General features: G+C 47.7%; 1 protein-coding gene across 4 annotated transcripts; it reads left to right on the forward strand.

The window, feature by feature from the left end:
• Nucleotides 1–349: 349 nt before the first annotated feature.
• STOX2 (storkhead box 2) lies at nt 350–114,979 on the forward strand. 4 transcript variants are annotated; one of them, XM_080658944.1, is made up of 6 exons: nt 2,015–2,085; nt 78,859–79,149; nt 79,246–79,365; nt 91,436–91,588; nt 100,079–102,347; nt 108,217–114,979. In XM_080658944.1, the coding sequence occupies exons 3-6, from the start codon at nt 79,341–79,343 to the stop codon at nt 108,410–108,412; spliced, it is 2,643 nt and encodes an 880-aa protein (XP_080515070.1). In that variant the 5' UTR covers nt 2,015–2,085; nt 78,859–79,149; nt 79,246–79,340; the 3' UTR covers nt 108,413–114,979. The 4 variants fall into 4 exon arrangements, with proteins under 4 accessions (XP_080515067.1, XP_080515069.1, XP_080515070.1 ...); XM_080658941.1 differs by lacking the exons at nt 78,859–79,149; nt 79,246–79,365 and having other exon boundaries at nt 350–2,085; XM_080658943.1 differs by lacking the exons at nt 2,015–2,085; nt 78,859–79,149; nt 79,246–79,365 and adding an exon at nt 350–1,364.
• Nucleotides 114,980–144,179: the final 29,200 nt, after the last annotated feature.

A 144,179-nucleotide genomic window follows, 5' to 3' on the forward strand; every position in this document is an offset into this window, starting at 1 on the left:
AACTGAATCTTAACCATTTAGAACCCGCTGCTCGCCCCCCCCCCCCGCCCCCATCAGCTTAAGATAATAGCCCCCTGATTATAACCCTGTCTCTGCACCATGGCACCTGTGGTTATGAAACTACAGCGAAAGGAAAATGATTTTGAACGGTGCATCGTCACAAATGGGAAAACCGCTCCAAGATGCAACATAAAACACGACGTCGAAAAAGAAAACAGGCTTATTTTTGTTTATAACACCAAAGCGCTTTTGCAAACCCAAACAGGGAGATGAGTGTTTTTGAAGATCCGGTAGCAGTGCAGCATCGCGGGGACTCACGGCAATGTGGCGGCTCGCCTTCAACTCCGGTGACCTCCGCGTCCCCGCGCATCCCGGGCCGGATGCCTGGGCTGGGGCGGCGCAGCGCCCCCGCCTCCCCTCCGCGCCGCGCATTGTTGTCCTTTAGCGATTGGTTGTTGGACCAGCAGCAGCTGTGCAGAGCCGGGCTGGGAACCGGAGCTGTGGAGCTGGAGGCAGGTCAGCGGGCTGGCAGTGGCTCCCGCCGGGGCTCCCGGAGAGAGGAAGAGCCGAGCCACCTCCACTGCGTTTTCCAGGCGGCACAGACCCGGGCGCCCAGCGTTTGCGGCGGTTGGAGGAGCTCGCGGTGGGGCCCCCTCCCCGGCTCCGCTGACTTCGGGGTTGGCGCAGGTGGGCTGAGCTGGGCACCGCAGATCTCTGTTCCCACCGTGCGGTTCCTCGCCCCGTCTGCGAGGGGGAGGGCCCATCCTGAGAATATGTAAATATCCAAGCTTGGTCTCCAAGCCGGGGCGCCAGTCAAGGCCCCGGCGCCTCCGCGGGGTGTTTCACATGGGAACGAGAAGCCTGACCGGATCCGCGCTCTGACTTAAGGCGGCTTGGTGATTAGCGTGAGACTGGGCGGCCGCCCTGCTTCCTGCCCTTCAGAAGCCGTTTTGCGCGCTCGAACCCGAGCAGCGGTGCCACCGTGCGGGTGTCTGCCGGCTGGCTCCGCATCCTCGGCAGCCATGGCTCCGTCGCCGCCTTGGCCAGTGAGTAGGAGCATGCATGTGTAGGGGGCACATGCGTGTCGGGGCCCACGCGTGCGCGCGCACACACACGCGCACAGGCACGCACAACACCCCGAGCCCGGGAAGGAGCGCGGTTGACGAGACGCTGCGGCCGCGAGGACGACTCCTGCTCTTCCCGGACCCGGCGGAGCCCACCGGCCGCAGCTGCCGTCTGCAGAGCTCGCCCGGATCCCGATGCCCACGCGCCTCCCGCGCCAGCCTCTGTGATGAAGACGGCCTCCCGAGGACTGCAGGGGAGGCAGCGCCCGCCTGCACCCGGGACTGCGGGCCGCGCGGCGGGTAGGCCCAGGGGGACCGGGCTTGGACACTGTCATCCCCACGCCTCGCGCTGAGCCGCCCCTCTGGCTGCCCGGGAGCCCGATCCCGGGTCAGCCCCGGAGGCTTGGGCTTCCTTGTTTGTTTGGGTCTTTTGTGCCGGGCTCCCAGTTGGCTAAGCACTCCTGCGCTGAATCGGGCCATTGTCTGCGCTCCCATCGCTTTCACGCTGCAAGTCTCGGCGCCCCCACCCCGCCCGCCCCCTCCCCGCCTCCTCCTGGCCGGGGAGCCTCCTAACGTGCCTTTCCCCCAGGAATCTGGAAGCTATAAGCCGGGCGGATTGCAAATGAAGTGTAATGCATTGTGGGACGTGTGTAAAATCAGAGCCTTCGCCGTGGGGGGGTGTGGGGGCGTGGGGAGGGCCGGACCCGCTGCTGGCGGTGTAGACACCGACGAGGAGGGGCTGGGAAAATGCGCGCAGTGTGCGCCCGGGTCGTGCCCGCCGTAGACGGATGAAGCCGCACGCTGCGCCCTGGCACTGAGGCCCCAGGATCGGGGCAGCAGGTCGCCCTCCGCACCATGAAGAAGACCCGCAGCACAACCTTGCGGCGAGCCTGGCCTAGCGCGGATTTCTCGGACCGGGCCTCGGACCGCATGAGGTCCCGCAGCGAGAAGGACTACCGCCTGCACAAGCGCTTCCCCGCGGCCTTCGCGCCCCAGGCTTCGCGGGGCTACATGACATCAGGTTGGTAACCGCGTTGCTGGCCCCGGGCCTGGGCCGCGGGGCGGGCTCCCCGCGCAGCTCCTGGGGTGCTGGCAGGGGAGGCCGGGCGCTGATGGATGCGATAAGTTATGGGGAAAGCAGGAAAAAAATTAGCTCACATCCACCATTTTGTACCTCCGCAAGATCCACAGCAGGCCCTCTCAATATGGGGTTGGAGAGCGATTAGTTAGGTAAAATAGGGAGGGGGCCCGCGCCGGGCGTTCGGGCTGTGGGGAGATAAATGCCCGCCAGCTGCGAGCAGCAGCCTCCGGGAGCTCTGTGGGGGAGCCTGCGCCCAGTGTCGCCCGCAGTCCCGGGCTTGCTGGCGCCTGCATTGTGGCCAGTCACCCCCTTGGGCATTTAAACAGCCCCCCTTTCGGAAAAGGGAACAGGTTCCATGCACAGGTCTGAATGGTTTGAGTCAGGGAAGAGCCCGCATACATTCCCGGCTCGGCCGTGTGCACGCAGCCAACTCTGTTGGAGCTCATTGAATGCATTCTGTGGGGTAATGGTGTGTATGCGGATGGAACGCTCCCACGATTCTGTGTGGATTTAACATATGTTGCTTTGGATTCGGTTGTATGGAAAGAATGGAGGCTGTAGTGTGTATTTGCATGTCAGACGGGAAGGACAAACAAAACGGTGAATGGAACCGAAGGCTCCGAAAAGGGTTGCATCTTAAAATGCAGAGCCGGGCAAGGCGTTTCCGAAGGAGGCAGGTTCCCTGGGAAATAACACGGAATGGCTGTGGTGTGTGACTTGGGAATCCAGGGATACAACGCCGGAGGAAAGGCTGGAGGAAGGAAAGGCTGGCACCCTTTCCTGGTTTTCTCCTGACATGGTTGACCATTTGTATGCAATCAGGTGTAAGACATCAATTTTTTGTTTGTTTTTCATCCCAGAAGAATTAATTTTCTTCTAAACACCGAGTAATGAAAGTACATCTAAACCCAATCATTGCAAGTCCGGTCTTAACTGGGAAGATTGCTTTAAGCTTGTGGTTGGTACTTACGTGTCGAACCCCACTGTCTTCCTCCTAAAACAGCAAGTTTTAAAACACTGGGGCAGTATCTCATGCTGTAAAAATGTCTTGTGACCACATTTCCATGAATATAAAACCTAAATAAAATAACCATCTTGCTTTATTGCCAAACCTAGCGACATAAGGATGTTGGCACTGGGTTTTCTTTCATGAACAGCCAAATCTGTAAAGGAAGCGACAACTACACTTTATACTTAGTAATTTAAGCCGATCGCAGCTGTGGTTGCTATAGTCTTCCGACTGGTACGAGTAAATTTTGAAATACACCTAAATCTAACCTCAGAACACATGTGTACATACACCCACGTCTGCACTGAGTGTTCAGGTGATCCAGGTTTTGTGTGCTTAAGGGTTTGAATGGCTTCATTCCACACTGAATAGGAGAGTGCCTTTCTTGTTGCCCCAGGTCAGTGCTCAGACCAAATGTGAAGCTACAGGAGGGCAGGTGGCCGTAATTTCTTCAACAAACCTGCAAGACTCTTTAATGATTTGGGGCACATTTTCTTGGAGCCTGTTTTTGTTTATCAGGGCATAGCTTCATTACGATCCCATTTTCATTCTTCCCTAAAGAACTCTGCCATGGCCCGTTCTGCCAGGTATTTTTTATTTGGTTCTCTTTCCTCGTTTCATTTCTTGACCCGCAAATGGTGAGCATGTCTTAGGGCCGTGGTCGGCAAACTGCGGCTCGCGAGCCAATGCGGCTCTTTGGCCCCTTGAGTGTGGCTCTTCCCCAAAATACCACGGCCTGGGCTAGTCTATTTGGAAGAAGTGGCGTTAGAAGAAGTTTAAGTTTAAAAAATTTGGCTCTCCAAAGAAATTTCAATTGTTGTCCTGTTGGTATTTGGCTCTGTTGATTAATGAGTTTGCCGACCACTGGCTTAGGGTGATGTTGAAGGAGACGCTGTTTCAGGCTGGTGGGTGGTTCTCTATGCAGCTTCAATGTTAGGTTGCTTCTGAGAAAAGAAACCCCAAAGGTGGGGGAAGAAGAGCTGTGTCATTCATTCAGTATTTTCTGGAAGTGCCCCCCAAAGAGCTTTGCTAGATTCTTCTGGGGCTACGGGATGGCTCATCATCTGGCTTTGTCCAGGGAGGAAGGGCTGTTACTTATTCTTTATTTTAAATGTTAGCCGATACCAGTAAGAAAAGGTGTTAGTGCCAATGGCAGGGAATTGTAAATGTTCAGACACCTACAATGAACCCTGGAAGAGTAGGTGGAACCTTTCTCATATGCATCTTTTTTTTGTTGTTGTTGGGGAGGCGAGGATCTTATCCATTTCCTTTTCAAATATGGCTCCTTTCCAAATGTGAGTGTTGGTAGGAATAGATGGGGCATGGGAGCACTTTGAGATCATTTACCGGTAGGTCTCTTTCTCTTCGGAAATGCAGAGGAAGTCCACTTGGGTCAGGTTAGTGACTCTAGATACAAACAGAACCTTTGTCCCATGAAATGAAATGGAGAATGGAGCAGCTTAGGAACACACCAGGCTTTTCATATTTCTTCTTTCTGTTTGTCCAGCCATTGAGCGTGATAACTGCTGGGATCATTATACGTCACTGTAAGTAAAAAGAACTTTTTGTTGTTGGGTTCAAAGGATAAGACAAGCCTCTTCAGAAATATACTAAATTAAATAACTTCATTGAGACTATTTTTAGAAATCCCCCCCAACGAATATTCCTATAAAACTATGGGGGGGGGGGATGTGTTGTTGTTTTGTTTTTTTAAAAACTAGGTAAAGAGAGAGATCCTTGAAAATTTTATTAATAGTTGTTCTTGTGGTCTGGCGTCCCTATCACGGAGTACTTTAAGCTTTACTCTGTTTATTAAGGCAAAATTGCAGGCACTCCATAATAGCTTTCCAATGGGACAGCACCTTTTAAGCAGTCTTTTCTCCACTAATGAGTACTTACCAGTTTGAAATGTGATTTACAGCAATACCCTTGACATTTAGCCTGTTTTTTGTTGTTGTTGTTGTTTGTTTTTTGTACACCTTCAGGATAAACTACACTTAAGCTCTAGAGGTTAGAGCAGACACCTTTAAAACTTAAAAAATATCCTGCAAAAGGACAGTTAGAGAATTCCGAAACTTTCGTGCCTTATATGACTGTGAAAGCCCCCGATTGATGCTGCCAAATCTAAAATAATCCTAAGCATTCACAGGCCTCCTGGCAAGCAGCAAGTTCACAGGCCACGAGATGAGTTCATTGTTCATCTTGAAGATTAATTTCCCAATGAGAGTTTCTGGGTAGAAGCGGGTAGGGGGCGGGTGGGAAGTCTTGCCTTTTGTTCAGATCAAGATGAATAATCAAAAGTGCCTGCATTATCTGAAGAAGAGAAGGGGGTGGAACAGATGGGGTCCTTCTTCCTCATGTGCTAAAACGAGAAGGAACTGTCTGAGGTCCTCAGTGCTTTACAGATGAGAACATGCTCATGTACCTCCACGGGATGGTTTTCAAGGCCCGGAGCCTTTTGCTGATGAAGCTTTTGTAGCCTCCTGTGTTCGAACTGTGTGAACTATGACCTCTTGGCACAAATGATGCTATTAACTTTTAATTGCATTCACGGTCCTCTTCCCTAGCCCTGAGGCTGGGTGCTCCTGACATCCCACATGTAATGTCACCAGGTTTGGGCATTCTATTAGTCAAGATTGGAAAGTGGTTTTCCACTAGAAAGTTCTACGGAGCCTGTTCATAAGGTGTTGCTTATGAAGGAGACCGCCCCCCCCTCCCCAAATCATGGCACTTTGAGTTTGATATTTACCACTTTAAAGCGCAAAGAAGCACTTTTCATAATATCGCTTTAAAGGGTTTGAAAAGAAAGATGAAACAAAAGCCTCCAAGCTGACGTCTTAAGACCAGGTGAATACGTGTGTGTTTTTCCTGCTGGTCTGCTCTAAACAGAGGGAGGAGTGCAGCACACCACCTTCGTCAGTTTATTCGTTTTCATTTGATAGAAACAGGTACCGGGGCACCGTTGATTGTGTCCCAGTTCCTCGTGTCCTGCTATTTTCAGAGACGGGGGAGTGTTCTGAGAGCAAAGAATGGACAGCGAGGTTCTGATCTGGGCCTGCCACGAACCAGCTGTGCTCCCGACCCCCTCCCATCCTCCGGGTCCTCCGGGTCCTCCGGGTCCTCCAGGTCCTCCGGGACCTCCGGGTCGTCCGGGTCCTCCGGGTCCTCCGGGTCCTCCGGGTCCACGCTCCCATTACAGAACCGGCTGGGCAGGGGCTCTGTAATGAGCCAGCGCGGGGTTTCGGAGCCCTCACACAGAAACCCTTAGGAATGCCCTCTGCCCTTCCTGCTCATTGGAGTCATGTGCCTCCGCATGTGGGGGGGCACGTGGGGAAAGTGCTCATTTTGCAAAGAAGCCCATTTCCTGCCATCCCCAAACGTTTCAATAACTGCCTGCACCTTAGGCCCGTAGGGTTTGTCTAGGTCAGTGGTCGGCAAACGGCGGCTCGCGAGCCACCTGCGGCTCTTTGGCCCCTTGAGTGTGGCTCTTCCACAAAATACCACGTGCGGGCGCGCACGTACAGTGCGATGGAAACTTCGTGGCCCGTGCGCAGAAGTCGGTTTTCGGCTCTCCAAGGAAATTTCAATCATTGTCCTGTTGATATTTGGCTCTGTTGACTGATGAGTTTGCCGACCACTGGTCTAGGTGACCAGAGGGATGGTGTGGGGACATGATGGATAAACACCGGGCAAGTTATAATCATATGCAGGTTTCAGTAAACAGCATCCTGTCGCCTTCGCTCCCCTCTTTGCAGAGATCCATTTTCAGCCTCGCTGCCCCGACCGGGTTTTAATTTGAAACTACCTGTGTTGACTGCTTTGGCCAGGCAAGTGGACGTGAGGGATATTACAGTCGGTGGTGAATGACTTTGTTCTTTATTTCCCAGGAGAACACTGTGCTTACCAAAGGTCACCTCCCTGGGTGTTTCAATACCTTTTACACGCTTGTGAACGTTTTTATTCGAAAAAAGGAATATGAGTATATTGTATAAAACCCTGAGCATTTTTACACCTCCAGAGCAATTCTGGCTTAAATTCCCCGTACCCTGGAGAGTCAGGACAGTTCGGACAATGGTATGTTCTTTGGTACAAGATCGCTTAACGCTTAGTGCAGGTACAACCCAGAAGCAACATCCGGCTTCAGGGGTGGGCAAACTTTTTGACTCGAGGGCCACAATGGGTTCTTAAACTGGACCGGAGGGCCGGAACAAAAGCATGGATGGAGTGTTTGTGTGAACTAATATAAATTCAAAGTAAAGGAGCGGAGGGGAGAGCAAGAGAACCGGATAGAACAGCCGGATCCGGCCCGCGGGCCGTAGTTTGCCCACAGCTGGTAGATCCTCGCTGCTGGGACCATTTGCTGACGCGTGAATTTAGGACAGGTTTTCGTAGATCCGTTCTAGAAACGTGTGTGCCTAATCTATGCGGCATAAAGTAGAGGTTCTTGTAGTTTGTAAGAATAGCGACTATAGTAAACTCTTAATTAACCTTAGTCACAGCAAGGCAAGAAGGAGGTGACATGGGTAATTTTGTAAGTGGATAATAAACTTTCCCTGAAGTAGTTCATCCCTAGACTATTTTTATTTGACAGCGGAATGCATACCCCGTTGGTCAGAAAATCCTAATGATTTCTACCTCCTAGATGTTTCTACAATCTGCCCCCTCCCTCTTCATCTCTGTTGTTTATTTATTTTTTTAAAAATATATACTTTATTGATTTTTTACAGAGAGGAAGGAAGAGGGATAGAGAGTTAGAAACATCGATGAGAGAGAAACATCCATCAGCTGCCTCCTGCACACCTCCTACTGGGGATGTACCCGCCACCAAGTTACGTGCCCTTGACCGGAATCGAACCTGGGACCTTTCAGTCCGCAGGCTGACGCTCTATCCACTGAGCCAAACTGGTTTTGGCCATCTCTGTTGTTTAAATCTTCTCTTCTGTTACAATATCTTCCAAACCGACCTTGCTTCCAGTCCAATTCCTCCTCATCCACGTGTGCCCACAGGGGGTTTTATTTTTTAACACCTTTCCTAAAGCAAAGCTGGTCATGTTACATCTCCTTTTACTGTCTCTCTCCTGCCTGGGGTGAGGGTCTGGGCCAAGGCTCTTCATGGCATGACCAGTCCACCTCTCCAAGCGCTTCTTCTCTTCCTCCCCCCCTACCCTGTGCTCCAGGCTCCAGAAACCCTTCCTCTTCCGGAGCCACTCACACACCCCTTCTCCCTAAGTCTCCCTCCAATCCTTTCTAGAGGCATCCCTCTCCTGGCATTTGTTAGCTACTTGTGTTATGGAGACTTGGTCACATCGCGTGGCATCAGGAGTTGATGTGTGTGTCTCCTGTGCTAGCTGGCAAGTTCCTCGATGGCCACTACGTGTTTTATGCACGTCTCTGTTTTGCCAGCAACCACAGAGCTTGGCACAGAGCAGGCACTCAGTCAATGTTTATTGGACGAATGAATAAAACATGGCTTCTCTTAAAAAGTTGGATGAAGAGATGGTTTGAACTCCTAATGTGAGTCATCCTTTCATAACTACGGAATAAATATATATTCACATACATAAATGTCTGTAAAGATGTAAGATTCTACTCTCCAAGAACTGTTACTGTAGTGGTAGACCAAGGGCCTCCTACTCTAGTGGTAGACGGGACCAGCCCTCAATGAGCCGACCTTTAGAAAGCAGTAGATAATAGCATATAATCAAGAGCCCCACGGGGTGGTTGATACGATTGGCGTAAGTGGAATAGCAGGTCAGAGAGTAGAAGAACGTCAATTCGGAAAGGCTGCCTGGAGGGAGGACTAGCTTGTGTCGTGAAGGACTGGGTAGGATTCCAAGAGACCGAGAAGGAGAAAGATGGGGGTGGGGGAGGTTGTGGAGGCAGCATGAACCCCGGCATGAAGCTGGGAGTGAAAATGTCTATGTGAGATTGGCCTTGCTGTCACTTCGGGGAGTAACTAGAAATAATGTGGAGCTAGGCCGGGTGGGATCTGAAACGTAGGTGGAATTCGGGATTTATGGGGTAGGTCACAGGTTCGTGAGTTTGGGAGAGAAGTGATGAGAGGAGTGTTTTTGGAAGAGGCGTCTGGCTGTGGTTTGCAGGATACGTGAGGAGAGTCTCGAGGCCAGGAGGCCGGGAGGTGGTGGAGGGGCGATGTAGTCAAGTAGTAGGTGATGGGGGACCCCCACAGAGCAGTGTTTTCCAGTGCTGCTAGGCATCAGCACTCCCCCCTGAAGGTTCTCCTACCCATGTCTGTATACCACCTGTACTGTTATCTACGTCATATTTTCCATTAACTTGACCTACCTCTTAATTTAAGTGAATTAAAGAGAAAAGATTATATTTTATGTGAAAGGAAAAGTTTCATTTGATAATTATAGTTTTCTAATCCCCATTGGAATGACTACGCTACTCTTTCAGTAAAAAATACTCACCTAAGGTGGCCTCCCGTACCCGAGTGGTCCTCATGCCACATCGTGGGAAACCTGCAGCAGCCACGGAAGGAGGAGGGATGGGCTGTGAAGAGGGAAGGGAGAATCGGGAGAGCAAGGAACTGTCTGTTCACCATAACTGATTTGATTTAAGAGGTGAAAGAAAATCAAAGGTGAATCAGATTTTGGCTGGAAGAATGCAATGATTGACCAGGAAGCTGGGGGAAATGGAGCAGGCGATGAGTTCCATTTGGGACATGTGGGTTGATCGTCCAAGCAGAGAGGTTCTTCAGGCACACAGGTGAACAGTAAGGGTTAGGGGTGTATTTGGAGGTCACCCACTTAGCCACGTTAGTTGGGAACATGAGAATAGCTTAGCTTTTTATTTTTAAACTAGAGGCCCGATGCACGAAATTCGTGCAAGAGTAGGCCTTCCTTCCCCTGGCTGCCGGCACCAGCTTCCCTCTGGCACCCAGGACCCGGGCTTCCCTCGCAGCCCCGGCTTCATCCAGAAGGTTGTCCGGTCTAATGAGCATATTATGCTTTTATTATTATAGATACATTTTTATTGATTTCAGAGAGGAAGCGAGAGATAGAAACATCAATGATGAGAGAGAGTCATTGATTGGCTGCCTCCTGCACACTCCCTACTGGGGATTGGGCCCACAACCCCGGCATGTGCCCTGGCTGGGATTTAAACCATGACCTCCTGGTTCAGAGGTTGATGCTCAACCACTGAGCCACACCAGCCAGGCTAGCTTAGCTTTATGTACTTCATGTTCTGCATCTTAAAGGGGGCCGATGACTGATTTGTTTTCCGGCAGATGGAGGATCGGTTGGATTCCCGTAACTTTGAGCCCTACTTGGGTTTCTGGAAGCCTGGGCCGTTGAGGTTAGGATTTCTTGGAGCCCGCCTGCTCTCCTGTCTCTAAAAACAAAGCACTTTTTAATTCTAGGACTTGTTTTATTCGTGTTTGCATTCATTTAGAAGCTATTGAATTGTTGATGAAAGGGATATGCTTTTGATATTTATAGTCAGGGTTTGGGAAAAGTTAGAGCAATACAAGCAGCAGCACAGAAGACCAGACCAGTTCTGTAAATAACGTATATTTTAAACATCTGTCTTATACCTATTCCGTTGAAAAATGATGGCTTAGGTAACTCATATTCACAGTTAAAATCTCCATTTATCTTTCTGCTTCAATCCATGATGGCCCCTCCAGGCCAAGTCTTCTCTTTCTGAAGATAAAAGAGAGCTGTCTGGCAGATGCCTGCCAGGCTTGGGGGAGAAGGCCTGTCTTTCTGATGGGTGTGGTCGGAGAGGGAGGCACCACCTCGCTCCCAGTTCACCCCCAGTGCAACCCGACTCCAATTCCTAGCTAGCTGGTTCCCTTAAGACAGCGCTTAGACCTACCTTTTCTTGCTTTGGGCATATCCAGCTTTTGTTCTGAAATCATTTCATTGTGAGATGAAATGAAGGCCCCCATAGCGATGGAGGTACCTTGGATACCTGTCATTTTTTTTGGCTGCCCGTCATCTGAACCCCTTCCTGTGTAATTTCCTACTGTTAGGAGGTGCGTCTGTTCTCCCAAAGGAGATGTTCAAGTCCTAACTCCTGGCACCTGTGACTATGACCGGACTTGGAAATAGGGTCTTCGCAGGGGAAGTTAAGGTGCAATCATACCGGAGTAGGATGGGCCCTAAGTCCAATAAGACGTGTCCTTATAGGAAGCAAAGAGACACAGCTGCAGGGGGAAGGCCAGGTGAGGAAGGAGGCCGAGACAATGACGTGTCCACCAGCCTAGGTGGGCCAGCGCGTGCTGGTCACCAGCAGAAGCCAGGAGAGGGGCCTGGGGCGGACTCTCCCTCAGGACCTCGGAGGGAAATGTGCCTGCTTCTGACCTCAGCCTCAGCCTCCAGACGGGAGAGAATGCATTTGGCTTGTTTCCAGCCACCCAGCAGTGGTGTTTTGTTTCAGCAGACCAGCGACCTCATGCACCACCGCTGGCCCGTGGTGGGAGGCAGGACCCCATTTCTCTCTGCAGATGCTGGCCTTGCCCTGGGATTGCTTTCTTGGACTGCCTGAGATGGAGGGCATGGGCGTGACCTTGGCCTCACCAATGACACTCTGCCTTCCAGACTTTGAGTCTGGCGCTGTGGGGCAGGGTCGTGGGTGGTGGTGGTGGTGTTACAGGAAGATGGCACTCCACGGCAGTGGGGCAGCCGCAGGGGGCGTCCCGTGTGGTGCCAGCCACGGTGCCTGTGCTTGCTCATGGCTGCCCGAGAGCCCTCCCCGTTCCACGCCTCCCTGTGGCCCTCTGCGTGACCCGACACATTTCTGTAAACAAAAGGCCAGGATTTAGAGCAGAAACACAGGCCGATCGCCTCATGCCCCAACCTCCCCGTTACTGACCGGGTGGTCTTGGACAGGTGGCCTATTTCCTCAGGGCCTCGGTTTCCTCACCTGCGAAATGGGAATAATAATGGTGCATACCATTAGGTTTTGGTGGATGAACATAGGTAAAGCACTTAGAAATAAGCTTGGCACGTAGCAAACATTACAGCTGTGTTACTTGTCATTAGTATGTTAAAGTACCAGCATTGGTTCTCTCGCATGTAACTAAGGCCCCAGAGGACACATGGAATTTTGGTAGTTGTCCCTTCTCAGTCGGACACGAAGAGGAAACTGCGTATAGGCTACGTAAGTGTGGTTGAGTTTGACTTTGCAACCACGTCGCCTTCGTTTTGTAACAAGCTCCCAGAGCCCTGCGTCCCAGGACCCTCCCCACGAATGCCAGTTCCCCTGTCCTTGGCATCCAGCTACCTCCTCGCGTTCCAAACTCAGCTCACCTGTTCCCCCTGGAGGAAGCGCCGTGGCCTGATGGGGTGACAGAGCCCCCCTTGAGAACATTTGCCAGGCAGTTGTCATCTTCTCGTCGGGTCCGCCCTCTAGACGTAAACTCTTTGAGGACATGGCTCATGTGTCGCCTGGTTGTGATGTAACAAGTGCCAGGTGCAGAGCCGGTAGGTAGAAGGGGCCCCATTGCCCTGCTAGCATTCCCGGCAGGTGACAGTGACATCGGGACCTCTGTGTTCCACTTCTTTCTTTAACCGCAGTCTGAGTTGGTGCCCCGAGGTTGATGCTAAGACAGAGGCCTGCAGGGTCACTGAGGGCTGATCAGTAGTCTTGGTCCGTTCACACTGGGCCGGGGGAGTGAGCGGCGGGTTAGCTATCCACCCGCGGTACGTATGCAGGCGTCTGTCCTGGGATTTTAAAAATGCCACATGAGTCTTTGGTGAAATTATGGAAACACTGTAGCTTTCAGGAATCCACTAAACTTCTAAGATAAAACCTCACTTTAGATTAGGTGCTGCAGCTTACGTTATAATGGGACAAGAAACCTAGGAAACGCATTTGAAGTTTCATCGTGAGTGGTTTTAAATTGGAAAGAGTATTTAGACACTTTTTTTCTCCACACGGGCCCACTGGTTATTTGTAACAAGGCAATGAGTAGCTGTTGTTACCCTTTAAAAAAAAGCTTTTAAGAGGTGTGCTTAGCCAGGGAGAGAGGATGTCCAGAAGAGTCGAACCGTGAGTAAGGTTGTGGTGTCAGTGGGCTTCCTGCCTTGGCGATGCTGGCTTCCGTCGGAGATTCGTGAATGACCTCAGATAGCAGAGCGTCCGACGGAGGCTTGCCGTCAGAGGCTCTGGTGCCCCGCACCCACTCGCTGCCTGTGCAGTCTCGGCATCTTACATGATCAGCGTATCCTGTTTCTTATCTGTAAAATGAGGATAAAATTATACCTGATTTATATTGTTATGTGGATTAAGTGAGCAAATATATGTAAAATAATTAGCATCGTGCTCAACACAGGAAGAACCTAGTACATTTTTTTAAAAAAATATATATTTTATTGATTTTCTAGAGAGAAAGGGAGAGGGATAGAGAGCTAGAAACATTGATGAGAGAGAAACATTGATCAGCTGCCTCCTGCACACCTCCCACTGGGGATGTGCCCGCAACCAAGTTACGTGCCCTTGACCGGAATCGAACCTGGGACCTTTCAGTCCGCAGGCCGACGCTCTTTCCACTGAGCCAAACCGGTTAGGGCTACATTTTTGCTACTATATTATTCTTTCTTTGGGGACATAACTCTGCAGGATCGACTCGTTTCTACTGGTAAATGTTTTACACCCGAGGGTGCTGAAGAAGGGGACAAGCCCAGCCAGCGTGGCTCAGGGGTTGAGTGTCAACCTGTGAACCAGGAGGTCACGGTGAGGTTCCCGGTCAGGGCACATGCCCAGGTTGTGGGCTCGATCCCCAGTGTGGGGCATGCAGGAGGCAGCTGATTGATGATTCTTTCTCATCATGGATGTTTCTATCTCTTTCTCCCTCTCCCTTCCTCTCTGAAATCAATAAAAATATATTTTTTTAAACAAAGAAGGGGGATGACAGGCAACTAAAGTAGAGTTCGGTCTGATTCTTAGGCTTGGTGCTCGTTTCATCGGAAACCAACTATTCCATTCCTTACGGATTTGAGTATGGGATCTCCTAAGAAATCTCCAGAACTATTCGCTTACCTTCGTGGGCTTGCTTGTCCTCGGATTTCCATCTTAGGAAAAATGGTGGAGAATTGTCGTGTATTTAATATTCCCGTGAGAGAGAAATCTAAGCGAACTTGGCTTCACCTGACATCAGGGAAAGGTGCTCCGTGTGCAGTCAGACACGGTTAATCCGAGGCTTTCCTGTTGACGTTCCAGTGAAGGTAAAGGAAAAATAGCCCCTTGAAGCCGAGGGTGGGGCCGTGTGTTGGTGTGCCTGCGTGTGCAGTAAACACATGTCCCCGAGACTCAGTGTGTGAAACACGGGCTGGGAGAGCAGGTCCACGTTTCAAGGCCCGTCTGGAAAGTGAAGCTCTGTGGCCTCTCCCCAAACCGAGGGCGTCGTCCCCCTCTGCAGTGTCTGCCCCGCCCCTCAGGCCAGGGTGTCCCCTGTGCGGCTGGGGCCCCGGGGGCCCGGTTTCCAGTAGGACTGCATGAGCAGCTGGCGAGAAGGGCCTGGGCCCCACCAGCTCCAGCTCCACCTCCCCCTGCTCTCCAGGCAGTCGTGGGAACCACCGCCGGCCCAGATCTGGGAACGGGGAGCTTCCCAGCTTCCCACTCTTCCCGTATCCACTCCTGAGGTTCCACTTCCCCTATTCATTTTCACCTCTCTGCCCTCCCCATCCCCTGCCCCCCAGTGTCCCTTCCTTAAAGCCCGGGGGAAGCACCTAAAGGAGAACGAAAGGGCACGGAGCAGCTTGCTTTATTTACATGGCTATCGCTAACTCATGGAACGTCACAAGCCTCCTCTGGTGATGACTCCAGAATGCAGTCCAGGCACTGGCTTTGGTTGGTTAAAGCCTAGCTTTCGGAGGCTCCAGACCTTGTGGTCCTGTGTACCCAGCTGTGCCCTGCTGGGCGTGGGCGATTGACACGTGTAGAGGCTGTCAGAGGACATTCGTTTGGGAGGCAGAGGGCCTAGTAGATGGTGGTGGTGTCATGCTATGGTCCTGATCTTAAGGGCCAGAGGGAAGGTTTCCGTTGTCAAGTGCAGACGGAGGTGAGAACACAGCACGTTCTCTCTGGCGCAGCCCTGCAGCGCGTCTTATGCCGGGACTGAGGCTGGGTCTCCCAGGAGGCGTGGTTCACGGCTACTCAGTGTCTGTCTGTCTGTCATGTACTCAGGTCCTGCCAGGCTTCTGCTCAGCGTGGTGGTGGGAAGCCAGAGGTCAGAGGGCCTGGGGCCCGAGCATGGACTTCCTAACACAGCAACAGAGCTCCCGAGTGCTCCTGAAATGCAGCTCTCCAGAGGGAGCCTTTGACCGCTTCCCCTTTCCCCCACGGAAGGGAACCCTTGTTTACTGAGCAAGTACTTGGTGCCTGCCAGCGCGTAAGAATGACCTCATTCAGTCTCAGAGCAGTCCCAGAGGCAGCCGCTAATTCATGTTTGAAGCAGCACAGATGACAAAACAGAGATCTTACACACACACATACTTTAAATCATGTATGTATCCAACGTCTATATGTTAACTGTTAGTAAAATTAACTTCTGATTTTTAAGCAATTATGAAATATTTTCTCTCACTACCCCAGGGGTTCACCTGGCACTGTCTCTAGGGCCCCCGCCTGAGAGGCCTCCGGTGTGCGGAGAGGAACGATGCTAGCGTTCCTGCTTATTCTAAGGCTCTAACCTCCGGTATCGGTGTACGTTCCGTGAAAGTAATCTCTACTCTGCCAGCTGGAATTCTGAGAATGACCGGGCCTTGCCCTCTCCCAAAGCTGACAGAGGGTGGGGATGAGGGTAAGGGTATAGCTGAACATTTCCCGGTCGCTGTTTCTTACCTTCTCTTCGGAGTGGGTTTCTTCTCCTTCCATTGTGAGCCCCTCAGCGGTCTTCACTGGCTGTCAGTCATGCAGCCCCGATCCTGGCGGGGTTGAAATCGTTGGGGTTGCCCAATTCCTGGGGCTCAACTTGTTTGGCACAAAGGTAGCCGACAACAACTTGGAAACTTCAAATGGAAAGAAGTCCCTCCCCCCTCCCCCCCAAACATAATTTCATTCACTTGCAAACCATTTTCTCCTGCTGACTCATTTTCTCTTGTACTCTTCTTAACTTACGAAAAATTGCTGAAGAAACCCTGGATTCAGTGCAATCTATCTTTTACCATCTGTTTTTGTAAGAGTTTAGACTGAACATTATTCTGAGTATAACAATAGGCCAGCATCCAAATAACTGAATGTGACAATACTCAGCCCAGTGATTTAAAATAATGGTACCGGGGCGCAAAAAGGGAGTTTTATGGGTCTGAATGATGTAAAATAGGATTCTGTCCAAGGTAATCAAGAAATTAATAAGCTAGGCATTTTGATGAAGATGATAAAAATGTAGATGGTTAAAAGTGGGTAAAGGGACTGTACCTTGGCTAAGAATCAGTTACGGTTCAGAGCACATCAGAGGGATATTATAAAATCTTCAGTTTGGCGGAGAAAGAGAAAAGTGTCCTTGCAATTCCCCATAGGAGGGTCACTGAGACAATTCTTAGCAGTTTCTCCCAGTTTTTCGGCGGTCAAGGCGGATGCGTTCTGTAACCCATGGCAACGTGGTGAGGGTGACTCACAGGAAAGCGTGGTCTCCATGTACTGCTCCTGCCAGTGGGAGGGGAGGCTGACGCCACGCATTTGTGGTGGCATTTCCTTTTAAATTTAATTTGATGGAATGATCTCAGAACTGGTGCACTTCGGTCTGAAATGCAGAGGCAGGAAAACCAGACATTCGAATGTTTCTAGGATTGGCAGTTAGATCAGAGCCGTCACCCCGTCTCCCTGTGTGACCTGGGCGTGGTGCCAGAGCTGGTCACCTCACCCGGGGCTGTGGTCCTGTGGACGCGCAGGTGCCGTGTATGAGGTGATCGTGGATTCTGCTGAATCTTCTGGCTGGTTCCCTGGTGATGGTACTCCGGATACCGAAACGGCGAATCTCAATGGGAAAGAAATGCAATAGGCAAACATTTGAATCCTTTTCTCAAAGTTATCCAAAACTCCCTTTTAAAGTGGCCTGCAGAGTGACTGCAGTCTGAGCACAGTGTCATAAGACCTTTTTCTGCAGGACCACCCCTGTTCTTCTCTGACTCTAGTCAAGAAAAATTGATCATCTAACAAGGCCGTTGTCGGGGGCACTTGCTTCGCGTCTAATGTTCCACTAGACAATGTAATAACTATAACCAGGTCTGGAATTACACTAATTTGGGATCATTAGGAGGAAGATTTCTCTAAATAAGTGAAAGATTTAAATTTTACAGAAGGTTTAATGAAATGAAGTCATTACTTTCATGTCCTTAGGCAATCTGAGGAATGGATAAATTATTTATTATTGGCATATCAATTGTTGCCATATCAGAGACTGCTCCTTTAGTATTTGAAAATAGGTTATTTTTTCCTTCTTCAATTATTGATGCGATCCCCGGAAACCTTGTTTATGCCACGTCTGCGTGTTCACTAACGATGACCTTCAGCTTCGTCCTATCTCCCAATCCCCAAACTCCAAGTTGGTAGATTTCAAATTAAAATGCAATTGTGTTAGATGGGAGGATGAGCTCATTCTACTTCCTTAAAGACATCGTGGGTCTTCAGCTTTCTTTTTAAAAAGAAAGGAATAATGCTATCATTATGAGAACAGATGTGTCTTTGAAACTCACAAACAATACATTAAGAAATCATAATACATAAATACATAATACAATAAACAGATATTGAGGATAAATTATTCAAGTTAAAATTAAAAGGTAAAGTGGAGAAAGATGATGTTCAAGATAAAAATTAAATAAATGATAAAAATTAAAAATAGCTGAAACCGGTTTGGCTCAGTGGATAGAGCGTCGGCCTGCGGACTGAAGGGTCCCAGGTTCGATTCCGGTCAAGGGCATGTACCTTGGTTGTGGGCACGTCCCCGGTGGGGGGTGTGCAGGAGGCAGCTGATTGATGTTTCTCTCTCATCGATGTTTCTAACTCTCTGTCCCTCTCCCTTCCTCTCTGTAAAAAAAAAATCAATAAAATATATTTTTAAAAAAAATTAAAAATAAGTGTACCATTCAAGATGAACATTCAAAATGATGAATATCCTGAAAGAGATAAGTAATAAACGCAATGTTTTCTCCAAAGAATATTTTAGAATGTTCACCTTAGAATGTGTGATAATAATGCACTTCACTTAATTGAGGGCCTATAAGATGCCAGTTATATCCTCTCACTAATTCAACCGCCCATCCTATGAGGTTGGCACTATGAATATACCAGTTTACTGATGAGGAAGCTGAGCTTGAACTTTATATAGAGTTAAGGTTCAAATCCAGATCTGAGTTTCCTTAGTAAGAAGTTTTAGTACTTCACCCTCCACTTTAGAATTACAGTAAAGCAAATGGTGTTTTTAAGCAGACCCGTAAAAGAATTAGGGGATGGAAACTGGGCAGCGAGCGAAGGATCAACAGACTGTTAACAGAAAGAACAAAGCGGTGTTAGTACAGACATGGCAGCATATTCTGCGGATCAGAACAGCCCGTCTCGATGAGTGGCAGTCCTGGACCCTGGTCTTTTTCCAAGCCAGTTATCCGTTCTTTGCGCACACAGACTTTTCCGTCGGTTTTCGGCTGGAGAGAAAGTCAGCGCCAACAGGTGACTCCAGGCCCAGGTTTGGGAGAGGCAGCCATGTGGCCTGGCCTCTCTGTGTCCCGGGCGTACGTGGGAATAATAATCGCGCTCCTTGTGGGGTGGTTCTGAGGATTAAATGCCTTAATAATTGTAAAACCCTGAGACTAGTGCCTGGCACATAATTTGTGCTCAGTAATAGTTATTGCTTATTATTATTAATAATGAGCTTGTGGTCTGAGTATGGGAATAAGCAGCTTTGGGTCTCCAAAAAGGGGTCATGTATTTCTTATTATCCACCCCCCCTTTTTCTTAGAGGTAGGGAAGGTTTCACTGCCGGTAATTACACGCCCCCTGACCTACAGGGAGCAGTTTTAATAGTGTGTTTAGAATAGGTTGGTTTTGTGGAATAGACATGGTGCTTCTTCAGGCCGCGAGCTGCTGATCTGGAAGAAGCCATTAGGACGAAATAGTCATAACGTTGCCAGCTGACGTTTCTGATAGGTGGTAGGAGTGTGCGTGTGTGCTGGGGTGACGTCCTAATGTTGGCTGCATTTGGCCCTTTCGGGGGCTTCACCCAGCGCTCTGCATCGGGGGGGGGGGGGGGGGGGGGCGGGGGGGCGAGGGGCTCTGCCATCAGCCTGCCTGTCTCCTCCCTGAGGAAATACCTCCTTTCTGTCTGCAGGTCAGGGAGCAGACCCCCAGAGGGCACAGGCCCCCCCCCCCCACCTGTGCCCCAGAAACGCGCTCGGCCCTGCGCCTCTCCCCCTGTGGGCGGATTGCCCTGCAGAGGATGGGCTAGGACCAGCGTGGGGTCATGGTACTGCACAGAGAGGACAGGACTGCACCTCGTTCCCAGTGGGACAGAGGGCCTGGTTCCGATTTGCATTGCTGGCTTCCCAGCGTAGCGGGAAGCACTTCCTGACAGACAGGCCTTCAGCCAGGGCCGCCTGTCCTCAGGGTCCTTGTTCCTGTGGCCTGGGTTAGGAGGGGAGCAGCTCGAACTACGAGATGGTTGCCCATCGGGCATCGCCCTCCTGTTTATCGCTGCCGTCTTCCCCGTCGGCTGCATGCCCTCAGCCCCCGTCGCTGCCTTTCTTTGCAAAAGGACATCTCTTGGGATTAACAACAACAGCAAAAGGCATGCGCAGGAGGCTGCGTCAGTGCCCGGGGGAGCGAGGGTTTTGCCCTTTCAGGACTCTGGAGAAATGTACGTTCCGTGGAGGGAGTGCTGCGGCGAGGAGGCGGGAGAGAGGAGAGCCCTGGCCTGCAGAGCTCCAGCAGAGGCTTCCGTTAGGAACGGGTGGTCAGGAAGTGGGTCCAGAACAAACGTGTAATTTTGCGGAGGCACGCATTTTAATCGTGTGTCCTGCCGCCGTGGGTGTGGGCCCTCACCCAGTGCGTGGGCCGGGCCTGGCACCAGCGCTCGGGCTGGTGGGGCTCTGTGGGGCTGTCCTCACAGCTCCTGAGACAGGAGGGCGTTACAGACGTGGCGTCCTTTAGGAAATGGTCCTCCGTTGGGTGCTAGGGATTTAGAGGAAATGGAGATGTCTGACAGAGCCACCTTTTCTCCAGAGGAAAAGAACTTGGGGTAACGTGTGAAAGACAAACGTGGGGGATGGTTTGGGCCTGTGATATAACTCAAGCCCCAAAAAAGTACCCCCTGGAACTGTACTGAGAATGTCCTCTGAACCACGAAGACAAGAGGAGAAACAGTCCAGAGATGGGAGACGCTGACGACGCCTTGCCACGCTAGCAGTCAGCAGCTGTGCGTCGCAGCAGGTTGCCCAGGACCAAACCAGAGAGGGTCGGACCTGCATTGCCACCATGGGCCCACCATCCAGATATCATTGCTGACATGTACACTTAAGGAACTGTTGGACATTGAAACGGGGACTCAGAACTGTTGGACATGGAAATTGGGACTCAAACATTTTTTGTTATTATACGTTTATTTCTAGTCTGCAGAGGCAAGATTTTTTAAAGGAAAGAAATGGTGAAAAAATAGATACAGAGGCAAAGAAGCATTGAACAGACTGTCAAACTACAGCGGGAAGGCAGGGGAGGTTGGGGGGGGGGCTGTAAGAGATCAACCGAAGGACTTGTACGCATGCATATAAGCATAACCAATGGATACAAGACACTGGCGGGGCGGGGGGGCAGGTAAAGGCATGTACTTGGGGGAAGGGGAGGCTGGGGGGGGGTCAATGGGGAAAAAAAGAAAGAGACATATGTACTACTATTTGTAATACTTCAAACAATTAAAAAAATAAATTAATTAAAAAAAAACAAAAACAAAAAAAGAGAATGTCCTCTGAACACATTTTAATTGCTCTCTGCGGTTTCATACACACAATCTGTAAAGAGGTAACTGAAAATTTTTAGTTATTGGGAAAGTGACGTGGAATATCATCATATTTGAAAATGCAGAGATTTGTTGAAGTCAGGGGGCCGACCCATGACTAATGACTCGTTTCTTTTGTACAGCGTACAGGGCGAGACCAGAGGAATATAGGGCTGTGCCCTGTACACCGCGTAACCAGCTGTGATTAAGTCAAGGGCTTTGTGCTGTCGTTTGATTCTGTGGTGACACTGGCCTTCCCCGGGATAACCCTGTGCTTAACTTAGATGCAGATGTTGCAGGAATCCAAGGAAAAGCCTGGTGGGTTTAGAAGAAGTCTGCCTTTTCTCCTTGTACCACAGTAAGTGGAAATACGGCGGGTCATTGCCTACCTGAGTGCGATATTGAGACACAATCTATATCAATAATCTGCTCCTGCTCGGTGTACTTCCGGTGTTCTGAATGAGACTGAGAAGGTGATGGACTCTGGCCACAGATGGCACCGGCTTCTTCTGAGCCTTTTGTAATCATTAGAACTAAATGCACACAGAGACTCTTGCTAAGGGCTCATAGCTCTCACTTCAACTTCCACCCCCACACGTGCCCCCAACGAGACCGCTGAGCAGTCCTGAGTGGTGGAGGCGGTGGAGGCTGGGGCACTGCCAAGTCGTAGTTACATGCATGTCTGGGGTGCAGCGGCCAGGCAGGCATATGTTCACTGCTGCCCGATTACCTTTGCACATCCACGTACAGCTAGTTATCCCAGCTACATAGCTGTTTTTTAAAAAATACTTTTATTGATTTTGGAAAGGAAGGGAGAGGGAGAGAGAGAGAGAAACATCAATGATGAGAGAGAATATCGTGGATCAGCTGCCTCCTGCATGCCCCAAACTGGGGATCAAGCCTGCAACCCCGGGGAATGTGCCCTGACCGGGAATGGAACTGTGACCTCCTGGTTCATAGGTTGCCACTCAACCATTGAGCCATGCTAGCCAGCCATAGCTTTTGTTTTTTAAATAAGGAAATTTGGTTTCATAAAGTTTTAAAGCTTAATATAGTATTGGGAAGCTGTATTTCTTTCCTATTTTTTTTTTTTATTTTTTGAGGAAGAGCCATCTTTCCTTTTTATGCCATCCCTCGGTGTTTTTGAAAACCTGGTTCCAGACCGATTTAGGTCTACAGTGTTCTCTTTTTTTCTTGCATAATATTCCAGGCGTCTCCGATCAGAGAGACTGAGCCTAACCCGCAATAGGCAATTCTCTTTGGGGATAATGAAAGTGTCTTGATTAGTATCAAAATAGCCCTTAAAAATATTCCTCTGGAAACTAGGGTCTGTTGTTGAAATGGTTGTATTAAACCCAAATTCTAGCTTGCGAGAGTAATTTTTTTCTTTATTTTTTTATTTTTTAAAATATATTTTATTGATTTTTTACAGAGAGGAAGAGAGAGGGATAGAGAGTTAGAAACATTAATGAGAGAGAGACATCTATCAGCTGCCTCCTGCACGCCCCCTACTGGGGATGTGCCCGCAACCAAGGTACATGCCCTTGACCGGAATCGAACCTGGGACCCTTCAGTCCGCAGGCCGACGCTCTATCCATTGAGCCAAACCTGTTAAGGCGTAACTTTTTCCTTTAAATCTCTTCTCAAAGGATCTTCATTTATCATCTGTCACAATATATTGGTTATGGAGCGGCCATATTTCTGGTGTTCTCTTCTGCTGGCTTCTTCTGTGATACCTAGTTTCCAGATGCAAGCGAGGTGTTCGTGCCAGGAGCCTGGGACAGTAAGCGCACAGGCTCCTGTTCTCACGGAGTCGCAGACTATTGGGAAAGACAGGAACTGAGAGCAACTCGCTCTGCCTGGAAGGCAGCGTGCAAGAGAAGGAGAAGCCGAGTCTGGAGAGTAAGGGGGACCGGGAGGGCCTTTGCAAGCAGGCGGCCGTGCAGTTTATCACCCAAACTGGAACACTGGGGCCGGTGAAAGGGCATGTTGGTAAATACACCAGCATAGCGGTCATAAGCCCCCGCTATCCCAGACGGACTGAGACACCTGGTTACCCTGCTTCCAGGGGTAAGGAATTTGCATGCCATTCAAGAGGAGATAAACAAGGAGCCGTGCAAAGTGTTTAAATCTAGCAAGTGTTTGGTAAAACGTTGCATTGTGGAAAGCAATAGGGGAGGCACGGAGACCATGTAAGTGCTGTTCCAGGGCCCGGGCCTGAGGAGGGGCTGGCCAGGAGGTATGACAGTGGAGAGGCAGAGTAGGGGAGACCTGAGCCATGTGTGGAGACCCAACTGATCCGGCAGATACAGTGGACGAGCAGGAAGGAATTGAGGGGCGTCACTTACTGAGGTGGAAATGCCTGGGGAGGAGAAGGTTTGGGGGGCGGGGGCGGGGGCGGGGAGGCGTTGGTGACTTCCACTTTGGATATGTTGCGTTGGAGGTATTTATGCAGCTAGACACGTAGAGATATTTGAGGGACAGTTTTCCCCTTCTGTGTTAACTGAAAACCAGCCTGCAGAACACGGTCCTGGCATGGTTGCTTATGGCTTCAACTCCCATAAAGATCCTACGAGCAGAGATTTGCTTTGTTTCACTCAGGGGTCGTGTGGGTCTTGAGTAATCTGGTTACTGTTTGAGCCTTGAGAAAAGTGCTATTACGGCTGCTCCTCTCGAAGCAACTTGAACGTGGCTGTGGAATGGGGAACCCAGCTTCCTCCCCCACCCGCCCCTCAGAACGGTGGAAGGGGTGGCTGTTTCTGCAGCTGTAGAGCTGAAGGCATGCCGGCAGGAGAGCCCCTCATTTGACCAGTATTCCCAGCCCCTTGCAGAATACGGCTTCAGAAACACCGCGTATTTATAAAGTTCCCATTCTCAAGAGCTTGCCCATATTGTCCCATATATTCCTGGAACATACATATGAAGTTGGCAAGAGGCAGAGCCACATTCTAAATGGCCATGACAATAATAATAATCAATATGACAATGCTTTCTGAATGCTTTACTGCAGGGGTCCTCAAACTATGGCCCGCGGGCCACATGCGGCCCACTGAGGACATTTATCCGGCCCACCGGGTGCCGCTGCCTGTCCTGCTTAGCAGCCGACTCGTCCCGGGCCCACAGTGCGCATAGGAATTTGTTCATAGTTTTTTTTTTTTAAACTATAGTCCAGCCCTCCAACGGTCTGAGGGAGAGTGAACTGGCTCCCTGTTTAAAAAGTTTGAGGACCCCTGCTTTACTGGTTCCTGTTTACATTGCTTTGGTATTTACATTTTTAAGGTGCATCAATTTAGGTTTCTCCTGAAGCTCCTGGGTGATTTCAGAAACAGATTATCTGGATTACATCCAGAAACATTTATTTGAATTTGTGGACAGATACAAGTATCAGAGCTTTCCCCAATGTGTTTTAAATGATAGTAGTTAATTTTAAATTTGAAAGTGCAGATTTTGCCAAAGACATAATTGGGAACGGCTTTTCTTAAGTATTTAATCATACTGAAATTAAAGTGATTACATAAAAATCTATACCAAAAAACAAGGGAGTTCTGGGTCATAACACAGGGTGCCCAACGTGGGCATTATAATGATTTCCATTTTGGGGGATACTGTGCTTAAAATTGCAGTATCTTATGTTTGGAAAATCACTTATCATTTACTTATACTGTACCGCACCCCCTCTTCACCCCCCCAAAGGATTTGAAATGGATTAGGTAGATATTTAAATATAGTATGCTTTTAAAATTAAATAAATGGAAAAGTGGACAAAGGGAGAATGAAACGAAAAAAGGTGGGGTGTTTAAGAATTCAGAAAAAGGATATAGTGCTGGAAGCAACAAGAAATTCAAACTGCATTGCAACCTATTAAAAGATAAAAATATAAATATGATATTTAATTGAATAATCTTTTCTCCTCTCTCCTGAATGCCCTGCCCACCCCTCTTCTCTTAAATCAAGAAAAGACTTTAGCCCTAACCGGTTTGGCTCAGTGGATAGAGTGTCAGCTTACGGACTGAAGGGTCCCAGGTTCGATTCCGGTCAAGGGCATGTACCTTGGTTGTGGGCACATCCCCAGTAGGAGGTGTGCAGGAGGCAGCTGATCGATGTTTCTCTCTCATCAATGTTTCTGGCTCTCTATCCCTCTCCCTTCCTCTCTGTAAAAAATCAATTAAATATATTTTTTTTTTAAAAAGAAAAGACTTATTCAGTCACCTTGGTTTACGTATATAGTTATCTTTTATTTTGATTTAACCTGTCTTTTATTTCTGTCTCCTTTATTGATTTATGTGGGTTTCCAGTACATAGTGACAGTGAGTGAAAACAAATACTGTATGCACATTCTTTTATCCCACAATCCCTAGATTATGCAGGACTTTTCAACCCTCTGGGCCTCAACAGACCTTTTTTCCTTTTTATTTTTTATTTTTAGGACAAATACTTTGGTAATGCTTCTTTTCCAATCCAGAAACATAATCTCACGAACACACCTAATTTCAAAAAAAAATCAATGTGTTACCTAATTGTAAAAGAAGTGGGAGACAAGAAGAATGTAATTCATAATAAAAGAATGTGGATTTTAATATTCGAATGCGAGGCTAGGGCTTCGTGAGAAGCTAGGAGCTGTCAGCGGCCAGCACCTGTCGGGGCCTCACCACGAAGTGCAGACACAGCTGATCCAGCCGAGCTGCCTGGGTGGCCCCAACAGGATCGCCTTCCCCACGGGTGACACAGTTTTCTGAAATGAGCAGCCACTCAAGGCACCATTCCAACAAAGCCAAGTGTGTTCCTGTCCAGCTGTACTCCTCGAAAATGCAGTGTTAGGAAAGCTGGGCGAAACAGTTTTGTGTTCCTGTGTCCAATGGAGTTCTGTCCTAAGTGAGAATAATTACAAATAAATATTTCACAAAGTGGATGTTCACTGGGACACACCAGGAAGCAGGGACACGCATTCTGGGGTCCACCCCGTGCACTGCGGAACTTCCGGCGCACCCCCGGAAACTTAACCCCTGGATGCAATGGCACCTTCTCACACTCACAGGTGTTCAAAACTTCTCTAATCGGTGTCACGCTGCTGACAGAGAAGAAGAGGAAGATGAAAAGAAGCAATTTCAAGTTCATCTTTAGAGTAGCCTTTCCCTTAGGCCGGGACTATGGCATTTGGGGATCAGCTCCTTAGAGCATGACAAGGGTCAGTGGGTCTGTCTCCCTGTTCCAGAAAAAAATGGAAGGAGAACGGAGGTGAGAGGGATGAAAAGTGGGGTGAGTGGTCCGAGGCCGGGCACAAGGGCAGAGCGTTGGTAGCTCAGGGAAATCAGACCAAACTGAATCCGGAAACATCTTTTAAAAATTATCTTTCGTCACCTGCAGCACAACTACTGAGGCCTCAGTTATAAGGCTGTTGTGCGCATGAATGGGGTGACAACATACTAAAGTGACTGGTATTGGGCCTGAACCCGGACGTCCTTCAGAGCTGCCGGCTTCCTCTGCCCCTCTCCTGCAGAGGTGTACAGCCAAGGTGTTGCATTGCCAGGAGGGGATGTAAGACTAGCAATTAGGTGGAGTTTTTTCTAGGTTCTTAATTAGTTTTTAAGGTAGAAAACCTGATATATGCTGCATTATGTGCCCTGCAGCATCCGGAATTTTCATTGAAATGAACTCCCTGCATTCCAGATTTGGATTTTACATTTCAAAAGATTCAATGAAGGGGAAAAAAGTTATTTTTTTAAAGTGACAAGAGAAATACTTTGCTGTAGGAATTTCAAACACCGCACTTGTAAATAAAATTAAATGTGAAATCCTTGCCAGTCCAACCCAACTTGCGAAGGGTAGCCAACGGCTGGTAGATTTCAGACTTCCGCGCTCCTGCCATCTCCCCTGGCCCGGGCAGAGGCTGTCTCCATCCGGAGCCTCCGCGCTGTCTCCGGGACCTCCCTCCTGTGTCCTGCTGAAGCCCCGGGTGACAGGCCCACCCGATGCTGCGCACGATGTCCACCCAGCATGGCGCCTCTTTGTCCACAGGGCCGTGACTGATGCGCATCGCTTTATCTTCTCCTGTGAGGGTTTGGCATGTTTTTCTCTGGCACAGTGGATCGTGAATTTGTGGAATACAAGATTTTGATTTATTGTAAAAAATTAATATTACTTTAAGGACTTATGATTTTTATTTTATTTTTTTTTGGTATAAGAAAGTTGCTCAAAATTGGAAAATCTGGACCAAAACATTGAAATTGTGATTACACATGATGTTCTATAGGCAGAACTGTGTGTGAAGACCATGAGTGGAAAACCTGTTTTATGAGAAACTAAGGACTTTTTTAGACACTCAATCAGAAATAAGTTTACTGAAAAAAAATATAGGTGTGTGGAAGTCTTTAACATTTAGAGTTGCCAGCCTGCTAATATTCCCATACAGTGTGAACAGCTGTGGGCTATGGACAGTTTGTCTTATTCCATAACTTCATGCAGTGTTCTCTCTCATAACCACTGATAAGTCTTGTAAATGCTGTGTCACCTATTTCCATCAATAACTAGTGATTGGAAAAGTTTTTCAAGAATGAGCAATTTTTAAAACATCGGAGATGTAATGTTGTGGCCATAGAATAGAGGCTTTTATGTATTAGTAGTGGCCTGGTGCACGAATTCGTGCACATTGAAAGGAAATTAATTAGAAGTAATATTTTCAGTCAGGTCAAGTTTCTAAGCTTTCTAAATCTCCACATTCCAGCTAATGAAAAGAAAACACGATTCCATCGAGTCTCCTATCCACCTACTCCAGGATTTGTGAGGATCAGGTGAGATGAGGCATGGGAAAATGCTTCACAGACATTTGGTTAAAGTGTAAAATGTTTGCACCTGGGTATAAAGCAAGTCGTGTTCCTGGGCTGAAGAAACTGCAAGGAGGCTAGTCGCTAGGAAGCTGGGCGTTGCTACGTGACGTCATTACCTGGTGCCCACAGAGACCGTTTCGGACTGGGCTGGGCTGTGGGCCGCGTTTTGCGCCATGGGGTCTCAGCAGCGTGAGCTGCAGTTTGGTGGGGTGTCACTCCGGGGTTGTGGCGGGGCCTGTGTCCCACTTGGGGGAAGCTGAGTGTTGCTTTGTCGGCCAGGTCCGCGCTGCTGTTTCTTTGTAAATGGCAAGTGTGCGTCACAGCAGCTCCTGCGTTGAGCGTCTGCCCCCTGGTGGTCAGTGCGTATCATAGCGACCGGTCGGACAGTGGGAAGGACACTTAGCATATTAGCCTTTTACATATATAGGTGAGTTTTCTTTACAAAGGCATTACCTTATTAATATTAACAAACTTAGAAATAGGCATTGTAAGCAAGGAGGGAAGGAATCCTGACGGTGTCTTGAATGTCCACGTGCACAGATCTCTGTGTACTCAGAGTGGTGCAGGGGTGTCTTGGATGCAGTCAGAGCGTCTTGGATGGGGACTGTGATGATCTCCATACCATTTGATGGACCTTCACTGGCCTTTTTCTTCTCTGAATCATGCCCTGCTAAGAGAAAGGCAGCACGTGCAAGGAAAATCCCGAACACCTGGAACTAGTTAACCTGTGTGATACTTCAGTTGAGATGAAAACCCGTCATTAAAAAAATTATGAACCCAGAATTCTAGTTAATTTCACTTCTCCATTTAGACACAGTTTGCTCGAAAGGCCGTAACCAATTCTTTCTCTGACTTGAAGGAGAGAGTTTCCGACGGAGGGAAGAGTCTTCTGTGTCACTTCCAACACACTCTGCCCCTCCCGTGGCCCCTCCCCCTGATGTGAGGCCAGGCCCCTGCGAGGGGGGGCAGCATGGGGTTGAGACCTACTCAGAGTGCGTGGGGTTGGTGGGCAGGTCCATGAGGACTTACGTTAAAAAACCGAGTGTGTGTCAATTACACTGCAATAAAGCTGAAATAAAATGAAAAGAAATAGCCTTCCTTTGAAGGGAGAGCTAGGAATTGTGTGAAGGTCATCTGAAACATAATCTAGTCTCTTGTCATATACATACGTTTTTACTCCTTAGTTTGTGAGTTACATGCCTATAGACTTGAAATTAAAGTTGTAAAAAATATGAAAATATCCATCACCTCCTGTCCTCTGTATTGTGTGTGTGTGTGTGTGTGTGCGTGTGTGTGTGTGTGTGTGTGTGTGTGTTAAGAACACAACATAGGATTTATCCTCTTGGCAAAATTTTAAGTATACAATACAGTGTTGTTAACTATAGATATTATGCAGTTCCATGGGTATACACTTATCGCTCAAGTCATCAAGTGTGTGCAGCCTTTTGTATGTCAGTCATACCTCAATAAAGTCGTTTGAAATATTTAAAAATTGAAAGCAGGCACCTACCAGCTGATAGCAACTTGACGTTTGAGCAGAGTCTAAGCCCGTTGTTAGTGGACTGTCCCACTGGGTCCAGGCGTGGTGTGTGAGCTGAGCTGGTAGGAAGTCATTTATCACACGCCCCGCGTTCAGAGTAGTTTCTGTAGCCCAACAGGCTATGGGATCGGAAGCCTTTTATTTCATCAATGGATGCTTTAAGCTCAGTTCGAGTTGTTGGCACTGGCTACTGATCAAAGATTAAAGGTGAATTTTGAAAATCCAGTACCCCTGGCTCTATTTTGAGTAACAGTTAGAAAAAATATTGCAAGCTTGCTGAAATGGCTGTAACATCTTCTCCCATCGCCATTAACATTCCTTGTGTGAGACGGGTTTCTCAAGTATGACTTATTAAAACAAAACACCGGAGCGTTTTAGATACACATTATCCCTGCAAATAGCATTGCCATCCAACCAGGTTAAGATCAGTAAATTAACAAGCAGGAAGCAAACTCATTTGTCACATTAAAAACTTCATTGATATACTTAGTTTGTTCAGGGTGTGAGCACAGACATTTAATAGAGGATTACTATTTCTCTCCAAATTACAAAATGACAAAGAATTATGAGTATAGCAACATTTCTCTAGAGGAGTCATTTATGGACACACTTTCTAATATTTGTCTTTCCCCCCCTGTGTTTTATTTGTTCTGATTGTATATATGGAAATGTAATTTTATCGCTGCAATATAATAAATAGAAATTTGGGAAAATGAAAAAGTGTAGGTTTGCTTTTTTTGTTTTTCATTTCATTTCCCCCCAGTAGTTCATTTTTATTGTATTTTACAAAAGTATCCTTTGCCATAGGTAGTTTGAGTAGACTAGTACCACAGTCCATCTGCAGTTGAAGAAATAAGGGGCCATTTGGTTTATAAGCACTTAGGGTTTTTTTTCAGTTCACCGTTGACATTCAATATTATATTAGTTTCAGGTGTACAGCACAGTGGGTACACATTTATATACCGTATGAAATGATGCCCCGATAAGTGTAGTTCCCAGCTGACACCATACATAGTTATTACAGTACTAGAGGCCCGATGCATGAAAATCGTGTAAGAGTGGGCCTTCCTTTCCCTGGCTGCCGGCACCGGCTTCCCTCTGGCACCCGGGACCTGGGCTTTCCTCTCAGCCCTGGCATCTTCCGGAAGGGTGTCCAGTCTAATTAGCATATGACGCTTTTATTATTATAGATGATTGGCTATACCTCATCTTACAGACGTTCCTTTTTCTGTGAGTTTTTAGTGACTGCCTGTGCCTTATCGGGTCTTCACCATCATTTCTGTTCTTTTTCAATGATAGTTTTTTCCAAGTTATTTTTCCGTCAGTTTGTTTACAGTAAGAATCTATTTTATTCACAGAGTTTGTTCTTTCAAATGCCACGGCTTCCGTGTGGTGACTTTGATTTCCATAACTCACTGTCACCTTGGAGACAACATCCTGCCTAATTTTAGGATGTTTGTTTTGAAATGCATTTTAGATTTCCAAGCCTTCAACTTGTAATATCACTCATTACATTATATCAACTCTGATTAAAAGTGCTGGTCTAATAGACTACTAATTATAAATATCATAACTTCCTGATTCATAGGTCGAGGCTCAACCGCTGAGCCACACCAGCTGGGCATAAAGGAATTATTTTTAAAACTGGAGGCCCGGTGCACGAAATTCGTGCACGGGGGGTGTGTGTCCATCAGCCCAGCCTGCACCCTCTCCAATCTGGGACCCCTCGAGGGATGTCCGACTGCCTGTTAGTTGGACATCCCTCTCACAATCCAGGACTGCTGGCTCCCAACTGCTCGCCTGCCTGCCTTCCTGATTGCCCCTAACCTCTTCTGCCTGCCAGCCTGATCACCCCTCACCACTCCCCTGCCAGACTGATTGATGCCTAACTGCTCCCCTGCCAGCCTGTTTGCCCCTAACTGCCCTCCTCTGCAGGCCTGGTCGCCCCTAACTGCCCTCCCCTGCAGGCCTGGTCGCCCCTAACTGCCCTCCCCTGCAGGCCTGGTCACCCCTAACTTCCCTCCTCTGCAGGCCTGGTCACCCCTAACTGCCCTCCCTGCAGGCCTGGTCACCCCTAACTGCCCTCCCCTGTAGGCTTGATCACCCCCAACTGTCTTCCCTTGCAGGCCTGGTCCCTCCCAACTGCCCTCTCCTGCTGGCCATCTTGTGGTGGCCATCTTGTGTCCATGTGGGGGCAGCCATCTTTGACCACATGGGGGCAGCCATCTTGTGTGTTGGAGTGATGGTCAATTTGCATATTACTCTTTTATTAGATAGGATGAGAGCTGTAAGATAAAATTGGTGAATAGAGTCAGCTCCTTGGTATATACTGAGTAGAGGTCTGTCTTCAGATTTTGGACTTGTAACATCTATCAGTAGTTCATCAGGTGACATGGATTTTTACGTAGTTTATAACAAACTTAACTGCTTGGTGACCTGGACCTAAGGATGGAGTATTAGTAACTGGGTAATATGGATTTTTTTAAAAAAATATATATTTTTATTGATTTCAGAGAGGAAGAGAGAGAGATAGAAACATCAATGATGAGAGAATCATTGATTGGCTGCCTCCTGCACGCCCCCCACTGGGATCGAGCCTACAACCTGGGCATGTGCCCTGGACTGGAATCGAACCTGGGACCTTTCAGTCCACCGGCCAACACTCTTATCGACTGAGCCAAACCAGCTAGGGTGGTAATAATGGATTTTTAAGTGGTTTAACAAACTTAACTGCTTGGTGACTGGGACCTTAGGATGGGGTATTAGTAACTGGGTAATATGGATTTTTAAGTGATTTAACAAACTTAACTGCTTGGTGACTGGGACCTTAGGATGGGGTATTAGTAACTGGGAAATATGGATTTTTAAGTGGTTTAACAAACTTAACTGCTTGGTGACCTGGACCTAAGGATTGGGTATTAGTAACTGGGTAATATGGATTTTTAAGTGATTTAACAAACTTAACTGCTTGGTGACTGGGACCTAAGGATGGGTATTAGTAACTGGGTAATATGGATTTTTAAGTGGTTTAACAAACTTAACTGCTTGGTGACTGGGACCTAAGGATGGGTATTAGTAACTGGGTAATATGGATTTTTAAGTGATTTAACAAAGTTAACTGCTTGGTGACTGGGACCTTAGGATGGGGTATTAGTTTCCTAGGGCTGCTGTAAGAAAGAACCATAAGCCTGGCGGCTTACAACAGAAGTCTGTTCTCTTAGGGTTCTGGAAGTCCGAAGTCCGGAATCTAGGTGTCAGTGGGCTCATGCTCTTCCGAAGGCTGGCGCGTCCTTCCTGCGCTCCCAGCTTCTGGTGGCCCCGGCCTTCCTTGGCTTGTGGCTGAATCACTTCAATCTCTGCCTGCCTTCTCAGGGCCGCCTCCTCTCCTCTGGGTGTCTTCTCTTCTCGGTGACTTCCAGGACACTTGTCACTGGGTGTAGCCTCACACAGCTAATCCAGGATGATCGTCTCATCTCAAGACCCTTCATCTACGAAGACCCTTTTCTAACTAAGGTCACATGCACTGGACTTAGACGTATCATTTTAGGGGCCACCACTCAATCCCCCGCACATGGTAACAGATCTTTCTGGTAATTCCTGAGCATCTCGTGGTGTTGTATCTGATGGGGGATAGTGGTTGCTGGAGGAGTGTGAGCGGTGGGAGGGTGGAGACGGCCGACTTTGGAGTCCACAGTCCTGGGCTGGAGTTCAGGTTTGAGTGTTCTCCTGGGCCATGTCTCTTAATTGCTCTGCATCTCAACTTCCTCATAGGCACAATGACGTGGTGAAGAGGCATCATACTCCTAAAAATTCCAAACATAATAGATGTGTCAAGAGACATCATAATTACAGCATTCCCTTAATTAAAGACGGACATTTTTTCTCATTTCTGAAATCAGGGTGCCCCTTGCAATCAATCACTGCTTTCCTGACTTTGTGGGTTCAGGGTCTCTTTCATGCTTCAGTAAGTTTTTCATGGCACTCCTAAGGCAATAATAATAATAATAATAACAACAACAACAACAACAAGAATCACCAGCAACCTCATGTTGTTCTGTTTGCTAGGTAGTTAGGTCCAAATGGCTAAATAAGTATTTAAATGATGTCCTAAAGCCTTAGGAGCAATTTGGAAAATGTTTTATTCGGCAGTAACTGAAGGAGGCTGGGAAGTGCCACCCGACTGGTGCTCCGTGCCGCTTTTTACCCAGCGACCCCCACAGGGCGGGCGGCTTCTCCGCGATGCTCCATCACCGGGAACGCAGCGCAGTCTCATCTGAAACTGAGATAACCCACGCCGGTGCCGACGTGATGCCTGACGGAGGTCCAGTATTGTTTTCTAACTCGGTTAGACTAAATTTACTCCCTAACCAGCAGTAGAAAATCTTTCCCTCCCCATGTCCTAGTCCTCGTTACCCTTACTGATGTGTGTTTTACATCTTACTCTGAACTCATTGCTTCTCGTACCTTTCCAACCCCATTGATTTTAACGCCCTCAGGTTTTGTTTCATAATTCCCGCATCCCCTACTTGTTCCGTGAATGCGGGTTGGCGGATACCCCGTCACACAAACGACGGCTCATTCGGGCCAACAGAGGAAGCACTTGGATCCACGGAGCCGGCGGCTTTCCTCGTGCGCATGGCTGCCTGCCAGCTCCGACCCAGCTCCGTCACGTACACAGGTCCGAGGACGGGGAGTCAGTAAAAAAGCCCTTAGTTGATCTTCTCAAGAACCAAACTAATTACTGTCTGAGATGACTGAACCGAACTATGGACTCGATGTACGGACAGAGACTTTAGTAATAGGCGTTGGTTCATAATATTCATTCTCACCCAGCCTTCGGGTTCTCTTCAGTTCTTTTGTGGATTCAAAAAGTATTTCTTGAGCACCTCAGTGTTTGTGTATAGGGGACCTGCGCCTACCGAATGGTGATAGGCAAGACCGTTTCACATGACGTGCTTAAAGTACTTAGCACAGTGCCAGGCACATAGGGAGTCATCAGCAAATGGAATTAATGTTAAGTTTATGCTTTATGCATTAAAAAGCTCCACCAGCCCTGGCCGGTGTGGTTCAGTTGGTTGAACGTCGTCCCATGCACCCGAAAGTTTGTGGGTTCGATTCCCGGTTGGGTTGCGTACAGGAGGCAACCAATTGATGTTTCTCTCTCTTTCCCTCTCTCTAAAAGTCAATAAACATGTATTTTTAAAAATAGCTCCACCAGAAGGATGAACGGTAAATCAGTAGATCGTGAATGTTTTATTGTAAACTTTGGCTAGAGAGAGAAAGCTGGACTTCTCTATGACGAGACAGTGACTCCCTTGTTGACATTTGTCTGAGCGTCATGCCTGGCCACCTATTGCTCTTCAGTGATTAGGTTGCACATGTGTTGAAGGATCTGCCCTCAACCCATTAAAAAATGTGTATAGTCCTGAGGGATAGCTAATACATCAAAAGTGGTAAAACCCCTCAAGGATTAGGAAGTCATTAGCCTTCATGCCTAATGTGTAAACAGCAGAGGACGCTGGTTTTGGCTCAATCAATGTAATTTTGATGTTCACAGATCAGCAGCCAGCAGTTAAATCAACTTTGACACTGGGAGTAGGCGTGTCAACAAAGGCACAATCCGATTTACTGTTGATGGATCAGCCCCCTAATTTCCTTTCAGTTTAGGCAGCTGTCAAGCACATTTCTCACCTCTTTGTGATACGCATATGTGCAAAGCTTCCTGCTTTAAAAAACAACAGAGAAGATATGTAGTAGGTGTAGACCACTCATGCCTCACTCCGTGGGACCGGATTCGGCTGTTAGGTCCTATGACGGATCACTAAGAGGTTCTGGTTCCCTGAGCGCATACCTGTGAGATAACCCTTCACTCTTCATTTTTCTAACCTTATGCACACCCCTCTGGGTCTCTACTCCCCTTTAATTATAGCTCTCCTATTCTTTAAAAAAAAAATCAATATTGCATCATTTCCATTTGTAAATGGGCTTTTTAGGCACGCCACAAAAAGTTCTTGTTTGTAAAATATGGGCCAACTACTGTTTCAACTTGAGGAAAACAGCAGCCACGACCTCGGAGAACCTCAGGCCTAGTGCAATGTTGAGACGTGACATTTATATGGATTTTCCCTATCATGTGGTTTTAAAAAAAACAACACTTTTAAATAGTTAACTTTCGAAAGCAGTTCTTATGGACCTGAAATGAGTCATTCTTACTGTTCTCGTATGTTTTTATTTTATAAAGAAATAGGCCTCTTTCTTTGTATTTTGATAAGCAATTACTTATCAGTTCATCACATTTCTGGGGCTTTGAATCCCAATCCTGGCAGGCGTGAGTTAGAACTTTTAGGAAGAACTTCTAGGAAAACATCTGTGATGCAATCAGCTTGCAGAATGGCATAAGGAGAAACGAAGATTTTCCGAATTTAATAGGGCTCATTCTTCCAGATCAAAGTGTAGGCTGGAAGAGAAGAGTGGCCCTTCATTGTACAATGTATTTAATCCCTTAACTAGCATTAATCGTTGGTAAGGGACATATGGGACAAGGGCCCTGTGTTTGCAAAGTTGGTAATCCAGGAACTCTCATCGCGAATAGGACCAGTAGCTAGTTGTTCAATTGATAACTTAGCTAATGCAGTGAGTCTTTAAAAAAATATTTTTTTAATTTTAAATGAAAACCCCTTCTTGGTGTAGCTTCAGGGACTCCTCTTTGCATGTGAGTTTGTGTAGTTTTTCTTGACTAAATCATAGCTCTACTCTATCATCTCTGATTCCAGGGTCGGTTTCAGTGAAGAGGGATGGAATGTGTTCATTACGCTGGGTGGTAGGTACAGGGGTGTTCTTGTCCTGTTCTTTCAGCTTTTGAATATTTGGCATTCTTCATGTTAAACATGTTTCTAAAATAAGAATGTAGAGAAATAAAGGGATCAAGAATTTATACATAGGAGGAGAAATGGAAGCGCAGAGTCATTCTCGAGTTTTATGACTCTGTAAACATCTAGCCAGGAGATCCACGCCACTGTAGCTACTCTTTCGCATTGAGCTAAGTGCTCTGGATTCATAGAAACCCGTGGTTTGGTGGACAGAAGACAGACATGTATCCCACACAGTTACATCACAGGGTTATAAATACTCTATCAGAGGGAGAAGGAGAGAACTAAACCTTCCTCGGAAGTTGGGGAAGACGTCAAAGAATAGTTGACGATACGAAACGAGAGAAAAGCAGTCCCTACTGCCCAGTCGTGGCCAGGTTGTGCATAAGGAAGACAGACACTCCCTACCCCTCCACAAACAGGCCACCCAGCCCAGGGCGCAGCTGGGCTAGTGCACGCGGTACTGACTTGTGAGTCCTCCAAACTCTAGTGAACACTCAGCTAAGACGATCTCGATCCTCCTCAGGTAGTTATTGAAGATGCTTTTATTTTTCTAATTTTTCAATGTATCTATATCGAGGTCTAGTTGACATTAACATGATGTAAGTTTCAGGTGTACAACATGATTTGATACCCGCCTATGCTGCAAAATGATCGCCACAGTAAGTCCAGTTAACATCCATCACCATGGTTACAAATTTTCCCTTATAATGAGAACTTTTAAGATTTACTCTCTTGGTAACTTTCAGATATGCAAACAGTATTGTTAACGATAGTCACCACGCTGTACATTCCATCCCCAGGACTGACTTATTGTATAACAGGAGGTTTGACTGCTTCATCCATTGTGTCCACCCCTAACCCTCTGCCTGTTTGTGTCTTTCAGCTTGGTTTTGTTTGTTTGGTTTTTCAGGTTTCACATATGAGTGAGGTCATACCGTATTTGTCTTTCTCTGTGACTTATTTCCCTTAGCGTAATGTCCTCAAGGTCCATCCGAGTTGTCATAAATGGCCATATTTAATTATTTTCGATGGCCAAATAATCCATGCGTATTACATTTTATTCATTCATTCATTCATTGATGGACCACTTAGGTAGATTGTTTTCATATCTTGGCTCTTGTAAATAATGCTGCAATAAATATGGGGTACAGATATCTTTTTTTAAGTCGCGTATTTGTTTCCTTCAGATACATACTCAGAAGTGGAATTGCTAGATCAAACGGTAGCTCTGTTTTCAATTTTTTGAGGAACCTCCACACTGCTTTCCATAGTGGCTGCACCAGTTCACATTCCCAACAACAGTGCACAGGGCTCCCTTTCCACCACATCCTTGCCAGCACTTGTTACCTCTCGTCTCCACACTCTGACAGGTGTGAAGTGATATCTCCTTGTGGTTTTGATCTGCATTTCCCTGATGATTAGTGATGTTGAGCATCTTGGGCATGCATTGAAAATGGGAGAAAAAGTCATTTAAGTATAAATTCTCTGTTTGCATTTGAGCACCAAGATGTCTGCTCGTAAAAAATGTTTGGAAGAATCTGTGTACTCAGCAAACAATGGAGCTGCCCTATTATAAACCCATCTCATTCATTCAACAAATATTTATCTGATATCTACCATGTCCAGACCTCCTTCTAGAGACTGGGCACAGCAGCAGAGGAGACAGACACAGCTGCCGGATGATACACAATACGATACGATGCACTTTAATTTTTTATTTTGCACCTAAAAACCCCCACACACATCATTTATGCATTCCTTCCCTTACGTGAAAGTGTTTTAAATGTACTGGAAAGATTGACGTCAAGTCCATGAGCATGATTTCCTCTGGGTATGGAGACAGTGAATGCATCACCTTTCCCTAAAAGTTTCCTTTCCTTCCATAGAAAAGTTAATGACACAATTTCCAACAATTTGCCAATTTGGGGTGGTGACTATCCAGATATTTGCTATTTTTTAAATGTTCTCTTGTATTTTTATTTTTTCTTATGTAAAAAAAAACACACAAAACTTAATTTTATAGTTCCAAAAGGGGAAAACGCAAGAGAATCTTACTGGCAGAATTTGGGGGATGGAGAGCAGGAGAGAGAGAGACAGAATTCGCTTTAGCTGAGGAGGGAGCTGTGACAGCACAGCCATTCACTGGCGAGAAAGCAAAAGCCACGTGACTTACTCTTTATTGGCTGTAACTTTGTTTATGTAGGACGATAAGTACTTTGATCTTTAGGTTTGATAGATGGTTTCCAGGTTTCATCTGTGTTTTGAGCAAAGGAGAGCTGTGCTCACGTTCCTTCGAATGGGCGCAAGGTTCCATGTGTGCCGCTGGCCTGCATTCAAAAAGGAGCCCGTTGCATTTCTCCGGAGCAAACGTTTTGTGAAAACGAAGAAGGTTCAGTTTCCTTCGGGGTTATGAGTGTCGCAGAGGACTGAGGGAAACCCTGTGACATGGGACGGCGAAGTTGTTTTATATCCCTGAGTCAAAGCACACCGCTTTAGCGGGGACGGACGGACACAGTGCTGTGGGTCCTAAGACTGGGATCTGATCCTCACCCAGGAATATATTCTTTTACCTCCGTTTGTTTTGCGGGACCCGTCATTCCCATTCCCACAGCCACCTTGTCCTCTCGTAGAACGTTTCTTCAGGCTCTTCAAAAACGGCCATCATGAAGTGCTTCATATTGTCAATCTGATGAATACATTTTGAATGTAACTGCATAGCTCCATTAGGACTACAGGTGTTTGTGTTTTTTTTTAAAAAAAGGAACAATCTAAAATATTTTCTGTGTACATGGGCAGGCCAGGTAGATGGTTTTGGTATGGAAGCAGTCCTGTTTCCGAAGTGTAGCTGGTCCTTTTCCAAAACAAATACGAGGTCTAGGCTGAATTCGAGGTAACAAATCCTTTTTAATTGTATGCACTGCCTTCTCAGTGTTTCATGAGATAGCAGGATCACCTAGTGGCTAAAATCCTGGGCTTGCCAGTCCGACTGACTTGATCTCAGTCTGACTGAAGTCCGCATTTATTTGCTGCGTGACCTCGGGCAAATGTCATGCCTTCACTTCGTCATCTCTCTATATGAAAGCCTAATATGCAAAGTGTCCCCTCGGGAGTTCAGCTGGGAGACCTGGAGTTTGATTGCTTGCTATGACATGCACTGACCACAGGGGGCGGTGCGGAACGAAGGAAGGCCCTGGCCGGTGGCCGGTAGCCTCTACCCATGCACGAATTTCCTGCACTGGGCCTCTCGTTGTGAAATAACTAGCCGTCAGAATAGCTCCTCCAGAGATGATCGTGGTGGTGCGGATGAAGTGGGAGTGTGTGAAAAGCGCCAAGCGCAGGGCAAGACCGTGATGAGTCAGACTTCCCTGTCGGTCTCAGCGTTCAGTGCTGTTAGTTACCCACTTAGTGTGCAGGCCTGTCTTTTGCATCCTAAAATACACATCCCAAAATATGCGCTCTTGTCTCCGCCCTTTGGTGATACACAGAACTCCGATGTCCACTTGCCGTGTGATTTATGTAATTTCTTTGTGCTTCTATTTCCCACTCTGTAAAAAGTGAATAAATAATAGGACCACCTCTTTGGCTCGTCCTGTGGATGAAATCAAGTGACAGTTGCCTCTCGCCGTTTCTGTTTCACACACAGTCTTCGCTTGAAATGCCTTTTCCCTTGACTCCTTCCCGAAGACGCCTGGGTTGGGACCTTCTCTGTGGCGTGTGTTAGGGGTTCGTTGGTGCAGAGTTCCAGGGTTCCCTCCTGTGTGTCTCAGTCCCACGTGGTACATACTAGTACATACTCATTCTGTAGCAGCTGGCCTGTTGTAGTATCATGAGTTGGCTCTTGACTTGATTCTGTGCTTGCCCTAAGTTGTATAAGAAGGTGCTGCTGTAACAAGCTCACCTTTCAGGGTGTGTAGGGAGTGAGGTTTAACCATCTTGGGGGCGGGGGCCTTATTTCCTTTCAAAACTAGAAGGCGATACATAGACTGTTCTTAGGTTGCACGTGTATTATTTGTCCTTAAACTCATAGGGATCATTTCAAAATGGCCAGGGTATGTGTTTCCCGGTTTAGGGTTATGTTAGTTAGTAGTGGGTTCAGCACACAGTTTGGGGAGTGGTCATTGGGCAGGGACCCAGGTGCTCTGGGCTGTTGCTCTAGGGTCCTCATGGCTCTGGACCAGCGGTGAGCTCTCTAGTGCTTTCTTCTGAAAATGGAGGTAACGAGGGCGCTGCGGAGGTGGAAGGAGAGGACGTAGGGCGTGCAGGAAGCAGTGGATCAGTGACTCTCTTTCATCATTGACGTTTCTATCTCGCTCCCTTTCCCTTCCTCTCTGAAATCAGTATATATGTTCGGCGATTGGCTGTTGTCGCTGTCCAGGGCTTCTTACAGAACTCTTTCTTTGACACATTAAGCAGTTTGTTTCCAGGGAGGTAAATAGCACGGGATATCCGGCTGCTCTTTCTCAGAAAACTTCAGGACTGAGTGCCCTCAAAAGGCATGAGACACACATGAATGTGAGATAGCCCAAGCCGTGCATATTTCAAAACGGGGGCATTGCTGCAGAAGCCACGTGCTGCTTTCTTTTCTTAAAGGTGTTTTAACGGAGGTCTTATGATACAGAGGCTATAATAATAAAAGCGTAATATGCTAATTAGACTGGACATCCTTCCTGACAACCTTCCAGACGAAGCCGGGGCTGCGAAGGAAGCCCAGGTCCCGGGTGCGCCTGCCTGCGGCCGGAGGGAAGCCTGGGTCCTGGGTGCCAGGGGGAAGCCGGTGCTGGCAGCCGGGGGAAGGAAGGCCTACTCTTGTATGAATTTCGTGCATCGGGCCTCTGTTCATTACATGTACTCTAAAAGCCACACCACGTCCCAGTTCACAAATTACCCACGATTCATTCTGTTCTTCTAAACATGAGGGTAAAGCATTGAGTACTGATGTTACCTTTATTCTAGAAACTTCTTTGGAGCTTTTCCTTGGTTCTGAATGATTTGAAATCAACCATATGATCGTTTTCAAAAGTCTATCAGCAGATCTCATCAACACATTCGATTGCTTTTCACAAAAGTAATTTAGTTAGGGGAGTTTCTATTATGTAATCTCTTTGCTGCTTTAAAAATATGGAAACTTTTCAAATGGTCAAAATAACTGGGGTGTGTGACAAGGGAATGGGAAAGGCTGAGGAATATGCACTTTTACGATCTATGGCCATGGCTCCCAGAACGAGTTAGTGGAGGACCAGCTTTGTGGCCCTGGGGTCTCTGGAATGACAGAAGGGCTCTGTGGTCACAGTATTTTTGGAAAGACTGGATCCAACAAAGTTAAACCTTTTTTTGGACGGTAGGAAGCGTGGAGCTATAAATATGGCAATACGAGCGCTCCCTCTCTCCAAGGATGTGTAACTAATAGTTTCCCAGGCTGATGTGACCACAAAACTTTTTTCTAAGAAATGTTTACTGAGAATCGTGTTTTCCGAAGTTTACTTTGGAAATGCTGATCTTTCCGGCCAGGGTGCTGAGCGGAAGGGGTTCTGTGAATGTGTCTCCCAGCCCCGGGGGCCTTGGTTGTGATTGCTTCTTCATTGCCACCTCCCCCGGGCATCCTGTGGGCAGGGGCTGTCCCTTGTGTGTGTTGTTCCACAGTGGCCGGCCGAGGGCCCTACTTGTAATAGTGTGGGTACTATGCTGGATGGAGCGTGTTTTCTGTGCCACATGCTGTTAATGTGGTATGTGCCATTATCACACCCCTTTTACAAAGGAGAAAACAAGACACTAGGAGGTTAAAAACTTGCCCTAAGTCACGAGCTAGTAAGTGGTGGCCCATAGGAGGTGCTGCGTAAAGGTATGGCTAATGGCCTGATTTCTGCCCTACCCACGCCTGTGCTATTCATCATAGTTTTGTTTTTATAAGTTAATGTTTAGTTTTGCAAAGGTAATTATTTACACTGAGTGGCCAGATTATTATGATCTCTGAACGCATAATAATCTGACCACTCAGTGTGTGTGTGTGTGTGTGTGTGTGTGTGTGTGTGTGTGTGTGTGTGTTAGAGGCCTGGTCTGGTGCATGAATTCGTGCATGGGTGGGGTCTGGCCAGCCTGGCTAGGGGGAGGGGACATGGGCAGTTGGCAAGCCTGCCTGCTGGTCAAACTCCTGGTCAAGGGACAATTTGCTTATTAGCCTTTTATTATATAGGATATACACTGAGTGGCCAGATGATTATGTGTTTTGAGATCATAATAATCTGGCCACTCAGTGTATAGGAAGTCAAATAATACAAATATTGCAGTAAGTATACACACACACACACACACACACACACACACACACTCTTTCTCCTATCTAGTACAGTGAAAAATACCAGTTACCTGTCATCTCCATCTCCCACCATTTCTGATTCCCACTTCCCAGGGGCAATCCTCTAAGACACATTTGGTATTTATTTAGTTTCTAAATAATTTGCTTGTGTTGCTGTATCTTGATTCATTAATTTTGGATTTTACCTTTTTCTTTCTGGTAAGGTAAATGAAAATTTCACTTTCCTAATATACTCACTTCCCCTTCCCGTATTCTCTCAATGTAGTTATATAAGAATTTAAAAATAAATCAATAATCAATGTTCGTATTATGATGTGCATATAACTTTTATTTTTTAAAAGACCAAGTATTGTACTATGAGAACGTTTACAGCCATTTACTTCACCTGGAGTTAAGGATTGTCTTTTTTTACTGGCATAGATTTTTCTCTGTCTGTCTTTAATATTTTTCTCCAAGTGCTCCATCAGATGGGCCCTATGCTCACCAGTATTTATTGTGTTTGGAGTGGTCTAGTATTTCAGATGGTTGGATCCATTTTCCCGTTTTCTTAGAGAATTTCCTTTGTGAGCACCCTGTCCTCCTCCGATCTGGGCTGATTGCTTCCTGGGCTGGCTGGTAGCTGTTCTCGGGGGTCTTCTTCTCACCGCTCCTCCATTGGACCCACTGTTTCCTAGGCTCCACGTCTTCACATTCCTCGTTTACGTCCTTGTTTTGCTGGGTCACATTTCCAATAGCTTCCTGGGAATATTAATTTCAAGGTTTTGGGGAGGGTTCTTCTGCTCTGTGCCTTGTCTCTGTTTCTTTAAAATCCCTTCTCCAGTCTTTGTTTTTTTGTGTTTTTTTTTGTGTGTAAAATTTTTGTTTGTTTGTATTTTTATTTTTTTAAATATTTTTATTTTATTTTTTAAAAATCTTTATTGTTCAGATTATCACAGTTGTTTCTCTATTTTCCCCCATAGCTCCCCTCCACCCGGTTCCCATCCCACCCTCTGCCCTTACCCTTCCCTCCCCGCACTGTCCTCATCCATAGGTGTACAATTTTTGCCCAGTCTCTTCCTGCACCCCACACACCCCTTTCCCCCTGAGAATTGTCAGTCCATTCCCTTTCTATGCCCCTGATTCTATTATATTCACCAGTTTATTCTGTTCATCAGATTTTTTTATTCACTAGATTTTTAGATTCACTTGTTGATAGATATGTATTTGTTGTTCATAATTTTTATCTTTACCTTTTTCTTCTTCTTCCCCTTCTTAAAGAATACCTTTCAGCATTTCATATAATACTGGTTTGGCAGTGATGAACTCCTTTAGCTTTTTCTTATCTGTGAAGCTCTTTATCTGACCTTCAATTCTGAATGATAGCTTTGCTGGGTAGAGTAATCTTGGTTGTAGGTTCTTGCTATTCATCACTTTGAATATTTCTTGCCACTCCCGTCTGGCCTGCATAGTTTCTGTTCAGAAATCAGCTGACAGTCGTATGGGTGCTCCCTTGTAGGTAACTAAATGTTTTCCTCTTGCTGCTTTTAACATTCTCTCTTTGTCTTTTGCTCTTGGCATTTTAATTATGATGTGTCTTGGTGTGGTCCTCTTTGGATTCCTTTTGTTTGGGGTTCTGTGCGCTTCCTGGACTTGTAAGTCTATTTCTTTCACCAGGTGGGGGAAGTTTTCTGTCATTATTCATTATTTCTTCAAATAGGTTTTTAGTATCTTGCTCTCTCTCTTCTTCTGGCACCCCCATAATTCGGATGTTGGTACGCTTGAAGTTGTCCCAGAGGCTCCTTACACTATCTTCATATTTTTGGATTCTTTTTTCTTTTTGCTTTTCTGGTTCGGTGTTTTTTTGCTTCTTTGTATTTCAAATCTTTGACTTGATTCTTTTGATCCTCTAGTCTGCTGTTGGATCTCTGATTATTATTTTTTATTTCAGTCAGTGTATGCTTAATTTCTAGTTGGTCCTTTTTCATATCCTCGAGGGTCTCACTAAATTTATCGGCCTTTTCTAGAAAATTCTTGAAAAACCTTATAACTGTGGTTTTGAACTCTATATCCAGTAGTTTGCTTTCCTCCATTTCTTTCATTTGTGTCCTGTTTCTTTGTCTCTGCATTTTGGCTGCTTCCTGAGTTGATAGAGTGGCTTTGTGTACTAGGTGTCCTATAGGGTCCAGTGGCTCAGCCTCCCCAGTTACCTGAGGTGGACACTCTTGGTGCACCCCTTTGTGGGCTGTGTGCACAGTCTTGTTGTAGTTAAGCCTTTATTGTTGTTGGTATCACTGGGAGGAATTGACCTCCAGGCCAATTGGCTGTGAGGATCAGCTGTGTCTATGATGGGAGAACTTCTATGCTGGAGACACCCTTATGAGGCAAGACTTGTTTCAGTGGGACTTGAGTGCTCACTGAGTCTGCCCCCTGAGTGTGTCCCTTATAGATCTGTGGAGTTGTAGGATGGTCCCACTCTGACCACTGGGTATGCTGGCTCTTGGATCTCCAAGGAGGTGCTAATTTAGCCTCTGCCTGAGGCCACCCAGCAGGAGCTACGGAGAGATCTGCAGATTCCTCTTCTTTGTTTGGGGTTTGGAGGTGCCCAGATGAGGCCCAGCTGTGAAGCAGTGCAAGCTGCTGTGGGGCCTTGGGCCTTCTTTTGGATGTTCTGGGTCTCTCTGACTCAGCTGCAGTTTGTTAGGTAAGTTTAGATTTCAAAGGACCAGGCCATTCATATGCAAAAGCCTCTGCGCACAGCTGAGATGGGGCGGAGTCTCAGGGCGGAGCAAACAGCAATGGCTTCCCATCAACCCTGCCCTAAGAGGCCCCTGGGTCTCAGTGTCCCACGGTAATCGCTGCAAGCACCTCTGAGAGAAAGCTGCCCTCGAGTTTTGCCCGCTGCCAGACAGTCCAGTTTCTCCTCGAATGAGTCTGGGTCCCCAGAGTCTCGCCCGGAACTGGAGTTCAGAGCAGTCGGGAGCTTGTGTCTCCCTCCCACTTGGAAAAGCCAGCCGCGTACTCAGTTGCCAGCCCTCTCTGTGCGTGCACCTCCATACCTCTGTATGCTTTTCTCTTCCCTTCTAGTTGTAGAACTTCCACTCAGCCAGCCTTCCTGTGGTTCTGTATGATGTCCATTTTGTGTTAGTTGTAGTTTTAAAGTGGTTGTGCGAGGCAGCACGTTCAGGTGTTTGCCTATGCCGCCATCTTGGTTTCTCCTCTAGTCTTTGTTTATTTTGATCTCCGGAGGCACTGAGATGCAGGTGGAAGCTCTGTGTGGGGCAGAGCTGGTCCTCTGGTGGGCCTTCTGCAGGGCGGTCTGAGTGGCTGCAGCGGGTCTTTCTCTTCCGCCAGTCAGATTCCCCAGAGCGTGTGGCAGACTCTGGACTGGCTGCAAGCATTCTAGAAGCTGAGGAGCCGCATGCCACTTTTCACATGACCCCATTGTATTCAGAATCTCATCAGCTGCCATAGCTATGCTCGGGCCCCTCAGTTAAAAAGCTGTCTGGTTTAACCTCTCCAGAAAGGAACTTTTCGGCTGTCTGCCTCGGTTGAGAGGTAGCTCCCTTAGATAGAGGGGAGGGACCGAGTGCCCAAGTCTCCTCATAAAGTTCTTCAAACAATAGTCCTCTTTCAGTCTGTCCCATTCCTCATCTTGAGCAATAACTGCATTCCAGTGACTTTCCAGATTTCTCTCCCCTCTCCAGCTTTTAATTTATTTCATGTAACGTAAACATTATAAAATGAATGAAATGGACACCAGTGTACCCTTCCCCTAGATACATAACATTTTGCTACATTTGTTCCTTCCATCCATCCGTCTGTCCATCCATCCATCCATCCATCCACCCATCCATCCACCATGTCTATCTTCTGTACCATTTGAGAGTAGGTGCAAATCATGACACTTCACCTTTAAGGGTACATTTCCCAAGAACAGGATGTTCTTTCACATAATGAAACGAGAATCACCAAATTCAGGAAGTTGAATGTTGATATACTGCTGTTACCTAGCGTACAGTTCATATTTACATTTTTTGGTTATCCCAATAATGCCCCATATAAATATCCCAATAATGCCCTTTTTTTCTCATTTTTAACTCCTGTTTTTCAATCCCAGGCTCTAATCAGCATCACGAGCTGTGTGTCTTTCATCTCCTTTAAGGCAGAACGGTTCCCAGCTCCCTCCTGTCTTCTGTGCGGTTCACCTTGAACATTACAGGCCAGGTGTTTGCAGAAGATTCCTCAACTGGAAGTGGGGCTGTTTACTTCTTCAGGATTAGGCTTCGATGAAGCCCTTGGCAGGGGATGCTCACGGGTGATGTTGCTTTTGTTTCAGTTTAGGGCATTAAGAGGCAAAGTCATTAGTCAGCAGAGCCAAATAGCAACAGTACAACGATTGAAATTTCTTTGGAGAGCCAAATTTTTTAAACTTAAACTTCTTCTAACGTCATTTCTTCAAAATAGACTCTCTCAGGCCATGGCATTTTGTGGAAGAGCCACACTCAAGGGGCCAAAGAGCCGCATGTGGCTCGCGAGCCGCAGTTTGTCGACCACTGGTGTAGGGCATTAGGAGGCACAAGCTGGCTCTTGGCTCACTGGTGAGGTTGTTTGGTCATTGGGTTATGGTGGCGTACCACTGTCTTTTCCCCTTTGTAATTAAACTAGAGGCCCAGTGCATGAAATTTGTGCACGGGTAGGGTCCCTATCCCTAGGCCTGGCTGGGGATCAGGGCCAATTGGGGCCTTCCAGCTGCCGGCGAGGGCCTCCCTTTCCCAGCTGCCGACTGCCGGCTGGGGCCTGTCTTCCCTGGCTGCTGGCTGCCGGCCGGGGCCTTCCTTCGTTCCGTGCCGCCCCCTCGTGGCCAGTGCATGTCATAATGAGTGACCGAGCTCCCGGTCTCCTAGTGCAGTGGTCGGCAAACTCATTAGTCAACAGAGCCAAATATCAACAGTACCACGATTGAAATTTCTTTGGAGAGCCAAATTTTTTAAACTTAAACTTCTTCTAACACCACTTCTTCCAAATAGACTCGCCCAGGCCGTGGTATTTTGTGGAAGAGCCACACTCAAGGGGCCAAAGAGCCGCATGTGGCTCGCGAGCCACGGTTTGCCGACCACTGTCCTAGTGGAACTCCTGAAGAGGGGACACTTTGCATATTAGCCTTTTATATATATAGATAGTAATGTACTTGTTGCTATTCAGAGACTGTATGAATAGCGTGTTCTCCAACAATCTTTTACCCTAAGTTTTATCATACTTCAATAATTCTTGCTTGAACACTTTTGTTGCAATGGTGGTTATAAGTGCAAATTCTAGTTCTGTAATTTCCTCTGAAGTTGTAAGTTGGCGTTCATTGTGTGAAGTAAGGGCCCCATCCTTTCCTGCATCCCGGGATTTCTGTCTGTTTTTGTGTCACAGTGGACTCGTGGACTCGTTAGTCCGCGTCTTACAGTATTTTGCACCTGTCGACGGCCAACTTGTTCTAAGTTGGCCCTGGGAGCCCATCAGTCTGGTCCCTGAGTCTTTTGAGGCGTCCCATCAGGTTTGGAGCGTTTTCTTGCTTTCTGGCACAAAACGACGTTCCTGGTTCACGTGTGCTTTTCCCGCGTCGGGCCTGGAAGCGATAGCTTTCCGTGGGGGCTGGTGTTTAGAGCCCAGACCAGGGGTGGGCAAACTTTTTGGCTCAAGGGCCACAATGGGTTCTTAAACTGGACCAGAGGGCCGGAACAAAAGCGTGGATGGAGTGTTTGTGTGAACGAATATAAATTCAAAGTAAAGGAGCGGAGGGGAGAGCAAGAGAACCGGATAGAACAGCCGGATCCGGCCCGCGGGCCGTAGTTTGCCCACGGCTGGCCCAGACCACGAACGCCGTGCGGGCTCATTGCGCCGCGTAGCACGGCTTGCCGAGCGCCGCCTGGTCAGAGCCGGCAGTCAGGAGGCCTGTGCACCCAGGCCCCGCGCCTTTCCCCGCCGCGTCTCCGTGTGTCCCTTCTCCCGCGTGCGTTTACTCACTTCCTCAGGCTCACTGGACACACAGAGTTTCAGACTCACTCCGCCCACCCCACCCTCATGTCCGCTTCTCCTCCCGGGTGTCTATTTACACTTCCTTCACTCTCCCCACTCAGCCCCCTCCCTCCATCTGTTGTTCCAGCTCCCAGGATCGTTGGATGGTTCATCTGCTCTCGTCTTTTCTCTCCTTCTCTTCCTCGTACTGTCATGGCCGTGGGAGTCGGGAGGTGCTGTTCACAGCCTGCCCTGTCTCACCGGGAGCCTCACCGTGGATGCTCCACCTGTGGGTGACTTGACTTAATGTGAGAAGACAGCGAGAGAGCAAACACTGTTTACCTGCAACACCCCGACTCCCTCTGCCTGTGCTGTCCCCTTGACCTTCGCAGTCCGCAGTCCGAAGGCCTCGCCTTTAGCCTCCCAGGCAAATTCGAATTCCTTCCACTTCCTTGGCGTTTCTGCTTCTAACCACCTCAGGGGGTGGGGCTTCCTCTCAGGGGTATTTGGTGACAGACCTGACACTTCGGGGATGTGGACAATACTGGGGACTGTGGCCCATCTGCCTCATGATAGACTTGGCCCCACGCTGCCCCGATGACTTCAGATAGGAGACGTAGGAGACCTGCCTGGAGGAGGCAGAGGGCAAGCCTCTCCAATCGGGTTTTTTTTTTTAAAATATATTTTATTGATATTTCACAGAGAGGAAGGGAGAGGGATAGTGAGTTAGAAACATCGATGAGAGAGAAACATCGATCAGCTGCCTCCTGCACACCTCCCACTGAGGATGTGCCCGCAACCAAGGTACATGCCCTTGACCGGAATCGAACCCGGGACCTTTCAGTCCACAGGCCGACGCTCTATCCACTGAGCCAAACCGGTTTCGGCTCCAATCGGGTTTTGACATCTTGGTTTTCCCACTTAATTGAAATTAGTACAGGCGTTTCCCAGAAGCTGTTCCCCTTGGATTTTCAAAACCACGTTGATGCCTGTTATCTCTGCTTATTCACAATGGATATCGTTTTAAATTTCAGTTTTCATCCTGCTCTATGAAAGAGGTTGAGTGGGAAGCTGAAAAGAAAAACAAGAGGAATTTTTACCTTGGGATCCTAAGAATGCGTTTGGTATCCACTCAGGTTATGGGTATAATGAGGGATACAAGGGTGTGTGTGTGTGTGTTTTAAGGTGATGTATGTGAGGCGGCACCTCTGAAACAGGTGGGGGGGTTTCATTGCTTTCTCTGAGCTTGGGTAAACAAAAGCTGGCGTTTTCTTCCCGTGGGTTTTCCACTGCGGAGCTGCCCGAGCCGGGGTCCCTGTTGGTGGTCAAATCTAAAGCATATGGCGGGTCCACAGACGGGCTTCTTGCTGGAACCGCTTTTAGCACTTGCCATCCTGGCAGATTTTATGGGCTCTTTCCCCCCGTGCTTTATTTATTTATTTACGCTGCCTGCACTGTGGAATTGTGGGTAAAGCTGCTTTAAATCAGAATCGTGTTAAATGAAAATATTTAAAAAGAACATTTTGACCGGGAAGAATGCGAATATGTCAACATAACTCATCTCCGCTGATTGGCTTAGATTTTTTCAAACCAGGAAGGACATCTTTAGCGACGTTCCTGGTTTGGTTTTGCTTTGCTGCAGATTTAGGTTTAGCGACAAATTCCATCTGGCTGGAGCTACATGCAGTCTCTCTATTGATTGGTTATATTGGGACTTCATGGGAGTGTCCTTCAAATCTCTTTTCCCAGCATTTTTTAAAGCTCCATTGGGGGCGGGGTGGGGGGGGTGCGGCGGAAAGACAAGAGCAAAAGGACCCTGCATTGTTTCGGTTGTTTCAGTTTGCGTCCAACATGCAAAACGTGGTCCTAAATTTTTAATTAGCTAAGTGAGTGGTGAAAAGGAAAAGTAATATAACAAGCCTGGGTGAGCAGCTGGGATGTGTTGCCATGACGACAAGTTCAGCAGGCTGCCAGCGAGCATGTCAATGGGTAATGCTGGGAGAGGGCTTTGAAACAGTGCCTGCTAGCCACAATGTGATTGGTCACGCCTCTGTTGTCTTTGTGTGAACCGGAGGATGCTGGGTAAGACCTAGAGTGAATGCTCAGCTTGTCTCAAGGCTGCAATGAGGTAATGCTTCTGAATCTTTGGGGATTATGAGCTCCTGCCTCCAAAAGACTGCAGTCTAGAGTGTTTTCGTTCCTATTTGCACTCATTACTGACTGTAACGTGTGAAGAAGTTCTACAGCTGCTTTTCTTCATTCTTCTATACGTGCATGTGTATGTGATAGAGAACTTAACACGTGTGTATGTTGCATATAGTCTCGAGCGTATTCTAAAAAAAGAGATAACCCTCCATATTAGTCATCCTGCTTAGCGTCAACATTTCTTTTGATTGCTGGCGTCAGTGACAATAGCTGTTGATGGATAAATGCTATGTTAAAGTGCATTTTGGTTGGGTAAGCAAACGTGTTCATTTTTTGGGAGGATATTTGGGCATTGATTACTTTCTAAAGTCTTTTATTTTATGATGTCTTCTAATAGATGGGAAGGCGGCTGTACAGCGTGTCGGATTTGCTTCGTCAGGAGGTTTAGTTCCTTTTAGATTCCTTGAAGTTGGCCGGTTTATATCCTAATATTGATCATAGATGGTTTATCCTTAATTGAATAGAATATTCGACTGCTCCAAAATGACCTACTAAATCATAGGTTTGACAGTGGAAACTGAAAGCACCGAAGGGGCACGGTACTTACAGATGCAAAGATCTGGGAATGTTGACGGGCTGTTTGTGAAGCAAACACATCAAAATGCCAGTGTGACAGAGACACGGGAGCTCAACCCCGAGCCCTCGCTCCGTGCCGAGGCGGTGACGTGGCCTCTCTCCGGGGCCTTGGCGGGTGGTGAGAGAATGTCTCATCACGTGCATAAGCAGCCGCTGGTGCCGGGAAGGTGCGGGCAGCAGCTGCCAGTGCTGTCTGGATCACGAAGGGGGAAGCGAGTGGCTGGCCTGGGTCATCGTGTCAGGAACGGGAGGCCTGGGAGCCAGGGTTTGGCTGGAGCTGGTCGAGCTGTCATCTTGCCACCCTGTTGTATGTACCTCGCAGAGAGCTCATAAAAATGTATAAGCCTTTAAACGGATAAACAAAGAATAAAGACACCTCGAACAATACCGAATGGTTTCGGCGGCGGCGGCAAGGTCCGGCGAACCTGCCAGCTCCCTTGCTTTACGGGAGGGAGGTCAGGCCACGGGCGTACGGTTGAAACCATCCCAGTTCACGAACTACAAGGCCACGCAGCAGCAGGAGTCAGAACCCGGTCTTGCTGCAAACCACGTCTTCTTTATTCTCTTAAAGAATGTAACGCCTGCTCCGATTTGACCCCTCTATGTGCTCTCCATGTGTCAGTCTTTGTCAAGGGAGACTTTGCCAGGGATAAACAGGTGTGATAGTATGTCTAGGTTTTAAATGCTGCAATCGGTTCTGAATGCTGGTGGCACAAACAGGACCTTGGGTTGTGACTTTTCACTACCACGTCGATCCTGTCTCGTGGCGTAAATGACAGAGCCGACCGCCTGGCTGCACGTACTTATTCCCTGAATGGGGAGGCCCGGGGCGGAAGCCAGAGTCCTTTGTCTAAAATGAAGCAGGGTGCAGCGACCCCGTGACCAAGGCAAGAAAAATCCACCTGTTGATAAGACAGGCACTTTTTCTCCATGGAAAATCGGGTGTTCCGTTACCTCCATTTCTCTGGGGAGAAATTAATGGTGTGGTTTCCCATCTTAGGCATGCCATGGTAATTCACACAGTGTTCAGGTTCATTAATGATTCCATTTTCCTAAGATCGGATGCTCTGTAGAACAGTCCGCTTGTGACCGGCAGGATCCGCTGCCTTTGCCATCTTGCAAGCCACGAAAGATCCTGACTTTAAAATTTAGGAATCGTATGTATTAGTCCTCAGAGGAAGGCATCTGTATTTTGTGTAACTATAAGCTAACTTGTTTCCTTTAATCAAGCAAAAACGTTCTCATCTTCTATTGAGGTGATTTACTATGTCTCTGTGGATCAGGTTATCTCCCCAAATCTTCGTTATTAAGTCATTTTAGATTAACATTAACATGCTGGAGATTAAGTAAAATGGAAAGTACAGAGAGTTTCTGTTGCAGTGACTGTTTCATAAGCTTTTTCCTAGTTCAAAAGCCCTCTCGGCGAGGAGAAACTGCAAGTCCCAACTAGCATGAGTCATGATGTGCTGTAACAGGCTCCCCAGCGAATGACTTCTGGTTGATGCGCTCAGAGATTAATGGCAGATACGGTATTGCATCGCCTCGCTTTCATCACTGATATGATCAAGTGGAGCTAGTAGCTTAGCAAAGGGCTTTGCTCAGTAAGAATGTGCAGTTGGTAATACTTGATGGTTTGTCAAGTTTTCAAAAACTTGACCCTTTGGAGAAGTCTAGCGGGGGAAAAATATGCTTTTAGATTGAGGGATTAAAGCAACTTAAAACTATATGCTTTCTTTAAAAATTCACCCATTACAAACAAGTCACAGGCCCACCACACCTATAAAATGGGGTTTATTGAGCAGCAGGGGCAAAAGTTTTTGCAGGAAAAGCAAAGCTTTAGAAGGAGAATGAAGTGAGGGGCTGTGAAAGGTAGACTATCCCAGGCGTGAAGGCTTTGGCATAAGACAAAGCCCTAACTGTTCCGCGCTCCTCCCATGTAACTTTGGTCACTCACCCTCTCTGAGTGGAGCCTTCCGCCCCTATTCACCAGTCACAAAAGTCACTGCCTCTCGGGTGGGAGTGAGGGGACCTCTGTGCACAGCTCGGTCTTTATTCAAGGGAAGTTCCTTTCCATGTGTCTGTTTCACAGACAGCCCATCAGCATCTCCAGGTCTTTGCATCTGTAAATACCGCATCCCTTTAGGGCTTTAGGTTTCAAATGTCAACCTTTTTGGAATGGGGAACTCAATGCTACAGGTTGATTTTATCCATTTAAAAATGTAATGTTGCCCTAGCTGATTTGGCGCAGCGGTTAGAGTGTCGGCCCGCAGTGGTTAGAGTGTCGGCCCGTGCACTGGGAGGTCTTGGGTTTGATTCCAGTCAAAGGCATGTACCTCAGTTGCACACATGATCCCTGGCCCTCATGAGGGCTCGTGTGGGAGGCAACCAATCGATGTGTCTCTCTCAAATTGATGTTTCTCTCTCTCTCTCTCTCTCTCTCTCTCTCTCTCTCTCTCCCTCTCCCTCTCCCCCCCCTTCTCTCTCTCTTTCCCCCTCTCTGTCTCTCCCCCTCCCTTCCACTCTCTAAAAATCAATGGAAAAATTATCCTCGGGTGAGGATTAACAACATTTTTTAAAATGTTACGTTATTTCTAATATGGTAAAAATAAAACCTTCCAAATCCATAGCACAGTAATCCAGAATGTAATAACTGGGATGGAAACTAGTACGAAACCCCTTCATGAAGAAAGGGTTTTCTAGTTAACACCGCGGTCGGCAGACTGCGGCTCGCGAGCCACATGCGGCTCTTTGGCCCCTGGAGTGTGGCTCTTCCACAAAATACCATGGCCTGGGCGAGTCTATTTCGAAGAAGTGGCGTTAGAAGAAGTTTAAGTTTAAAACATTTGGCTCTCAAAAGAAATTTCAATCGTTGTGCTGTTGGTATTTGGCTCTGTTGACGAATGAGTTTGCCGACCACTGAGTTAACAGCACGAGTTGTGCAAGTATGAGTATCTGCTTAGAGAAGCCACTTTGCAAGTCTCTCCAGTCCCTCATGGGGTTACTCATTAATATTCAGATGTTACATGTAAAAGGATGCGTTTTCAAACCTTCGCAATATAGAATCTTCTTTTTTTGTGGTGCAGTTTACACATTCGTGTGGTTTTAATAGGTCCCGTCCTCTTGTATTTGGACCTGTTATTGCTTAGACTGAATATGTGGCGAGGTTGTGTGTAATCTATCATGCTGGCATAGCACATGCTGCTCTTATCAATTACTACATCTTTATCTGGGCATCCTGAGTTGATGGTTTACTTTGTAGGATGGTATCGTGTTTGTTTCTTCCTCAGAGTACTTAGCCCAATGCTAAGCATACAACAGGTACTGATACATATATCTTATTTAGCTGTTTAAAAAAATGGTGGGTTTTTATATGGAAAAGTTACTATCGAACTCAGACACAGGAAATGGAAAGGTTCTATGAAATCTTAGATATGTTGCTATCTGAATTTTCTTATTGTCAAAGAGTGTTTCTCATCTTTACCCAGTTCCCCTTTTATCTAATGTAAAAGTCTTACATCCTTAAAATTGGAAATTAAAAAAAGGAAACGTGGTTGAACTTAAATGAAAGCAATGATACTGTGTAGGTGAACCTCATAGCCACTCATTGCTTCTGTAAGCATCTGCAGTGTCTTTGTGAAAGAGGGGATGTGAGAGGGTCCAAATGTGAGAATCGTGTTTGAATCCTGGATTCAGGGTACCGCTTACTTACCGGGAGACAGAGAACAACTTACCGGGTCTTAGCTGTTTGAGTGAGGGTTATCCCTACATCCCAGGGTGGTACTAATGAAGGTAACCTACGTCAAGTCCCCAGCATATGGTACCTGCCAGGTAGTAGGTGCTCAATAAATGTTAGCACTTTTTATATCCTGTTTGCACTTAATGGCTACAATGACCCCATTCTTTTAGCCTTAATGGGATACATTTCCTGCTGGGATAGGAGAAAAATGATTTGTTTCTTCAACTTTGGTAAGTTACTCTACAGAGCCATCTTTCTGCTACGACAGTAAAATTTTAATCACTTGTCTTTATGTAATACCCTTGGTTTTATCCCCTTGAAGATAGGGATGTAATTGATAGCCACACACTTAGAGCATTTGATATTGATCGCATCCCTGTTTTCAAGCGGATGAAACTGAGGATATCACATCAGTATAGGAGCACGGGCAGGGGGCATATGCTGTCAGTCACGCTTAGGGTGGTGGGTGGGAGAAACGGGCAGGTTTTCTAGCGGTTCAGGTGGGAACCAGAGGCGGCAAGATCTGGCCAACGGAACGTTTAGACATTGAGTAGACTGGCTTTGTTGGCTCTTTGGATTATGGGCCGAGAAGCAAAGACAGCAATCTGGCCTTCCCTGGTCACGTGGCTGCATAGACGGTGGTGTGGAACCTAAGCTCAGGGCCACAGGAGGGCAGGCCTCATGACAAAGCTAACGAATTCAGTCCTGGATGTGCTGGGGTTGAGGCGCTGGGGCTGTCTGTAAGGAGAGAGAGGTGGGTCTGGAAGTTCGGGGAGAGTTTTAGGGCCAGAGAGGGCAGTTGGTACCCACCAACTTATGGCTGTGCATAAGGGTGGGAGTGTCTGGGAGAAGCTGTGCATAAGGTGGGAGTGCCTGGGAGAGGCCAGCTGGGTGCGGAGCCCTGGCCAGCACGCCTTTCTGGAAGTCCACGGAGGAAACGCAGACCCTCCGTGTGAATTTAGAACCCAGGTTTCCTTTCAATGGTTTCCACATGCCTGGTTTCTTCCAAAGACATTGATAAGTTTACTGTTTGCCAGGCCGGAAAACGGCACAGCCATCTAATCCCGCCCACCTGTATTTGATTGACAGCCGTCTGGTCCCGCCCACCTGTATTTGATGGACAGGCTGGTGGGTCTCGCAGACAGCGCACCCTCCCAGCGCAGAGGCTGTGCCGGGGCGGCCGTGCACTCAGGCCACACCACACAGTAGGTCTACCTTTCATGAGAGCACTGCAGGTGTCTGTGGAAAACAGAAGGTAGTAAACTCTCAAACAGAAACGTAGCCTGAAAAGGTGTTATCCATCTTCAGAGTGACACGCTTTTACTGAGAGGGAATGGTCTAGGTCAGTGGTCGGCAAACTCATTCGTCAACAGAGCCAAATATCAACAGGACGACGATTGAAATTTCTTTGGAGAGCCAAATGTTTTAAACTTAAACTTCTTCTAACGCCACTTCTTCAAAATAGACTCGCCCAGGCCGTGGTATTTTGTGGAAGAGCCACACTCAAGGGGCCAAAGAGCCGCATGTGGCTCGCGAGCCGCAGTTTGCCGACCACGGGTCTAGGTCTTCTCGGACTCCTGGCCATTGCGACGTAGCCCTCTCACTCCGTTTGATGGCTGTTAAATCATGCACATTGTTTTTTAGTTGGATGAATGTTGCTTCAAAACCTTTCCGCCTCAGTATAACTCTGTGGGCATCATAGTTACTTAGGATTCTCTGTCATTAAGGCCGTTTATTAACGGTGACCTTGGGCAAGTCACCTAACTCTCCTGATTCCACCCACACGATAGAGACAGTAGTTTCCATTTCGAACGGTGAGTGAGTGAAATGGCATGGCTGAGGACCCCCGGGCACTGCCCCATCCCCACGGGCACTCCAGCAGGTGCAGGTGTTGTTATTAACAGGAAGAAGGAGGGGAGAGATTCCTGAGGTCCCGGGTAGACACTGGGAGAGAAGAGCGGCTAAGGTCATGGGAGGGGTGCACACAGGGACATGCTTACGGTGGCAGTATCAGAAAAGTAAGGGGCTCCGAGGGGGTGGCCACCCCTGACTTTGGATGTCGGGACCCATGGAGTACCTAACCTAGATGGTTTGTTTCCCTGGGCTCTGATTGGCTTGTTTGTGTCCTTTCAGTTTATTGAAATCAGACAACGTTGGATTGTAGGGTATGGTGAAGTGGAGATACGAAGAAGGCAGGTAGTTAGAACCCTGTTTTGGATTAAAGAGATCATCAACTTTGGGTTATATAAGATCCATTGCTAAAAAAGTATGAAAAAACGGAAACTTATTCAACAGTGACTTAGTAACGTTAATCTTGGAAGTTAAAATATGAAGATCCATTTTATTTTAAAGCAGAGAAGCCAAAATAAAGAAGATACAGCTTAAGGAAAAATAATGAGGCGATCCAGTTAAAAAATAAGTTGGTTAGCACACACGAATGAAATGGCTGAAGACAGTGCCTTTCATTGATCAAGAAGATATCGGGGTCAGTAACACTTGGCTTTCAAAACCCTGGACGACACGAGGGTGTGGGTGGGGATGCTGGCAGGGTGCCTGTTGGGACTTCACACACCTCTGCCCTCCCCGTTGCCCATCTGAAATCCAGTCCAAGGCTTCTCAGACCTTGGGTCTGCACAAACTGAAACATTGCAATAAGATGTGTGGGACCAACATAAGATCACCAGCTCTTAGTGCCAGCAAGTGAAGCCTTTAAAAAATAGGATGCCCTGGCTGGTGTGGCTCAGTTGGTTGGGCATCATCCCGTGGCCTGCAAGGTTGCTGGTTCTGTTCCTTTCCAAGGCACCTGCCCAGGTTGTGGGCTCCATCCCAGGTGGGGGTGTGCAGGGGGCAGTCAATCGATTTACTGCTCTCACATCGGTGTTTCTCTCTCTCCTCTCCTTTTCTTTCTCTCTAAAAACCAATTAAAAAATCATTTAAAAAATAATACCTGTTACCATAAAAGAGGGGACTATTAAGATTAACAGCAGGGTCATTTTAAACACCTCCTCCCCCCACCCCCACACACAAAGAACATAAGTAAAAAAGCAGTTTTTTAATCAAGTAAAGTTACCTTTATGAAAAATTTCCTTGGTGTCCCTTTATGCTAGAATCGATCAGTCTAGCATGGCCGTTTGAAATCCTTGTCTGCAGAAGATGTAAGACCAGAATTTGGAAAGTACTGGTCCAGCTGTCATCTTCCTCTCCCAGGTGGCCGGCCCAGGACAGCTGTGGGGACAGAAATCCTGCCACTTGTGCTACAGACTCGGAGCTGAAGAGACTAACACTTTTCTGGACCAGTGTGTGCCCCAAGCCGATTTAGCAAAAGGATCTTTGTTGCCAGGCAATGTTTTTCTTTCTGGAGACCAGGTTGGGCTGGGGAGGGGAGAGGGTAGGAGGGATAAAAGGTGAATCGTACAACCCAAGCCGGTGACATTTCAAATACTGACGGTGATTAAGTGCATAGGACTCTCGGCTACTTGGGCAAGAATGTTAGACTCTAGCATAAAGCGATAGTATACAATATCACAGTGGGTATAATGTCTTCCTTCATCAGTCGTTTGGTCTTAAACTAAGCATTTTACGGTGAGTGGACTTTAAAGGGGTCAGTTTTGCTGTTCTTCTGAGAATGACTTCTTTATTTAAAATATGAACATGGTACACATACTGATTTTTTAAAGTTAACAGAAAAAAATTACTAATCTGAACAGATCATTAAGAGTACAATCTCCTTTATCAATGTATGTGTTACTTAAAAAATACAGTAGCAAAAAAAAAAGATGGTAAAATTTAAAAACTGGGCAGTGATTTGTCAGTAAGGACAATGAGAAAAGTTAAAATGTGGAAAAAAATTACATCATGATATTTTTATTATAATGGAGCTTACAAATAACTGGTTGATAAATTTTATAAATTTAGAACTATTTTATATGAACAGCTTAATATTCAGAAACATTTACATTTTAAGATTAGTTTTATCTGAACTCATTCCTAGCATATTAACTCTGGTTTTACAACCTGCAGGGGCTGCAGATTTATTTATTTATTTGTGTTTGTTTGTTTGTTTGTTTACCTACCTATTTATTTTCTCACCCAAGGACATGCTTATATTGATTTTAGAAAGAAGGGAAGGGAGAGGAAACGAGAGAGAGAAACATGGATGTGAGAGTGAAACATCGATGGGCTGCCTCCCACATGTGCCCCAACCAGGAATGGAACCCGCAACTTGGGTATGTGCCTTGACCCAGGAATCGAACCCGTGACCTTTATTGTGCGGGATGAAGCTCCAAACAACAGAGCCACACCAGCCAGGGCAGGGTTTAGGGCAGGGGTGGGCAAACTTTTTGACTCGAGGGCCACAATGGGTTCTTAAACTGGACCGGAGGGCCGGAACAAAAGCATGGATGGAGTGTTTGTGTGAACTAATATAAATTCAAAGTAAAGGAGCGGAGGGGAGAGCAAGAGAACCGGATAGAACAGCCGGATCCGGCCCGCGGGCCGTAGTTTGCCCACGGCTGGTTTAGGGGATGAGTTTCTGTGTCTGCTGTTGTGGAAACTGTTGGTCCAGGAATACAGATCCAAACAAAACAAAGTGTAAGGGGCTGATCTGCCCAGGCGTGAGAACACTGTACCCCACCTTGTCGGCTCTCTCCGTCTCCCTGTATAACTGTGGGGGGTGGGGAGCGGGCAGGAGGGGGCAGTGTTTCATTTGAATTCCCTGTCCTGAATTTCAGTTAGAAATCAGATTCCCTTCATTTCAGAATTTATCATTGTTTTCAAAAACAATGGCGTTGCCTGTGATATTTCAGACATCTCCTGTGGCCTTTGCCCTCCGAGTCCCCATCAGAGATGTCCACACCGTGATTCCGTGTACTTGGCTCCCCAGCCGCAGGGTGGACGTGAGAGCTGTGCTGCCTCGGTTGGGTGGGGAGCTCCTCGGGGTGGCCCACTGCACAGGGCAGACCAAGCACAGCTTGTCACTCGGTGAGGGGAAGCCCTTTGGGGCCCATTCCTTGGCCAGGCCACGTCCCTGTCCCCCACCAGATCCTTGCCTAAGTGTACCCTTCAAGTGTCATGGGGGTTTCATGCATGAGGAAGGGTGGCCACTCCCTGTGCTCAAGGAACGTGTTTGGGTGACTCCCCACTAACAGCAGGGGGCGTCCCCTGAGTCAGTTTGAGCTGAGAGCGGCCTTCCTCTCCCCCCAGCTCCCCCAAAGTGCTGCTGCCAGTAGCCAGAATTTACATCCTCATTTGGACTGAATGCAAGTTGTTTGGTGTTGTTTTATTTTTTATGTAGAATGTGCGTTTAAATTTTTATTGGTGGTTTGTGTTTTTTATTGTTGACTCTGTTACAGATGTTCCCCACTTCCCCCCCTTTGCCTCCCTCCCCCCTGCCCCCGCCCCTCGTGCCGCTGTGACTTCCAGATTGTGCTTTGCAATGGGGTAGCATTACGCGTCCACCCTGCTACCCGCCGTGCTGACCACTGAGGGCTGCTCGCTGGGCCTGTCCCTCGTCTAAACCGCCCTGGCTCCGTCATACTGAACGGTGCATGTGACGCAGACATGGTCTTCCCCGAGCTCTTTACGATGTAACCAGCGGATCGGAAGAATCGTGGGGTCAGGTTATTTCTGGACGCGAGCATAGTTGTTGAGATGTGATGTTTGAGAGTTTTGCCTTTGGTGGCATTTTTTGAGTTGATAGAGGACAGAAGCTAGGCATGCTCAGATGCCGAACAGATCTGAGTGACACCCCTCTGGGGACCTCAGATGCCAGCCGTGCGAAGGAAAAGCAGGAGGAGTGAGCACACGGGTCTCGGGCCACACTTGTTTCTCCTCTCAGTTGTACCGGCCTCGGCCAAGCCTCAGGAGGGCCCTCGACGCACGTTCCTCCTCCACGTGGAGGGTGGGTGAGAGAGAGAGGGTCCAAAGAGGGAGCCCTGAGCTCCGTAATTACACGCGGTGCCGTGACCTGGTGTGTGGGTGCTGTGGGCGCCTCCTTGCTCCCGGCTCACCTAATGCCGATGAGAAAACGCATTAGCGCTTGTGCCAGAGGGGAGGCTGGGGGAATGAGATAGCAGCACTGGTGTCAATCACTTTAGCTTCTCATTAGCAAGTCCCAGGAATATATTGTGCCAAAGAGGCCAGGACCACAAAACAGGAAGTAAATTCTAGTTCACTGTGCCTAACCACCATTATCACAGAGGTGTATAGCGGGAGGGGTTTGGTATGTGGGAAATGGATGAACTGAAATTATGTCATTTTGAGACTAAAATTTAAAAAAAAATTAATCTCAAATACTCCCTAAAATAAAAGTCTTTATAAAAGGAAATCAAAGAACAAAGTTAGCATATTTACTTCTATTATCAAAGGTACTTAATTATTAAATATTATTGTTGAGGTTATTTAAACAGTAAAAAGTAATTACAATAAGTAGAAGATTCCACTTCGGAGCGAGATGGAGCGAGCACAGTCCGCCCTGTCTCTCCCCCAGAACAGAGCTTGAACCCTGGACAGAAAGCACGGAGCAGCTGTCCAAGGACTCCGGAAAGTAGATGGTGGCAGGCAGATTGGGGAAGGAGACCAGAAATCAAAGTACCACGACTCTGGTTGTGAGTGTCCTGTTTCTCCCCCCGCTGGTATCACCTGGCATAGACCCAGAACCCACCAGGGCATACTGGTATGGACAGAAATATCTTTTTTAAAAAACATATTCTTTATTGATTTCAGAGAAAAAGGGAGAAGGAGAGAGATAGAAACATCACTGATGAGAGAGAATCATTGATCGGCTGCCTCCTGCATACCCCACACTGGGGATCGAGCCCGCAACCTGGGCATGTGCCCTGACCTAGAATCTGACCTGGACCTCCTGGTTCATAGGTCGATGCTCAACCCCTGAGCCATGCCAGCTCGGCGTCAGAAAGATCTTTAAGATAATTTCTCACTTTCTCGCCCCCACCCCCCCCCCCAGGGAGCAGGAAAAGGGACTCTGGCATTCACAGTGCATGGGAAATCACTGTTCTTTTTCTTCTTTTTCTTCATTCTTTCTCATCCAGCCCGTACTCAGAGCTGCCTGGGCGCAGTAGCAGCGGGGTCTGGCGGTCATCTAACTGGGAAGGTGGGGAACCCTCCTCTCTGGTGAGAGTAGCTGTGCTCCCAAGAGTTCGGGTGACTTCCCTCTCTCCTCCCCCACTTGGCACCAGACCTACAGGGTTGCTGGGAGTACTGGCAGCCTTTTGGCAGAAGGACCATGAAAGAGGGGCCCCAGGGAACTGCAGGGTGTTGAGATCGCACAGGGGAGGGAGCTCAGGAGAGAGATCACACTTCTGAGCTGCGCACACGTGCCTCTGACCCTACGGGGCATTTTCAGACTATGAACTAGGCCACCACAGTGGCTCAGATGGACCATCAAATGGTACACACTCGGGGCAGCTCTCGATAGCATTGCCAAGGCTTTGAGCACCGTGACATTCACGTCCCACCTGATAGAAGGTGATTTGGAAACTGCAGCCTGAACTTAACCAAATGGATGGCCGCCTTCAAAAGAAAAAAAGACACCAACATTTTCCTTAGGATCTAAAACCTCAGATTTTCATAACATAATAATCAACACTATGCAAAATTACTCAGCATGTACTAGTAAAGAACCAGGCTAATCTCAATGTGTATAGGAAAGGACAGTCAACAGTTGGCAATGCTGAGGTGTCCCATGTTAGAATTATTAGACAAACCCTTTAAACCAGCTGTTATAATAGGGCCCGAGAAGTGTGCTCAAACACTAGTGAAAAGAGTGGGAAAGTAGAGTGGGAAGGAATAGAAGATAATATAATGTAGAACCACCTGGGGATTTTAGAACTGAAATATTTAATATAAAAATATAGGGATGTGCTCAATAACAGAATGGAGAGAAATGGAGTCCGTGGACTTGAAGACAGATGAAATAGAAATTACCCAGTCTCAACAACAGAGAATAAAAGATTTTAAAAAAAGTAAACAGAGACTCAGGGTATATGGGCCAATGCCAAAGATATCTAACATTTGTGTCATCAAAACTCTGGTGTGATTTGAAAAAGTATGAAGAAATAATGGCTGAAACTTCCTAAATTTAGTAAAAGATGTAAACTTCCAGATCCAAGAAGCCCAACAAAATCCTAAACAAGATAATAAAGAAATCCATACTCAGACACATCATAAACTGCTGAAAACTAAAAGGAGAGAAATCCTGAAAGCAGTCAGAGAAAAATGATATATAACGTACAGTAGAAGAACAAGTGGAATGACTGAAGATTTTTAATTAAAAACCATGAAAACCAGTATGAAGTGGAACAATATTTTGAAAGTATCTAGTGAACATATCTTTCAGATAAGAAGGGGAAATAATGTCATTTTGAAATAAAATAAAACAAAAATAGTTGACTGCCAGAAGTTCTACTCTAAAAGAAATGCTGATGGACAGAAATCAACCAGAGGAAAAGTTGGAGCATCAGGAATGAAAGAAAAGCAAGAATGGTAAATATTTAGATAAATGTAATTAACTATTCTTCTCTTTGTATAAGGATGGAAAACAACTATAACATAATGGAGTTTCAGTGTATATAGATGGAATACATATGACTACTGTAAGATAAAGAGAGGAGGGTAAAGGGACCAATATTGTGTAAGGTTTATGGCTTGAGGTAGTAAAATGTTAATTCTAAGTAGACTGAAAATTTAAGTATGAATACAGAAATGCTTAAAATAACACCTAAAAACACTATACAAAGAAATATGTTAAAAGCTCAATAGATCAATAAAAATGGAATACTAAAAAAATCCAGTTAATCCAAGTGAAAGTAGGAAAAGGAAAACAGGAACAAAATGATGGTAGAAATATTTTAAAAATAATAATAAAATGGTAGATTTAAAGCCCAACATTTAAAAACTACATTGAATATAAGATATCTAAACAGACCAAAAAACAATTATCAGAATGGATTTTTTTTTCCGTGACAAAAGGATATGTTTTCTACAAATAATACATTTTAAATATCATGAAATGAATAGGCTGTAAGTATAAAAGGTAAAAAGATATACCATGCCAACACTAATTAGAAGAAAGCTTGAGAGGCCATGTCAATGTCAGAAAAGGTAGTCTTCAGAGAAAGAAAAATTCTTAGAGGATCATTAATAAAATAAATGGATAAGTTCACTAAGATGACATTAAAAAAATGTATGTGCTTCTTACACTGTATTACAAAAATCGACTCAAAATGGAATTGAAGATGTAAACCTAAGACCCAAAACTATGAAACTCTCTTAGAAGAAAATGTAGACAAAAAGCTTCATGACGCTGATCTTGGCAATGATTTCGCTGTTTGTCACTGGGCATGACACCAAAAGTACAGGCAACAACAGCAAAATTAGACAAGCTGGACTACATCAAAATAAAAAGCGTTTGCACTGCAAAGGAGACAACCAACAGAGTGAAAATACAACAATAGGAAGGAAGAGAATGTATGTAAACCACATACGTGGTAAAAGGTTAATTTCTAAAACATGCAAGAAATTCCTGTAACTCAACAGCAAAAATACAATAAAACAAAACCTCCAAAACTAATAACCTGATTTAAAAATGGGCTGGTGTGAATAAGATCTCTCCAAAGAAGGGAGACAAATGGTCAATAGGTATATGCAAAGATGCTCAACATCACTAATCATCAAGGAAATGCAAATGAAAATGACAACGAGATAACGCCTCAGACCTGTTAGGATAGCTATTACCAATAAATAAACAAACAAACAAATAAATAAGAAAGAAGAAAGAAAAAGATGACAAGTGTTGGCAAGGATGTGGAGAATTGGAAACTGTAGTGCACTGTTGGTGGGAATGCAAAATGGTGCAGCTGCTATGGAAAACAGTATAAAGATTTCTCAAAATATTAAAAATAGAGCTACTATATGGCAGAAATCCCACTTCTGAGAATTTTTCAAACCAATTGGAAGCAGCATCTTGAAGAGATATCAGCATTCCCATGTTCCTGGCCGTGCTGTTCACAATAGTCCCTGATGAATGAATGGATAAAGAAAATACGGTATATACATACAATGAAATATACTGAGCCTTAAGAAAGAAAGAAATCTTGCAATATGCAACATGTGAATGAATCTTGAGGCTATTCTGCTGAGTGAAATAAGCCAGGCACACCAGGAGGAATACTACAGGTTTCCACCTATGAGAGATGTAAAAGGTCAGACTCATAGAGGCAAAGAATAGAATGGTGGTTGCCAGGGACTGTGGGGTGGGGCGGGGGGGGGGGGGGGGAATCAGTTGCTACTCAACAAGCATAAACTTTCCGTCATACAGGATGAATAAGTCCTAGAGCTCTGATATACAACATTGTACCTGTAGATAACAATACGGTATTTATTTTACACTTAAAAATCTGTAAAGAGGATAGACCTCATGTTAAGTGTTCTTATAAAAATAACTAGAGGCCCGATGCATGAAATTCGTGCAAGAGTAGGCTTTCCTTCCCCCGGCGACCGGGACTGGCTTCCCTCTGGCAACCGGGACGCGGGCTCCCCTCGCAGCCCCGGCTTCGTCCCCAAGGATGTCCAGTCTAATTAGCATATTATGCTTTTATTATTATAGATTATTTTCAAAAAAGAGTATATTAAAAGTATATGTGCTTAACAACAAAGCTTCAAAGTATGAGGCAAAATAGAACTGAAAGGAGAAAATGGGTGATTATAGTTGGGGACTTCAACAAGTCTTAGTAAGTGATAAAACAAATAGGTAGAAAACCATAAAAATATGGGAAAACTGAACAACATTCTCAACCAACTAGATCCAATTGACCTTTTATTTTTAAAGTTTTTAAAAATGTACTTATTATTATTAATTAAATTTATAGGGGTGACATTGGTCACCAAGATCATATAGTATACATTGACCTTTATAAAATATTCATCCTCAAAATAGCAGAATATACATTTCTTTTAAATCCTCAGAGAACATTCACAAAGATAGATGAGCTATTGAGACATATAACAAACCTAAAAGCAGTTAAAAGAATTGAAATAATTCAAAGTATGTTATCTTACCACAATGGAATTTAACTAGAAGTCAACAACAGAAAGATAACAGATAAATCCCCAAATACTAAGAAATTAAACAGCATGCTTCTAAGTAATCCATGGATCAAAGAGGAAGTTTCAGGGGAAGTAGAAAGTATTTTGAGATGAACAGAAATGAAAATAGAACATACCACAATTCGTATGAAGCAGACAAAGCAGCTTAAAGAGAAATATATAGATTAAACGCTTATGTTAGGGAAGAAAAAAGAGATCTGCAGTGAACAGTCTAAGCCTTCACCTAAAGAAACTGAAAAAAAGAAGAGCAAAATAAATCCAAAGCAAGCAGAAGGAAAGAAATAATGAGTAGATACCAATGAATTTGAAAGCAAAATTAATGGAGAAAACCAATGAAGTTAAAAGCTGATCCTTTAAAAAGAGCAAGAAAATTCATACGAGGAAAGAAGAAATAAAAAGTATGAATATTAGGTGTTAAAGAGGGCATATCACCACAGACCACCAACATTGAAAATACAATAAGCGAATGCCACAAACAGCTCTGTGCCCATAAATTCAACAATTTAGATGAAATGGACCAAATCCTAGAAAGAACATCCTATCAAAACTCCTCAAGAAGCAATAGATTACCGGAAGAGTCCTATATCCTTTAAATACATTTAACTTAAAGTTAAAATTTTTTAGCCCAAGAAACCCAAACCCCAAAACTCCAGGTTTAGATAGTTTCACTGAAGAATTCTACCAAATGTTTAGGAAGAAATACCACCAATTCGACATGATCTTTTCTAGAAACTGGAAGAGGAGGCAACACTTACCATCTCATTTTATGAAACCAGCATTATCCTTGTGTCCAAACTAGACAGATAGCACAATAAAATAAACCAAAAAACTTCAGACCAAAGTTCCTCGTAAACATACTAGTAGATGCAAAAAGCTCCCCCAAAATATTAGCAAATTGAATCCAGCAATATATAAAAAAATAATAAACCATGATCAAGTGGGGATTAGGCCTGGAATGCAAAGCTAATTCAGCATTTGAAAATCAATTGATGCAATCGACCATATTAACATACTACAGAAGAAAAATCACAGAATAATATCAATTGATTCAGAAAAAGCAATTGATAAAATTCAACATACATTTATAATTAAAAAAACTCTTTAGGAATAGAAGACCACGCCCTTGTAGGGTAAAGAACATCTACAAAACTCTACAGCTAGCATCATACTTAATAAGACCGAATACTCTTCCCTTGATTAGGAACAAAGCAAGGACATCCACTTTTACCATTCCTATTCAACATCAAATTGGAATTCCTTAAACAAGAACTAAAAGACTTCCAAATTGGAATAAACTGTCCCTATTTGTAGACAACAGGGTTAACTACATAAAGAATCCCAAGAAGTAAACCAAAACTCCCAGAACTACATTGGTGGTTGAATTGCAAAATCGTACATCCAATCTGGACAGGGGTCTGGTGGTCTCTTATAAAGGTAAACCCACTCTGAGCATAATACCCCGAAATCCTGCTCCAAGTCTGTGCACCAAGATGAGTTTCAGTAGCATTGTGCTCAGTGAAAGAAGCTAGTCTCCAAAGGTTAAACACTGTCTGACTCTATTTATATGACATTCTGGAGAAGACAAAACCATAGGGACAAGGAACGTATCAGTTGTTTCCAGGGATTAGGGGCAAGTAAGGAGCATCATAGGGTTTTGGGGGCGATGGAACCGTCCTATCTGACTCCATCCTGATTGGATGGTGGTTGCACAAATCTGCATATGTGTTAAAACTCATAGAACCTGCACATCAAGAAAGGCCTTTGCTTATTGATTAACTAGGTCGGTTCTGTCCAGTAGAACTTTCTGAGGGGATGGAAATGTTCTATACAAGGTGGGGCAAAAGTAGGTTTTACAGTCGTAAGTGAAACAGTTTATTCTTGTCTCATTTTTTATTAATTATTGTATTATTTTTCCACATGAGCAACTGCAAACCTACTTTTGCCCCACCTTGTAAATGCTGTGCCAATGTGAATACGAGCCCATGTAGCTATTGGCGAATACTGTATGTAGCTATTGTTGAATATCTATATATGCTGTGCCCAATATGGTGAACACCCATGTAGCCACTGAGCACTTGATATAGAGGAACTAAGTTTTTAATTTGCATGGCTAATAGCTACTGTATTGGACAGAGCAAACACAGGTGGTTGCATAATCACTGTGATCCTACACAGCAAAGAAAGATCATTTTTCATCCATTCATTAGAGAGAGACAAAAGAGAATATGACTGGTTTGTATTCTTTAACATCAGGATATTATGATCCCCGCCCCCTAGTTTTATAAACACTTTATTAATAAGATGATCTAACTTCCATGAGATGATGTATGGTGATGATGCTGAGGATTGGCCTAACGTTAGTGGATGAGTAGAAGTTGGTGATAAGGAATGGGGTAGAGGAAATTAAAGCCCAAATCATGTGGGTTTTGTCATTGACAATTATTTGACCGTTTTAAGTGCTGAAACCACTGTTTCTGACCACTCTTTTGGGTACTGAATCCTGTTCACTTGCTTTTCAGTGGAAATGGAAACAGAGTAGGCCCAAGGAGTCAGTCTAGGGCAAGCATGTCAAACTCAAACGCTAACACGGGCCAAATAAACGAGGCATGTGGCCCATGGGCCTTGAGTTTGACATACTTGGTCTAGGGCCTGTTGAAATGTAAGAGAAGCAGCCCACAGAAGGTCCCCCCACTTCCCTGAAGCGTGTGTTGGGTGAGGGGCTCGTCCCACCTAACGGGCTCCACTGAAGCCTGTGGGAAACACAGGACAGCCCAGGTGCACCGAGGGCAGAGCGGGGCTGGAAATGTTTGGCCAGTATTTCTTCTTTTTTAATATATATATATATATATATACTAGAGGCCCAGTGCATGAAATTCGTGCACTGGTAGGGTCCCTAGTGGCTGCCGGCTGCTGGCCGGGTACTCCCTCCCTTCCCCCAGCTGCCTTCTCCCCCCTCACTGCCAGATGGGGCCTCCCTCCTTTCCCCTGGCTGGCCCCGCCCCTTGGTCCAACTCCCAGATGAACTCCCAGTTGAGGGGACAGTTTGCATACTATGCTTTTATTATATAGGACTAGAGGCCTGATGCACGAAGATTCGTGCAAGAATGGGCCTTCCTTCCCCTGGCTGCCGGCACCACCTTCGCTCTGGCAAGAGCCGCCTTTTCACTCTGGCCCAGAGCCACCTTTCTGCCTTCCCACGCTGCCCAGAGGCCCAGAGCAGCTGGGGCAGTGAGGAACGCCTGCATCATCCCCATGGCGACGACACAAGCGTCCCGCCCCACCCCCAGCTGCTTGGCGCCTGCGTATGCAGATTAACCCACCATCTTTGTTGGGTTAATTTGCATACTCACTCCTGATTGGCTGGTGGGTGTCTCGAATGTATGGTCAATTTGCATCTTACTCTTTTATTAGTGTAGATATTTTTATTGATTTCAGAGAGGAAGGGAGAAGGGTTGAGAAATCCTATATAATAAAGAGGGAATATGCAAATTGACCATCACTCCGTCGCAAAGATGGCTGCACCCACAGCTGAGGCCAAGTTCCCATAAGGAGCCTTAACGAACAATCAGCAGGGACCTGAGGCTATGACCTCCCCCACCCCCATGGGGCTTGACAGGCCGTGTCCCCCACCCGGCAGGGCTTGATGGGATCTCAGGCCGCACCCCCCACCTGGCAGGGCTTGACGGGGGAACTGCAAGGTGCGCTTCCCGTCCTGGTGCTGGGCTAGGGGACCTCAGTCTGCTCCCCCCACCCCAGTGCCAGGCCGGGGGACCTCAGGCCATGCCCCCCACCAGGTGGGGCTTGACAGGGGACTTCAGGCTGCACCCCCCACCCGGCGGGGCTTGACGGGGGACCTCAAGGTGCACTTCCTGTCCTGGTGATGGGCTAGGGGACCTCAGTCTGCTCCCCCCACCCCAGCGCCAGGCCAGGGGACCTCAGGCCACGCCCCCAGCAGGTGGCGCTTGACAGGGGACTTCAGGCCATGCCCCTCACCCCGGCACCGGGCCAGGGGACCTGAGGCTGCGCCCCCGCCTGGCTGGGCTTGATAGGGGACCTCAGGCCATGCCCCCCACCCAGTGGGGCTCGACGGGGGACCTTAAGGTGCACCCCCATTGCTGGGTTGAGGGAACTTAGGCTGTGCCCCTGCCCAGTGGGGCTTGACAGGGGACCTGAGGCTGCGCCCCCCCCTCCCGGTGCTGGGCCGGGTGACCTGAGGCTGCACCCCCCCAACTGGTGGGGTTTGATGGGGGACCTCAGGCCATGCCCCCCACCCAGCGGGGCTTGACAGGGGATCTCAGGCCATGTCCCCCACCTGGCGGGGCTTGACGGAGGACCTCAAGGCCCACCCCAGTCTGGGCTCGGGGACCTCAGGCCACACCCCCAGTCCTGGCACCGGGCCAGGGGACTTGAGGCTACGCCCCCTGCCTGGCAGGGCTTGACAAGGGTGGGACTGGCCAGGTCTGGATCTAGCCCAATGTGGGGGGGGGGGGGGGGGCGGCCGGGTCTGGGTCGCACGCGATTTTGAGGTACATGTGGGTGGGCGGGGACTTGACTCTGGGTCCCGTGGTGAGCCCCAGACTCTGCCAGGAGGAAGGTTTTCATATACATTTTACTAATTTTCTTTCATCTCTGACACTTCTATTATAGAGAAAGGGCAAATAGCAATATTAAATTATTTCCTCTAATGAATCCCCTTCTAATGTGTATGAATTTCGTGCACCGGGTCACTAGTAGAAACATCAATAGGAGAGAATCATTGATTGGCTCTGCCTCCTGTACGCCCCCTACTGGGGATCAAACCTGCAACCTGGGCATGTGCCCTAGCAGAGATCGAACCCTGACCTCCTGGTTCATAGGTCGACGCTCAACCACCGAGCCATGCTGGTCGGGCTGGCCAGTATTTCTTACCCTTACACTCTGTCTGGACTTAGTTTGCAGTAAGTTTTCCCATCTTGTTCGTAGTTTTTTGGGGAAATATTGTGATACCTTCGTATGTGTGTTTACTTTTCATTCCTCAGTTAATTGGAAACACCTTGAGGTCAGAGGTTAGTTCTATAGATATGTCTCCTTTTTAAAAATACGGCAGCCTTGGCATCTCCCATAGTTCCCCCCTTCCCCCCCCCCTCCAATCTCCTCTTGCAGAATTGAAATGCAACCCACAGAGAGGATACCTTGGCCGTCGTTAAATAAGCCGGTGATGAAGTAGTTCAGTTTGTCTGCTCTAACCTAACTAATTCCAGCTGAAAGAGCTCTTCGGACTCAGTAATGGTACAGCTTTAAAGCACAGCAATGCTGAGGATAGCTTTGAAAACTAATTGGGAAACACCACTTTCAGGGGTGTTTTCAGCTGTAGTTGTTGCTTCTCAAATTGGGGGCAGATTTGCCTCCAGGGGCTGGGGTTCACACCACAGGTTTATGCAGCCTTGCGATCACCGTGGACGGTCTGCCTAGGGGGTCGGTTCATGTGTAAAATTTGGAAAGTAATGTTGAGTGATCTTCAATGGAAACAGTTTTTTTATTTTATTTTGCTATTAAGACAAAAAGCACCGTATTACAGAGTATAATATATAGCTGCATGGATTTCAGGGACACTTGAAAACAGGATCTTTCCCCCTGCATATCATGGGCTCCCTTGGACATACCATGGACATAGTGGAAATACTACGTACAAATGTCTGAGATTCACTCAGCTGTGTTTTCACCCGGGAGGTCAGAAATGAAGAGCCCACACATCCCGATGCTATTGTGGCGAAATTATAATGGAGAAGGGTAACGCCTCATTCTCCCATGCTTTCCCATAGTTTCCTTACAGTTTAATATCAAAACTTCGCATTTAAAATCTGTCTTTTTAGCTGAAAACTCACAGGTTCTCAAGTTTACTCACTTTACTTTCATCATTTTCTTCCTTGTCTTCTGTGGGCATTGATTAGAAGAACGAAGGGTAGGAAAATGGTTTATACCGTAGTGAATGCAGTGTAGAAGCGTGGACATCTGCCTGCTTCATGGGTAATATCTGACCCGAAGTGCATCCAGAGAAGCATTAGAGTTTAATTTTCTTCTAGTAAGTTCTGCAAGGCCTTGTGGAGCAATGGGACCATGTCTGCCCCGAGAATCAGGACAACTGGGTGCTGGTTCTGGCTCCGGGACCAGCTCTTGCAACCTTGGGCAAGTCCGCTTCCCCATTGGACCCTAGGCTTACCCTCAGTCAAATCATAATATACTAGGCTAGAGGCCTGATGTATGAAATCCGTGCAAGGGGCGTGGCCCTCGCAGGGCTGGCTGCCTTGTGGCCCCGCCCACTGGTCTTTCCGGAAGGTCATTCCGCTGTCTGGTCTAATTAACATATTAGCTCTTTATTCTATAGGATGACTTTCAGATCTAAAATGTCATTATTCTGTGTTCCCAATCCTATGAGGATTGATCTGATCCGGAGACTTTTGAGAATTTTAGTGAGTAACACAGACCCGCCCTGTTCTTCACTCTGTAATCATACAGATGCTCTCCGATGCTTGTAGGGAAACCAAGTGTAGTTGGTCTTTACAGACTTCGTTTCCCTGTCTATACCTGTTGCATTTAATTCAACTTTAATTGCAATGATTTCTTCCTCCATAACAGAAATGCACTAACAGTCAATCCTGGGCGATAAAGGCCTTGAGAACTTTGGAACTTTCTGGGGGTTTTTTTTGTTTTTTTTAAATATATTTTATTGATATTTTACAGAGAGGAAGGGAGAGGGATAGAGAGCTAGAAACATCGATGAGAGAGAAACATCAATCAGCTGCCTCCTGCACACCTCCCACTGGGGATGTGCCCGCAACCAAGGTACATGCCCTTGACCGGAATCGAACCCGGGACCCTTCAGTCCGCAGGACGACGCTCTATCCACTGAGCCAAACCGGTTTCGGCAGGAACTTTCTGTTTTTATTAAAACCACTTTCGTTGAATTTTTAATGTGTGCCTTTTTATCAGCTTGCATGCAACCAGGGAAGTCTGATCTGTTATTGGTGCCCAGGTTCTGTTCAGAGGATTTCTCCTCCTCCCTTGATTCCTCACCTTGAGCTACTACTCGACCCCGGGCACCACTCTGAAGGCCAGACTCTCCCCATGGCACCGACAGGCTTGGGGTAGATTATGGGCAAGCACTTCTGGACGTGAATTTCTGCTAGCATCCTCATAGTGCATGCGGGAAATTTTGGACAGTTCCTTTGTGAAACAGAAACGCACTTCCTCCCTCTGCTCCTCTCTGCTCCTGGTTGAAGCGTTCAGGGTCTCCACATCTTGTTTAAGGTCTCATAACAGGCTCTTTCCTTGTCCCAATAATTATCTTCTCTCTTTGGATGCATCCTGTACCCCGTTGCCAGAGTAACCTAAACTTTTCGCCTCAGTAGCATCACTCCCCTGTAAAAACCCTGAATGCCTTTCTCCTGCAATCTCACCTTCAAAATCTTAAGTCAGCCTGACCGACACTTTGGCGTACCCTCTGCCTGTCTCCTTCATATGTCCTTCCATGCTAGCCAAGCTCGGTGACCACCGGCCATTCTCCAGGACGTCTGAACTCTGTAACCTGCGTGGTCTCTGTGCACACTGCTTCGCTGCCTGGACAGACATCCCTGACTTTTCTCTCCCGCCCCTTTACTTGTTCACCTTTGGAGCCCACCTCAGCTGCCATGTCCTTCCTGAAGCGCTGGTCATTCCTCACCACGTTTCCTCACGATCTCTCTCTTCTATGAGAAATAACCATCTATTTTTGTTGCTGTTGTTGTTCTGATGGTACTTTTTCCCTGAATGAGTCAGAATGACTCAGATATTGATGCAAAGATGCTGTAACTGCCTCATCTTTATTCTCACCTCAGCAACAAGCAGCGTGTCTTACACGTTGTCTTCAGTTCATGTTTGTTGACTTGAACCACATTGAATTAGGGGAGGTTTAATATAATACTGCAACAGATTAGGATTTTTTCCTCTGGTATTGGTACATTTTTTGCAAAGGGGAGAGAGTCTTGGCATCACAGACTTCTGCCTGGCGATGGGGGTAGGCAGAGAAGTCCCTGGGAGAATCAGCATCTGAGCATGCAGTCAGCATGAGCTGCCATAAGCTTAGAAATACTTGTTTGTTGAGAACTTGGGGTTCCTGTAGGGGTGATGCTTTGTAGGGAGGAGACTTACTAATGGCTATAACTGATGCCAAGTGAAGTTCATGGTAAATAGAAGGTGGGTCATTTCTGACCCATTAAAGACTGGCCTCCTCTCCCTCAACTTCCCAGTAGGAATCTCAGCCCCAGGCAGACCCACCTCCTGTTTCCTCACCTCCTTCCCATCAATGCCCTCATACCTTGGTTCATTGGTTTCTTTGTCCAGATCATTCATTCATTCATTCATTCATTCATTCGGCACAGATTTCTCTAGTACCTCCCAGTGACAAGGCACTTTTCAGGAATACATCTATAAACGCGAAGCACACAAAAACCCCTCTCTTCATGGAGCGCACGTTCTAACCAGCGATGCCCTTTCTCTTTTCTCTCACCTCTGCAGGTTCTAGGTCAGTGGTCAGCAAACTCATTAGTCAACAGAGTGGCAAACCGCGGCGGCTCGCGAGCCGCAGTTTGCCGACCACTGTTCTAGGTCCCTGTTTCAGCCCAGGTTCATATATGTACACATTGACTGATGGATTTCAGAGAGGAAGGGAAAGGGGGAGAGATAGAAACATCAATGATGAGAGAGAATCATTGATTGGCTGCCTCCTGCATGCTCCCTGCTGGGGATCGAGCCCACAACCGGGGCATGTGCCCTTGACCAGAATCGAACCCGGGATCCTTCAGTCCGCAGGCCAACGCTCTATCCGCTGAGCCAAACCGGCTAGGGCTCAGCCCAGGTTCTTTTGCCCGAGTTCTTAGGTGTGCCTGTTACCTCTTCCCCCTTTTGACAAACACTGTCTTGTATTCTTTGCACTTTTTATGTGTGAATATCTTATCTCCTCATTTGCATTATCAGCTTCATGAAAGGAGAGACCATGGCATTGGTTAATGAAAAAGTTTGCCTGTACCAATAGACATGCTCCTCATTGTCTAAACGGTCTCACACATTTGCGATTAAGCACCCAGTGAATATTTTCAGTTGATTCAGGGGTATCTGTTGCTCTCTGCTTTATCTGGTACAGTAGCTCTAAGATTAGTGCTACAGCATTAGTCCTCAAAACAGTTTTTTAAGAGCCTGGATGACCGTGTCACTGTGTGGTGCTACTATTTGATCTTTTGCCCGGCGACCAGTCCAGTGCCAAGCACAGCCTCTGCCCACACCTCCCCGATTGAGCACCACCTCTGCGACATGCTGTATGAGGTCTGTAAATCTTTACTGCAACTCCGACGCTGTTATTAACAGGAGCATGAGGCACCAGGGCGAGGAGGGCTGCTGATGGTGTCTGTAGTTGATTCTCGAGCTTATCTCTCCATCGCAGACTGCCATCTAAAACATCGGAGTGTCTTTCCTGCCTTTACTTCCTGAGGCTAATAGGTGTCCATTCATAAAACCCATCTTGCTGTTGGGAGGACCACACCATGAGCTTATGGTTGTGGTTTTGCCTGATCGATTACACTCATTTGCCTGGTCCTGTAGTCGTCGTCTGTGGATTGAGGCTGGAGGTCGGTCCATTGGGCGCTGTAGACCCGGGCAAACATGGCCACAAAGGGGACAGAGCCCGTGAACCTGACCTCACTGACCTCACGTGCTAACGAAGCAAATGGGCTTCCATTTAAATTGAGCTATGGGGTTTTTACAAATGGTTCCTCGTGGTTATTTTATTATAGTAGTCGAGAGGCAGTATGTGTGGTGATTAAAATTACAGGCTCTGGGACCTCCTGCCCCGGATTCAAATCCTGCCTCAGCCACCTACCAGCTGTGGGAGCTGAGGAAGGCGGCTAATCTCTTTTTAAAATGGGCGTAATAATGGCTCTTACCTTACTGGGTCCTTGTAAAATTTAGATGACTTTCTGTCTATGGGCATCTAGGCCTATAAATAGACAGAAGCATACATGTTTGGACACATTTTTCTTGGTATTTTTCCATCCCTTTTCTTTGAGTATTTGGTGTGTGTTTTTTTCTTTGTCTACTTGTTTAATCTTTCCTATATCATAGAGGAAACTTGAGTTTTCAGCCATCAAGAAGTGCTCCCCACTGGCCCTTACATTGCCAGAGCCACAGGTACCTGTTTAGATGTTCATTTTGATCCACCTGTTACAGAGTTACGTCACTGCATTCTTCAGGTGCAGGGGTGTGTTAGGCATGCTTTCTGACCGGGTGGCTATCCCACCATGCCTGACAGGAATGGGCAGAGTGAGGTGGATGTAGGTGGATTGATAAGTAACGACACAACCCAATTCACAGACGGTTGAGTACAGCTGAGACGCCCGGGTGGGAGGCCCAGGTGCTGGGCCACCGGCTCAGTCTGCCGAGTGGATGGGGACCTAGGTGACAGAGCAAACGAGAGACCATCCTACACCGGAAGGGAACCTCAAGAACAAACCACTTCTGATAAAACATACGAGGCATCATGGATGACGTCTTTCTTCTTACATGCCTGCCTAGGACCTGAGGTAATAGTTCATGTGAAGAAATCTGACACAGCAGCCAATAACCTGCTGGCGTCTTAGACCATGTGGCTATAGGGTCCAGAACCGGGGAGGGGATAGGGCCATGGGTGGGACTCAGCTGGAGTGTACCCGCTTCTTCATACAAACATTCAAAGAAGGCAGTTGATGACACCAGAGGGCGAGCCGTCCATGGAAACGACGGGGGCAGAGGATCTGAAAGTGTCGGAGGGCTGCAGGAGCTGGCGAAGCTTTATTGAATAATGCTGGGACCAAACGTACCAATTGATCGACGAGTGAACATAGAGAGCGCGTGCTTCGTTCTACATGTCCCAGAGTGTGTGCAGCTACAAGAGATGACTTGGAACACAGGGACTGGGCTATTATTTGTAGATATTGGGTGAGTTATCAGGCAGAGGGGGGTTTTACATTTCCTCAGCTCCCCAAGGATGGGGTGGGGCCCACCGTGTAGGGTCACACCAGAGATGCGCACTGGCTCGGGTGAGACCAGGGCTCGTGGGAGGAGGTGCCTGGAGACGCGCTAAGTCCCAGGGGTTCAGCGAGGAGATGCTTCCGGTGGGGTTTTAGCCTGGGGAGGTTTGGGCGAGTCTCCCCGGGAAGTCTGGTATATTTCTGCTCTTCCTAGCAGCTTGCATTCTGCCCTGCACTGTTTTCACCGTAACTTAGCTGTGTACCCGTGAGGCTGTGGGAGAACTGGCTGTACGAGTGTCATCTGCTCCCAAATCTGTTTGTTTCTGAGGGGGGGTTAACTTGCCGCTCTCTCTTTGGTTCCTGAATGGAGACCGTGAGAGGGGCCTGTTTTGCTTGGGGGGGGTTTAGGCAGTGTTATTGCTGATACAACAGAACTCATTTCTGTCTGGATTACACTTTTCCTCTCGGACTCCATTTTTCTCTGGTTTTGAGGCGATTGCTAACATCTCTATCATTCTCTCCTCTCCCCCGACCCCCTTCTCCCCCCGAGAGGTTTGTGTTATTTCTTGTACTCCGAATGGAGACAGATCGTGTTCTCTATGGTTCTACCCAGATCAGTTCCTCTGTGTGTCCGTGTGTCTAAGTGTGTGTGTGTGAATACAGTATGTGCACGTGCCTGTGCGGGGGTTACTCAGCGTGGAGCGAGTGGTGAGAGGGGTACAAGCAGCGCAGCCGAGGGAAGTTTTGTTCAGATGTGTGACGGATTTTATTTTTTATTTTTTGCCTTACTGAGCTCAGACGTAGACCTTCTTTTAAGGCAGATGAAGCAGTGATGTAAAAAAAATCCTGTGAATCACACCACCGTGGATTTCAGTTGTACTGTGAGCTCAGGAGAGCCGCACGCCGAGAGCGCGTCCCTGACACAGTGACCTCATTCCCAGCGCTGCCTTCCCGGCGGCGGCGGCTGCTGCGGCCTCTGCTGCGAGGCTGCCGGCTGGGCCGCCGCCGTGAGACCCAGGCCTGCAAGGACTTGCACGCAACTGGAATTTATGGCAAAGGGCTCGCTGCAACTCAGCTTTGATCCAGGGCACAGTAGAATGGCCTGGCACACACAGGAGGGAGATCCGCCCTTCATGACAATGAAAAGCCAGGGGGGGGGGGGGCGGGGGGCGGGGAGAGTGTCAGATTTATAATTACAGACTGGTGAGTATATGACGCTAGATCAGTTTTAATGTGTGTGTTTTCCTTCGAGCGTCCGGAGGTATGTGCCCTTTTTCCTGTTTTAATGATTAAAAAAAAAAAGAAAAGAGTTGGTGCTAATGCATGCGCAGCGTCCTGGGCCCCCTGGAGAGGAGGCCGTGCCCCCTGCAGCCCTGGCCTGGGGTCCTTCCCCAGCCGTGTCCCGCAGCGCAGCGCAGCAGCGCACAGACAAAGGAGCCCGCACACACCGGGGCTGGTGCTTTTCTCGGAGCGATGACTCATGCAGCTCACAAAGGATTCTGGGCAGGGCAGCGCGGAGGCAGGTTGGCTGATCCATCCCTATGACTTCACTTTGCAGAGAACAAGGCGGAAGAGGAGTGACACTGCAGATTCCCGAGGCCCTGCAGTGGGATGCTGGCTCAGTGCACGTGGCTGTGGCCTGTGGCACAGGCTCGGGGCAGCCTCCCGCCGTGCCAGGCAAATAGGATAAAAGGACAAAGGATTGCCCCCTAAAACGGTCACCAGCCACGTCCGTGGGCAAGGCCTTGGTCAGGTGCTTTTGAACTGAACTGGTGCCCGTATCTCGAGCCCTGACTTTTGAGAAGAGCTGCGAGGTCTGGAGCTCGTGTTGTAACGTAGACCCACGAAGGTAAAGTACCCGCTCCCGCCGTGCCCTCGGCAGCCAGTCTGAAATGCTCATTTCGGATGTTGTGACTCGCAAGTTCACTCTTTCTTCTTATTCCAGATTCTAGGACGTCCGTTTCTGTCACTGGCTCCCTCTCGTGCCTGGACGCAAACCCCTAGCATGCGCCAGGCTTTAACGCCAACGCTGCCTGGGGGATGGAGCCAGGCCAGAAAGGACCAGGTAGGTCGCCCCTGCTTTTCCGTTGAGAGTGGTTATGTGCGTAGAAACGCGGTCAGATATCTGCCTGCCGCCCCTTCGCGGAGGGTGCCGTGTCCTCTGAGAAGCGGTCTCGCTGTCACAGTCTCCGCGGCCTCAGTCTCGAGCCATCCCGGTGCCCGATGCCCCCGGAGGCTGCCCTCCAGGGGCGACCTCGCCAGCGTGGTGTTTCCAGAGCACCAGCTCAGAGCTGGGGAGTCAGACAGCGCCAGGATATTCACACAGGAAATGATTAAACTGCTTCAGATTCCCATCAGCTGTCATAGCTCTTCACTCCTCTGACGGAGGCCGTCAGGAAATATTATTTGAAATGTTTTCTTCTCCATTAATCTGGCCTCTGAAATGGGATGCGTGAGTTGGCCTGTTAACCTACTCACATCGCACTGAGATCCAAGAGAGCCTGGTGTATCTGCTGTGATGGTTTCCGACCTCACTCCCATCTCACGGAGGCTGTTGCTACCCAGGAGGGAAGGAGGCGGACTTCATCCAATCACGGCAGGGCTGTTTTCTTACAATATCCATGGGCTTTTCACACAAAGGCTTTTTTATTTTTAAAAATTTATTTTCAAACAGTGAGACGCTAAGGTTGGGTCCTCAAAAGTGGATGACAGGCCCCGCTTCCAAAGTGAAACTCGGCACATCCAGAAGCAGGGTTTTACCGCCCCATCAAGTTTATAGCTTTGGCACTTTTTTATTAAAGACGTAGCTGAGAGTGTTAAATCCCTTATGTAATCCTATATAATAAAAGGCTAATATGCAAATTGTCCCCTCGACCCAGGAGTTCTACTGGGAGTTCGACCAGGGGGCAGGGCCAGCCAGCCAACTGCCCACAGCCCCTCCCCTTGGCCAGCCCCAACCCCCCATTGCTCTCCCCCCATCAGGGGAGGGGCCAGTCAACCTCCCACATCTCCTTCCCCTACCACCCCCACCCCCGGCCCAGCCCAATCAGCCCCTATTGGGGTGGGCTGGCCGGATGGCCCTCCCCGCATGCACGATTTCACGCACCAGGCCTCTAGTTTATAATAATGAGAACATTGGAAACGAAGGCAAGCTGTGTATTGGCTGGGCTCCTTGAACATCGCTCTTCTCTTTGTTCTCATGTCCATCCCATAACTCACCCTCTCCCGGGGGGCAGGGAAGCACCGTCCTCCCTCGTGGTCCATGACGGCTCTTCTTTGGGTAGCACTTGTGGGCATCTTCGAAGCATGCTGAGGATGTTGGATGTTTCAAAGGATGTTTGGTCAGGAAAATTACAAGCATAATATGTTGAGAATATCCTATATAATAAAAGGCTAATATGCATAGCGACCAGTCGCTATGACGCGCACTGACTGCCAGGGAGCAGACACTCAGTGCAAGAGCTGCCCCCTGGTGGTCAGTGCACTCCACAGGGGGAGCGCCACTCAGTCAGAAGCCTGGGGCTCCTGGACGGCAAGAGGGCGCGGCCGGGCTGAGGGACCGCCCCCCTCCAGGTGCACATATTTTGTGCACTGGGCCTCTAGTGATTATGTAATGGCCCCACACTCATCGATTCTACTCATAATTGTATGCTCTGCCTCCCGAAAGGGCCTTGCTACTTGCGAGATGCATAGGAAGGGAAAGTGTGTTTTCTTTAGAACAACTTTTAAAAGATTATCATAGTAGACCGTCTCTTCCACACAGAGCTCTCCTTGGTTACTCCAACTGGAGGTCTTTTTTCAGTCTTCTTATGGCATTCATTTCTGTGTGTGTGTGTGTGTGTGTGTACATATATATTTATTTCCCCAAACATGTATATACACTGTAACAGCTGATAGCTTAATTTTGAAAATGAAATGTATTTTTATAAACACTGCCTTTCTAATTATTCAAAGTGTGTGCATACATTTTGGGGAATGTATATACACACACACACATACACATATATATATATATACACACATACACATATATATAGTTAAATATTAATAAATTTATATGACAATTGATTTACTGGTCATTCATGTCTATTCTTGTTATATATCTTCTAAGGGTGTTTTAAACAGTGTATGGAACACGTTACAATTGTATTCTCACACATTTATACCCTGTTTCCCCACCTAAGTGGTAAGCTCATTGAAGGCAGGGATCAAGATTTATGCTTTTGTCCACAATTCACATCTCCTAGAGTTCCCTACACATGGAAGCCACTCAGTAAATAGTTGATGAAGTTAATTTGTCACGGAGGGTGGGAATGGTCTGTTTTGTTCACGCGAAGAGTCTTGGTGGAGTAGAGGCGTGCCAGGGTCGGCCTCGGGAGCTCTGCATGTGACCGTAGGAAGGAGGCTTGTTCTTCCTGAGATGGGGGTGCAGACAGTGCCTCACGCTGCTCACTGAGGATTATTTTAAGAAAAATGTAAAGGTGAGCCCTTACCTGTGGACATCGATTATGGTTTCCTTAATTAGGAAGAATAATATCACTGGACAAGCCACCCTGAAGTAAGGAGTATGCATAATTCCGAAGGTTGGTGTGGGAGATTTTTCTTTAAGCCTACAAGACATTTTCCTTAGGAGAGAGAACCAACATGACTATTAGCATCTCAGGTTGCTTGCGAAATTACTTAATTCCTAGTGCATTGGTCTGTAGTGCTTACTTAAATGCCGAGTTTCCTTTATCATATTTAGGTAAAAGATTGACCCAGCCAAAATTTTGAAAGAGACCAACTTTCTTTGATACTTTTTTATATTCTTATAACTCTTTATTCATTTTTCCCCATCCCATAGTGCCCTTCTCTCTGCAAAGTCCCTATGCAATGAATGTTTCTCATTTGCTTTAAGACCATTTTCTCCCAACCCAGTAATACATCCCAAATGCTGTATGTTTATATATATTATAAATATTAACTTTTCTCCCTCCCAGTCAAAATATTCCATTCACTCGGTGCATATGCTCACAGATAAGAATCAAGAGGTGAGCAATCTGACTAAACTAATTAATTCTAGTGTAAGAAAGACCATTGCCCTCTTAGCCTTCCCACAGAACTGTCTGCTTTTTTAAAAAAACAGGGTGTTCTTTTTTAGGACCAGATGGTTTCCCTATTCGTAGAAATTCAAACACCATATAAGAGTATATTGAATAAATTCAGATAGGCTTGGGGAAGAGAGTTTTAATACTAACTACCACTTACGAAATATTTATTAGGTCTCAGGGACAGTGTAGGCAATCATAGCTATTATGTCATTGAATCCCCTCAGTGACTATGAAGTAAACATCACTGTGTATACTTTATAAAAGAAGAAATCAAGACTCACAAAATTCATTTGCCATAACTCACACAACTACTGAGGAGCAGAAGTGGGCTCTGAACCTAAGGTTTTGATGACAAAGTTCATGGCCTCTGGCACAGTCTCGTGATGCTGAATTTTGGAGAGGAAAGTTACTTCTTGGTCCAGTGAGTGGGGAGTTTTCTCTGTACTCGTTCATCCCTGTACAACTGAGTAGTTCTTTCATAACAACCTCCATGGCCGTCGGAAGGGCTGGCAGGGTGTTCACCTGTTGGGGGGTCAGCAGCAGCCATTCAGTATAATTTTGTTGTAATTTGGGGACCATCAACATACACATATTCGAACTATATTTAATTAGGCCTTCTTGTGCTATTCCAATTGTATTTTACAGACATCAGTCATAGTAACATTGTGATTCCTAAACTGATGAGGCAAAGGACACAATTTTGAGAAATGGGGATGACGATGCTAACTTATAAAGAGGGGACAAGGGTGGCCCTGTATTCGAGATGGATTTGTTCACTAGTGTTGAGAAACACCACCCGTGGGAATCGGAGCATCTAATGTGTCGCTAGTGTTAGGCTGCGTTCTGATATACAGTGGAGGTGGAAGAGACGTAAAAGAGGAATGGAGGTCCCATTCTACATGGTGTCCTCTTAATAAAGTAAAGGAAGACACTATTCCACAGGAACTTGTCAGCCAGTGCTTTACAGAATGGCATGACATCTGAGAGATCTTGTTCAATGTTGTCCGCGAGGACTGGCATTTCAGCATGATGTCATCCTTGGTGGTATATGGGTTTAACTTAGTCCTGGATGAAGGACTAGAGAGCGAGGTGGAAGCTGGTGATGGAAAACATCTTGGTAGTTAGCAAGGTCTTACCTTGCCTTGTCTGTATATGTAGTACCTGTTTATGCAACAAACTTGAGTGCCTGCTCTGTGTCTAGTACTCTGCTAGGTTTTATTCCATAGTGCCAGACACATGTCACACTCAGCTTGTAATGTGGAACCTTAGCAAAGGTTTGAAGCATGTAACCTTTTTTTTCAATCCTCAGCCGAAGATACGTTTTTATTGAATTTAGAGAGAGAGGAAGGGAGGGAGGGAGGGAGGGAGAGAGGGAGGGAAAGAGGGAGGGAGGGGGGGAGAGAGAGAGAGAGAGAGAGAGAGAGAGAGAGAGAAGAAAATGGATGTGAGAGGGAAACATCAATCAGTTGCCACCCATATGTGTCCTGACCAGGGATTGAACCCTCAACCTAGGTATGTGCCCTGACCGGGAATCCAACCTGCAACCTTTTGCTGCATGGGACGATGCTCCAGCCAGCTGAGCCACCCAGCAAGGGGCTGAAGCATGTAACCTTTAAGCTGCAAATCTATTGCAATAGCAGAATGGTCCAAAGTGTTCGCTGTTTATTAGAGAAGATGTCAGTTATCATCCTAGTGATGGTGGAGTCAGCTAGGAGGTCTCACCCATCACTGTCCATTGACTGCCCTTCTTTCCCCGATCCTCCACTTTTTCTGACTTGTCTGTCTCTGCTTATTAAAGAAAACTTGTAGACTGGGGAAGATGAAAGTCTCTTTTGTAAACCAACAAGCCGATTGATTTGTCATTTCACCTGGCTGCATTAGACACCTCTCTGCATTAGACAGAAAAGCATAGCCCAATCGCGCGCGCACGTGTGTGTGTGTGTGTGTGTGTGTGTGTGTGTGTGTGTGTGCGCGCACACACACATACACGAGCGTGTCACCTCGCTGGCTCTTGTTTAACCCTACTGTCATTAGAAGTTTCTTAGTATGTCAGAGCTAACAATGGCTACCATTGACTTATTATTAACAAGAGCTTCTTATGTACATTGTCCTTTGAATTAAAATCATTTATTCAAATAATCGCTTAGGAATGGGACCTTCTTTAAGAGACCCATCAAATGTTGAAATACAACATTCACAAACTTTAGAGAAGCTCTTACAGAATTTCTAAATGTTCTGAAATTCCTTTTCCTGTCAACTTTCCCTCCATTGACTATTGCAATGAGGGCTCAGCCTTAAATTTCTGAAATCAGTGGCATTTAAACCAAACATACCATAAATTGATACAAAGTGCCTTCTTTCAATGGCGGTTTTCTTTGAAATTTCAAATACAAACATTTGAAAGTCAAGCACAGTCATTTGGTTTCACAGGAGGGGTAGCAGCATGGGGCTCACGGGCGCCGTATGCTCTGCCCCCCAAAAGGGCCTTGCCGCCTGCGAGAGGCCTGGGAAGGGGAAGTGTGTTTTCTTTAGAGCAACTTCTAAAAATTATCGTCTGTTAAAGGAAACCGGACCACATTTATACATAAAATTGGGGTTAATAAATTGAACTAAATTGAAAAACACAAGATTTGTCTGATGCTTTGCATCAGAGAAGTTGTTTGCTTAACCTCGGTGAGCTTACGATTTCCCAGGCCCCTGGGTATTTAAGGTAAAACTTGGCCCATTAGTAGTTCTATGACTGGTTTGTTGAAAGGAATAGAGTTGTATTGTCGCTGTGCGCCTGTACATTTTACAAGCAAGTTGGACCGTTTTTACGGGTCGCAGTATCTGCTCCATGTGGTAATTTTATGGGCATCTATAATTGTAACTTCAGTGTTAATTTTGGCAGCTCAGAGAACAAAAACAGGCTCACGTTGGTCCTGAGGAACCAAGCGGAACAAGACTTTGCATTAGGAAGAGTAAACGATGGAGCCTTTCTCAGAAGGGAAAAATGAACAGCCCTCTGTTTTTCTATTCTTTCTAAAACCCAAGCCTACGCTCTCAGATTGGATGGGCATAAAACAGTATCTCCTGCGAGATGGAGACGGGAGTTCAGCGTTGGGTTTTTAGGCCAGGATTCTGCCGCCTCGATGGGGAATCTGAGCACTTGAGCCCGGAGGAATGTTTGAAATCATGTCATCTCAACTGTCATCTCACGGACGAGGAGCCGGACCCAGGGTGGTCGCCGTGTTCAGTTGTAAGACATTGGGCACTTTCACGGAACCCCCCGAACCTCCCCGTTACAGATCAGGTCAGTTTCAGAGCTGCACTCGTCAGCATGAACTTCATTAGGATCACAGGTAACTGTTCGGTCTGGAGGCCAGAACACACTGGCATTTATGATGGCAAATAGTTCTTAGCAATAAACAGGGAAATGGGGGTGCTGGTGCCTGAAAAACCAGATTACTTGAAGAAGGCTGCCACGGGAGATGGACGTCGGAGTACTTTAAGGCGCCCTTTATTATGGCGTAGTTCCTTATGCATTAGTATGAAGAGGGTCACTTTCGATGGAAGAAAATAGAGATGTTTGCTCTTCTACTAAGTGTCTTTTGGAAAGCTGTGGGGATCTCTTGGGAGGGGATGAATGAGAGCTGGAAGTCACATCTTCTTAGGAGTCGTGTTGTCCTCTCTCATATGCAGAGGTCTGGTACAGAGAACCCACATTAATGACCGAAAGAGAAAATGGGGTTCATAAAGACAGGGCTTTATTACAGGATGGTTTGTGGAGTCCCCCCTCCCCAAATAGAACCAAGATCGGAACAGTTTGGGAACTTGAGTACCTCAAGGTATTGGGTCGATAATAAGCACTCAGATATATTTCTTCAGAGGATGAATTATGTGAGAGAGAATTTTTTTAAAGAATTCCCGCTAAAGGAATGGGCCAAAAGTTGAATGGGAGAATGCAGGGAGGGGTTTAAATAGTAAAAATGTATGCATGGGAGGGAGCGATTTCTGAGACGGTAACTAGCTGCAGGCGGTCAAAGACAGTGAAAGTCAGCACGTGCCTGATTCTTGCCAGTTGTCGGACCCTCCTTGTCAGTTGCCTGGGTGATTGTAATAGTCCCCGGTCTGTCCTCCACCGTTGCACAAGAGTGGTTTTCTAACACAACGTGTCGTGTAATTCCTCTGTATGAATGCATGCAGTGGTTCCTCATTAGCATCAAGAATAAGATCAAAGCCTTCTGGTCAACCAGGATCTGGCTTCTGTTTCCTCTCACCTCACTTCCAGCCTGCCCCTGCAGTGCCCAAGTCCGCCTGGCACCCCCGGGCTCTGCACGCTGTGCGCTCTGCATGGCTCTCCCACTTCCCTGTGGTCTCCATCCTCCATCCATCATCACCACCGGGCAGATTTCTCCCGGTCCTCGTGTGTCTCATAGCACCTTCGATGAAAGCGATCTCCACGTGCTCACTGAGGTCTGTGAAATCTGATGTTCAATGCTCTTACAAGCAAAGACGTTTTCTTTCAATGGTAACATTTTCACGTCTTCTCACATTTTAAATTCACTTACCAGAAATTTATTGAATGCTTACTCCGTCCAAGGCACCGTGCTTGGCTTTATCTGAATCATCCCGGATTTGACAAGTGTTCCCTGAGGACGGTACCTAAATGGATGTTTGTAAGAAAATAAAGCTGGAATAAAACCTATTTACTCCTTCTTGTTAGAACAATAGGACAGCATTATCGCAGTTTAGAAAGAATTGGTTAGCCTACAAAGTAGCTGTGAGTTTTTAGATGAGTTGTCTTTATGGACATGTTCGGAACTAATTGTGACAGTGGAAAAATTTATCCTATAAGTTATAGACAAGCAGCAATTCATAGTTGATGCACAATATGGTGGTTTCTTTAGATGGTGATGACCAACAATGTTTCAGCAATGTATTTATATTCCCTTGTTTTCTTGGAGCATAAGTGTGGTGCAGTTGGAAGAATGTTCTAGTAGTATATTTTAACAATGACTAGTTGACTCATGAAGCAGGTCTGATATAAGACCCATGGTAAACTGGAATAATGTGTTATGTTGTTTAAGAGATTCCTATGATTTCTTTAATACAGATCTAAATGCATCACTTAGTATATAGTTATGTTTCTATGGTAGCTGCTCTGTTTGGGGGGTTATTATGTTTCTATGGTAACTGCTCTGTTTGGGGGGAGGTATTATTAATAGGGGGAGTCATAGAAATTACGTATAAATTAGGTGTATTTGACCTGCTAAATTTTGTTTGTTTTTCAATTATTGAGCAAAATATGTTAAGAAAATCACAATCCTTAAAATACCCTGAGAAAGTCCTTGGATTATAATGTTATAAATTGATATTCATTCGCTCAACAAGCATTTATGGGGTGTCTGGTGTAAGCTCTGCATTATTCTAGGCTCTGGGAATGTGGTGGGAACGTGGCTCATGTTTCCTGCTGTCCAGGAGCTTACGTTCTCGTGGGAGAGACAGACAGTACACCAGGACACACACTCTCTCTCCCTCTCTCTCTCTCTCTCTCTCTCTCTCTCTCATACGCTCAGAGTGAAGACAGCAGCTGGGTAACAGTCTGGTTCCAGTTCCAGTGTGTGTGGTTTTGCCACACCGCCAAGCAATTCTCGGACCCCAGGTGGGGGGCGGTGGGGTGGCCCCAGGGGTGGGCTGGCAGGCTCAGACCCTGCGGGCCACCGTAGGCCTGGCGAGGAGCTCCGATCTTCTAGGTGCAGTTGGCAGGCACTGTAGGAATTCATGCAGGGCAGTGGCGTGTGCTTTATGCTTTTCTAAGAAGGCCTGGTTGTTCTGTGAAGAAGAGAGCGTCGGGGAAGGAGGGAAAGCTGGTCACCAGCCGTTAGGATGGGCGAGGGATGAGGCAGCGTGGAGCAGTGAAGGGACTCAGGATTGCTGGTGGGGAGGGAGTGCATATTCATTTATCTCAGTGCAGTACGCAGATGAGATGACGTGGAGATAGTCAGTTAGAGCCCCCAAATTCCATTTTGTCCAAGTTAAACGTCAGTGCACATATTCTTTATTAAAGTGGGGCTGAGTTTTTTCAAAGGAAATGCAATCCAGACACTTAGAGCATGCTGCCTCTTATATTTATTTGGCTGCAATGAGTGCAAAGAAATTTGCCTAGAAGATGGCATTTAAACTAAACAAATAATTTCAGCTAAAAGCATAAGGGCAAATGTGACCTAAACTAGTTAAGTTTGCTAGAAGTTACTTCTTTTCTACAGAGAGATCAAGTTCCCTGTAACTTACACAAAATCAGAAAATAGACGTGCATTTTAAAAACCATATTTAGTAACTTTGTATCTGTGATCTTCCGAGATGTCCTTAATTATGAAGGCGTTACCTTCCAAATGGTACACAGGTCAAAGGTCCTGGGGCGGGCTCTGATCTTCCCCTTCGCCTGCCGGCCTGACCTCTTTCCTCTAATTCACAAAGTCATTCCAGGCGACGTTGGGTCCACCTGGCCATCCTAGCAACTCATCAAGGAACCTGGCCTCGGTGCCTGGTCCTCTCCTGGAGAAGGCGGAGGGAGAGAGGGAAGCCCAGACGGGATCTCTAAGTGGCTGTGGCTGAGCTGCAGGCCCCCGAGGGGAGGGGAGAGTTGAACAGGTGTAGCTCCCAACTCCCTCCCACCTGTCCATCTCCCGCCACCAGCCGCCGCCACTAGTTCATCTTTCACACAGTAGGCTTTAGAGCGGGGGTGGGGAGCCTTTTTTTCTGCCAAGGGCCATTGGACATTGAACACATCATTCACGAGCCATACAGAATTCTCAAATTAAAAACCAGCCCGCTGTATTTGGTCAAACATTTAATTAACTCACCCCTAGTGCTTTTGCGGGCCTTAAACGGCCCATGGGCCAGATGTCCCCCACCCCTGCTGTAGAGTAAGATTTTGCTTAAATTTAATGGTAAAAACAAGTTCTTAAATATTTAAATCTACTCATCTAGGGAGTAGCACACTTCCCCACTGAGGTGGTCCATCCACATGATTCTGTCATTTCTGATCCCCAGCGTGAACGGAGCCTCACCAGCCAGTGGGTGTAACTCACACCCACAGCACAGCCTGAAGCTCCATGTTCCACCCACTGCTACCGCAGCCAACATCTGCAAGACTCCCTCCGAGGCCTTCTCTTGGGGACACTTACATCTCAGGGGCCCCAGAGTTGGTGGGTTCCTGGCTTCTGCTGGTGTTGACCTCTGCTGGCCTGACCCTGTTTTGGATTTGAGTTCTCCTCACTCTCTCCGGTTTTGGGGGAAATGTCTTACCCTCTCCTCATACCCATCTGGCAGAGAATGGCAGCTCAGCAGAGCTGATTGGGGTTTCCAGGGATGCAAGAGAGAGGGGAGCATTGATGTGAGCTGGCGCGGGGGGGCGCGGCAGGGCGAGGAGGCGTTCAGGCCTTTGACACCGGGATCCTGCTGCTGTGTCTGGGGCCCCTCACCTCGTGGTTGTCATGCCCAGGCCCTGTTGCCTGGTGTCATCCATCACATCATTTCCCACTTGGTCCATCAAAGCAGGGTTCGAGTTGTTTCCCAAAGGGCCTCTGGACTCCATCAAACTCGGGGTTGTGCTGGGCACAGCTCTGAGTGCCTGACAGTGAGGGGGCTGCCTCCCCACAGTGTGCCCCGACACCTTCCGGGAAGATGTTGCTGAATGCCACTGGCTGACCCGGGTCTGGGTTCTGGCTGGCCATGTAGCTTAGTGAGAGGGGATGCATGCTTAGGGAACAGAGAGGAGAGGTTATGTAAGCACACGTGGGAAAGAAACTGAGCGCGCAGACATTCCACTCTGCCGATGGCTTTCACCCGCTTTCTGTAGGGCCTTGTTCAAGTGAAGCCTTACGGGATCCCACAGTCTGACATAGGAGGCCCCTGGGTGTCGGAGCAGACTTTCCTGCCCTCCCAGCCTCTCCCTCTGTTGGGGGCTGGGAATTCTCGGAGCGGAACTCGGAAGTGACTACCCTGTGCCGCAGAGAAGAGATGCGGGAGTGAAGGCATGCACTGCCTATTGTCACCTCCTCCAGAGCCCGGCCGGGTAGCCCCTGGCTGCCGGGGTCGGCCTCCCCACCGCCGCCACTCTTAGATGCAAAGCAAATGTGTGCAGAGGCCACAGCCCTTCCTGGATGTAATCTGCCCTCTCCTGCCCCCGCCCGCCTCCCCGCCCCCCCCCCCCCCCCCCCCCCCCGCCCATGCATTACCAGCCAACAGTCATCTTTCTGATTCACGTCTGATGTCACTCCTTACATTCCCTCTCTGGCTCACCATCCCCCCTAGGATGCAGGCCTTGGGCACTCAGCTCTTTCCTCCGCCTGTGCCTGCACCCCTGTAGGCCTTCTCTACTCCCCAGAAACACCTGCTGGTGGATTCTCCCACCCCCTTCCGCACCCGCCTCCCAGCCAGACACACTCTTGCTTCAGCCCTGGATTCAGGCTACAGGTCCTCCATAAAACCTCCCATTTCCTGCTTCTCAGCCTCACCCCCGTCTCCCCTCCCTGCTCCAGAGTTGGGGTTCAGCTTCCTCTGGTGCACCCTGAGCTTTGGTCTATGTATCTGACTCCTCCACTTGAATGGAAACTCCTTGAGGGCAGAGGTGTTCGCGGGGAGAGGCCTTCTTCACGTTCCCAAGCCCCCAGCATGCCTGACCGGAAAGGCACGCACCATTTGAAGGAATGAATCCTCGTTCCCACAAATGCATCGTCCCGATGTAGGTGCCAGTTAGTAAATACGTCGGCTCCAAGTCAATAAGAGCGGGGATCGTTGCTCAAAGCCTCGAGCCTTTCAGTGCCGGGTTTAAAGGCAGGTTTTGTGTGTCGAGGCCCCTGGACCTCCCGCTCTTCTGGGCAAGTCTTTCCACCCGAGTGGACGGCCTGCGCTTGTGTGAACAGCACCAGGGTTTGACGTTGGCCGTGCTCACAACGCGGGCAGGTGTGGCCATGGGAGGGGCGTGTGTGTGAGGTGCGCGTGTGACAGATGGCTGGCTCTCTGAATGATCTGCTCACATGAACATTGTCTTTTCTGCAGGTGATGTGTCACCCATCAGTATGTCTCCCATCAGTCAATCTCAGTTTATTCCACTCGGGGAGATCCTTTGCTTGGCCATCTCGGCAATGAACTCGGCGCGAAAACCCGTCACCCAAGAAGCCCTGATGGAGCACCTGACCACGTGTTTCCCAGGTAATGGGCGAGGCAGGGAGCGCCCGCCACGCGGACGCGGGCTCTGGCTGCGCCCGGACCGCGCAGGGACGCGTCCTCTCGTGTTTGAATCTCGCAGGAAAACATCGTTGCCGAAAGTGACCAGAAACTTCTCTTAGTTTTCTAATTAAACATTAAGGCACCTGTGTTACTTCAAAAATAATTTTCCTTCTTCAGCTCTAATACTTTTTTAATTGGCACTGAGCAAAAGAAATTAAATGGGGATCCGTGAGGAATTCTGGCAAAAACTCCCGAGATTCCATTCAACCTTTGCAACACAACTGTCTTTAAATACATGAACATCATGAGTCCTGGGAGTGAGTCAGAAACAACTGAAAATTTTAGTCCTAAGGCAGGGGCTGGCAAACGGCGGCTCGCGAGCCACATGCGGCTCTTTGGCCCTTTGAGTGTGGCTCTTCCACAAAATACCACGTGCGGGCGCGCACGTACAGTGCGATTGAAACTTCGTGGCCCATGCGCAGAAGTCGGGTTTTGGCTTTCAAAAGAAATGTCAATCGTTGTACTGTTGATATTTGGCTCTGTTGACTAATGAGTTTGCTGACCACTGTCCTAAGGGATTAAACTAGAGAGAGAGAGAGAGAGAGAGAGAGAGAGAGAGAGAGGTCAAGATAAATGTATCTGGCTTGTTTACGTCATGGCCTGGTGAGTTTTAAGAATATGGTATTTGGTAAATTAGTTAAGATCTCATTATGAAAGAAAAAATGTTTTCTCTTAACTGTTATAATAAGAAGACAGTAGCTCAGCAGCTGTGTGGATGGCCTTGGCTGCCCCCAGTGCTGGAAGGTCTGGGGAATGGGGAGGAGCTAAAGACCGCGGGCCCCATCTCCAGGAGGCAGCCCACTTCTCGGCCCCAGTATGTTATCCCCTCTCCTCCAGAATGTAAGGCCCTGCCAGAGTTGCCAGATCTCCTACTTCTTCAAGAGAATCTGGAAATTCAGTTTTATGTGGCATCTCTACGTCACCCTAAGTATTGGCAATCGTGTGCGTGTAGATTTTACCCTGGGTATGCCGACGGCACGCAAGCCAAGTAAAACACATTACTGGGCCATCAGTTTGTCGGCTTGATTTGGATGCAGCCTCTACCTCGATGGAAATAGAGCTTACTTACGTTAAGCACAGACGCTTCGCATATTTTTCATTCAGCTGACAAGAGACCTTAGTAAATACAGGGTGTCCCCAAGAAGCGTATACGCACTTTGAATGCTCATAAAGTCAGTGTTTATTGACATGCAGTTCATTTCCAAAACTTAAGAGAATCTACAGAAATGAATAATGTTCTTGTCAGCGCCTCTTTTCAAACTGATGACCGTCTGGTCCAGGCACTGCTGATAACTCGAAGCAAGGGAAACGCAAGCATCAAGAATCATTTCGTTCGGTATTTGTGTGCCCTCAGTTCGTCGACTGCTGGTTTTGTACCATAAACTTTGCCTTTTATGTGTCTCCGTAAAATAAGTCTAGAGGCACTTTAGGATAAATTTTCTTTGTTCAAAACTTAGTCTGCCTTCACCCATTATTTCAAATCAATTACACCTGAAAAGGAGTGACAATTGAGTGAATTGTCAGCTGTTAAAGTGTGTGTAGATTTTTGGGGGGACACCCTATATAAGCGGTTGGTTGTATCAGTTAGTGTTTGCTGCAAGAAAGCTGGGTAACAAACAACCACAGACCATCAGTGGCATCCAGCAATAAACATTTGTTTAGCTCCAGGAGTCAGATGATTCAGACGGGTCCCAGCCAGGTGGCTCCTCCTCCCCTGCGCCCCACCCTCTCAAGCAGAGTCCTAGTCCGTCTATTGGGGTGGCAGATGCACAAGAAAGCTCAGCCAGTTGCACAAGGGCTCGTCAGCCCTTTGGTGACATCACACCCAGTCACGTGTCATTGGCCAGACTCAAAGTCCAGGCGTGGGAAATCGCTGTGGGGGAGGGCAGAAAGACTGCTTCCAAACTAAGTAGGGGTTGACCAGACTAAGTCTCCCCACTTTTCCTGGTGATGTGTTCTCCTCTTTCAGCTTCTCAGTTAACGTGTGTGAAAATGATGTGTATTGTTTAAAAACTCTTAACAGGAACCCGCCCTTGGAACCTATGAATTGTCTTACGTTTTATAACGTTTTCCGATCTCTGAATGTCCTTCACTGTCTGATTGTCTCTCCTTGTTAACTTCCAGGCAAATCCGTTTCCTTTCAGTAGGAAGGTGAGAGAGGGGTTGGGTTGAGTGGAAAGCTGGTCTTTGTTGTTGAAGCTCTCAAAACCTGAATTCCTGATGAACTTTGGAGGTAGAAAAGAAAAGTGATGGGATGAGTAGATGTCCCCAGTATCCATCACAAACATAACTCTTTCAGGTGACAGGTGTTTAGTTTTGCCCAGGGATATAGGCAATTCAAAATGTCAGTCATTATACTTGGGGGACTTACAAATAAAATCATCACCATCAATATCAGTGGCTTTCAGGGAAGGCTTGTGAAAATGCACAGGTAGAAGCCTGGAAAATGACTGAACAGAGGATGTTTCTAGGGTTGTGTTGGTTTTTTTTAATTAAACATTCTTTGACCGATATACTTCCAGATACAAAACATAAACACTTTAGATGTAACATCTCTATGGAAACGCTTGGTAAGGAATGATTACAGTGTACTCACAATTCTGTATAGTGTTGTAAGGGTTCTGAGATCATCGCTTGGAAGGCCTACAATCAGCAAATTCTAGAATACAGTTAAATTTTTGTTTTGTAGTAATAGTCATTTTTATGAACTAGGCCTTTTCCTTTAATATAACAGCATAGTAAACTCAATTGTGAAGTCTTAAAAATGAACCTTACCATTTTTTTGAAAAACTTATTTGTACTTTCTATTTTCATTGATGAGAGAAAGAGAGAGAGAGAGCGCGCGCGAGTGAGCGAGCGAGCAACTTCTTTCTGTTTTAATATTACTGCATGCGTGCTGCCATGTGAGATACTCTGTTTTACATGTGGGTTTGTCGTCTGGATGACTGTGCTGCACAGCTCCTGGGGTGTCATGCATGAGACTGCAGTGTAAGTGGGGTCTCATCTCAGGAGCTGAATCCTGCGTGAAGTTGTTCTGGCTGTTAGTGGGGCGTGGCAGCTCCTTTTAAGTTGCTTTCTCGTGTACAGGCAATTTTTGTTTTATGCTCGTGCTCAAGAATTGCCTAGATAAGGTTTGGGTTCTATCACTAATTCAACTGGAATTTGTTTTTATTTTGTGCAGAAACTCTCATGAAATGTAGGGGAAACATTGTGATTATCCCGGCCTTGGAATCATTTGCATGAAAACCAGTGTGCGTTTCTCAGGAGTAGAGCCTAGATTGAAAGTAAGCATGTGGGCCAACAATGAAACAATTCCATGAAATAATACCTTCTTCGCAGGCACTGTCCCCTTTCCCACCTGGTCACTAAGGATGACATCATGCCTTCTGAAGGCGGTAACGAAACAGGTGTGTGTGCTACATCACGTTCATGGCCTCTCTCCCCTTGAGAACTCCAGGCCGTCACCTAATGCTTTCGTATCCCACCTTTACAGTGTGGAAGGATCGGGGGAGCCTACCCTTCTCAGCTTACCCAGCTGTTCTAGGTTGCTGTACGGTGTTCTTTGAAGGTAATCTAGTTTCCATGGGACTTGACCCAAAGTTGAGACTACTCATAGCTAATATGTATCGAGAACTCACTATATGTCGGGCACTGTTGTACATACATGAAACTCATATAAACTCACAACTCTGTGAGCATAGGTGCTATTACGATCCACATTTGGATGGTAATAAATAGAGGCTCAGACAGTTTAAGTTGCCTAAGAAGATACCAATTGTATTGGTTTTGTAGAGCAGCTACAACATGGTACAGGTGGCTTAAACAGCAGAAATGTATTGTCTGACAGTTCTGGAGGTTAGAAGTCCGACACCCAGGTGTTGGTAAAGTTGGCTGGTTCCCTCCGAAGGCTGAGGGACAGATCTGCTCCAGGACTGTGTCCTTGGCCTGTAGACAGCTGTCTTCTTCTGGGGGTCTCCTGTCATTGTCTTCTCTATGCATGTCTCTATGTCCAGACTTCTCCTCTAAAGATGATACCTGTCATGTTGGCTGAGGGCCCACCTAGTGACCTTGTTTTAACTTGATTATCTCTAGAAAAACCCCCATCTGCAGGTAAGGTCGCATTCTGAGGTCCTGGGAGTTAGGACTGCAGCATCTGAATGGCAGAGGGTTGGGGGGCATAATTCAACCAGTTGCATCAATGAACGGCGATGGATTTCTACCCAGCAGCCTGGCCCTGGAGCCCAACCGGTGGGTCAGACACGGTTGAATATCGGCACTATGATTCAACCTGACCTGCTTCCAGATTACCGTCATGCACCTCATATGATATGTGGTCAACGACAGACCGTATAGAGGATGGTGGTCCCGTAAGATTACAACGGAGCTGAATTTCCTGTAAGAAATGGAAGGACATGTGGTTCAGGAGGAATTTTTTCTCTGATGGGATCAGTATCTGTGGGGCTTGGCAACCGATTTCCTCTCGCTCGCAGCACCTCAATTCTGAGGGCATAGCTTACATCCCAGTCTGTCAGCCACTGACCTGTTTCAGCAAGAGGAGCCGGTCCCTGAGCCCTATGTATTCAGAGGACTACAGCCCTCCACACCTAGTCAGATGGTCCTCAGAGAACGTTACTGTACATCCTTTTTCAAGGTCCTGAGGTCCTGTACAGGGACATGGGACCCCCGGAGCTACCCTCACAGGTATGAAGTGCCACGGCCACTTTATAAAAGTTCTCTGTGGTTGTGTGGGGCCAGCCTGTCCCTAGACTTGGGAAATATTTCCATGTTGTAATGATATAAAGCATAGGTGAGTTGTCTTTCCTCCATCAATTCAATGCCGGAGCGAGCCTTTTGTGCCAGATGGGGTCAATGGAACCAAAACCGAATTCCCAAAGTCCAAATGTTGAGTCCTCAGTTCTGCGCCCTCTCCATATTAAACACCCTCTTTTTTTATGAACACACAGAGTTTCTTAATCTGACCACTGCCCCAGCATGCACTAGCCAAGCCATCTGGCCATGACCGTCCCTGGTTTCTGTTCTGACTGATCCTCAGGCCACCTTTCATTTCCTCCTGCTTGTCACTATGGTGACCTAGGCCCTACCCAGCCAGCTTCTCCTCGATGTCTCCAATCAGTCCAGCCCACCCCCCTGCGCATGGAGCACATCAACAGCACCGGTGTTGTATTTCTGACCCTGTTGGAAGGAAGCAGGGGGAGGGCTCGTGGGACACTGCTGTAGAGTCTACAGTGGTGCCCAGTCATGTCCTAGGCCTTCACATTCACTCACCACTGACTCATCCCGAGCAACGTCCAATCCTACAAGCTCCATTCACGGTAAGTGTCCTGTGCAGGTGCACCATTTTATAAAAAATAACTTTTGCCCTAACCGGTTTGGCTCAGTGGATAGAGCGTCGGCCTGCGGACTGAAAGGTCCCAGGTTCGATTCCGGTCAAGGGCATGTAACTTGGTTGCGGGCACATCCCCAGTGGGAGGTGTGCAGGAGGCAGCTGATCGATGTTTCTCTCTCATCGATGTTTCTGACTCTATCCCTCTCCCTTCCTCTCTGTAAAAAATCAATAAAATACATATTTTTAAAAATAACTTTATTTCTCAGTTACAGTTGACATACAATATTATATTAGTTTCAGGTGTATAACTCAGTGACTGGACATTTTATAACTGACTACGTGATCTCCCCAATCAATTTAGTACCCACCTGACCCCACACACAGTTCTATTTCAGTGTTATTGACTGTGTTCCCTGTGCTGTGATTTACATCCCCATGACTATTCTGTAACTACCAATTCGTACTTCTCCATCCCTTCACCTTTTTCACCCATTCTCCCAACTCCCTCCCACCTTCCACCCAGTCTCCTAGCCCCCTCCCCATTTTTAAAAATCTTTTATACCACATTTTCCTGTGCCTTCTCTGTGTTTAGATAGACAAATGCTATCATTACATTACAGCTGTCTGCAGTATTCAGTGCAGTAACATGTTACACAGGCTTGTAGTGTAGGAGCAATAGGCTACATACTCCATGCAGCCTAGGTGTGTAGTAGGCTGTACCACCTAGGTTTGTGTACGTGCACTCGGAGATGTTCATACGACGGCGAAACTGCTTGAGAATACATTTCTCAGAATGTATCCCTGTAGTCAAGTGACGCATGACAGCTTAGCATTCAGGTCAGTCTTGGAAATATCATCACCCTCAGTGTGCCTGGCAGTGCGCAGTGGAGAACAGCCAAGAAATAAAGCAAATGCGCTGCAGCCTGGAGAAGGTGTACTTTCTTAAGTACGTATCCTCCTCATTCTGCCTCTTAAGGTAGACTGGACATAAAAACGCACACAAAACCCTTTGAAAACAGTATCAGTTATTGTACAAAGGAGTGTCTTTATTTTCCTTCTGAAATCTCTATTCTAACCAATGTGGCAGCGTGGGACCAGGGACCAGACAGACGTAGAAGGTCTAAGCTTTCACGAGTATACTTCTTAGGGCTCTCTGGTTACAAAGTAGGAAACCCACCTCCGTCCTGCTGACCTATGCCAAGAAGAAGGCTCTGACCTGAATTCCCCCCGGGCTATCATCCCGTCCCAGATTGAAGGTGATGATTGGGAAATTGGAGAGTACTACATAATTAACAATGGTCAGGTCCATTTGCCCTTTTATATAATTTATAAAATTCAGTTTATTAAGTAAACTTAATCTTGAAAAAAAGTATAGAATACCTCCAAATATATATGGGAGCCTCTATTTTAGCTTTGCTTTTCAATACCAAGATGACTATTTCAACCCTGTCCCCTAGTTGCTTTTATTGAAAAAAATCTTTTGTTCATTTATATCATATCATGTAAAACATTTTTTATGTCTCCCCTCATTTAAAAATATTCTGCCTTTAACGATTCAGTTCAGTAAAGCTTTGAACCACAGTAGCAACCTAACCTCATCTAACGCCCCCCGCCCCAGCTCATTTGTATTTTCCCATTCTATCGGTGGTAATACTCATGAGAGTCATCAGAGAAAACCAGGATCCCTACTAAACTTAGTGAACACCTTTGAAAGCTGTTTACCTGCTATATGATAATCCATTGAAGCGTGGCCAAATTCATAGGATTTTGTCTTAGTCCGTTTGGGCTGCTGTAACAAAAGACCATAGACTCGGTGGCTTTGACAACAGACATTTGTTTCTCACAGTTCTGGAGGCTGGGAAGTCCAAGTTCAGGGTACCCACACATCTGCTGTCTAGTGAGGAACCTCTTCAGAGAGAGGGCTCTGGTCTCTTCTTCTCCTAATGTCACATCCTGAGGGCTCCATCCTCATGACCTCACTAACCCTAAGGCCCCACCTCCTAACACCATCATGTTGGGGTTTGGGGCTTGACTCTATGAATCATAGGGGGGCACAGCAGACTAAAAAAATCAGGAATCACATTTGCAACAGCATGGATGGGCCTGGAGAGGATTATGCTAAGCGAAATAAGCCAGTCAGAGAAAGATAAGTATCATATGATCTCACTCATATGTGGAATCTAATGAACAAATTAGATCCAGAGACATAGAAGCATGGAACAGACTGTGGAATCTCAGAGGGAAGGTGGGGAGGGTGGGTGGGTGGGTGAGTGGGAAGAGATCAACCAAAGAACTTGTATGCATGTGTGCATAACCCATGGACACAGACAATAGGGTGGTGAAGGCCTGGGGTATGGGGTGGGGTCGGGCTAGACAAGGTCAATGGGGGAAGAGAGGGAACATAGGTAATACTTTCAACAATAACGATTTTTAAAATCCTATATAATAAAAGGCTACTATGCCAATCGACCAAATGGTGGAACAACCAATCGCTATGACGCACACTGATCACCAGGGGGCAGACGCTTAATGCAGGAACTGCCCCCTGGTGGTCAGCACACTCCCACAAGGGGAGTGCCGCTCAGCCAGAAGCCCTGAGCTGGGCTCATGGCTGGCAAGCACAGCAGCGGTGGCAGGAGCCTCTCCCGCCTCCGTAGCAGAGCTAAGGATGTCTGACTGCTGGCTTAGGCTTGCTCCCCCAAGCACATCCCCCGAGGGCTCCTGGAATGCAAGAGGGCACAGGCCAGGCTGAGGGACCCCAGCCATATGCATGTTGGGGGCGACCAGGCCGGCAGGGGAGCAGTTAGGGGCATTAGGCAGGCAGGCAGGTGAGTGGTTAGGAGCCAGTGGTCCTGGATTGCGAGAGGGATGTCCGACTGCCAGTGCGGGATTGGGCCTAAACCGGCAGTCAGACATCCCCTGAGGGGTCCCGGATTGGAGAGGGTGCAGGTCGGGCTTTTATTGAATTTCGTGCACCGGGCCTCTAGTAAATAAATAATTTAAAAAATCAGGAATCAACAACATGTTTCCTCTCCCTTCTCACGAGTGTGTTCTCTCGCTCTCAGGTGTTCCCACCCCCAGCCAAGAGATCCTGCGGCACACGCTGAACACGCTAGTGCGGGAGAGGAAGATCTACCCGACCCCCGACGGCTACTTCATCGTGACCCCACAGACGTACTTCATCACTCCTTCCCTCATAAGAACTAACAGCAAGTGGTACCACTTGGATGAGAGGATACCCGACCGGTCTCAGTGCACCTCTCCCCAGCCCGGAACCATCACGCCCTCTGCCTCAGGCTGCGTCCGGGAAAGGACATTGCCCCGAAACCACTGCGACTCTTGCCACTGCTGCCGGGAGGACATGCACAGCATGCACGCGTCCACCCTGCAGCGGAAGCCTGCCAAGGACTGCAAAGACCCCTACTGCCCCCCTTCCCTCTGCCAGGTGCCCCCGACTGAGAAGAGCAAAAGTACTGTCAACTTCTCGTACAAGGCAGAAACGCTCTCCAAGCCTAAAGACGGGGAAAAGCAGTCCAAAAAGTTTGGGCTCAAGCTCTTCCGGCTGAGTTTTAAAAAAGACAAGACCAAGCAGCTGGCCAATTTCTCCGCCCAGTTTCCTCCCGAGGAGTGGCCCCTGCGAGATGAGGACACGCCCACGACCATCCCACGGGAAGTGGAAATGGAGATCATTCGGCGCATCAACCCCGACCTCACCGTGGAGAACGTCATGAGGCACACGGCGCTGATGAAGAAGCTCGAGGAGGAGAAGGCGCATCGGAGTAAAGCGGGGTCCTCTGCCCATCACAGCGGCAGAAGTAAAAAGAGTAGGACCCATCGGAAGTCACATGGCAAGTCGCGCTCACACAGCAAGACACGCGTGTCTAAAGGAGACCCGTCCGACGGCTCTCATCTGGACGTCCCCGGGGAGCGGGAGTACGACTTCTGCGACCCCCTGACCAGGGTCCCCAGGGAGGGCTGCTTCATCATCGAGCACAAAGGCGAGAACTTCATCATGCACAGCAACACCAGCGTGCTCGAGCCCCACTTCCCCATGACGCCAGAGTGGGACGTGTCGGGGGAGCTGGCCAAAAGGAGGACTGAGATGCCTTTTCCGGAACCTTCCAGGGGGAGCTCCCACTCAAAAGTGCACCGAAGCCACAGCCATACCCAGGACCGACGGTCCAGGAACGAGAGGTCCAGCAAAGCCAAGGAGAGGTCCAGGTCCATGGACAATTCCAAGGGTCCCCTGGGTGCGTCCTCGCTGGGGACGCCTGATGACCTGGCCGAAGGCTGCAGCCAGGATGACCAAACCCCCATCCAGTCGTCCTACATTGACGACAGCACTCTAAGGCCTGCCCAGACGGCCGGTCATCAAAGGGCTCACCTTTTGTCCCCGAGCTATAAAGAAGTGTGTATTCCAGAAATAGTCGGCGGCGGCAAGGAGCCGTCCAGCGCTTGCAGCCTCCTGGAGCCAGGCAAGCCCCCCGAGAGTTTGCCGTCCTTCGGTGACCTCAATTCTTGTCCAACGAAAACAGCAGCGGACGACTATTTCCAGTGCAACACCTCCAGCGAGACGGTGCTCACGGCGCCGTCGCCTCTGGGAAAGAACAAAGAGGACCATGACCCTCTGACCCTGGCAGAAGGGGTGAAAAAGCTGCCGCTGTCCGATAGGCAGACCCCGCTTTCCTCCAGGGAGCCTGGGGGACACAAGGAGGAGTCGCCCGCGGGGCCAGGCGGGGGCCCGGCTGCTCCGGGCGCAGCGGCGGAAGGGATGGCCAATGGACGCCTCGTGCAGCATCACAGCGCCGAGCCCAGCAGCCTGGACAAGAGGAAAGAGATATTCAGCAAAGACACACTGTTCAAACCTCTGCACAGCACCCTGTCTGTCAACAGCTACCACAAACCCAGCCTGTCCCTCCTCAAGGCGCACCCGAAGACACCCGCAGACACACTGCCGGGCCGATGCGAGAAGCTGGAGCCGTCCCTGGGCACGGCGGCCGCACAGGTCCTGCCGGCCCTCCAGCGCCAGCAGGAGCCCGGGGCCAACCAGGAAGCCTCTTTTGACTATTACAATGTCTCTGATGACGACGACTCTGAGGAGGGGGCAAACAAAACCACAGAGGAGGAGAAAAACCGAGACGATGTGGGCACCATGCAGTGGCTCCTTGAAAGGGAGAAGGAGCGAGACTTGCAGAGGAAATTTGAGAAGAACCTCACCCTCCTCGCCCCCAAAGACACGGACAGCAGCGGCCCCCAGAGAACCACTCACTCGGCACGCCTGGACAGCATGGACAGCAGCAGCATCACTGTGGACAGTGGATTCAACTCCCCACGGTAGGGAGAGGCGCTCTGCACACACATACACGCCCCCCCCTCCCCCCCCCCCGGGCCTGGGGCCGGGTGCAAACACCTGGAAAAAAGCGTCAGGTTTCAGGGGCTCGGCCCGTGGACGAGGGTGCAGGTTGGGTGCGCTGTGTTGTTAACCGCCTGTCTCTGGCTTCTTTTGCAGGACTTGAAACAAATGTTTCTGCAGCTGTAGAGAGCGCCAATCTGGACTGGTGGGTTGGCTGCCCCCTTCACACTTGCCTCAGTCCAATCTAAGACCAACATTTCCCAGTATTTTTTCTTCAATGTTTACGTTGCCCCCATGCTGGTAAAGAAAGGGTGTTTTGTTTTGTTTAGTTTTTCAAGTGCTTCAGAAATGGAGCCGAATGAGTAGTTAGTGGGGGTTCGGAATCAATTAATTGACTCAAGGACAAGAGGCCCTCTGGTGAGAATATACAGTTGACTCTTGAACAACCTGGGTTTGGACTGCACGGGTCAATTAGGGGCAGCTTTTTTTTAAAAAATATATATATATATATATTTTATTGATTTCAGAGAGAAAGGGAGAGGGCAAGAGAGACAGAAACATCAATGATGAAAGAGAATCATTGATTGGCTGCCTCCTGCACATACCCCTACTGGGGATCGAGCCCGCAACCCAGCCATGTGCCCTGACCTGGAATCAAACTGTGACCTCCTGATTCATGGGTTGATGCTCAACCATTGAGCAACACTGGCTGGACAAGGGTAGATTTTTTTTTTTCAATAAATACTGTAAATGTACTTTCTCTTCCTTATGACTTCCTTGATGACATTTTCTTTTCTGTAGTTGATTTTTTAAAATATATTTTATTGATTTTTTACAGAGAGGAAGGGAGAGGGATAGAGAGTTAGAAACATCGATGAAAGAGAAACATAGGTCAGCTGCCTCCTGTACACCTCCTACTAGGGATGTGCCCGCAACCAAGATACATGCCCTTGACCGGAATCGAACCTGAGACCCTTCAGTCCGCAGGCCGACGCTCTATCTGACTGAGCCAAAACGGTCAGGGCTGTAGCTGACTTTATTGTAAGAATACAGTACGTAATACATATAACATACCAATAAGAGTTAACTGACTGTTATCAGTAATGCTTACAGTAGTTAAGTTTTGGGGGAGTCAAAAGTTACGCACATATTTTTGTGCAGGTGGGGGAGGGTCAACACCCCTAACCACTGTGTTGTTCAAGGGCCAACTGTAAAAGCAGATCTCAAAACCTTCCCAGTGGGTGTGGAAGCTTGTTGCCATGTTAACCAGCTTCCTGGTGGCCCTCTCCCCCTTCCTCATGCAGCTTCCTCTCACCACTCACGTGCCCACAGAGAAATGGACCTTGTTCCTCCCGCAGAAAGACTGGGGGACTCCGCTCTCTTAGATCAAAGCACGTGCCAGCGCTGTTCTTCCTCCTCCTGTAGAACTGACACCACCAGCCAGGGTCCTCCAGTCGCAGTCCTTGTTTTTAGTAGGTGCTGGTGACTCGGCGAAGGCCGGGCAGTTGAGAGTATGTAACGCTCAGTGGTCACATCCAGTGCATTGAGGTGGTTCAGGGGTTCAGAAAGCAAAAGAGAGTCTACGCACCTTCCCTTTATTTCTGCTCAACTCTTCCTTCTCCTCAAAGAGAAACGGGGGGCCTCATTCTCCTGCTAAATTCTACTCCAGATTGGTGACTCTGAGGTGCAGAAATACGATGAGAGATGGACATTTCTCACCAACTGTGACTCCCAAGGTTTTATAATATTTATCAATTTAGCAAGTATCCAGATATGGTTATTTTCATTATTAAGAATTATAATTAGTCCTATTGTGATCATTTCACTGTATCTCTGGGTAATTTGGGGACAGAGCATCCCAAAATTAGAATTGGGAATCGTTAATCTGTTTGTCACAGATTAAGCCTTTGTTTTTTCTTAAAGGATTAGTTCTTGATTATTATTATCATCATCATCATCACCATTATTGTCAGGTAACCTTCTTTCCAAGGTAACCTGTGTGGAAGTCCAGTATCTAAACAGACCACAGGGCTGGCACTCTGGTTGAAGTGGTGAGAGAGTAGGGGTCCCAGGTCTCTGCTGCCGTCCCTTGAAGAGCCCTAAGGGACCTCTGGGAGCTTGGCACTCAGTCTGAAAACGACTGGCCTGTTAAGTGACTTTTCTAAGTCATAACCTTTGCTCACTATTTTCCAAATCAAATCTTATTTACCAGTTATTTTGTACATCCTTTTCTTTCTATTTCTTTCTACTCCTTTTTCTCCTCTTGAATTTCTAGCAGTGGGTACCATATAGGCATAATTGAAGGTCTGTAATGGATGGTAGAAGTTCAAGACCATCACTTATGGAAGGTGTGCTTTACTTGCCTGTACCTTATGCTCTACTCTTTCTTATTAAGACTCTACCCACCTGATGCTTTTCACACAGCAGTTTCCTACCCTTCATGTTGCCTCTTGATCCCTGGACCTCCACTGAGGGAAAGCGTTAGACCTCCAGAGATACTAAAGGAGACGTTGAGGGTAGCATAATGGTTCTAACTCAAGAATTTATGAAGGGGATTATGTCTTGAAATAAGTTTATTTGCATTTCTCTAAGTGCTTTGTCATGATAGAAGGTAAAGGTCGTTCACAGGAGACAACCTTCACAAATTAGCTCTGTGTCTGTCCACTGTTACTTGGTAGAATTTTCTCTGTAAGAATTTGTGGCTCACCCATAAGTTTCATGCAGTTAGCACATAGCGGTTTCTTCTTGTATCCCTTTCATATTTAATACGCATTGGTTACAGGCTAGATGACAAACTGGTTTTCTATACCCATTTTTAAACTGTATTTTCTGTACACCTCAGTAAATCCACTGAGCTGCCTTTCTAATGTATGCATGAGGATAGTCTACAAACGAGAATATTTGAGTTATAGGGAGTTTTACTCACTAGCGTGAGGAGTATTTTAGCCAAATAGCATTATCATACTGACACCTCCCCAGTGTTGTGAGATACAGAAATCTTAAGTGGGCCATTTATTTGGGTCTTTCAGTAATTGATTCACTGAGCAACTAAGATTCAACTAAAAAGAAAAACAAGTAAAAAACACCCCACAAAAATGGTGATTGCCATATTCAGCTTTCAATCAAGTTCAGCCACATTCCCAGAATTCCTCAGTCCATTTTCTTAGAAACTTAAAGGGGGTTGAAAAGGAAAAAAAAACATAGAAACTTAAGCTATGTCATAGATCTAATATTGAAAAGGAAATTTTTTGACATGAAAAGTCTGCTGTTCCAAATCTGAGCCCCAAACTGGTGGATAAACATAATATGAAAATCAGAGGCTGCCAGGGATGTGTCTGTCTCATGTACCGTGTGCCGTGTGCTGGGGGCTGCACCAAACACGTGTTCCAGGAGGGTGGACGACAGAGCGGCTGGAACAGGTCTTCTGCCTATAAGACACGGAGACCTCAAGGCACTCCATTAATTCTCTTATTCAAAAAAAAAAAAAAAAAAAACACGTTTAAATTGGAGGGATATTTTTACTGATAACGCTCCATCTTCATGAACTTCTTCATCATCGTATCCTGAGCCCTCGATAGGAATGCCACACACTGTCCTCGCTAGGACAGCAACAATGAAATGTCTGCTTTGGGGAAACGGGAGGTGGGCATGTTTTACCATGATGAACAGGCTGACCGTGCAGAGAGGCACCTTGGAGCACAGACAGCTACCAAGGCGGTAGGCAGCCCATCGCGGTGAGGTGTGTTTGCCGCGCCTGGCACAGTGCCTGGCCTGTAGCAGGTACACGTTAAGCCCATGCCTTAAAAGCTGGTTTAAAAGTGGGGTTTTGGGAACTTTAAATGTATTTTCTCATAGAAAAGGACCCCCATGGATTCCCTCACCAACCCACACCGTAGCTACTTTATGCATGACATGCTAGATACAGAACAGAAATAACTTCCACGTGTCTAGCTTTGCAGTGTACACATTCTTCATCGACGCCTGTTTCTTCGTGGTCGCTCTGTGAGTAGATAAATCACATAACTCTCCCGATGTTAAAAATGAGGAAGTTAAATACCTGAGGGAAAATATTATCATGATTAAGGATGAAACTGAAGGAAACTGTCATGAAATCTCTGGGGTTGACATGTTTATTCCCTCCCTCCCTCCCTCCCTCCCTCCTTCCCTCCCTCCCTCCCTCTCTCTCTCTCCCTCCCTCCCTCCCTCCCTCCTCCCTCCCTCTCTGTCTCTCTCCTTCCCTCCTTCCCTCCCTCCTCCCTCCCTCCCTCCCTCCCTCCCTCTCTCTCTCCCTCCCTCCCTCCCTCCTCCCTCTCTGTCTCTCTCCTTCCCTCCCTCCTCCCTCCCTCTCTCTCTCTCCCTCCCTCCCTCCCTCCATCCCTCCCTCTCTCTCTCTCTCTCCCTCCCTCCCTTCCCCTGACTGTGCCTCGGCTGTAGGGCTGGCAAGCCTCCGATGGGCTTTCTTAGGGAAGGGGCCAGGTAAGTGGGAAGCCTGGCATTTTCCATCCCTGTAGTCCGGATGCGCTGAGTGTTCTTTCGGTAGGCCCAGAGTGGCCATAGGCACAATGGAAGAACTTCTGTAAATGTCCTAACCTTCTGGCGGTACCCTCGGCAGTCAAGGAATGTCCAGCAGTCTCTTCGGTAGTCGACAAACACAGTTTCTTTTGAACAGTGAACTCTTGGCTCCTTGATGAGAAGCAAACTCGAGGAGGCCACAAGGGGTCAGGATAAAGTAACCTGTGAGTAAGGGCTGCCAAGGCCTGGGGTTCAGGCAAAATTGCCATCAGTTTTGGAGGAGGCGGAGCGAGTGGATGTCCACCCTCGCCCTTTGACCTGCAGGCTAGCTTCCGCAGGCTTCCCTCGGTCCTGGGACCAGCGCTCATCCAATGTTTTATAAACCTTGACCCTGTCCAGTGGGATGGGTGCTTTGAGCATCATGATGGTTTCTTCGGTCTCTGTAAGCTGGTAAGTTTCCTATTACCATTGGAGGACCTTGAACGTCCGTTCCGTTCCCATCAGTCAGGCCAATAAACCTTATGCCTGCTATTGCTGCACACATTTGAAATCTTCAAAAGTTCTAAATCCCTTGGAGCTGTAAACTAGCTTCTGGTATCTAACTTAGGACAATGAAGAGAAACCAAAATACTAAGGTCTTTAGGTCACCTCTGTTGTCTAAGGATCTCTTAAAATATAAAATATTCCTACCCAAAGTGCGTGTGTGCGTTGAGGGTGGGGAGGTCGCGGATAAATGTAAACTTCACAAACAAGTGAGTAACACCTGAGATGCCTCATCTGAAAATATAATGTATTTTCTCTAAAGTGTGAACATTTGACACAGAGGTATGAAGGTGTCTGCAAAGAATTTTCTTTCCACCAGTGCCGCAGGTTAGCCAGTGGCATGCTTGAGGTCCAGCAACGTCAGAATCTGCCCCTGGAGAATGAAAACACAACCGTGAGGGTACCATTACTGAGCTGGTAGGGGAGCAGTTGTATCAGTGAATTCCCGGCCTGAAATGAAATCATTACAGATGTATATTTATGAGTATTTTAATAAAAACTGATGTGATCGCTGTACATCACGTTGAATTTTGAAGGAGTTCCCTCGAAAGAGACAGGAGGGAAAGTGCACGTAGCTGTAGAAGACCCTTCATGCCTCAGGCTGCTGGTTGCACACGTGTGTGCCGCTGCTGGAGCCGTGCGGGCGCATGTGTAAATGATCAGGGGGAGGTGGTCTGTCGATGACATTATGAGCCCACAGAGGAAATCCATTAACTCCATCGTGTGCTCTTCCTCTGGAACTCACTGTGTAATCATTTATGTTCAAAACAAAACAAACCCTTTTTACTCTTTTAGCACTCGGGAGAGCCTGGCCTCCAACACGTCGAGCATTGTGGAAAGTAACCGTCGTCAGAACCCTACCTTGAGCCCGGCCCATGGCGGAACCGGCCCGGCCTTCAACTTCCGAGCAAGCACGGACCCCCCAACAAACGAAGCTGAGAAGTTACAGAAACCTTCCAACTGCTTGCAAGCTTCTGTGACGAGTGTGTGACCGTCGACCGGCCTCAGATCTCCGTCTCGTTCGACACAGCCAAGTTTACGACACTGGGACTGATGTTTACATCTTCGGAAAGACAAGCATCTCAACCACAGTTTTGGTGTTTACTTAAACTGTGCTGCTAAGTAGGCTAGAGCAAAACACACAAGTCTTTCTTTCAGAGTATTGCTTTTTCCCATTTATGGCTCTGTAGCAACAGAATAGCAGTAGGGGTGATATGTACACTTTTGCTTCACTAATTGTAACTGAGCACACATAGGAAAGTCTAGACACTGTAAGTGTAATATGCATTTTCAATGTCATGCAGTTGCCAACGCCATTTTTAAATGCCACAGGTGCGTGTTGCTCCCAGTCTGTGGGCCGATGGTGCCACAGAACTGATGCTTGACACTTCCAAACAAACCAACAAAAACAACGAAGCCACCACAAAAAGGTCCAATGCCAGGGCCCGCGGGGAGGGAAGTCAATGCCAAACAGCCGAGCAGGGACCCCAGCCCCCGGTGTGTGAATCGCTTAGGCACCCGTCATTTCCTCACTGTGAGTTTTCGTGGCGCGATTTCGCAGGAGCCCGTGGGAGTGTGTCCGAAGGGGTCGGGATGGAGATCCTGGGAGTGTGTGTTGTCAGGATTTTGTTTTTTAAGTCCAAGATGCTTGTCTTGAGTTTGAACCTTCCACCATCACAAACAGGAATATAGGCCTTTGGATCTGAAGTGGGTAGAAAGGAAGGGGCCCCAGCCTGGCTGGGCTCGGCACTCCTGCTGGAAGAGGTGACGCGGACTTTCAGGAAAGGTGTGAGTCGGAATCTGTGAGGAGATCATTTCCTCTCTGGGAAAGGGATGATGATCCTGTCTTACTATAATCGATACGATAATTAGTTTGTTTAAAAGCAAAATGTTCTTTGTGATACAAATGAAGAGTATGGCCTGGGGGGTGTTATTCTTTCTAATGGAAGGACATAAATCTATTTTATGTAGTTTTAAATAGAATGCCTAAATTAGGCTGTGGGAGATAATTTTTAGTGGTTCTAGGAAAGAGCAGGTTTAGGGAGAGTTGAACTTCAGGCCTTTTATTCCTGGGAAGATAATCTATAGAGAAAACTTTAAAAAGTAGTTTTTGATCAGAAATATACAGGTGCCCATGTAATGAACCACAGAATGTGCTCATTCTGCAAATGTGGTATGTGATTCTAACTTGTACTCCCCTTACAATTGACCGGAATAACAATTATGCATCCATGAACTATGCCAGAGTGATGTTTACAGAGACTGTGTAACCAGCTCCAGGAGGCCTGTGTAGGTGGATGTGTGGCTATCAGCCCAGCGTATTTCAAGGTGGTTTGTTCACATTTGGCTTTGGTTTACAATGTCACGTTGAATGCAGAGAAAGCCGGATGGCAGCAGAGGGATGAGAAATAGCCCAGCTTCAGTTTTCCAGCAAAGAGCCTTTCCTAGGGCCGCGCGATTTATTTTATGGGAACAGTGGAATCAATGTCGATCACGGGAAAGTCTTTGCAAAAGGGTTACATATGACACAAGTAAACGGTCTGACAAAAAAAAAAGTTTATTTAGTTCCGTGGCATGTGATGTTTGGAGCCATAAAATACATACCCAGAAATCAATCTCCGATTCAGCCAAGGCACAGCGTTTGGGAAGCGCTCCTGCCCCAGGGTTAGGCTCCATCGCTGGCAGTCCGTTGCAGGGGTCCTCAAACTATGGCCCGCGGGCCACATGCGGCCCGCCGAGGACATGTATCCGGCCCGCCGGGTGCCGCTGCCTGTCCTGCTTAGCAGCCGACGCGTCCCGGGCCCGCAGTGCGCATAGGAATTTGTTCATAGTTTTTTTTTTAAACTATAGTCCGGCCCTCCAACGGTCTGAGGGACAGGGAACTGGCCCCCTGTGTAAAAAGTTTGAGGACCCCTGGTTAGAGACTGCAGTCGCATGCGTGGCCGGACTGATTCTTGCAACATGGGGGTGCTCCCTCGTGCTTCTTCAGATACTTGGAAGTTGCGTGGGGAACCGGACGCATCGGGGCAGTGTGGGTTCCTTGGCTGTGCTTAGGGTGAAACCTGAGCACGTGTCTCAGTCAGCTCCCACACGGCTAAAAGGCTCCAGTCAGTTGGCGTGCCATGTCATGCCTTATTTCCCCTGAGGCATGCCCGGGTGGCTCAGCAAGGCCCTCTGTCTCACTACTTAACTACGTCCAGGAGGAAGGATAATGTCTCTGAGAGACTCTGTTCCGAGTCCGTTTCCTGGGGGAGTTGTGTACCATACGGTTACTAAATTCTCCTGTCTAAATTCATCCTCCCCCACCGCCACCCCCCAAAAAAAATCCTGCCCTCAAGTGTTCATCATACACTCAGTTCATAAAGAACATAACCATCGGAACAGTCCGCCAGCCTCAGGTTGATCCTCTGAAAGTCACCATCATCGGAATCCAATGCTGGATGACCCGGAAAAGAAATCACTACCTTTAGAGCTTTAAAATAGGAATTTATTACTATTTTGCAAGAAATCGGTTTACAGAAGACATTGTTCCAATAAAATGTGTACACTTTCTGCCTGATGCGATGGGGTACATGATTAAAAAAAAAAAAACAATAACAAAAAAAAACTCCCTTAGACCAGCAGCCATGAGCGTAGAAATGATGGACTTCAAAGGTGACACGATGTAAGCAGACGTCCCAGGTAGAAGCAGCCCCATCTGATCTCTCTGGGCTCCCTGAAGCGGGAGGCGGGTGACGGGAAGCACATTACAGATGTGACCCAGGATGGTCCACAAGCGAGGTTCTCGGGGACCAAGCTTTGAGGACACCCGTGTCCTCTGGGGAAATGATAGCTTTGTGTCCACGGCTGCTTATCGAGTCTTCACTTTAAAAAGAGCTTATCATCCGAAAGGTTTACAGAATCGAATCCGGTTGAATCTCTGTGTAGCGTTCAACGTTAAAGGGTCAACCCATCTGTTGGCATTTTGCACACTTATGTATTATTATGATACAGCATATTACTTTATGGTAATTTTTATTTTTGCATATAACTACCTCCATAAATTTGATGAAGCGGCAGCCGTGCGTTGATGTGTATCGGTCAGAAAATCGGAGTTCAGAACTCGCGTGCCATTAGGCCATGGCGTGTGTGTGTGTGTGCGCGTGTGCGTGTGTGTGTGTGTGTGTGTGTGTGTGTGTGTGTGTGTGTGTCTTGGCGATCACCTCCATGGACTCATGACTTTCTCATCGCCATGGTTTTCTCTCACGGCATTATTTCACTTTCAGATGTAAGCCTGTCTCTCCTCTCCTCCCCACCAGAGCGCACTTGGTTTTGTGATGAATGGTAGGAAGTTTAAATTTCTTGTCTCTCCTTCCCGCCCCCCGCCCCCGAGTTCTTGCTAAAAGTTCCCCCTGGCGAAGAGCCAATTGGTAAACATAACGTAGCAAGCGATTTACTCCCATAAAAATCTGATGTGAATTCTAGGTTTTCAGTCACCGAAGACACACAAGAAATGTGGACTCCGACTTGGGGAGCACTTGGGTCCTCTCTGCCTTCACCACATGCTGGCTTATGGAGCCCAGACGTCCCTCCCAAGAAAAGAGCTGTGCTGTGTGCCCACAACCCCTGTTCCAGAGGTTGTATTCCATTTTATATATTTGTACATCTCAGGGGACCCAAATGAGGGGGGGCACCAAATACAGAAAGTGGATCGGAGAGCTGAAAGGCGACTAGCTGGGTAAAGATGACCAAAAAAAAAAAAAAAAAAAAAGACTGCTTCTCTGACTTCGGGAAGCTCGCGTTCAGGAAGCAGACATTTTTTTTTTAAAAGTGAATCTGGGGTAACAAAGCCAAACACCAGCTGTTCCCAAGTCTCCCCTCCCCACAGCCCAGCCAGCATTTCTAAGATGCAAATTTCAGTTCTGTGGTGGTCACCTCGGGGAGAAAAAAACCCTCTTTGATGACAACAAAAGCATCGTTCCTTTGTTAGGCTGGCACAGCTTCCTCAAAGTCCACCCAGGAAAACCACTTCTCGCCACAAAGTGTACTTGAAAGTAAGTTTCTGGTTCAAAGCCTAGGCCTGTTGCTCACAATCCCATTGTGACGATATATATTCCGAAGGGGCTCGGTGTCTGCCATGGGCAGTGTTGGAGCTTGATTACAAACCCACCCCGCCCTGTAATGACTTTGCACATGCATTTGGGATCTCAGAGGGCTTCCAAAGCACGCGGGCTCACAGACGGCTCCCCGCGCAGGTCCTCTGTCGTGCCCGTGCTTGAAGCGAACGCACGGAGGGAGTGGCAAGGTGACCCAGGACACCGCGGCAGCTGTCGGTGGTCTCTGTTCGGTCTGGCGGACAGACATCCTGAGCAATCGGCCAACACATGCTGCTTTTTTCTGATGTGTGCTAATAAAGTCAAAGAAAACGAATACAACTTCCCACCATTGTCCATCTTCATTCAGAAAGTCCAGGGCGCTTGGAATGTCCCACCTCCGTATACCTTCCTGGTGGCGATTTGTGAAGGGGGCCGTCCATTCGGTCCATTCAGAGTCACTGTGGTCAGCAATAGATCTAGACATACACCCGTGTTTACCGTTGCCTGTCGGCTCTGTGATTCCTGTGCTAAAATGCCGTCTTTCAAGGAACACGGCTGCTCCGGGCAGTGGAAGGTGCTGAGACGGAAATTTCAATGAAGAGCTGTATCAAGGTCTCAGTGCTCCGTAGCTCAGCAGCACGTCAGCCCTTAGCGAGCCCCGCTGGGAAGAATCTGGGTTTCCCGGGGAGCTGGTCTAGTCGGAAGTGTCCTCAAAGTAGGAGATAGAACATCCTTGATGAGGGCCTTCTCTGTTGCCACAGGCGGGTCACAGGACCCGCCGGCCGCGTTCTGGCAGTTGACGGTGGACCCGCAGAAGTGGCCCTCCCCTTCGCTCTCCCAGCCCCCGCGCCCCCCGGCCTGTCCTGCCCATTGTCTGGGTGGCCCGTTCTCATCTGTTCCCGAGTGGCTCTCCCGTACATGTTTAGGCCTCGGGGAAGCTAGGACACAGGAAACACGAATGCAAAAGCCATGGAGAACGTTGTTTTGCTTTGGGTCAGTAAAATATGGGCAGGAAAGAGATTACCATCGGTCTGATCTTTGCCAAGTCAGATAACCGAATCAGCTGTCACTCCGTCACTCTCCCAGAAGGGTTGACAGTATTAAGGCTACATCTAATATTTCCCCATTTCATAAATTACACACACACACAATTCATGATTAAACTTCCTGGTGTGTCTGAGACAGACATCGGCATCTCCCTGACGGAGCTCATCTCGGTGGCTTGCAGCAGCATCCCAGAGATTCCCCGGCGATGGCTCCCCTAATGCCCTCCTGTGTGTTCACAGTTGTGTTTTCTATGACTTCCAGTTGCTGGTTTGCAAGGTTCAGCATTCTACAAGGCTCAGGGGGGACTAAACCTCCTCCTTATGATTGTATATTATCTGTTACCGGGCTTTACATCGCTCCTGTTGGCTTCAAATGCGAACGCACACGCACACGCACACGCACACGCACACACCCTGCCAACGAGGGAAGGGGCTGTTTCCACGCGAGGCAGTGATCCCTGGAAGCCCACGGAAGGCTAGAAGCTGGGCTGGTCCACGTATAGCTGCCTACCTCCCTGTCCGAAGGTTGACCTTGGCACCCCATTCCCTTGCCCCCACCAAAAAGAGGTACCAAATCTGAGATCTGGGATCTCCAGTTTCAGTGCTCTGCAGTTCTAGGACATTTATCATGAACTACACACGCAGCAGCTCCTCGCCTTCCTATCCTCCACGGTCCTCCCTGCCCCCCCTCACCCGCCCCTTCCCCCCCCCAGATACCCATACACCGCCTCGGTTTCCACATGGGAAGGGCGAAGTCGTGTGTGGCATTGGCACACATGATGGTTAGCACCAGAGCTAACCCCGGGTCACCTTCCTGTGAGTATCGACAGCTACAAATTAAGGTCCTTAGAGTAGTTGACATAGATACGACTTTCTAGCAGAGAATTAAGTTTCAACGTTCAGTTTAAAGGGATCATAATTCTGCAGGTACCCTCCTCTGAGTGACTGAATGTGACTATTGCATTAGGGGTAAATGAATTAAGAAGTGCAAGTGGGATTTACTGTATGTTAGAAAGGAGTTTTGCAGCCAAGACTGCCTTGAATAAAATGTGTTTGCACTGAAAAAAAAAAAATTTTAAATTACTTGGTCTCTGGTTGCTGTAAAGGTCATCCAAGATGGATGTTCTGTTTATATTGTATAGTATTTCATATGAAATAATTACAGTTCATGAAATGTCTTCCCTAATGTTACTGATTTATAACAGCACATTTGTAACATGGTTTTTATCGTGTCGGTGTGCCATATTGTAAATGATGATTACTTGTCATGCTTAGTATAATAACTTAAAAGGAAAAAAAAGCACAGGGATTTTTGTAAGTCTATATTTGAAAGTCCCTCCATATGGTAATATTGTGTTCATGTTGTTTATGTAGTGTTGTGTGGAATATCCATTTTGGATTGTGTTACTTTTTAAGATATTAAATAACATTTGGTTATATGTCTAAGTGGATTTTTTTTTGGCACCCAAGAAAGAATAGATGAGATCAACTTATTTCTCTGCTCTGTTAATATGATTTCATGACAAATTTTTATTACACAATCATGATTAGAGCTTTTGAAGTAAAACAGCTGAAAATAGAAATTTCTGGTCAAAATCTTTTTCCAGGGATGTTGAAAAAACATCACATTTTTGACTAGCTATTCAAATGTAAAAGACTGAGACTTAGAGATGCATATAATTAAGTTTTCTATAGGAAATTATAAAGAAATGTGGATGTTGTTTGGTTAGCACTCAACGCCTATCCCCATATAAACGTGACCCCCCCCTCTCCCTCCAGTAAGCATTCGCAGATACTGGCATCCTCGGATGAGGTGCTTGCACAAGTTCGGAATGCCTCCAGGCTTGATTGCCTTCAGAATCTGCCCAGTGCCCCTTTGTCTCTGCTCAGTGGTGGCAAATCTTTGTCCTGGGAGAATGGACTTCATTTTCTCAAACCGAAAGTGATCTGTTCCAACAATTAAGCTAGGACATAGCATTCTTTTCTTTAATGTCGATTTTTAGGGAGAGAGGCAGGGAGAGGGATGATAGAAACATCCATAAGAGAGACACATCATCCATCAGCTGCCTCCTGCACGCCCCCTACTGGGGATCGAGCCCACAACCTGGGCCTGGGCCTTGACCAGGAATCGAACCGGTGACTTCTTGGTTCCTGGGCCGACACTCGACCTCTGAGCCACAGCAGCCGGGGGAACCAGCATTGTTAATGAAACACACTGTTGGCACTGGAGCGTGGAGCCTGACTTTCTTGTAAAGGCCACACCCAGGCAGGCTTACTGCTTGGGACGATGGCAGGCGTTGGGGGCCGTGGGGCGACCTCAAGGCTACAACTTTGAAGGACAAGCCTTATTTTAGTTGAAAGCGTTTGTCTCTATGTTTCAAACTGCCCCAGGACAGACACTCCATTTTTCACGCCTGGACCAGGGGTGCAGTGCTGAGGGAAGGGCCCGGGGTGCCTCTCAGCTCGGCCCGTCAGCTAGACGCGGAGGCAGTGTGGCGGCCTAATGAGAAGAAGGAAGGCGGGACTCGGACCCCTTTGAGGGAATGGTCACCGTTCAGAAGAATCTTCTCTTTCTAAAGGAAATGGTATGGTTTCAACCTATTTTTAAGTATGTAGAGTGGGGGGATTTTTCTTTCCTCCCATAAAGACAACCCAAGCAGAGAACTCCATATTGGCCCCAACCCTGTTCCAGCTGTGAAATCAAGAGCCACTGAATAATAAAAAGTTATTCACCGACCTTAGTAATTCATTTAATGGTGGAAGCTTATCCCTTCTGTGGGAATACGTGGATTCAGTGACGTCCCACCTCTTTGAGCTCAGTGGCTCCAGACTTTTCCTGTAAAGTGAATAGTTAATCATGGGACACGTGTGTGATGAATATTCACAGAACGCTTTGCATGCACCACACAGGAGTTTCAAGAAAAATCAAGGCACCTGCTCTCGAGATAGGCTGGGGAGGGTTTCTGGGGGTCTTAAAGAGTTGCATTAGAAGTAGGACATTGGGCGTGAAAGGGAGGTTCGGTACCTTAGATGAGACAAGAGAGGCCAGCGGTGTGGGTCTGGGATGCAAGGGGTGACATGGAACAGATGCCCAATGAAGGGGCCAGTCTCCTTCCTCAGTCAGAGCGAGGACTTGGGGGCTAGTGTCTGCGGCTCAAATGGAGGGAACGTCCTGCACCTTGAGGAAGCACTGGGCTTGTCTGGGTGACCACTTACATGGGTGACCCCAAATTCCATCGAACACACTCCTCCCAGGTCACCTGCCTTCATGTCCTCCTTTCTTCTCCTTTCTTCGTTGTAAAGTTCCATGCGTTATTTTTCTTTGCTATTACCTAGCAGGGGTCCTCAAACTACGGCCCGCGGGCCACATGAGGCCCGCCGAGGACGTTTATCTGGCCCTCCGGGTGCCGCTGCCTGTCCTGCTTAGCAGCCGACTCGTCCCGGGCCCACAGTGCGCATAGGAATTTGTTCATAGTTTTTTTTTTAAACTATAGTCCGGCCCTCCAACGGTCTGAGGGACAGTGAACTGGCCCCCTGTTTAAAAAGTTTGAGGACCCCTGACCTAGGGTGTATTTTACTTTACTCTTTTCTCTATGTAAAACCAATAATTTGTGTTTGTTGTTATGCTGTCTTGTCTATTAATATTTGGACTCATTCCTGATCTTCATTATATATATGTAATTATCTATAATGTTTATTAATATAGTAATATATTAATAACATAGGAATATATAATATATAATTTATATATATACCACTGATTGCTAGTGTTTTAAATTTCATATTTATATTGCCTTTCCCTCTTTGTATCCACAGTCCACTATTTTCCTCCAATCTCATTTTCTCTCATCTTGTGCTAAGAGCCTTTTGTTCTTCAACATTTATATAGAAATCTCTCAAAAGCCTGAGAAATCACTGGCAACTTTCAGAGGTAGGTAGATAGATAGATAGATAGATAGATAGATAGATAGATTTTGCATTAGACCAGAGATCTCTGTATTGATATAGTCTGAAAGTGGCAATGAAACAAACAAAAAAAAAAACATGCAAGAAAGTACAGTATGGCTCCCAACCAACCACAGTGATGAAGGTATGTGTTCATTGGTTTTTTAGCCCTTCCGAACTTTCTGGTACTTTATTTTTTAATTTTCATTTAATTTTTTAAAATTTTATTTTAGAGAGAGGAAGGGAGAGATGGAGAGAGAGAGAAACATCAACGTGGGAGAGAAAGAGCGATTGGCTGCCTCCTGCCCACACCCCAACTGGGCACTGAACCTGAGACTGGGTAGGTGCCCTGTCAGGGAGTTGAACGGACCACCTGTTGGCACACAGGATGATGCTCCCGCCAACAGAGCCATCCCAGCCAGGGCTCTGGTACCTTCACATGCTCTAGTTCACGTGTGTATTTTCTGATAGGAGCCGCCGCTTTTCTGAGGAGCCCTGGCTTCTTTCCTTGGAGGATGGCGTTAGCAACCAAGACCGAGGTGCTGGGAAAGCCCACCGCTGCTGGAGAGCCCACATTTCTAGGCCCTTCGGCTGAGGCAGCAAGGAGATAGAGCAGGGAGATACTCGTACATGTGAGTGTACTCACCTGTTTATATGTATGTGTCTATAAATATTTCCACAGGTACCATCTGTATCTCTAGTGAGCTTCGTGTGAGTTCATACTGATGTAGCCAATGCTGATCCGTTACTACAGAGATCACTCTAGCCTTGTCCCCTGCTTATCTGTGACCCCTGCTCCACCCTGAGAGGCCCGGCTCTGCTTAGCTGTTCACTTGCAGTACATAAGTTTGGTGCTTCATCCATGGCGCTTTATAAAACTGATGAGATAAATATGGATAAACACGGAAGTGAAAAAATAGAACATTTTCTCAAAAAAATAGACTGCCTAGCGTGACAGAACGGTGAAGACCAAAACTTACTAATGGACGTATTGCGTCCTACTAAGATTGAACTGTAAGGTTCAGAGGAAAGGGGGTCATGTTAATATTATTTCATGTGTGTCTGCCCTTATGTCGCCCTGTCAGTGCTTGGAAAGGGATGTGTGGACATCACAGTAATTACCACATGTTTGGTAAGCCCCGTGTCCTTCTCCCCATGCCCGATCTCGCATGTCTAAATGTTAATCACATTTCAGGGTCCACACCACATGCCTGTCTTTCCCCGAGGGCTTTTCTGAACACCCCTCTCCACTTTCCCGCCCTGACCAAGCAGGGTCTCTTTCCCTCCCTCACATGTATCATTTCCAACCCCGGACCCTCCACTTCTGTCTTAAAGTCAGGAGTTCAGACTCCTGCCCAAGACCATGACCTCAGCTCAACCATCTATGCCATGTTTATGCTATTTCCTGGATTTCCTGGAGGCACTTCCTCTTGCCACCGCTTCTCGGTGACCTTGTGAGCTCTGGAAGCTCCGGGAAACCTTCCGGAGGCCTGCTGTGCAAGAAAGGGCCCGGGGTGACGGCCTCGGGAGGGATTTCAAAAGGGTGGCGTGCTCTGTCCATGCCTGCTTCTAACCTCAGTCGCCGAGAAGTGCGCTCACTGCGCTGTTGGAAGTGCGTCTTCCCTGTCACAAGAGGAAGCCGGGGACCAGGGTATGGCTTTGGAAAGTCAAAACTGCTGTTAGAAGAGTGAGCGTGGAATGGGAAACCTTAGCAGGCGTCCTCAAACTACGGCCCGCGGGCCACATGCGGCCCGCCGAGGACATTTATCCGGCCCGCCGGGTGCCGCTGCCTGTCCTGCTTAGCAGCCGACGCGTCCCGGGCCCGCAGTGCGCATAGGAATTTGTTCATAGTTTTTTTTTAACTATAGTCCGGCCCTCCAACGGTCTGAGGGACAGTGAACTGGCCCCCTGTTTAAAAAGCTTGAGGACCCCTGCCTTAGTGCCTGCCTTTGGCCCTTGGGCTGGGCTCCGGAGGGACAGTCTCCATGGAAGAGGGGTGCAAGGAGGTGGCCAGAAGCCAGAGAATTCGGCAGGAGAAGCTGTGGGCTGTGGGGGCAGCGGGAGGGCGGAGTGCAGAGTTCATGTGCGGGGAAGGGAGCGACGTGCAGGGCGCCCTGCAGGGCTGCGGGCAGCTTCCTCCCAACGCCCCGCGGAGCCGAGCCAGGAGAACTGGTACTGAGGCCCATGCCCACACTGTTTCCTCGTAACCCTATCTGGAAGCTAAAGACAGCTGACCGTTATTTATGCAAACTTTCCATAAAAGTGGAACAAAACTTTTACTCTCTCTCTCTCTCTCTCTCTCTCTCTCTCTCTCTCTCTCTCGATTTCAGTTTCCCCCGCATCCTAGCCACATGTTTTTCTTTCTGTTTCTTGTCATTTCTTCCCCACCCTCTTGCTCCTTCTCCTTTCACGTCTGTGAGATTTACGCCACAGCTAATTTTTCATTTTAATGTTCCCCTTCCCCTCCTGCCCCCCCCCCCGCCCCCCCCCCCCATCCCAAGCTTTTAAAACAAGTTCTTGGTTTTGATTTCTTGGTAATCTTTCTGTATATCTTCCTACAACAATGTCCCCAGCGGTGGCTAACTCATTTTGTCGCTGTAATGTGACCAGAGAGTTCTAACCAACTACTTGCTATGATGCCCACATACCCAGGGTAGCTAAAAATAATAAACCAAAATAAATAAAATAAAACAAAACAAAAGAAGATGTAAAGCCTTGCTCAGGGTTGCCATGGACATCAGCCCCCACATTGCCCTCAAAGCTCTGGTTTCCCTGTGCTGTTGGCATTGGGGATTCAGCCATGGCCCTAGAATGAAGCTGTTCTCTGAGGCACAGGGTGCAGAAAGCATGACTGCGCTCCTGCCCTGGGTATGACGGGGGTCAGGGTGCACTGAGTGACCCAAGGTCAAGTTCCCAAAGGGAGACGTGGCGTTTCAGGTACACTGGCCAGAAGCTCCTGGTTCCCGCCTCTTCAAAGCCTTGCCTCTACAGAAGGACTCCTCTTCATCTTAGCTTTCTGCAGGTGCCCATCTTTTATCACAATAAGCACATGTTATTTTAAACTCAGAACACCGTTCATAAAGGAAGTTTATGGATAACAATAAACAGAGGAAAGGCCACGGTGCGTCCTCTGTTTTAATCCTCTCTGGTTAGCTAAGCCCTTCCTTTGTCTGAGCATCTTCTGGCCACCTCGCCTCTGATGGGGGCTGAACCCCAAAGCTCGTCGATTTCTCTTGAGCATGAAAAGCCTTATTAATTTTTTAAAGTTGCAGATCGCTGTGCTCCCTGCTTTCCAGAGCAAAGATGTCCTCCTGGGCTCAGTGACGTGCAATCCGATTTGTCACACGAGGTGGAACTCACGGGGGAAGGTAAGGACGGCCTCTTTCTTTAGGCACCGAGAAAACGCCGTCACGCTGGGAGACAAATGCATCACGTGTGGCCAGGATGAGCAGGTGCTTGATTTGTTCTTATTCTCCACTTTAGCACTTAACCATTCTCCCCAAACCATTCGTCACAACCAACCCCTCTCTGCTCGGAATCTAATGGAGAGTCTCCAGATACTTCCTGCTGGGTCCTGAACCCACGCTTGTCAGTTCATGTTGTGGTTAATTAATCCTTATTATCATTTGTAATCAGTGTATCTGAATCGGAGACTTGAAAAAACATCACCCCCAAAAGATAGTCCATTAAAGGGGATGGTTTTTTAAAAATCCAGGACCTTGTTATTGTAGATTGGGGTTTTGCAAAGCTAGGTAAATAAATGACGCTTAAATTTGATAATACCCTGAATACTGCTTTTCTAAATTCAGAAATAAATAAAACACCATTTGAGTAAGGAACCAAGTCAATAGGAAGATTATACACAAATGTACCCGCATGCACTGTCATATCATTTGAATATTCATTTGGTACAATGGGTATTTTGAGCAGCGAACGCTCAGTGCTTTCCTTCTGGCTCCGGGGACACAAAGTGAAAGTCATAATCGCTGTCTTCTAGGCTTCAGAAGGGAATGTCACCCCATGCCTCCTGGACCAGTAGCGATGCGACCAGGGTGCGAAACGCTGAGGAGAGCGTGGGACAGCCACCTGCCTGGTGCAGCCCCAGTTCCAGAGCGCTCCCACCTGCTCCCCACGGAGGGAGCTGGCAGCCAGCCCACTCATCCAGCCTCTGAGGCTCAGCATGCGGACCTGTTACAAATATGGGGATGGGTCCTGCCACCCCTACTTCACAGGGACGCCTGTGAGGGTTGCATGAGCTCCATCAGGTAAGGGACAGAACCAGCACGTGCTGCTGTGGCGACAGAGGGCGGTGCGCCATCATGGCACTGTTGTGGCAGAGGCATTCTTACAGGCGACGGGATTAGAGGCTGGGCCCTCAAAGCAGGTAAGGACCGAGGGGCCTCAAGAGTACTCCAGGCATTGATGGCAAAGATTTAAAAGCAGGAGAAAGATACATTTGGGGGACAGAGACCATACATAATTCACCCTTTACATGTAATGTTTACTTTCACAGATGCTGTGAGTGCGTGTGGGGGACAAGGGGAGCTAACATTACATATAAATTTCCTAACACAGTTTTGGTACAGAACACCAAAACTGGTCATCGGAAAGTGTGACACCCTGGAAGACTGTCACATGTCATTCCTTATGCCCGTGTCTGGGGATGGAGCCATCAAATCGCACCCCCCCCCGCCCCCCCCCCCCACACACACACACTAGCTTTACTGTCTTCAGCCTGACTTTCAGCAGGAAGTCCTTTGTTGTAGCCCATCCCCCTCCAGTCATTTTAGCACCGGGGTGTTCTTTGCTGTCCTTCATTTCCCCAGGTACGTACTGTGGGCCCCAGTGGATTCTGAAGCCCTTGAAGTTGGGAAGGCTTCCCCACCATCACCTCGCAGGGCCAGGCAGGTGCTGGTGAGCTGTTCTCCCTGCTTCATGTTAACACGCCCCGAATTCCGACCGTCACATCCACTTGGGGTCCCTTGGGGGTGTCAGAGCATCATTCACAAAGCAATACGCTTGCAGCCAGCTACAGAAAAAGCCTTCAAGACTCCGGAAACACCTATGGTTTTGTGCTGAGGCACCACACCACCCGCAGTCATTCATGTGAGTTTGCCATGATGCTCTCTTTTCCTTTGGATTTGAAATGCTTCAGTACCAAATCTGATTCTGAACTCAAAATACAAATCCACATGTTTCTCTTCTGCTTAACGCCTTTCGAGGGCCCAATTATGTAAATCATATCCAACTCTTTTTTTAAAAAATATTTTTTTATGGATTTCAGAGAAGAAGGGAGAGGGAGAGAGATAGAACACCAATGATGAGAGAGAATTGTTGATTGGCTGCCTCTTGCACGCACCACACTGGGGATCGAGCCTGCAACCTGGGCCTGCGCCCTGACTGGGAACCAAACCATGACCTCCTGGTTCATAGGTTGACGTTCAACCACTGAGACCCTATTCACTCAGGATTCTGATTCACTGAGCCTGGTGGTGCCCAGGCTTAGCTATTTTGGGGGAAAAAATCCCTAAGATTGAGCCTGTTTCCTTCACTATCTCCCTCCTCCTCCTCCAAAAGAAGTAGTTTGAAGGTGGTGGTTTCTTCAAATGGCCTTCAGGAATCGGGAAATGTTCACCTTTTTTTTTTTTTTCTGCCTCCTCAGACGTAGGTCTAACAAGCCAAACGTGAAGTTATGTCACTGTCAAGCCGAGACGCTGTACACAACCACTCACATTTTCCAAGGATAAGACATCCTTAAAAATTCCTTCCTGCGATTACAAAATCCTCTTTATACCGGAAACCGCCTCCGTAGGTATTCTCAGGGCTACATGGAGATGTTAAGGTTCTGCTCCATATGAACAGCATGCTGACCCCAGGCATATCCTCTCCAACACCGACCCCTGGAGCCATTGCTTCTCAACTCAGTGTCACCCTCACCCTTTAAATACCCTTCTGCGGAGGAGAACGCCATCCCCAAGGCTGCCTGCCCCTTGGCGAACCTGGGAAGCTGAGTTTGTGTTTGAGCCACTTTCCCTTCTCGGTCCTTTCGCTCTCCTCTCATGCGCAGGAGGAAAGCCAGCCACTGTCTCGAAGAGTTTCCTTTTCCAAAGGGGTTCATCTCATAGAAGAGCCTACAATCGGAAGATGCCAGTGGACATAACCTTCTGCGGAATTTCCGAAGAGTCTGTTGAGGGGTCTTTCCGTCCTAGTGGTCTGTAACGAGGTTGTTGAGGGGAGGGGCTCTGTCATCTTTGTGTTTTCTGCTCTGACACAGACATCAGCGTTGAGTGAATGACTGAACAAATGCATGAAGAAATGTGTGTGTGAGAGTGGCCGGGGATGTAGGCACTGGGGTAGGGGGGACCTTCAACAAAGTCGCAGATCAGTCATGGTGGCCTGGCATTCCTTTGATTCTGTTTTGTTGTTGTCGATCCTCATCTGAGGATATTTTGTCCATTAATTTTTAGAGATTGGAAGGGAGAGAGAGAAACATCGATGTGAGAGAGATACATTGATGGGTTGCCTCCCGCAGGTGCCCCAACCAGAGCCGGGGACGGAATCTGCCACCCAAGTATGTGTTCTTGACCGAAAATGGAATCAGCGATCCTTTGGTGTGCGGGCTGATGCTCTACCACTGGGCCACACCGGCCAGGGCTGATTCTGTTTTGTTTTAAAGTTTGAATAGCTAAATGAAGAGCCTATGAAATGGAGGTCCACTCTTTTAAGAAGCTTCTAAGTGGAATCTGTGGCGGTGGTACTCGTATATTCTCGGGGTGTTTTCATCAGTATACCTAGGGAGGCATCATTAGCAATATATTTTAAACAAAACAACTGACATTAGAAAAGTATTTGAGATAGAATGTATTTGTAGATTTGGAAAATAACGAGTAAAGTTACAGTAACCTTATAATACAAACGTGTCCTGAACAATCTCTAGCCTCATCTGTGAATTACTGAGCTGTGTACCACTGTGTGCTCACAGCCTGAGAGAGTCCAACACACACATATGTGTTCACACCTGCAAACAAGACAGGTGTTATTTTGACATATGTATTTCCTTTGAAATTTTTTGTGAGTTTTTAAACAAAACTGGGACTATGCAGTCCCAACTCTTTTGCAACCTGCCTGTTCCCCATAGTCTCAGGAACATTTGTCACGTCTTTAAATCTTCTTCTGCAACGTGCCTCTAAGTGGCTGCACAGCCAGTCTCTCCTTAAAGCGTTTGCCTTCTGGTCCTCGTTGTCTGTCATTTCTTTAAACGTTTTCCTCACATTGACGTTCTGGGCTGCAACGAACGCCCCTAAAGAATCTGAATGTTTCCTGGAACTAGAATTCTTAGGTCAAAAGCTATTTGCGTGTTCAAGGCTTTTCAAATAGATGGTCAAATTACCCTCCACAATGCTTGTGTCCACTGACACTCCGCCAGCGGTTATTATGAAGTTTATTTCTTAACACATTTAGAGGTCACGTTCACTTTGGTGCTTCTGCAACTGTGGCCAGTCCTCGACTCTGCGTCCAAGGGGTGATTTCTGGTGTGCAATCTATGACATTCTTTAGCAGATGAGGTTCCACACATTTCCTCACTCGGTTTTAACAAAACACATCTATGATCAAGGGTCCCTTGACTTTATACCATGGGGAACTGAACCCGTCATTTCTAACCATAAATATTTTGAGAGAAAGTAACTATTTCGGCCCTGACCGGTTTGGCTCAGTGGATAGAGTGTCTGCCTGTGGACTCAAGGGTCCCAGGTTCAATTCCGGTCAAGGGCATGTACCTTGGTTGCGGGCACATCCCCAGTAGGGGGTGCGCAAGAGGCAGCTGATGGATGTTTTTCTCTCATCAATGTTTCTAACTCTCTATCCCTCTCCCTTCCTCTCTGTAAAAAATCAATAAAATATATTTTAAAAAATTTTTTTAAAAAAAGTAACTATTTCGCTTTTATGTCCTTTTCCTCTGCCTGGCCAGGAGCAGCATATTCAGGTTTTACGCAGACGGTGCTTTATTGAGTTGTACACCGGAAACCCGTGTCCCAGTAAATTCAGTAAAACACTTATTTCCACTTTCTCGTTCTCAAGTCCCCAAGCACAACGCAAGGACGATGTGGTCTTCCTCTCGGAGGGACACATTCACAAAACAAGCCGGATGGTTTCCTCCGGTGTGTCTGGGTCGAATAAAAGCATCTCTAACTCGCTTGAGGATGCACCCTCTCGCCCAAGATGTTTTTCATCTCAGCCCCCAGTGACAGCCACCTGGAAACTGCTCGGCAGTGTTCCTCCCTGTTGGTGACACGAGACTCCCAAGATGCAACAGGTTTTCCGTCTCTTACGCTCCTTTAATGAAGAAGCTCAAGGATGCCTGGCGCTGGAGGAGCTTTGTATTCGACATCTCTCTCTCAAGGCAGCGGCTCTGCTGTCGTGCCTGGCATGCACCCCTCAGTAATGGGAGCTTTCTGTGCAAATGGGCTGATCAAAAAAGAATGAGCTACGGGGAAGGGCAGCTGCTCCGAGTCACAGACTATTCACAAATGGCCCCCCTGCCCCCGAGGGAGGCCCCCTATTCCCAAGTTATAACAGTCAGCAGAAGATCAAAACCCCATCGGGTGATAAAGCGTTTAAAAACTCTTTCTCCCTGGTGTTTTGAAGGCCTTGTAATGCGATACACTTGCACGGAACCAGAAATTGTCTGTGATAAAAGAATATTGGGGGAAATGTTTAGATTCTCACTGAATTCCAGAACTTAGAAGGAATGGTCTCGTTTCACTGTGAAAGGTTAATAGCTGAGCCTATGTCATCAGCTTCAATAAAATGAGGGGTTTTGGTCCCATGCCCCCAATAAACAGTTACAATTTTTAACACATAAAAGCTGGAGACCTTTTTGTCCTAATTTAAAATAACAGGCAAATAAATTTCTTGGCAACAAGCAAATGATTGCTTTTTTTAAAAAAAAAAAAAACCCTATAAATATTTCATGTGTTTAGGTCATCAAAAAAGAAATAACTGCTACTTTCAGCCTTTGGACTTACACCCACCGTTTCCACGTACACAGGGAACAGATACTGTTCTTCCTGCTGATCATGCTGATGTCTTTCCTGGTTCTTAGCCATCTGCTTATGCACGACCTTGGTGCTTGGTGCTTCCTTCCGCATAAGAGGAAATCAAGGCCTCACAGAAGTCATTTCAGAGTTTCCCCAAGACCTGTTGCGACTGAAGTGGAGTCTGAACGAGAACCACGATAGCAGTCAAGGCCCTGTCGGTTCCTGCCTGTGCTGTTCTCGCTGAACCCCGTGTCCCCATGAGAGGTGACCTGAACGCCAGCCTTCCCTAGGGGTGACTCTTTTCAAACTATTAGCAGTCGTCAAGGTCTACAGAGGAGAATCCCAGCGGCAAAGAGACTGTGTCCTTACGCTAGCTGAGCAGTGTCTCAGAAGTCCTTGACCTTGTGGCTGTTGGAGTGGATGCACGGAGAGAGGAAGGAGCGTGCGCTTGGTTTCCGTCTGAGTCTCCCTGGAACAGCTGGGGCTTCTGCTTTTCTGGAGCGGGAGCGTCCCGAGGACTCCCACCTTGACACTGCAATGAAAACGTTCCCTCAAACCCCTGAATTCTCTCGTCTGGCACAATAAAGGAGAAAAGCCCGCTGTTCCCTTTGGTGGGCTTATCGCGTGCCCCCGTGTTAGATTCCTATCCAGAACTCGGTTCTTCCTGGTGTGGCCGAAGGCAGATGATGTGTCCCAGATGTTTCTGCAAGGCTGTCGTCCCAGCCATAATAGATTACTCGGGAAGTCCAAAATGAAGAGCTGTGCACTTTCCTCGTTCTCCCGTCCTTCCCTCCCTCTTCTCTTTTCTCCCTTCCTTTCTTCTTTTTCCTTTTCTCCCTTTCCTTCCCCCTTCTCCTCCCCCCTTCCTCCTTTCATATCTCCCCCTCCTTCTCCTCCTCCTCCTCCTCCTCCTCCTCCTCCTCCTCCTCCTCTCTCTCTCTCTCTCTCTCTCTCTCTCTCTCTCTCACACACACACACACACACACACGCACCTTTTTCTTTCTTTTCTGATACATTCAAAAGGTTTGAAGGTTGACTAATAACCTTATGTTATGGAATAACTTGCCCACACTTCAGTCACCACATGTGCATTTGGCTGGTTGGAGATATTTCAGATGTGACAAACTTGGACATCACACTGGAAGGTGGAGGGGACTGTGGGATGAATAGCACCCCGGGGCATTGGCCCACTGGCCATTTCTAGCCTTCCTCATGGCTGAGCCCCTTGCGATTCTATTTTGGAGGGAAGAGCTGTGGTTGATTCCTTCCTACATACTTTATCCCTTGTTGCCTTAAAATCACAGGGAAAGCTAACAGAGCTCTCTAGAAAATTCCAGAAAGTTTTCAGCTGCTTTAGGGAATGTGAACTTAATCCTATATAATAAAAGCGGGGAGTGGCAGGTGGGGCAGCAAGAACACTATATAATCCTATATAATGCTAAGTGTCCGGCCATCCAGTTGTCCGTTCAACCAAAGTGTGATATGCTAATAATATGCTAAAGCTGCTCAACTGCTCACTATGACATGCACTGACCACCAGGGGACAGACAGTCCACCAGTCAACCAGTCGCTATGATGTGCACTGACCACCAGGGGGCAGACGCTCTGACTGGTAGGTTAGCTTGCTGCTGGGGTTAGGCCAATCAGGACTGAGCGAGATGGGCCGGACACGCCCTGGAGTCCTCCTGCAGTCCCTCCCCGGCTGGCCAACCTCCCACATCCCTCCCTGGCCTGATCGTGCACTGGTGGGGTCCCTCAGCCTGGCCTGCACCCTTTCGCAATCCAGGACCCCTTGGAGTATGTCAGAGAGCCAGTTTCAGCCCAATCCCGCAGGCCAGGCTGAGGGACCCCACTGGTGCAAGAATTTGTGCACCGGGCCTCTAGTAATAATAATAATTGAGCGTCCCTTATTTCTCCACTACTATGTTAGGCACTTTAATAGGCAGGAGATGATGATCTTAAGATGAATTCATCACCCTGGTTTCAGAGATGAAGGGTCTAAGATTCATGAGAGCACATGGTCCTTACTCATGGTACAAAGCTAATAAGATTGGGAACCAAGGCTGCAAATCCAAACCTGTCTAACTCAAAAGCACGTGTGCGGCGGCTATCGGTAGGAGTTCTCCCAGCCCGGCTGATTCCAGGCTATCAGCACACTTCACAGAACCCAAAGAGTTGGGAAGAGATGTTTCCGATTGCTCCTGGGGGCTCAGTCATGGGCTGTAGGGCCTGTGACCCTGTGGCACCGGGTCCCACAGCCTCCTCATGATGTTGGGGAAAAACAGGGACAGGGACAGGGACAGGGACAGGGACAGGGACAGGGACAGAGATGAGTGCCGGGCCTTTCTCATGGCTGCCGAGTTCAGAACATGCTTTCCTAAGGGCAGGACTCTTTCTTTTCTTGCTCTCACATTCATCCAACTGGGAGGTGCTAGAATTTCTTTTCCTCAAGGCATTTCCCAAACTAACGTGGAGAACAGAGAGGAAAGCCAGAGCCAGGCTAGAGTGCTTGTCTGTTGCCTTCACCAGAGTAGACTTGCTCTGTGATCTTACAAACCTGTAAACACTGCTTTCCATTCTGTAGTTTCCCGTCTGACTGCGGATGGGATGAGGTGCTTGGCATCCTCTGTTTCTCAAGAAGAGAAAACATGGACTTGGAGGCAGTTGTGTTGTCTAAAGTCTGGTAAACAGCAGAGTCAGAAATCAAACATCAGCCAATCCCACCCCAAAGCCTAGACCGCTCAGTGATGCCACGCTGCCTTGGAGGATTTGGGACGGACAGAAAGCCTCTCATTTTGCATTCTATTTATGTACCGAGTCAGTTATAATGATCGTGATTCCGCTGTCTTCCAAACCAGGCTCACACAAGGTCATGGTGGGATGTGTCCACAGGCTCACCAACCACAAGGTTGCTTACAGAAGACAAACTTCAGAGGAAAATGAACTCCACAGAGCATGCCGAACGCGTTTCTATGGGGCCGAGCCATAAGGAGGTTCCTTTCCAAAACAATAGTTAACTCTTTTCCTGTTTATAAAAGTAATACACAGTGGAAAAAATCTAAGAAAATAGAAAGAAAATAAAACCACTTATAATGTTACCATTATGGCATACAAAGTTTTTATTTTACAATTATGTACATATATAATATATCTATATATCTATGTGTGTGTGTGTGTGTGTGTGTGTGTGTGTGTATATATATATATTTTTTTTTTTTTTAAATAGAGTCAGACTAACATACATATAGAGTTGTGGGTTTTTAACCAGGACATTGTCTCTGACCATATGGCCAAGTGTTAGCCACTCCATGGACCAATGCAGGGCCTTAGCCCAGGCCACCTCCTCTTTCGGGCTAAGTGCTTCCCATTGGGAAGACTTCCTTTTCCCAGTGCTCAGGGCTACCCCTAAGTTGGCCTGTAATGACTGACTACAGTCATCCACTTTGGGCTGGCACTGGCATATGGCACAGAGCCATCTAAACCTGCTGGAATGGTTTCCCTCACAGTCAGTGGGTTATGGAGAATTTGCCATGAGGCCATGGGTATAGGCAAGGCTGCCAGTGTGGCCACGGGAAGCTTGGGGGCGTGTGCGCTACATGCTTGTGGGCCTTACATGATCTTCAGGACACGTCAGGCATTGACCTGTATAGATCATCTTTCCGTAATGGTTGAGCACCTCTTGGAATTTCCAGTTTTACGGCCACGCGGGTCAGACAACACCCAGTTCATGAATGGCAAGTGTCCAGTGTCTGGTCACCCGGTGGCCGTGGTCAGTGGTCTCCTCCAGGATCCAGTGGCAAGCCAGGAGCTGTTACCCACAGAAGGAGAAGAGTCATTTGTTGGAGGCCTTGCTTCAGACCTTAAGATCCTTCACTTTTGATGCTCCCTTCAAACTTTTAGGCTCCAAACAGCTTCTGGATTTGCCCTGTCCTCTCAGCACCATCGCGTTTCTGGAGTCATGAGCTTCTAGCAACAGCACTGACAGCTCCAGACCCTGGTCAGCAGGAGAGCTTTTCCTGGCTCCAAATCTCACTCAAGGCAGCGACTGTCCATCTCACCAGGTATGTTCTCTTTTCATTTCACTCACCTTTAAGTTTTTCTGTTTTTCAACTATTTTTCACAAATTAGCAAAGTTGAGATTATGCATGATCTTCTGATTTCCTAATATAAAGTGAGGAAATTAGCCCTAACGTTTGGCTCAGTGGATAGAGCGTCGGCCTGCAGACTGAAGGGTCCCAGGTTCGATTCCGGTCAAGGGCATGGACCTTGGTTGCGGGCACATCCCCAGTAGGAGGTGTGCAGGAGGCAACTGATCAATGTTTCTCTCTCATCAATGTTTCTAACTCTCTATCCCTCTCCCTTCCTCTCTATAAAAAAATCAATAAAATATATTTTAAAAAAATAAAGTGAGGAAATTAGCTTATATTTCCTGTTCTACCATTTCATCAGCTTCCCAGACACTGTTAATAAAAATCCTCCCAGGATCTGCGGTGGCCTCCCAGGCACCCTGGTGAGTATCACACAGGGATTCTGGGTCTCTCCAGGGCCTGGAGGTGTGTGCATGTCTGGCCCCTCCTTGCTCCCCACATCCTGCCCCAGGTCAGCCTGTCCCCCACTTTGTCCTGCCCGCCCGTGGGCCAGGGCCTCCTCCTGAATGTGACTTTAAGGAGTAAGCTTGAGGAGGATGTTTTTAAATTTTATAATCATTACCTCACTTCCAGCCTCCCAGGGTCCATCCCTCCCAGCGTCTTTTATTCTGCCGTTGTTCTCACCTTGCGCTATGACAATGGGGCATTTTGTTTCCACAGAAACTTGTAGGAGTGTTCAGTGTGTAGTTTCTTAATAAATACTTTATTTTCTAATGAAAACAAAACCCAGTTTGTTGTTTCTTACGTTGCTTTACATTATGTGTCTTCTGCAGCTGTGAGAAATCTAAATTTCATTTGTACTTACTGATGGACAACGATTGTTTGAGACGTAACACTGTTAACTGGCTTCAATGACAAGTGGCTAGTCCTTTTATCCAACCACTTACTGGTGCTGGACTGGAACTGCAATTCTCTTTCAGGCTATTGTAATGCATCTTGGGATAAATTTTTAAGGACACATAGAGATGGTAGCTTTTCTGAGTCCTTGAATGTACAAGATAGTTTTTCTGATGCCTTCACAAAAGAAAAAACGTTTTAACTGAGGATGAAACTATTATACCGCAATTATATTATCCAAAATGTCTATAATTATCATTTAAAAAAATTTGGTACATAACGTACCAAAAAAAAAAAAATCTCAGTTCAGTTTGATTTTTGTTCTCTTTTGAAGTAATCTCTCCTATTCTTGGGGGGGTGGGGGAGAGAGAGAGAGACAGAGAGAGAGAGAGAAGAGAGATGGATCGGTTGCCTCCCGTGTCTGCCCTGACGTGGGATTGAACCCACAACCTTTTTGGTGAGGATGACAATCCAACCAACTCAGCTCCCCAACCAGGGCTAAATGCCGCTTGTTGCTACACGGCTGAGAGCGTTGAAAAGGATTCCGTACTTTCATTTACTCATTCATTTAACAACATCTATCGAGGGCCCGCTGTGTGGCGGGCTTCAGCTCAGGTGAAGGGAGCACCTTTGCGAAGAAACCCCTGAGCTCCCCTGGAGCGGGGAGTGGCAGGTGGGGCAGCGAGAACACTAAACAACACGCAGGGAAGGGAGGCCTCGCAGACAGAGCAGGGTAGGGAGGTTTAGAATACCCCGGGCGGAGCGGGGCGGGGGCAGGTGGAGGAGAGATGGGGGCCGCGGACAGGGGGAGAAACAGTGTCCAATATGGAGGCTGGATAAGCCTTTTAGAGAAGGTTTGATCTGAGCTGAGACGTGCAGGAGGTTAGGGAGTTAGACCTGTCCCGTCTGGAGGAAGTCTGTTCTGTGCAGAGGGGATTAGCAGGACAAGAGCAGGAGGCCCGTGTAGCTGGGCAGGGAGAGTGGGCGGCCAGGAGCTCTGAGAGGGAGCAGGGAGCAGCCCAGACAGGTTTGGAAGGTCAGTTTGGGGCTTTGACTTTCACTCCGAGGGAAACGGAAAATTACAGGGTTGGACATGGTCTGACAGATTTACAAGAATGGCTCTGGCTGCAGGGTTGAGAGTAGGCTGTGGAGGGACAAGCGTGGGAGCAGAGAGACTTTGGGGGCAACTGGGTGAGGTAAGGGTGACAGCGGTGGTGAGAAGTGTGCAGATATGAACGTCTTTGAAGTTGGAGCGGCAGGACTTGTTTACATGTCAGGTTTGGGCTGAGAGAAAACTCAGGATCCAGGATGGGACTCACGGTTTTTGACCGGAGTACTGATGGCGCCGCCACCAGGACGATGCGGGAACTGCAGGTGAGGCAGGTCTGAGGGTTTGTTCCTTCCATCACTTCCATACCCAGTGTCACACAGGCCGTTAGATTCCACAGGGCAGAGAAGTGGGGCCAGAAATGGAGACTGCTTCTGTGAATGCCTGTCCACAAGCAATTTATCTCATTTACGACTGGGAATAACTTTGGAAATAATCATTGGGGACAGCCAGGAATTCTTATAAAGTGAGAACTTTGACCCTACAAACTATTTCAAGTAAACATTTGCGAATTCTAAATCGAATCACATGGACATAATATATTTTATAGATATCGTGAGCTCACTTGTGTCTCCCCAAAACTCACTGTTGAAGTGCTAACTCCCAGTATCTTGAATGTGACTCTTTGGAGATAGAACCTGTAAGGAGGTAATTAAGGTAGAATGGGGGTGTAAAACCGCTGTCCTTCTAAGAAGAGATTAGGACACAGACACACGCGCAGGAAAGACACAGGGAGAAGATGACCAACCACAAGAAGGGAGGTCTCAGAAAAAACCACCCCTGCCGACACCTTGATCTTGGACTTCCAGCCCCCAGAACTGTAAGAACATGCATTTCTATTGTTTAAGTTCTCCCTCTCCCCCCCACCCCCAGCTGTGTTAACAACTAGTGCAATCTATACTAATAAAAGCGTAACATGCTAATTAGACCGGATGTCCTTCTGGACGAGGCTGGGGCTGCGAGGGAAGCCCGGGTCCTGGCTGCCAGAGGGAGGCCAGTTCCGGCAGCGGGCGGGGGGTGGGGGGGATGGGGGGGGAAGGAAGGCCTACTCTTGCACGAATTTTGTCCGTCGGGCCTCTAGTAGATATATAATTGTACCTGAATGTATTTCAATTGCGTATTATTATTTTTGTGTTTCTAAGGCAGTTTAATTTTTCTTTGAGTTTTTCAGTGTTTTAGAAGTACTGAAATACTAGCATAGATAGTGCCTGGGCCCTGAGCCTCAGGCTGAAGTGGAGGTGTGATACAGGGACAGACACCCCAACAGAAGGCGTGGGAGTCTAGACTTTCCTCACCGGAGGATGGGGCATCCTGGTCTCTGAAGTGTACCCACAGTGGTGATACCTTTGTGTGCTCTTTCCTTTCAAGCTCTGCCTCTTCGCTCTCTTCCTGTCTGGGTGTTACCTTTCCCAGGGAGTGCTGGGAACAATTCCTTTTGAACTTCACTCCTTTCAGAAAAAGGCTTGATTAGCATATTCCTCTTCCCAAAGGCTAGGGAAGTCCTGGTCATTGAACACAGTTTATTACCCCGAGTCTGTTGTCGGGGTACTCTGCGTCCATTGACACCTGTTAGTGGATGGGATATGGTTAAAACAGTTGTTAGGAAACTTGACTTAGTGCAGTTACAAATCTGGCCGCCGGGGCACAGCAAGTTTCTGCCCGTTAATTACACAGGCAAACAGATCGAGTCCCTCGATGAGGTGCGAACCGCCGTGAATAATGAGAGAGAACAGGGTCAGCTGGCAAGGAAAGGAGGGTCCAGAACACTGGCCCCAAGTGCTGGTGACATCGGATAGTCCCGCAACGGAGGGTAAAGCGTTCCCATTCACAACCTGAGATGAGCTGGGTGGGAGGGCAGGTGGCGCTGGTGGGGGCGCAGCCCGTGTGGCAGCCTCCGGAACTCTTCCTGGAGCTGGGTGCGCAGGGGGCCTTGGATACGTTTGCTGATTCAGTAGGTCTGACTTCTTGTCCTGGGCAGCAAAGAGCCTGGAGTGTAACATCCAGACAGAACAAAATCCAGAAGCAAGAATCAGAACCCAGACTCTACGCTTAGGCCCAGAAGGAGAACCTCCACGCACACTGGGCTCCCTCCACAGGGGGCCCACCTTCACGAGGAGTGCTCTTACTCCTGGGAGCTCTGCGTCTGCCCCCGAGGGGGTGGAACATACTTGGAAGTGCTTGCCCGAGCCTAGACGCCCTTGCCTTCTCCGTGTGCCCTTAACACCGCTGGGCCCTCCCAACACGGTTCAAACTGCAAAGCCGATGGAAAGGAGAGCAGAGCCTCCAAGGCTGGGTGCCCCGCTGTCCAGCTCCCAGACCCGGCGCCGGCGGGTCACCTGTCCTGGTTCTTGAGTCGCAGTTCTTGACTGTCTTCAGAGAGCATACTCAGGCATCAAAGGAGCCCAGAGAGCCAGCGTCCCTCTCCTGTCCTCTCTGAGGCTCTCCTTCCAAATCCCGGGCTCCGATCTGGGAGGGGGGCTCCCTCCGGATGGCCGGGCCCTCCGCCCTTACATGCAGGAAGGGGCCCTGGGCTAGGACAGGTGTAGCATCAACACCACGGAGCAGAGCAGCATCAGCGATCACCCACCACCATGGCGTGGTCCCGTGCAGACCCCAACACATTTGGCGGTGGGCAGGAAAGACACATCATGAAAACAGCTCAGATGCAGACAGCTGGGGCCACCCAAGAACCGGCTGCCTGCCTGAGGATTCTGCCCCAGGGCACCCGGCATCCGGCATCCACGATATTCGATATTCGAGCTGGTAATCTGAGGACTGAAACTGAGAGCTCGTGTCTTTAAAGGGGTAGCAAGGATGTCGAAAACAAGTAGCAACTCCATTTTACTGTGGTTTTTTGTTTTTTGGTTTTTTTTTTCAGGAGGAAGTAGGCAGCCTGGCTCCCAGGACCCCACCCTCGTGTGTCTCTGTGTCCCGAGTCAGGGCCCCCTCCTCTGAAGGGAAGGCCCTCTCTGGAGAACAGGTGGGGGGCGCCCCGTCTTTCTCTCGTGGTGGGATTTTGTGCGTGAAACTCCAGGAAACGAGGCTGCCTCTCGCACCTGTCAGGCGGCCCCCTGGCCTGTTTGCCTGCTCCCCTGGGTCTTTACGGAGCTGTCATTAGCTGACAGATGCCAAGTGGTTTCACGGTCTAATCCCCTCTCCGCCAGTGTTTCCCTCAGCACCGCGCCCACCTTCCTAATGGGCCTGAACCTGCCCTCGTCCAAACAGGAGCGGCTGAGCCGAAAGCTCACCTTTGTGGTTTCATGCGCAGCGTTTGTCTTACTTTTTTCCCTAAGGACAGGCATCGGATCTCAGCCAGGTTTTAGTCTGTCATTTCGCTGCACGTCATGTTCTCATGTTCGTCTCCCTTCTCCCTCCCCCGTTATGCCTCGCTCAAAAATACCTCCCCTGGTTCTATTCTGAGTGCTAATATCGGAAATAGACTCAGACGCTGTCTCGGGAACAGGTCACAGGTTTTCCCTGGGGCCAGGTAAGGTATGGAGGAGAAAATGCCTCCCCATAATTTGTAAGATATAAAAAGTGATTCTCTGATTTTTTTTTCTTTGCTCTTTTTTTTTTTTTAAGGATGACTTGGGATGTACTTGAGGCTACTGGAGAGTCTGAGTATGTCTTAGGATAGATCTTGGTTTCTCGGGGTGGACACTCTTATCTTTTACTGCTTCCCTCTCAGTTTTACTGTCTGAGCGGGGATGTCAACATGACTGTCAAGCAAAAACTTTAACACAAAATGCGAGTCAGAGGTGAACTCTTGATGTGCCAGCAACCAAGGTCCATGCCCTTGACCGGAATTGAACCCAGGACCCTTGAGTCCGCAGGCCGACGCTCTATCCACTGAGCCAAACTGGCTAGGGCTGAACTCTTAGAGAAACATAGGTGAGAAGGGATGTCCGGTGTTTAGATTTTCCTCCTTTTCCTTCCTAGAAATTGCATCTCTTCTCTGGAAAGAGCTCACGACCACAGTTTCTTCTCAATCACACGTCTTTTCACCTCTGTGACTTTCAGTCTAAATAAAGCGAATGCCTTTGACTCTCAGTTTAGTTTCTACATGGGGAAACCATGTACTATATATAGTCCCTGTGTGGGGCTTTCGTCTATTTTGAACTTCTTTTTTTTTCCTCCCAAATTATGCCTGTTCCTCAGTGAATCTTGACGATCATGTCTATATTCGCCCTGTCTGAACTTGCGTTTAGTAATCTTAGGCATTTAATTGTGAGCGTCGTGGATTCCGAGCGTTTCCCGGGCAGGTGTCAGGTTAAAAAGACAGTTTGACATCCTGGGTGTGCGGGTGATTGTAGTGGTGTTCCGTGCCAGGAGCAGGTAGTTAGCATTCTCTCTCGTTTCAGGGCCAGAGCAGTGACTTGCTAAAAGTTACGCTTCGCCCCCAGGGACTCTGCATTTGTCCAAGGTGGTCCCTCGAAGGATGCGCTGGTTAGACAGCCGCACTGTGGGAGGCAATGGAGCAATTCTATCACGAAGCCGGGAAGCCAAAGCGAATACACAGCCCTGTCTGCAGAAATGGTTATTTCACACAGCTCTTGTGACGGGAATGGAAACCATGCTTTCAAATTGGACTAAGAGAGATTGTGTTATGGGGGACCCGGATGCGCAAAGGACAAGGGTTTGGAACGTGGAGTCAGATTTTGTGTTGTTGCTCGTCGTCCTACAAATTGCTACCCAAAGCTCAGAGCTGGTTTCGGACTCAGTAGCAGCTCTGGACGGAGTATGGGGAGAAGCGGCAATGGGGAGATAGAGATCTCTGGGTCCTGATCTGGCATTGTTTCACAGTTAATACTTCCCAGTGCTTCCCACATGTGTATCCCTTTCCACGGGTTAGAATGGTCATGACCCCAGCCCTTTCCCATCTGGAATTTAGACTGATCCTTTTCCATGAGTTTTAAATTTAGTTTGCAAATATTTTTTTGAGGATTTTTGCATCTGTGTTTATCAGGGATAGCCTATTAATAAAGAGGGAATATGCTAATTGACCATCACTCCATCACAAAGATGGCTGCACCCACAGCTGAGGCCAAGTTCCCTTAAGGAGCCTTAATGAGCAATCAGCAGGGACCCGAGGCTACGCCCTCCCCCACCCCCGTGGGGCTTGACAGGGACCTCAGGCCTCGCCCCCCACCCAGCAGAGCTTGACAGGGGACCTCAGGCCATGCCCCCCAAACTGGCGTCAGGTTGGGGGATCTCAGGCTGCACCCCCCACCCCAGTGCCAGGCCAGGGGACCTAAGGCCACGCCCCCCCACCTGGCAGGGCTTGACAGGGGACCTCAAAGTGCACTTCCCATCCTGGTGCTGGGCTAGGGGACCTCAGGCTGTGCCCTCCACCTGGCAGGGCTTGACAGGGGACCTCAGGCCATGCCCCCCACCCAGCAGGGCTTGACGGGGGACCTCAAGGTGCACCCCCAGTGCTGGGTCGGGGGAACTCAGGCCGTGCCTCTGCCCAGTGGGGCTTGACGGGGGACCTGAGGCTGTGCGCCCCCCTGCCAGTGTGGCTTGGCTGTGCCCCCCTCCTGGTGCTGGGCGGAAGGACCTGAGGCTGCGCCCCGCCCCCCACCTGGCGGGGCTTGATGGGGGACCTCAGGCCATGCCCCCCACCCAGCGGGGCTTGACAGGGGATCTCAAGCCGTGTCCCCCACCTGGCAGGGCTTGACAGAGGACCTCAAGGCATGCCCCCTGCCCCAGTCTGGGCTGGGGGACCTCAGGCCATGCCACCCATCCTGGCCTCGGGTCAGGGGACCTGAGGCTATGCCCCCTGCCTGGCAGCACTTGACAAGGGTGGGACTGGCCGGGTCTGGATCTAGCCCAATGTGGGGGAGGCGGCCGGGTCTGGGTCTTACGCAATTTTGAGGTGCATGTGGGTGGGCGGGGACTTGACTCTGGGTCCCGTGGTAAGCCCCAGACTCTGCCAGGAGGAAGGTTTTCATATACATTTTACTAATTTTCTTTCATCTCTGACACTTCTATTATAGAGAAAGAGCAAATAGCAATATTAAATTATTTCCTCTAATTAATCACCTTTTAATGTGCACGAATTTTGTGCACTGGGTCACTAGTTAGACTATAATTTTCTTTTTTTTCATAGTGTCCTTATCCGGTTTTTATATGAAATAGGTTTGCAAATGTTTCCTCCTTTAAAATATTTTGGAAGGTTTTAAAAAGGATTGAAATTATTTTTTTTTAAGTTGGATGAAATTCGCCAGTGAAGCAATCTGGTCCTGGGCTTTGTTTGTTGGGAGAGTTTTGATTCCTTATTCAATCTGATCACTAGGAATTGGTCTGTTCAGTTTTGCTTTATGATTCGGTCTTGTATGTTTTTAGGAATTCATTTTTTTCTCGGTTGGTCGCATTTTTTGCCATATAATTGTTCATAGTGATCTCTTATAATCCTTTGCATTTCTGTGGTACAGGTCTGAATATTTCTGCCTTTCATCAAAGTCTATAGCTTCAAAAACATTCCCGCTGGAGGGGCCAGTGTGGGGTGGAGAGGGTCAATGGGGAAAAAAACAAAACACACAAAAAACAGTGGGAACATCTGTAATACTTTCAACAATAAAGATAAATTTAAGAAAATAAAAGAAACATTCTCGCCATGCCCCACACCACCACCAGTAAACAGAGAGACATACGATTGCAATTCTCAGATAAGGAGTGTGCTTCAGACACCGAGAAGGTGCTGTTGGGGCGGCCCCCCTGCAGCCCCTCTGGGAGCTCAGAGACGGAGCCTCCAGGCGGTGGAGGCCTTGGGTGCGTGGAGGCGGGAGGAGGCGTTTGGTTATTCGGCTGTGGCCTTGGAATGGCTGGGTCTCCAGAATGACAGAGCCCTAGTCTAGGGAGCAGTGGCCAAACCCACCAGGGGACCCAGGATGGCGTCTGTCATCGTGTGCCGCTGTCTTTTCTCTCTGCCACTGACAGGGTCCTGGTCTGTCTGATTCCCTGTGCATCCCCACCCCAGATGCCCAAGACCCAGGGAACCTGTGCTGCTCCGCTCCTCACAGTGCGAGGCAACTGATCTTCAGCAAGTGCCAGAGGCTTCGGATGTGGCCGTAGAAGGGTGGCCTTGCCTGTGCTGAGCCTGTTCCCCCACTGAACCTCCCGGGCTCACCGCCTTATCTATAAGGTAGCTTTCTGTGGAGGGTCCTTATCCGTGTGGCGGGGCGGGGGGGTCCCTGAGTATGAGGCACAGCACTTCCCACGCGTATCTCTTTCCGTCGCTGCAGCAGCCCTGGGGGGTGGAGGCCATTGCCGGCACATCACAGGTGAGGCAGCAGAGGCACAGGGGGCTCAGTGACTTGCCCAAAGTGACAGAGCCAAGGGCTGCATCCCCTCTGATTAAATCCAAAGCCAGTGTTTCTATCACTTGCCTGGGCTACTCTGCTGTCTTTTTCTATCACGCATGTTGCGTGTGTGTGTGTGTTTAAGTTCTCTTTATTGTTGAAAGTATTACAGATGTCTCCTTCTATCGCTTATGTATATCCGGGCGTCGATAGAGGAGGCTACTAGTCACCCATGGATTGAGGATGTCCAACATGAAGGCAAAACGCTGTTTTTAATTGGGTGTCATCCTTCGTGTATGAAGACAAGCCCCTTACCTCTGCCAGTCTAATGACACTAGGAGAACTGTGCTTATTCATCTATGTTCTGAATTACACTTGTCTTGTGCCCAACAGCTCACATTTTGCAATACTTGGCATTGAAAGAGTAGCTTTATTAAATAAAGATGGGTGGTGGGTGGCCTGAGGGGAGAGTTTGGAAAGACTAGAAAGGGAAAATTTCTCATACTGTCAAGTGACTGTGATATTTTCTATTCATCCATTTATGGGTCACACAATGATTTGATAAAGACTGACAGAGAATGGTAAGGGGAGGAAACTAGACCTTTGGTGGTGACCAGGTATAACAGTCTAATTAATGTTGTTACCCTTGAAATTGATACACAGTCGGTCCTCGGGTATGTCAGAGATCTGTTCCCACGGCGTGCCATAACGCGATTTTCGCCCTACGTCGGAGCCCACCCACATAAGCACCTACGTCACTCACATGGAGCACAGACACAGAAGTAATGAAGTGAAACAGTAAAAAAAATTTAAAAGAAAGATAACAATTCCTGACCTTTACTTGTGGTAAATAAATAATAAAAAACATAAAGCACATATGTACATACGTCGAAATGATGGAACTTTTTTTTTTTATAAATAAATGGGAGATGGCGACATAACCACGGAATGACATACGTCGAGTCCGATGTAACCCGAGAACGGCCTGTACTGTTATTAACCACAGTTACCTCAGTAAATCCAATTTAAAAAGACTGACCGAGAATCACTGAGTAGCCGGAACAGTGCTGTGAGTGCTGTCTGTGCGCATGTGCTGTGTCATCCGTACAAAACCATCACCCCAGGTCCCCTGGGGGTTGGCTTCCTAGGAAATGGGTGTCAGGACAGGAGTCGGAGGACTAAAATACATACACTTTTTAGGGAAGAATTGTTGGTTTTAGAGCTGGTGGAGAAGGGAACTTACCTTTAATTTGACATTTCTCTTTTCTTCTTTTTTAAACTTCTAAGAACATTATAATCTTACTAAAGGCGCGGTGCACAAATTCATGCACGGGTGGGGGTCCCTCGGCCTGGCCAGCAATAGGGGCCGATCGGGGCCTTGGGTGGTTGGGCGGGGAGAGGGGGAAGGGCCGTGGGAGATTCTGATCGGGGTCATTGGGGCTGGCTGGCCGGGGGAGGGACCGTGGGAGGTTGGCTGGCTGTGGGACGTTGGCTGTGGGAGCGCACTGACCACCAGGGTGAAGCTCCTGCATTGAGCGTCTGCCCCCTGGTGGTCAGTGCATGTCATAGCAACCGGTCGACCAGTCATTCGGTCGTTTAGGCTTTTAAATATATAGACTAGAGGCCCGATGCATGAAATTTGTGCAGGAGTAGGGCTTCCTTCCCCCGGCTGCTGGCACCAGCTTCCCTCTGGCACCCGGGACTTGGGCTTCCCTCACAGCCCCAGCTTCGTCTGGAAGGTCGTCTGGAAGGATGTCCGGAAGGATGTCTGGTCTAATTAGCATATTACGCTTTTATTATTATAGATTAGAAAGGAAATGCATCTTCCTTTTAGATAAATCGTGGTATACAGAAAGTCCCAAACTGATACAGAAAGAAAAAATCTTTAACTTTCATTTGCAGTCCTTTTATTTTCCATCCTAAGATCGCTGATTCTTGCTCTCCATCACCCCCTCTGACCAAGGGGCCACAGAGCTCTGGGTGGACCCCCCTTCCCTCTCCCTTGGCAGGCTCTCACGGTTTCAAATATGTCCTCTTGACTCCAAAATCAGGATTTCCAACTCCAACCTTGCATGCCATCAATCTTCTACAGAAAATGTAGTGTCCATCCCACTCTTCACTCCCCTCTGTCACACTAAGGCCAAATGCCAAGACTGTTACAACCTCTTCTTAGCTGGTCTCGCTGGGTCCAGTGCCTTCTCCTTCTGACCCAGCCTTCATACAGGGATTAGTTTAAATTTCCTCAAGCAACAACACACCCGTCGGATGCCTCTGGGTAGTGTACTAACACTTTCCCCTGGACGTGAAATGCTTTGCCATTTGCCCTTATGTGCCTGGTCGGCATTACGGCCCAGGTAGGGCAGAAACATTCAGTGTTCCTGAAAATCCATTGCTTCCCTGTGTTTCTCAGCTTTCCTCACTGTCAGACTGAGCCTCGGTGGCTGAGTTCTGACTAAAGAGATGTGGGTAGAAATAAGGTTTGTCACTTCTAGGCTTGGCCATAAAAGCCTTTATGTGGCTATCCAGTCTTCTCCTCCTAGTTCACGAAGGTGCAGCTACAATATGGTAGAGCCTCCATCAGCCTGGGCAGTGAGGAGACCCGCTACCCCCCTAACCTGCACCTCTGAAACCTTTGACACGTGTTTGTGAATGAATGAATGAATGAACACATGTCTGAACAGTCACATCTAAAAGATGCCACCCTATAATACTGTCTTGCATTAGAAGAAAGGTAGGCTAAGTGTTTGAGGTTGTTTGTTTTTTTTTATGGTGAACTTAAAGGGATGACATTTTCTTATTTCCATTATATCTGACTACTAGAGGCCTGGTGCACAAAAATTGTGCACTGGAGGGGGGTCCCTCAGCCTGGCCTGCACCCTCTTACAGTCTGGGACTCCTTGGGGGATGTCTGCCTAAGCCAGCAGTTGGACATCCCTCCTGCAGTCCGGGACCCCTTGCTCCTCTCCTCACCACCCGCCTGCTCGCTGCTCCTTAGCACTTCCATGAGCCTGGCTTCTGGCTGAGCAGTGCTCCCCCTGTGGGAGCACACTGACCACCAGGGGGCAGTTCCCGCATTGAGAGTCTGCCCCCTGGTGGTTAGTGTGCCTCATAGCGATCAGTCGTTCTGCTGTTTGGTCAATTTGCATATTAGGGCATATTATTATATAGGATAACTTACTGCCATTTTAAGTCTGAAGTAGTATCCGGCAGTGTTTCATTTAGCCCTATTTTTGGAGCCTTCTGATGGCACGTTTCAGAAGCTGAATTATAAATACCTTTTTCTCGGTTTTGGAAATACGTACCTGGTTTCTGCCATGATTTCTGTGATGTTGAGTTGTTGTTGAAGGCAGTAAAGATTTTCAATGTCAACTTCTTGACTGAACCTGAGCATGCCGGCTTTCTGGCCCCAGTTCCACATCTGGTACTTAGATGGGGTGACAGAGAAGGAGCTCTGAGTTAGGGAACAGCCAGCCATTAGCGGGGAAGCTCGGCCTCACTTTAACCCTAAGGAGAGATGAGCAAGAACCCGGGAGGGAGCAGGTATCAGTACTGAGCTCCTGCCCCTGGCATGGCCCTGTGTGTGGTGAAGAGACCTTACCAGCACCCCAGAGCTCCTTCCTGCCAGCATTCGACATCCAACACCCCCGTGCTAAGCTACCTTCTGAGGGGACGTGGAGCCATCCTCACGCAGCGTCCCCTCCCAGAAGCGGGCATGAGGCGCAGAGAGGGGTGAAGCAGCATCTCTGAGCATCCGGCACCTCGCCCCGAGGCCGTTCGCACACTGGTCTTCAGGTGTGCGGAGGCAGGACGAGGGGGCCAGGCCAGAGCGGGGTCCCAGCCCCAGGGCACACACGTTCATCTCTGCCAGTGTCTGGAGAGGCTGCGGGAAAGCAAAGGCAGCCCCCAAACCAGGCACGAGATGAGATCTGCTCCCAGCTCGCCCTTTTGAAATCTGCCACATCCCGGGGCCCTGTTGTCCTGGCCCACGTGCCTCAAGAAATTGGTGAAACAGAGCTCCAGGCTCACACTTTGCTGCCCAGCTCCCCTGCTGGGCTACAGGAGGCCTAGGCCACCGGTCGGTCAGTTTCGTCAAGGCAATCAACGCTGCCATCGATTCTCCAGCTGTGGGCGCAAGGCCGTTCTCGCTCACCCCCCTGCTCACACACACGCCAGTCTCTAACAGTTTGTCTGAAAACCCCTGCTATTTCTCCCTGGCAGGGTCTTTTCATGTTCACCCTGGCCCCCTCCTCTCGGTTTATG

Source organism: Plecotus auritus (genome assembly GCF_963455305.1).
Source record: "Plecotus auritus genome assembly, chromosome: 3".
NCBI lineage: Eukaryota > Metazoa > Chordata > Mammalia > Chiroptera > Vespertilionidae > Plecotus > Plecotus auritus.

What these genes read in the sequence shown, in the direction of transcription:
- STOX2 (XM_080658941.1), top strand. Translation starts at nt 1,920, where the DNA reads ATGAAGAAGACCCGCAGCACAACCTTGCGGCGAGCCTGGCCTAGCGCG. An exon ending in GCGGGGCTACATGACATCAG is followed by an intron (nt 2,086 to 91,435) that starts GTTGGTAACCGC and finishes TCTTTTCTGCAG; the next exon opens with GTGATGTGTCACCCATCAGT. An exon ending in AGTGGATTCAACTCCCCACG is followed by an intron (nt 102,348 to 108,216) that starts GTAGGGAGAGGC and finishes TTACTCTTTTAG; the next exon opens with CACTCGGGAGAGCCTGGCCT.